Source organism: Trichomycterus rosablanca, chromosome 14 (assembly GCF_030014385.1).
Source record: "Trichomycterus rosablanca isolate fTriRos1 chromosome 14, fTriRos1.hap1, whole genome shotgun sequence".
Lineage (NCBI taxonomy): Eukaryota > Metazoa > Chordata > Actinopteri > Siluriformes > Trichomycteridae > Trichomycterus > Trichomycterus rosablanca.
Window position 1 is genome coordinate 10,137,297 of NC_086001.1, and position 144,179 is coordinate 10,281,475.

Here is a 144,179-nt window from a genome sequence, read left to right on the forward strand (position 1 = left end):
AGGCTAAGCATTTCTTTAGAAAGCAAACCCCATGCTACTGTTTTATTATCAAACAGAGATTTTAAATCATCATATACAGTATTTTACTCGCCACTAGCGGTAACATGTGGTATTTTTATTTAATTCTGTAGTTTAAACTTTAAGGTACTTTGACAATATGTTAAATGTTACAATAAGTTTTATACACTTACATTTGTGTTTACTTTTATATTAGCCAGAAAACTCAAGAAAATCATGAAGATTGCTCTTATTGCTGTGTGCCTTATTGGACTGGCCTGTGTTGTAATTGTAAGTACTAAAGTATTTCAGTCCACATACCAGTTTCCTCATAACTTGGTTTGGTGGAAAAATTAAACATTGACACATCTACAGTATAACTATTTTCTCACTTAACTATTTACTAAATAAATAAATGTTTGGGTTTGTGGTAGCTTTAAATACACACTGCACTGTTTCATCTTATTAACTGCAAGACTTTTTTAGAGAATCTTTGGAGTTAACTGAGCAGTGATTTCAGTAACTAGCTAGTGGGTTTGAATCCTTGCTCTGCCATTCAGCATTTAAGTAATTAAGCAAGATGCTTAACCGTCTTGGCCCCAGGTACTGTACAATGTCTGACCCTAGCTTTTCCACTTTCAGCTATGAAAGTTGTGCCTCATTCTCTTTTTCTTTAATTCTGACTTCCCAATGTCCTGACACTCAGATTTTTTTCTTTAAAGGGTGATGATGAGCATAAACGAGAGAAGCGCTCAAGTGAGGAGGTTGGTACTAGTGCTGCATAAAGAGCTAAATCATTTATTATTTACTATCATTACATGATGTTTACAGTATTTCTTGTTTTTTAACCAACTATAAATATCTGTACATTTTCAGTCCTACAGACCACCGTTCATGCAACCATTCTATCCGTACTACAACTACAACAACAACAACAACAACAATGCCCTTTTTAACTTTCTGCTGCCATATCTACTAGCACAGCTGATTCCTGCTGCAACCAATGGCACCACTGGTTAAGAAAAGCAGTGCTGTACTGTTCTATTTGATTGCTGGAAGTTAATTTATGAAATTAAATGATGTCTAGTTGCAAATGTAAATCTGTCTCATCTCATATTTTTAATGAGTCATTAGTCTGTAATAATAATGCGTGAAATGAATGAACCTAAACCTTAAAACAGAAACTGCATTAGTAATGTGGAATAAAAGATACAGCAGATAGTTACACTAGAAAATATTGCTCCTTAAATAATACATATGTTAAATGTATTGCATTGCTGTTATTGCAGTAACTGAATAATAACACTAAAAAAACAAATTTTTTAAAAAGCATACAAGATTATTATTGTGGAGAAAATAGCAGGCTGAAGCTTTAGAGTTCATCACAACACAGATGGAAAAAACAATAATAAATACTTAATGACAATATAAGAATAACAACGGAGTTAGGATTCCCAGTAAACTAATATCATATAAAAAATATATGTTTTCTCATGAACAAAACTAACTAAATAACTAAATTAATAAATGGAGTAAAATTAATCAAGTGGTTTGTCAAACTAGTAGTTGATCCTTTTTGCTCTTCTTTTTTAACATGATCAGCGGCATCTAATTTATTACAAAACTGGTTTTAGGGGAGTTCCTGATTTAAATGTGATTACATTAGTCTGATAGATGTTGTTTAACTACCAACATGATCTGGGAAACAAATATGACAAAATAATGAAACATATGACTTACTGTATGCATAATTTATAATATTAAACAAAAATCATTTTACCTATTTTCTTTTCCTTACCTTGGCAAGAGACCACTTATCCATGTCATTTTAAACAGATGGTCAAATTTAAATAGGCACAGGGACTAGCAGCAGTTACAGTCATCCATAATTACTAGCAAAGATTTTTACTTTTATATTTTTATATGTACATACACATTTCATATTTAATAAAAGTGTGTTGAATGTAATGCAATGGTATTAATTCAGTAACTTAATAATGAAACTTAAAACATCTATATTTTTAAATAGGCATAAAAGGTTGTTATTGTGGAGGCATTAGCAGCCAAAGCTTTAGAGTTTACCACAACAAAAATGTGACAATTTACATATTTATGATCTAATTATTTGTTGAAAGCAGGTGACATTGTGAATAGACCTAACCACTGATATGTTTGTTGCTCAGTCTGATGGGTGTTGCTTAACTAACAATATTATATGGGATTGATTATAAATAAATAAAACATATATGACTTACTGTATGTATTTAGCTGAATTTTCTTTTTCTTACCATGACAAAAGACCACTGATCCATGTCAGTTTTAACAGGTGGTCACAATGGGCACAAGGACTAACAGCAGTTATAGTCGTCTATAATTACTAGCAAATATTTTCACCTAAATGACTTAATTATTATGTATAATTATATGTATAAAAGCGCATACTTGTTTATTTACTTATTTAGTTAGTTAGGTATTTTGTTAGTTAGTGATATAATGTCTCTTTAAAAGCTGTTGCAAGCTATGAATTAGTTTTTTGTGTTCTTCTCATCAGTTATGCCGTAAAGTTTAAAAAGTTAAACCTTCCCCACTAACATCATTTAAGTTTGATACTTCACCCTAATTATAGGGTAATACTTTAAGGTAATGTTTAGATTGAACTGTTTTATGGACTATCCTTTAAAACCCAACAATTCCTCATCAAAATATACAACAGAAGACAGATATACATGTGCTGAAAGGTCTTTATTTCAAGAAATCACCAGTAAATCATTTGAAGCATCAAAAAATCAAATCATAAGACTTGTTGTCCAATTAGCCAGCAGTAGCGGCAGGAGCACGAGCAAGCAGCTGTAGCAACAAGGGCATCAGGATACTGAGCATGTCGTTATTGTTAGTGGTGGTGGTGGTGGTGGGAATGTTGGGAATAAATTGTGGCCAGTATGGTCTTCTCTGAAAGTGGAAACAAAGTTATGATTACAATATAAAATAAATTATAAATATCATACTGCAACCATATATACATATATACTGGAGCTACTAAAAAAGCCTAAGTGTGTGTGTTTCCACCCTGTGATGGACTGCTGACCTTTCTAAGGTGTTTCCAGCATTACACTCAATTAATTAGACCCACCACGACTCTAACCAGGTTAATGTGATGGTAAAACAGACAATGACTGAATGAGTGAATTTTACATGGCAGCAGTGCTACCAACCTCTCCACTGGATGAGCGCTTCTCTCGTTCATGCTCGTCATTAGCCTGTGAAAACACAGCACACATTGGTATGTTAGAAGTAAGATACAAATTTTAACTTTAACTGTTTTTTTAATGGACTAATGAGATTTAATACTTACAAAAACTGCACAACACAGTCCAATAAGGCACACGGCAATGAGTGTGATCTTCATGATTATCCTTAAATGTCTAGCTAATTAAAAAGAAAACACAAATGTTACCATGAAGCTTCATTTAAACATCAACAGCAATATTTTATTATTAAAAAATAATAGAAGGTAAAAAGGTAAAGAATATTTAATGAGATAATAAACCTTTACCTTTAGAAGCAGGTAAGATAACAGCTAAATCTTCAGATTGATGCTCTACTGTCTGCATGGACCTCCCTTTTAAAGAAGATTGTACTCTATGCTCGACCAATCAGCATTCACTCTAATAGTGACACAATCAGAATTTTACCAAGATAATTCTTTAGCGTCAGACAATGTTTAGCAAGATCAGCTTCACCCAAGAGTTAGGACATGTGGAGTAATTCAGATAATCTGATTTTATATGCTACACCCAACCAATTAAGTCAAACATTTTCTACAAACCTGTATTACACAAATATCATTCAAACTTTCAGTAAATGTGTTTTTATTTAAACATTCAGTAAATGTGTTTTTATTTAAACATTCAGTAGAAAATTTTCAAACATTGAGCCACTGTGTTGCCCTATAGCATACAGTGGACCCTTGAGTTACGAACGGTTTACCATACGAACATTTTAGGTTACGAATGGTCTTTTTCAACTTAACGTACAAACAAATTTAAGATTTTAGGGGAAAATATACTTGTATTTATAACACAAAAGACCATTTAAGACACTAGAAAGGTTAGGTAAGGGGGTGGTTTGGGGGTCTGGCACGGATTAATTTTAATAACATTATTTCTTATGGGAAAAATAGGTTTAACTTACAGACATTTTGACTTAAGAACAGCCCTTCGGAACCAATTAAATTCAAGCGTCCACTGTATTTTCCTCTGCTAAAGTGTGATCACTTTTATCTGTGAAAATTAGCATCCTTCTCTTTTTCTTTAATTCTGATATCCCAATGCTGTGACACTTAGATTTTGCTACAAACCACAAAAAAAAGCCCTTAGAAGTGTGAGCGTATGTGTATTTTGCCCTGTAATGGACTGGTGACCTGTTTGGGATGTTTTCTACGTTTTGTAGGAATCTGAGTTACTGTTTGATTTTTATATGATAAACAGTTATAAAACAGTTGGAGTAACTTTTACAGACTGGATTAAATATTTGGTATCAATTTTGTACTGAATTCTCTAAAGTATTTATGGAACTTAGGAAGGGAAAATCTGTACAGAATATTTTTATGTAAACGTGTACACGATGTTTTAATTTTAAGTCTGTAACAAAAGTTAGGGTGAAATGTTTGTGCGGTGTGTTGAGAAATAATGAAATAATGCAGATAGGATCATTTCAGTGTAATGAAGTAGATAATCTCAATCAAGCCATGTGTCCTAACTCTTGTCTGATTTAGAAATCTGCCCACAAAACAAACCCTGCTTGTGTCAGTATATTATGATTGAAGCTGATTGGTTGATCATAGACGAAGCATTTCTTTAAAAGGCAAACCCCGTGCTACTGTTTTATTATCAAACAGAGATTTAAAATCATCATATGTTTTACTCACCACTAGCGGTAAGATGTGGTATTTTTTATTTAATTCTGTAGTTTAAACTGTATGGTACCTTGACAATCTGTAAAATGTTACAATACGTTTTATACACTTATATTTGTGTTTACTTTTATATTAGCCAGAAAACTCAAGAAAATCATGAAGATTGCTCTTATTGCTGTGTGCCTCATTGGACTGGCCTGTGTTGCAATTGTAAGTACTAAAGTATTTCAGTTCACATACCAGTTTCCTCGTAACTTGGTTTGGTGGAACAATTAAACAATCACACGTCTACATACATATTTACTCTCTCAACTATCTACTTACTAAATACATGTTTGTGGTAGCTTTAAATACACGCTGCATTGTTTCATCTTATTAACTGTAAGACTTTACAAAATCTTTAGATAAAGATTTTAAAAAGATAGTAAAAAAAACTACTTAATTATGCATGTGATACAATCCACCATCAAGGTCCCAAACTACCAGAAAACACACTGGGTTCAATGAAAGCTTTATTAATGAAGAGCATGTAGCTGAACTACTATATTCTACAACACAGGTTAAACACAGCGCTAATTCACATCGACTTTTAGATTTAAGCTGATTTATGTGATTAGTAATAAAGTTGACTGATTATGATACTGTATAATATTCATTACATGAGACAGTAATAGTCCAGTGGGTAGAGGTTTGAGCTGTTGACCAGAAGGTTGTGGGTTTGAATCCTCGCTCTGTCATTCAGACCTTATGTAATTGAGCAAGATCCTCAACCCCAGACAATGTCTGACCCCAGCTTTTCTCAAACTCGTTTTTCCACTTTTAGCTATTAAAGTTGTGCCTTTTTCTTTAATTCTGACACCCCAATGTCCTGACACTCAGATCTTAAGCTATTTTTTCTTTAAAGGGTGATGATGAGCATAAACGAGAGAAGCGCTCAAGTGAGGAGGTTGGTACTAGTGCTGCATAAAGAGCTAAATCATTTATTATTTACTATTATTACATGATGTTTACAGTATTTCTTGTTTTTTAACCAACTTTAAATATCTGTACATTTTCAGTACTACAGACCACCGTTCATGCAACCATTCTATCCGTACTACAACAACAACAACAACAACAACAACAATGCCCTTCTGAACTTGCTGCTGCCATATCTACTAGCACGGCTGTTTCCTGCTGCAACCAATGGCACCACTGGTTAAGAAAAGCAGTGCTGTACTGTTCTATTTGATTGCTGGAACTTTTGAAATTAAATGATGTCAAGATTGCAAATGTAAATCTGTCTCATCTCATATTTTTTAATAAGTCATTAGTCTGTAATAATAATGCATGAAATGAATGAACCTAAACATTAAAACAGAAACTGCATTAGTAATGTGGGCTAAAAGATACAGCAGATAGTTACACTGGAAAATCCCGCTCCTTAAATAATGAAAGTGTTGAATGTATTTCATTGCTGTTATTGCAGTAACTGAATAATAACACTTAAAAAACATATTTTTTAAAAAGCATACAAGATAATTACTGTGGAGGAAAAAGCAGGCTGAATCTTTAGAGTTCACAACAAAATGGGAAAAAAAATAATATAAAATAAGATTATAAGAAATACAACAGTTCATATATTTACATATTTATATATCTATTAATGAACGCAAAGTTATGTCAAACATTTTAAGAAATATATATGTTGAGAATATTATATTACATAAAGAATATTATTCATTCAGCTCTTAAACACTTAGATGTTGTTTTCTCATAAACACCAAAAAAAAAAAAAAAAAAAAAAAAAAGTGTGTCAATTATTAGGGTGGTTTTTCAAACAAGTAGATTACCCCTGGTCAATGCCTGGTTTTAGGAAATTTCTTGATTTAAATTGGATCATCTGGTCAAATATTTTGTTGACAGTAGGTGACATTGTGAATAGACCTAACCACTGATATGTTTGTTTGTCTGATGTTGCTTAACTCCTTAGTAAGGAAAGTAGCTATTGGCTGTCCTAAAAGTTGCTAGAAGTAGCTAAATGACGTCATCACCTAATTTGCTAAAAGCTAACCCAAGCCGGCCGGCTCTACCATCGTTATTCCTCGCAAATGCATGCTCTCTGGAGAATAAACTGGACTGTATCAGACTTCAGCGAACTACCCAATGTGAGTACAGGGACTGTTGTGTTTTAATTTTCACTGAAACATGGCTTAGCGACAACATTCCAGACAGTGCCATTCAGCTAGACGGGCTAGCATCGTATCGCGCCGATAGAAATGCAGCTCAGTCCGGTAAAACACGAGGAGGAGGCGTTTGTGTTTACATTAACACCGAATGGTGCAAGGACTCTGTGCTTGTTGTGGCGTACTGTTCTCCGATGGTGGAATTTGCTATTGTTAGATGCAGACCTTTTTATTTACCACGGGAATTCACCAGCGTGCTTATTGTCGCGGTGTATCTTCCGCCCAGCGCGAACGCGAAGGAAGCATTGAGCGAACTTTACAGAGCCATCAGCGAACTGCAGAACACTCATCCAGATGGACTGTTTATTATCGCTGGGGATTTTAATCATGCAAATCTCAAGTCTGTTCTCCCTAAATTCTTTGCTACGAGAGGAGTGAACACGCTGGATAATGTTTACACGAACATTTCCGGTGCGTACCGGGCGGAGCCCCGCCCCCACCTCGGATACTCAGACCACATCTCTGTAATGCTAATTCCAGCATACAGAGCACTCGTCAGGCGCTCCAGATCTGTACAGAAACAGGTGAAAACCTGGCCAGAAGGATCCATCTCTGCTCTTCAGGACTGTTTTGTGTGCACTGACTGGGACATGTTTAGGGAGGCTGCAACATACGGCGATTACACTGATCTAGAGAAGTACACGACTTCAGTGACCTGCTACATCAGCAAATGCATTGAGGACGTCACTACCACTAGAACCATCACTTCCAGACCCAACCAGAAGCCGTGGATGACTCCAGAGGTGCGTGCACTGCTGAGGGCCCGAGACTCCGCTTTTAAAGCAGGTGACCAGCCGGCTCTGAGAACAGCGAGAGCCAGACTGTCCCGGGCAATCCGAGAAGCAAAGCGCGCACATGGCCAGAACATCCACAGCCACTTCCAGAACAGCGGTGACACACGGCGCTTGTGGCAGGGCATCCAGGCCATCACCAACTACAGGACGACTCCACCTGTCTGTGACAGTGATGCCTCCCTTCCAGATGCGCTGAATGACTTCTACGCTTGGTTCGAGGCACAGAACAACATGTTGGCGAGGAAGATGATCCCACCTTGTGACGACCAGGTGCTTCGTCTCACCACAGCGGACGTGAGGAGAACTCTGCACAGAGTCAACCCACGGAAAGCTTCTGGACCAGACAACATTCCTGGCCGAGTGCTCAAAGGATGTGCAGACCAGCTGGCAGATGTATTCACTGACATCTTCAACATCTCCCTGAGCAGCGCCATCGTTTCAACGTGCCTCAAGACGACCACCATCGTACCCGTGCCAAAGAAGTCATCTGTGTCATGCTTCAATGACTATCGTCCCGTAGCACTCACGCCTATCATCATGAAGTGCTTCGAGAAACTAGTCATGAGGCATATTAAGACCCTACTGCCTCCCACCATGGACCCACTGCAGTTTGCGTACCGTCCTAACCGCTCAACGGACGACGCCATATCCACTACACTTCACCTGGCTTCTACACACCTGGACAGAAAGAACACTTACGTCAGGATGCTGTTCATAGACTTTAGCTCAGCATTCAACACCATCATTCCTCAGCATCTAATTGGAAAGCTGAGCACGCTGGGCCTGAACACCTCTCCCTGCAACTGGATCCTGGATTTCTTGACTGAGAGACCTCAGTCCGTCCGGATCGGTAAGAACACCTCCAGCACCACCACACTGAGCACCGGCGCTCCCCAAGGCTGTGTGCTCAGTCCACTGCTGTTTACTCTGCTTACGCACGACTGTACAGCAATGCACAGCTCGAATTCCATCGTTAAGTTTGCAGACGACACAACTGTGGTGGGACTCATCAGCAACAACGATGAGTCAGCGTACAGAGAGGAGATACAACATCTAACGGACTGGTGCCAAGTCAACAACCTGTCTCTGAACGTGGATAAAACCAAAGAGATGGTCATTGACTTTAGAAAGACACTAAGGGACCACTCCCCACTGCACATCGACGGCTCATCTGTTGAGATCGTCAAGAGCACCAAATTTCTCGGTGTTCATCTGGAGGAGAATCTCACCTGGACCCTCAACACCAGTTCTATAACCAAGAAAGCCCAGCAGCGTCTCTACTTTTTGAGAAGACTGAGGAAAGCTCATCTGCCACCCCCCATTCTCACCACGTTCTACAGAGGAACAATCGAGAGCATCCTGAGCGGCTGCATCACTGTCTGGTTCGGAAATTGTACTGCGTCGGACCGCAGGACTCTCCAGCGAGTAGTGAGGACAGCTGAAAAGATCATCGGGGTCGCTCTTCCATCTCTCACGGACATTTTTAACACCCGCTGCTTCCGCAAAGCTCTCAGCATTGTGGACGATCCAACCCATCCATCACATGGACTTTTTACTCTGCTCCCGTCTGGGAGACGATACCGCAGCATCCGGACTAACACAACCAGACTGTGTAACAGTTTTATCCCTCAGGCAATCAGACTCCTCAATTCAGTACTATAACAATTTCCTCCAGAAATTTTCTGCTGCCACACACTGAACTGTATTGACTATGTTACTTGCATTTTTTGCACACCTCCTGGAACTGCACAAGTAATTTCTGCACCTTACTTTTTAGGCACCTTATCGGCATTGCCAATTTTACGCTGCTAATGTACAACATGTCACTACCTCATGAACCATTGTACCATCTATTCACCATCATGTACTAACACTTGTCTTTAGTCCTGTCTTCTAATTACTTGTTTATATTAGGGATAATTAGGAATATCTTTTGTAGTTATTTATTATAGGATTTTTTGTATTTATTGTTGTATTTACAGTGTTTTGTATTGTCTTGCACTTTTTGTACCGTGTTACACCGTGATCCTAGAGGAACGCTGTTTCGTTTCAATATGTACTTGTATGTAGCTGAAATGACAATAAAACCTCTCTGACTGACTCTGACTCTGAGATAGCGCATGTCGATAGGTCTATCTCTTATTATAAGTAGTGGTAGCTCATCTTGATAGATCTATATATTATTATAAACTACAGGTAGCACACCTCAATAGATTAGATCTTTTGATCTGTATCTCAGACATATATCTTAAATTTATTTATAAGGATTTTAATTAAATTAAATTGTATTTTATATTAGCCAGTATACAAAACATTTTGTAGTAAATAATATGCTAACCCTCTATGAGGCATATCTTCTAAGGTTTGTGATTTATCATACCCTGTTGGATAAGATCCCAGTAAGAAAACTATAAAATCACACAGATCTTATCTATAGCTACACAAACATGGAATAAGGAGCAAATAATTAGAACAGAACTCACAAAGGAAAAGCAACAAAAATTGTTTTACATATACAAACAGCTAAGTACAAGATAACGTAATAAATTATCAACATATTCACTCAGCAATGAACTTTATTAGACACAACCTTGACTGTAACAGTTAAACTGATAAGAAAGCACAATAACTGAATACATTTTGTGTTGTCGTAATGTTAAGGTTGCAGATGGTTATTTAAAAATGATTGGTATGAAAAACACTCTAAAATCACTGAACGCATGTATTAACGTGAATAAATAAAACGTTAACACATAGCATTAGTTATTCAACTGTATGCAATCAAGTATGGCTAATTTGATCACCTTGTATAGTTTTCAAATAGAATACAAAATAAGTCACTTAATAATGGGGCGGCACTGTGGCTAAGTGGATAGCACTGTCACCTCACAGCAAGAAGGGGTTCGATCCCCAGGTGGGGCGGTCCAGGTCCTTTCTGTGGAGTTTGTGTGGGTTTACTCTGGGAGCTCCGGTTTCCTCCCACAGTCCAAAGACGTGCAAGTAAGGTGAATTGAAGATACTAAATTGTCCATGACTGTGTTCAATATAACCTTGTGAACTGATAAATCTTGTGTAATGAGTAACTACTGTTTCCTGTCATGAATGTACCCAAAAGTGTAAAACATGACGTTAAAATCCTAATAAACAAACAAACAAAATAACGTCATTACATACACTTAAACTTTAAACTTTTAAAGGAATTAAAACTAAAACCATACATTACTAACCGCTAGCAGAAATAAATTAAATAAAGCAGAAATTAATTAAATAATTAATGGTAGCATAGAATTATATATCGATTTGTCGCTAGTCACTTTTTTGAGAAAAAAAAAGTCGCTAGAGGGGTCTGAAAACTCGATAAACATAGCGACAAAGTCACTAAGTTGGCAACACTGTGCTTAACTAACAATATTATATGGGGATGATAATAAATAATAAAAAAATTACCTACTGTATGTATAATTTAATAATATTTAAACCTTGGCAAGAGACCACTAATCCATGTCAATTTAAACAGGTGGTCAAATTTAAATGGGCACAAGGACTAACAGCAGTTTTAGTTGCCTATAATTATTAGCAAAGATTTTCACTTAACTTATTTACTATATATAATTATAAGCACATACAGTATTTCTCTATTTAGTTAATTAGTTAGTGATATTCTACATGAAAATGTCTCGATAAAAGCTGTTGCAAACTATGAAGTAGTTTTTGTGTTCTCATCAGTTATGCTGTGCATCTTTGTTTCAGGTTTAAAAAGTTAAACCATCATCACTAACATCATTTCAGTTTGAAACTTTACCCTAATGATAGGGTAATACATTAGGGTAAAGTTTAGATTGAACTGTTTTATGGACTATCTTTTAAAACCCGACAATTCCACTTCAAAATTTAAGACAGAAGACAGATATACATGTGCTGAAAGGTCTTTTATTTTTTATAAGAATTCACCAGGAAGCATCAAAAAATCAAATCATAAGACTTGTTGTCCTATTAGCCAGTAGTATTAGTGGCAGGAACACGAGCAAGCAGCTGTAGCAACAAGGGCATCAGGAGATTGAGCATGTTGTTATTGTTGTTGATGGTGGTGGTGGGAATGTTGGGAATAAATGGTGGCCGGAGTGGTCTTTTCTGGAAGTGAAAATACAAACAAACACAATTATGAGTAAAATAAACGGAGAAAATAAATGCTGAAAATAAATTATAAATATCATATTGGAACCACATATATTGATGGTAAAACAGACAATGACTGAATGAATGAATTTTACATGGCTGCAGTGCTACCAACCTCCTCACTTGATGAACGTTTCTCTCGTTTATACTCGTCATTAGCCTATAAAAACACAACACACATTGGTATGTTAGAAGTAAAATTAAAAGTGTAACTTTAACTGTTTTTTAATGGACTAATGAGATTTAATACTTACAAAAACTGCACAACACAGTCCAATAAGACACACGGCAATGAGTGTGATCTTCATGATTATCCTTAAATGTCTAGCTAATTACAAAGAAAACACAAATGTTACCATGAAGCTACATTTAAACATCAACAGCAATATTTAATGAGATAATAAACCTTTACCTTTAGAAGCAGGTAAGATAACGGCTGAATCTTAACTTCAGATTGATGCTCTACTGTCTGCATGGGGCCTGCCTTTTAAAGAAGATTGTGCTCTATGCTCGACCAATCAGCATTCATTTTAATAGTGACACAATCAGAAATTTTACCAAATTAATCTTTCAGCATCAGACAATGTTTAGCAATATCAGCTTCACCCAAGAGTTAGGACATGTGAAGTAATTCAGATAATCTGATTTTATATGCTACACCCAACCAACTAAGACTAATGTTTCATACAAACCTGTATTACACATACTGTATATCATCAAACATTTAGTTTTTCTACCTAACTACCTAATTTTTACTAAATAAAGAAATGTGTATTAATGTACATATAATTATATATAATAAATGTTAAGTAAAAAGCTGCTAGTCCCTGTGACCATTTAAATTTGACCATCTGTTTATGATGACATGGATGCGTGGTCTCTTGCCACTTTAAAATTAGAATTTTAGCTAAAATGTTTACATATATATATATATATATATATATATACAACCCCAATTCCAATAAAGTTGGGACATTGTGTAAAATATGAATAAAAACAGAATACGATGATTTGCAAATCCTTTTCAACCCATATTCACTTGAATACACTACAAAGACAAGATATTTAATGTTCAAATGGATAAACTTTATTGTTTTTTGCAAATATTCACTCATTTTGAATTTGATGCCTGCAACATGTTCCAAAGAAGTTGGGACAGGGGCATGTTTACCACTGTGTTACATCACCTTTCCTTTTAACAATACTCAATAAGCATTTGGGAACTGAGGACACTAATTGTTGAAGCTTTGTAGGTGGAATTCTTTCCCATTCTTGCTTGATGTACAACTTCAGTTGCTCAACAGTCCAGGGTCTCCGTTGCCGTATTTTGCGCTTAATAATGCACCACACATTTTCAATGGTAGACAGGTCTGGACTGCAGACAGGCCAGTCTAGTACCCGCACTCTTTTACTACAAAGCCACGCTGTTGTAACACGTGCAGAATGTGGCTTGGTATTGTCTTGCTAAAATAAGCAGGGACGTCCCTGAAAAAGACGTTGCTTGGATGGCAGCATATGTTTCTCCAAAACCTTTATGTACCTTTCAGGATTAATGGTGCCTTCACAGATGTGCAAGTTACCCATGCCATGGGCACTAACACCCCCCCCACACACACACACACACCATCAGAGATGCTGGCTTTTGAACTTAGCGCTGATAACAATCCGGACAGTCCTTTTCCTCTTTGGCCCACAGGATGTTGTTCTTAAACTGTTGGACTATTTGCTCACGCAGTTGTTCACAAAGTGGTGAACCTTGCTTGTGAACGACTGAGCCTTTCGGGGATGCTCCCTTTATACCCAATCATGACATTTACCTGTTTCCAATTAACCTGTTCACCTGTGGAATGTTCCAAACAGGTGTTTTTTGAGCATTCCTCAACTTTTCCAGTCTTTTGTTGCCCCTGTCCCAACTTCTTTGGAACGTGTTGCAGGCATCAAATTAAAAATGAGTGAATATTTGCAAAAAAAACCCATAAAGTTTATCCATTTGAACATTACATATCTTGTCTTTGTAGTGTATTCAAGTGAATATGGGTTGAAAAGGATTTGCAAATCATCGTATTCTGTTTTTATTCATGTTTTACACATTGTCCCAACTTCATTGGAATTGGAGTTATATATATACAATATATTATACATACAATAAGTCATATTTTAATAATGTTGTCATATTTGTTTCCCAGATCATTTTGGTGGTTAAACAACATTTTTCCATCACTCACTCACTTTCTTAACTGCGTATCCAATTAGTTTCGTGGGGTTGATACACAGTAACACCCTTTAATGCTTTTTAAAAGTATGTGTTTTAACCTTTACTATTCGGTTTCTGCAATAACGGCAATGCAATACATTCAACATACTTTCATTATTTAAGGAGTGGGATTTTCCACTGTAACTATCTGCTGTATCTTTTAGTCCACATTACTAATGCAGTTTCTCTTTAAGGTTTAGGTTCATTAATTCCATGCATTATTCTTACACACTAATGACTCATTAAAAAATATAAAAAGATGAGACAGATTTACATTTGTAATCTTGACATCATTTAATTTCAAAACCTCCAGCAATCGAATAGAACAGTACAGCACTGCTTTTCTTAACCACCGGTGGTATTTTTTGCAGGAGTAGCAGCAGGAGCAGGAATCAGCTGTGCTAGTAGGAATGGCAGCAGATAGTTGAGAAGGGCATTGCTAAAATAGTTACTGAAATCACTGCTCAGTTAACTCCAAAGATCTCTCTAAAGATTTTGTAAGGTCCTACAGTAATAAGATGAAAGTGTGTAAGATGAAAAGTGTGTATTTAAACTACCTTACTATCTTACCATTAGTGAAAGGTAAAACATATGAAGATGTAGAATCTCTGTTTGATAATTCAACAGTAGCATGCTTAGTCTATGATTGACCAACCAGCATCAATTTGTTGGCAGCTTTCTAAATCAGACAAGATTTATCCAAACCAAATGTACCCAAGAGTTAGGAAACATGGCTTGATTGAGATTATCTACTTCATTATACTAAATGATGTGTACATACATTTGATCCTCATGTTGCATTATTTCACTGTTGAATTATTTCTCAACACACCGCACAAAACATTTCATGCTAACTTTTGTTACAGATGTATTATTAAAACAATGTGTACACACTTACATACAAATATTCTGAACAGATTATTATTTACACATTCTATATAATTATCTTAAATATTGAACACAAATGTTCCATAAATAATTACAAAGAAAAACTTTCCATCCAAATTTTCCCTTCCTAAGTTCCATAGATTTCTTTAGAGACTTCAGTACAAAATTGATACCAAATATTTAATCCATTCTGTAAAAGTTACTCAAATTGTTTATAACCATTTATAATATAAAATCAAACAGTGACTCCTACAGAAAATAGGAAACAGCCCAGACAGGTCATCAGTCCATCACATGGCAAAATACACACATACACTTCTGAAGGCAATTTTTAGTGGTTTATAGCAAAATCCGAGCATCACAGCATTGGGATGTTAGAATTAATAAAAAAGAGAAGGATGCTAATTTTCACAGATAAAAGTGATCACATTTTAGCAGCAATAGAAACACATTTACTGAATGTTTGAATGATATATTTGTGTAATACAGGTTTGTATGAAACATTAACATTAGTCTAAATTGGTTGGGTGTAGCATATAAAATCAGATTATCTGAATTACTCCACATGTCCTAACTCTTGGGTGAAGCTTATATTGCTAAATATTGATGCTAAAGAATTCTCTTGGTAAAACTCTGATTGTGTCACTATTAAAGTGAATGCTGATTGGTCGAGCATAGAGTACAATCTTCTTTAAAAGGCAGGTCCATGCAGACAGTGGAGCATCAATCTGAAAATAAGATTCAGCTGTTATCTTACCTGCTTCTAAAGGTAAAGGTTTATTATATCATTAAATATTCTTTACCTTTTTACCTTCTATTATTTTTTCAATAATAAAATGTTGATGAGTTGATGTTTAAATGTAACTATATGGTAAGATTTGTGTTTTCTTTTTAATTAGCTAGACCTTTAAGGATAATCATGAAGATCACACTCTTTGCCGTGTGCCTCATTGGACTGTGTTGTGCAGTTTTTGTAAGTATTAAATCTCATTAGTCTATTAAGTTACCATTTTTATTTTACTTCTAACATACCAATGTGTGTTGTGTTTCCACAGGCTGATGACGAGTATGAACGAGAGAAGCGTTCTTCAAGCAGAGAGGTTGGTGGCACTGCTTTGTAAAATTCATTTATTCATTCATTGTCTGTTTTATCATCACATTAACCTGTTCAGGATTGAACACACACACACACACACCAAACACACACTTAGGCCATTTTTAGTAGCTCCAGTTGGCCTGCCTGCATGTCTTTTAACTTGTGGGAGGAAACCGGAGCACCCGGAGAAAACCCACATGGACACAGGGGGGAAATGCAAAATCCACACAGACAGGACCCCGGCTACCTGACAGGGGAATAGAACCCAGGCCCTTCTTGCTGTAAACTGACAGAGCTACCCACTTTGCCTCCGTGCCACTCGTTATGTAAAATAAGCATGCTAATCTTCTTTAATACATACACTATTTACGTATTATTAACACACAGCATTTATACAACTGTAAATTGAACAATATATATGGTATTTATGTATGATATTTATAATTAATTTTCTATTTATATAATTATATAATTATTATATATAATTATATATAATTATATAATTGTGTTTGTTTGTATATTTCCATTTTCAGAAGAGACCATACCGGCCACCATTTATTCCCAACATTCCCACCACCACCAACAACAACAACAATAACAACCTGTTGAATCTCCTAATGCCCTTGTTGCTACAGCTGCTTAATTCTCCTGCCGCTGCTACTAATACTACTGGTTAATAAGACAACATGTCTAATGATTTGATTGTTGATGCTTCAAATGATTTACCGGTGATTTCTTGAAATAAAGACATTTCAACACATGTATATCTGTCTTCTGTCTTATATTTTGAAGAGGAATTGTGGGGTTTTAAAGGATATCCCAAAAAAACAGTAAATCTAAACATTACCTTAATGTATTACCCTATGATTAGGGTGCAGTATCAAACTAACTTGAAACAAAGATGCTCAGCATAACTGATGTGAAGAACACAAAAACTACTTTATAGTTTGCAACAGATTTTATGACGAAATCTACATGTAGAATATTACTACATAATAAATAACTCATGTCCACTAAAATAGACATCATGCATTCTGCGGATATCTCAACTACCAAATGTATTTGACTGTAAATTCAAATTTTGGTGAAATTACATCTCAAGTTTGATTGTTTTTGTAAACCACACCATTTTTAATAGTATTAAATTAATATTGTTAATATTGTTAATTTTGTGTCTATGTGATTATATACAGAGGAGAATCACAAGGTGTTCTTTGTACCATTTGTACCTACATGAGATGTACTGAGATCAGATTTGGGCCTGAAAACTACTGGCCTTAGCTCAAGGAAGCAAAAAATGCACACAGATGCCAGGATCCTCTGTGCACACAATAGACCAAGTATATTTGCTTGAAATATCTTGTGCCTTTGTGCCCTGGCTGCTTTGCTAACCTATCGTAAGAAGATTTTACATACAAACCAGTTCATTTTTTCCTATGTTTTCACAGGGCAGCAGACTGTTCATGTTTTATCATGGCAGGTCCAGTACTTGTTAAAACATGAAAGCATTTTTATACATATCACTGCCCTGGTACTGGACTAGTATTCAGAAGGTTGCCGGTTTAAGCCCCGCCACTGTTGGGCCCCTGAGCAAGGCCCATAACTCTCAACTGCTCAAAATTGTGTTCAGTCATAATTGTAAGTCGCTTTGGATAAAAGTGTCTGCTAAATGCTGAAAATGTAAATGTACATCATTAAAAGTTAGTATTTTACTTTATTTATTTCTAAAAATTATTGTTCTATTCATTGAGCTGTTTATGAAATATCACACATGAATAAATCTTAATTAATTACATTTAAAATAAAAAAAAGTTTTATTAGCCTGAAAGGAAAATTAAACCATTCTGGAAAAAAATTCTTGATTCAATTTATTTGATCAATTTATTTTTATTATACACAAGTGAATCTGACCTAAATACAGTCTTGTTTTGGACTGCTGCCATTCTACTTTAAACTATTTATTTATCTGGTATAATATAGTATATAATATATATATATTATATATATATTAACACATGGATTCAATCATTGCTTTTGATCTCTGCACATTGTGATCTTTTTGTGTCTGCATGGATTTCAATAGTTGTAGGTTCTCTGTTTCCTGTCAGTTAGTGAACATAAATGAATTAGGAATTGTATTATTTTTTTAATTGCATGTCTAAATAAAATGCTTGTATATAATGTTTGAATTGAATTACTTTATATAAACTTAAATTATTTATGTTTTATTATCAGTGTGCATGAAATAATAAAATGCTATGTTTATGTGAGATACACTATATGGCCAAATGTACTGTATGTGTACACCACTGTTTAAGCCACCATTTTCGTATAGAATATGTGATGCAATGCATTAACGCAATGTACAGAAAGTAGATAATCTCATTCAAGCCATATTTCCTAACTCTCAGGCCAAGTCGGCTTTACTAAATCTTGTCAGATTTGGAAAGCTGCCCACAATAAAGCCCTGGTTGTGTTACTACATTATGACTGATGCTGATTTGTTGATCATAGATTAACATTAAGATTTCTTTAATAGGCAAACCCCCATGCTACTGTTATATTATCAAACAGAGATTTTAAATCCTTATACTGTATGTTTTACTTGTAATTTTACTTTAAGGATAACATGGGGTATTTTTGATTTAATGTTGAAGTTTAAACTTTAATAATACTTTCAAAATGCCAAATGTTACAATATGTATTATATACATACATTGATATACAACCCCAAATCAGACAAAGTTGGGACATTATTGAAAATGCTAATAAAATAAAAATGCAGTGTTCCTTACATTTACTTTGACTTTTATTTGATTGCAGAGTGTTTGAACCCAAAATATTTTCTGGTTTTTTTTGGCTCAATTTAGGTGGGAATTTCAGTGCGTAAAGGCCAAGCTGAACACCCGTGATCTTCAATCCATCAGCATTCATGCAGGAATGTACATTGAGATCTTAGAGCAACATGTGTTGCCTTCAAGACGTCATCTTTTCCAGGGATGTCATGCATTTTTCAACAAGACAATGCAAAACCACATGCTGCACACATTACAAAGGCATGGCTGCGGAAGAAGAGGGTACGAGTACTAGACTGGCCTGCCCCCAATAGAGAATGTGTGGAGAATTTTAAAATGAAAAATGTGACAACGACGACCCCGTACTGTTGGACATCTTAAGACGTGTTTGCAGGAAGGATGGGACAAAATAAAAGATGACACATTAAATCACTTGGTATTCTCAGTGCCAAAACATATTTTAAGTGTGGTGAAATTACAAAGTGGTAAATGCTTTACTGTCCCAACTTTTTTGAAATATGTTGCTGCCATAAATCCCCCCAAAAAATCACAAGAAAGTCATGACAATTGCACTTTTTGTGTGGCCCACTGGACTGTTCTGTGTTGCGCTTGTTCAGTTCACATGCCAGTTTAAATCAGTCCTTGGTATAATGGAAAGATGATCACAAATTAACAGCAAAACGTTATACGAAAAGCACCCATCAAGTGGAGATTTTGGTAGCACTGTTGGTACTAGGTAATTCCTTGGAATAAACACATGGTGCCTTCTATTGTGTCATTTATTTGTGATTGATGATTCAGATTCTATAGTGAGTTTTTAGACTTTAAGGATAATGCTTAAAATCAATAGACCTACATAGCAAAAGAAAAGCTGCATTACTGCCTAAGACATCTCTAAAATACAGCAGTTACACTCCTCACTTTAACAGGATGTTTTATTACATGAGGCACATTTTAAAAAATCCACCACTGGCAGGGCACTGTGCCAGCCTGTGGCCTTCCCGTTGCAGTGTAGGCAGCCAGTGTAACCAGCAGAGGTAAGCAAAGGGTTCAAAACAAATTGCACATAGGCCTGATGTTAACTCCACTGAACACCTTTAGAATCAACTGTATGTATGATGATTGCGTGCCAGGCCTTCTAATCCAACAGTAATGCAGAATGAAGGCTGTTATAGCTGTAAGGAGAGTCCAGCCTTACATTAATGCCCAGGATTTTGTAATCGGATTTCCACCAAGCTTAAAGTTTACATGTGTACATGATGTGTACATACTTTAATGTACTTATAGTATAGATTATCTGAATTACTTTACATTTCCTAACTGTTGGGTGAAGCTGAAGTTGCTAAATATTGTCGGATGCTGAACAAATTCCACAATAACACCATGATTGTGTCAGTGTTTTACAGTTCATGCTGATTGGTCAAGTATAGAATGGATATATGTTTAAATAGCAGGCCCCTTGCCAACAGTAGAGTATCAATCTGGGATTCCGATTCCTCAGTTATTTTTACTGCTTTTAAAGGTAAGGATGTATAATCTGATAAAGTATTTTATTTTTTTTGTATTTAATGTACTTAGTTAAAACTGTTAAACTTGTCTAGTAAGTATGTGTTTTCTTCTTAATTAGCTAGCAACTTTGAGATAACTATGAAGATCACACTTGTTGCTGTGTGCCTTATTGGACTGTGCTGCATTGTTCTTGTAAGTCATTTTAATAACTGCTTCATTTCATATAAACATAACATAAACATAAATTACCTGTTAAAGCTACCTATTCTTCTCCTATTAAACTCACGTCTGTGTTTTTTTTTCCAGGCTAACGATGAGCATGAACGAGAGAAGCGTTCATGGAGTGATGAGGTTGGTAGCACTGCTGCACACAGATAAATGAACTAGCTAATTTATTTATTCTTTAATCCATAAACTAAAGTTGGCACGGTGGGTAGCACTGTAGCTTCACAGCAAGAATGTCCTGGGTTCGATTCCCAGGTGGAGCAGTCTGGGTTCTTTCTGTGTTGAGTTTGCATGTTCTCCCCGTGTCTGCGTGGGTTTCCTCCGGGAGCTCTGGTTTTTGTTCACAGTCCAAAGACGTGCAAGTGAAGTGAATTGGGGATACAAAATTGTCCATGACTGTGTTTGACATTTTACAGTATGTATCATTACCATGATCAGATTAAACAGATGATTTAGATTAACATCTAAAGCTGTGAACTGAATCAGCTCTGAACTATTTATTATAATTTGTATTGTTTTGTTACTGTTTCACTAATAGTTGTGTATCTGTACATTTCCAGTCACACAGAGGACCTTTCCCGTTCATTCCCAACAACAGCAACTTCAACATCAACAACAATAACCTTCTCAGTGCCCTGCTGCCCTTTCTACTCCAGATGCTTAATGTAACTCTTCCTGCCAGTGGTTAATATGACATGTTTTTTTTATGAAATCTCTCCAAAATAAAGCATCAGAAATTCATGTCTTGTTTAATGTCTTTTATTTGCCATTAGACTGTAAGCATAGAACATAAACCTAAAACGTATTAACTTAATTGTATTATGTTGCTTAAACTAGCTTACAGCATGAATTGGGTGAACAATCGAATCTAAAACGCATCACTGTGGGATTCTTTTCATAGTTAATCTTTACATTACTATGAGCTTATAGGCTCCCAGGGATGAAAGACACCTCACGTCAACTTCTGCTTTCATTGTACCAGTGCATTATTACAAGTAAAAAGGAAAAGCAGCTTCATTATCAAGCTACTCCCACCCACCTTCCAACTTCATTGCATGTATAGCGTTGTTGTGTTATTATGCACATTTTCTTTCCAAACATGGATTTATTATTGCCACAGATTTTTATTTTTACTTTATCTGACCATTGTTTTGATTTGTCTTATGTGCAAATTTTGCATGCACGTTTGTGTTCCTTTTAAAACAGAGAATTTCGGGTTAGGGAACAGACATGGTGGTGGTGCAGCTGCATAGTGTTATCGCTATTCATGCTTTTATTCATGCTGATTATGAAAATTCTATCTATCTCTCTATCTCTCTCTCTCTCTCTCTCTCTCTCTCTCTATCTATCTATCTATCTATCTCAATCCATATCTATCCATCCATCTATCTACCTATCTATAGCTTGTCATTTAATTTTTGACTGTGTTGACTGTTTTACCTTAATTCTCAGTCTGAAAGACCGGTCGATAGCATAGCTGAGATTTGAATCCATCTGTTAAATATTCCTCACTGGATTATACACATTTTAATGCACAGTTTTAACGACATTTTGTTTTATAACCATTTCATACTTATTCTGATACATATTATTTAATAAATGCATTAAACAATGCAATTTGATTGATACAGTACTGTGTCAATTATGTGAGGGTTATAATTGTACAATCTGATGCATTTCTTATTAAAGCTTATGATTTAAGGGATTAAAACCAAATATCAAACACGTGACATATGCATTTGCAATGCAGTTGTGTTTATTTCATGAAATTACCAGCAACCCATTATTACAGCACAGGTTGTCTTAACTGTCAGAGTCTTCATCAGGAGGAGCAGCGAGACCAGAAGCAGGGCTCAGTCGTGCTAGTAGAAGTGGCATCAGGAGATGAATGAAGTCATCGTTGTGCAGGATGTTGTTATAGTTGGGAATAAATTGAGGCACGAACTGAAACTGTACAGATATTCACAGTAATTACTAATTACAAAGAAACATCATAAAATGTAATAGAATAAAATTATTATCAAACAACAATGTGCAGCCATGCCCCCAACCTCTTCACTTGATGAGCGCCTCTCGCGTTTATGTGTAACATCAGCCTGTAAAAAATTAACAAGTAGATAAATAAATGAATAGGTAAATAAATAGGAGCAAAGGTTTTGGGGTGTAAGAAATAAGAAATGAGAATGATTATTCTCTTTTACAATAAATGTATGATTTATTTTTCTATCAAATCAAATACTGGCTTACAGGAAACGTCAGTACTTACAACAACACAGCACAGTCCAATAAGGCACACAGCAATAAATGCAATCTTTATTGTTTTATTGGAATATCTGGCTAAAAACAACAAATCTTAGAATAAAAGACTGATTTTACCATCTGACGTTTTTAAAATACGATTAAAGTTTAATATTACATACTCAGCCTTACCTTTAGTGGTAACAATGGAATTGAGTGGAATTAAAACAACTGAGGATTTGAAATGTCAGTTTGATACTCCTCTAGTAGCATGGGGTTTGCCTTTAAAAGTCTGTGTTTGATTTTTAGTCTGTGGTCATCCAATCAGCATCAATAAAAATACTGTGACACATGCAGTGTTTTTGTGGGCAGCTTGGCAAAAATAACTCAGCCATTAAGTTAGGAAATTTGGCTTGATTAAAATGATCTATTTTTCATTATTACAGTAAACATTTCACCCACATATTGCATGAACCTGAAACAATGAAACATCTCATCTAAACCTTTTTAATCTAGTACGAACATACTAATACATAATTAGTACAGTTTACATAACATTTCATATAATCATTCTTTACAAGTCTTAAATGTAGACATTGCATCCAATCATCCTAAATATTGAATTCAAATTTTAATCAATATTTGAATATACACTGATCAGCCATAACATTAAAACCACCTCCTTGCTTATACACTCACTGTCCATTTATCAGCTCCACTTACCATAATAGAAGCACTTTGTAGTTCTAAAATTACTGACTGTAGTCCATCTGTTTCTATACATACTTTGTTAGCCTGCTTTCACCCTGTTCTTCAATGGTCAGGACCCCCACAGGACCACCACAGAGCAGGTATTATTTAGGTGGTGGATCATTCTCAGCACTGCAGTGACACTGACATGGTGGTGTTGTGTTAGTGTGTGTTGTGCTGGTATGAGTGGATCAGGTGCTACCAACTTCAGATGAACATTTATTTTGTTCATACTCATTATCAGCCTGTAAAATCACCACACAATCACCACACAAAAACATAGTATGATGTCTTTAATAATAAGACTTTTATATACCATATCTACTATATCTAATAGGTGGTTTGTTGCCATCAAGGGCTGTTTTTTGTTGTTAGTCCACTGTAAAGTATATCTGTTTTAGCATTTGCAGTTTGTTGGTGGTTTACTGTCTAATGACGGATCTCTTACAGACTGGGTGTGAGCGGTAAAAACAATTGTGCCATACAGGTGTGCTTATGAAAGTCATCCCACATCCAGTGTGGGTGTGAAATGTCTATTAAGCTCTCCTAGCATGTGAAGTACTAACCAAACTGCAGCAACAAATAGTTTATCCCTTCACCAATTGTGAAATGACCATTAAATAGTGGTCATTAAAATAAAATAAATAAATACAAATGAAAAATAAATCAACCATGAAATGCTGTAGTTTAACTTTAATAAAGCTGGGATTATGGGATCAATGTACTGTTGTGAAACCGTGCAATGCAATACCTGTGGATGAAGTCACGTAAGGGTGGTTCACCATCAGCACGAGGCAATCAGATTGTCTCTGGATTCATTTCCTTTTGCTTTAACATTGATCAGCTCGAGAAAAGATTCATGTAAGTCTTAAAATTCAATTTATTATTATATTTATTAGATGTTTTTTTGTGAATCTCATTGAAATCAGATGATTTTAAAAGTGTTATTTTTAAAAGTATTTTATAGTTTTAAACCACTCATTCATTAAAATAAATATGATATGTCTTTCTGGATTTGCAAGATTCTAATCTGTGTATTAATATTTTTAAGCCAGATGATCTTAAAAATATGCAGAATATGTCAGAAGGCCCAACCAGGCATTTATAGTATATATTTTAGAAATCCAAAAAATATATTACATTGTTAATGTTGCATAATATTATATTGATATATTTAATAGGCTTTTTTGAAAGGGCTTGTTTCTACTTTTTATGTATTATTTATTAAAAAGATCAATCAAAAATCACTGTTTTTGCTACATTATCACTTTTAAACTATTTTTTTACAGGGTGTACATTATTACATCTTGCTTTTAAATTGTTTACTAAATTTGCTCCTATGGTCAGACAGAAGATTGTGTAGAATAATGTAACAAATGTCATGTATTTATGAATGATTAGGAATAAATGAATAAATAAATTATTGAACACAGGAATGTTGCATTGTCATGTTCAGCTTTGGGTTGCCAGTGGGGTACACTCTGTGGTTAAGTGCAATGTGCTGGTGTAGTGAGTTTGGCAATGTCTTACTAAAAAGCCCATTATCACCAAAGTTCAATTTCATCACAAAATGAATCAAATTGCCTTCTCAAATTGCCTTGGTGTTTCTGTAAATCTATGATTGCAATTATACCATTAAGATGACCAGTTCCTGCATATTCCCACAAAATCAGTGACTCATCTCCATGCTTAACTGTGAAGATTCTTCTGGTCATTAGCCTCACTGGTCATTCTTGCACCAAACAGACCAATGACCAATATGGCCAAGAACAAAGAATGTGTCCCAGAACTCAACAGGGCTGTCAAAATCAGTTTTTGAATATCCTGGAGTGGCAATATCAGTCTACAAATTTAAATCCCATAGAAAGTAGTCGGTAGGATTCAAAGAAAGCAGTTGCAGCACAAAAGCTACCAAACCTTTTGTGTGAGAAAAATGGACAGAGGTTGGACAAGAAAGCTTGTTAGCAATTACCAAAATTGTTACCAGTTGCATTATAGTTACCTGCTGTATTCATTTAAATTTATTTTGAGCCATTTCAAGATTTTGTTAACATAACACATTGTCTTTCTATAAAGAAATATTAGAAAACTGATCATTACACCACACCTGACACCATATATAATGTCATAAGTATAATGTCATGGCCTACTTGATGTCATATGACACAGGGTCTCCTGTAGTAATGTGACATCAGCTCTATTTAGGTGTCAGCTTGCCTTAAGTACAAAAAAAAGGTCAGATTTGCCCCTAAAGGTCAGATTTGCTAAAAAATGCATGTCATTTCATTATCATCAACCACTCCATCTTGGTCTGGGTTGTAGCAGGCCTGGCTTCCCCTGGAAAACACTGGGTGCAAGGCAAGAACTACCTCAACAAGGTGCAAATCTATAGCAGGGCTTTGGCCACCACCTCCCTCAGACATCAGCCAAACATGTCTGGGTGTCTGGCCAATAGCACTACTGAGATTTAAACCCAGGCCTAATCGGTGGTGGGCTAGAGTAATAGACCCGAGAGCCTTGCTATAAAATGTTAATTTCCTTTGACACAACTTTCTGTTTTTATTTAGGTGAATGATGTATTATCCCAAAACAGTCTCGTTTCTTCTGCTACTCAGCCTATGTTTGATGCTTTCTGGAGCTGTAAGTACAAACAATTATTTACAATAAATGTTTTCTATGTTCTTTAAAAAAAGCTATGAGATACTAAAGCAGAAACCTTTATTGTAGGAGTCAAAACGTCACTATCGGTCAGGATCATCAAGTGATGAGGTAAACAATCCAAACATCTAATTAACTGTTTATTCGGTCTCATTATTATTATTATTATTATTAATATATAAAAACAAGTCCTATAGTTCTGGGGGTTCGAATCTAAGACTGGGCTCACAAACGCAGAAGGTGCATGGTGTTACTTAAACCTAGCTGTTGGGGGGAAGCATACACTATATGGTCAAAAGTATTTAGACACCTGGCCATAAACATATTAACCTCTATTGGATCTTTTGCTCACTTTTCTAAAAAAAAGCTTCTCTCCAGACTTTGAAGTACATCTGTAGACATTTGTGCACATTCAGTCAAAAGAGTATTTATATGGCTGGGCACTGATGCTGGGCAGGAAAGCATCAACTGATGTTCCAGTTTGGTCCAAAGCTGTTTAGTGGGGCCCAGATCAGGGGTCTATGCAAGGAACTGGAGTGTCTTTCCTTTTCCTCTCAAGCTTTGTCAAATTTAAATAATAAAAAAAAGATAATAATAATAATAGCAGTAGAAAGAGAAAATAAATGAGAAGAAGGTTTAAAAGCTGTTGGGTTGTGAAAAGCTGGTGAACTGAGTAGTTGGCATTGTTTGATGGCTGATTGGTTGACGCAAGTTTCCCATGCTGTCAATTACTATTACTTCCTGTAGCATGACTGTCAAGCACAGTTTGCTTCCACTTTGGGAAAGTGACTCATTAGTTATTCTGATTTTTGTTTACTGGTTTTTACATTTTACCTCTTTTGTTCTACATTGGTTTGGTTCTGCACTTGAGCCAATGTAATATCAAGCTACAGTATTAATGACACTCACTTATTTAACATAATTAACACAGGTTCTTTCAGCCACATGCTACATCTTGTGGAAAGCCTTCACAGGAAAGTAGAGGCCATTATAGCCATGTTATGCAGGGCTAAAACAGGGCATATTAAGGTCCATTGTTTTTGAAATAAGATGTACAAACATATGGTAAGGTGTCCACATCCAAGGTTAATAAACACTGTATATTCAAACTGTTGGCGAAGTTTTTAAAGCACTTCTATTACTTTAAATAAGAGACTCCAAAAGTAAAAGTCTTTGACTGGTTTGACTAATAATAAATAAGTCCTACAATATTAAAATTTCAAATGAAGGTCTGAGAATAAAATCTTACTTTAATGAAAAATTGGGTAAATTATGTATATTAAAAATTAGTAGTTGGGCATTGGATCTTTAAAATTCTACATTTACTGGTTTAAAAAATACATTCACAATGTACTGTGATGATGCTCAGTGGATTACTTTTGATCACCTACTACTTTGTCTTACCTCTAGAGAATCTACTTCCATGGTGTTCATCAGTACCCCTCAAGATGGCCTCCTTGGATTAATATTCTGTGGCAGTTATTACTCCTGCCTCGTCCTGGCCCTGGTCTTGTCCCTGGGCCTCCACCTGGAGTAGCCCCTACAAAAGCTCCTGGCAGAGGAGACAATGACAAGAAAAAAAAGAAAAACGACTAGCTGGACACCTCTTAAATCCTACTAAACAGCACACATAATGTATACTTAAGCATTAAACCAGATAGGGCAATATAAAAAGCTAGGGTTCAAAACTTTAAGTGCACTTACAAGAAAAGCATGAGAAGAGCTGCAGGGGTAATAATGCATTAATGAGTGCAATATCTAGGTATTATGAATTGGTAGTCATTCAAAGTTGGCAGTTTAACAACTGATTAAAATTTAAGTGTTAATGCCTAACATAAAAATGTGTACATTTTCATCTTACTTACAATTGAACAACTCATTGTTTAACTCAATGTTATTTTATTTATTAAACTGATATTAGAATAATTGTTAGTTGAAGGCTAACTTTACATACACTTGTTAAATATAGTATATGTATGTGGTGGCAGATTTGATTTGCACATCATTCTCTTTCAAAAACATTGATGACTTTATAATGTCACAGCCAAATGGACTTCTTTTTTTTTTTTTTTAGATTGATTATAATTGACTGTAGTGGTAGGTGGTGGTACATGCCAAATTTGGTCTTTTGCCAAGGTTGGAAAACAGATCAGAGGAAATACTTCCAGATGATCAGAGGTAGTTTAATAACCACATTGAAAGTTGACTTAAGTTTGTAACTGGTCACACTAACAAAGTAACAACAGAAGAGAGGGATTTTTCCAGCCTCTAAACCAGCGGTCTCAAACCTTTTTTTTTTTTGCAGCACGGAGCGGTTTCATGTAAGATATAATTTCACGGACCGACGGGGCAGAAGTATTTAAAATAGAATAACTATAGAATGGAAAATCAGTGTGAATCCTGAACTTTTTTTAATGCCACGAGATGCTGCTCCCACCTAGTGGTGATTGGAGACAATAACACCCAAAGAGTATTGGAAATGTAATTGCTCTTTTTCGCAATCTCTAATTATTTATTCTTTCTGTGCGGCCCAGTAATAAATGACCCATGGACTGGTACCGGTCCACGGCCAGGTGGTTGGGGACCACTGCTCTAAACCCAATGCAATGTAAAATGTATTTCAGAAGTCAATGCCAGACCTTTTTGGTGACTTTTGAGCCATTACATGTAACCATCCAAACACACCTCTTGGAATTAAATGATGGTTTTGGCTGTCTTTTTTAACCTTGGCAATAGAGACAAATGTTCCATGTACTTTTTTGCATGCAATTAAACTAGCCCTATTAAAAATGGGCACCAACAAGTCAATCATAGCTGTCGATAATAAATTAGGAGGCCATGCTGTATGGTTAAAGTACATTATAAAACTTTCTACAGTACTAAATATTCTAGGTTGCTGTATGTATCATTTGACACAGCATAATTAAAAAAATTAATTTGTTTAAATCTTTTAGTCATAGAACAATAACAGGTGCAAACTTAAATGCAATGACATGTGCCTAACAAATGTATGCATTTTTTAATTTACTTCATCTGTGAATATACAGTAGTCTTTTATTAATTATATTCATACCATTCATTCAATTCCACCATTATGTTCCACAATATGCATTATTTTAGTGTTTGTTTCCCTTTTTATAGAAAATAATGAACCTACCATCTAATAACATTTGGTACTTTTTGTGACCATGACATAACTAATATTACAACAGTATCTTGGTAGTAAACTGTGTTGAACTCTGCTTTTTAATCTCTGTAATCTACTGTACACATCATTTCAATCTGGTTGCTTACATTTTTGATTACTACCAACACACAAACGCACGATACATAATAAACTTTACTTACTCAGCATTACAACTGACAATTTTTTTTTTAATGTGTGGCTTGGAGGTGGTGCAGGTAGGGTGGGTAGAACACAGCAACATGAATTCTGTGGACCTGGATTTGATACTCTGGTCACTGTCTGTAACTTCCAATTCTCTAATGTCTGCACTGGCTAATCTAAAATTCTCCAAAATGTAAATAAGTGATTTAAATGGGTGAGTGTGTAATAACCATGCTGGATTGGGCCCTGTCATAGATTCAACCTACAACAATCCAAATCTGAATATAGCGCTCAATGAACTTAAATGAATGAATAATAAATAAGTAATATTTTTAATGTGTGAGATTTTAAAAGTATGTTCAGTGGAAAAACAGAGTGCAAAAAACACCCTGGACAGAGTTGACTAATAAGCAAACCACACTCAATCAGTTATGATTTAAAGTATACACAAGAAAATCCCTACTGACTCAAGAGTAACATGGCAAAGTACACAAAAGCTAGTAACCAAAGAGAGGGAGCTGTGTCCCTGTACATACAGTGTATCACAAAAGTGAGTACACCCCTCACATTTCTGCAGATATTTAAGTATATCTTTTCATGGGACAACACTGACAAAATGACACTTTGACACAATGAAAAGTAGTCTGTGTGCAGCTTATATAACAGTGTAAATTTATTCTTCCCTCAAAATAACTCAATATACAGCCATTAATGTCTAAACCACCGGCAAAAAGTGAGTACACCCCTAAGAGACTACACCCCTAAATGTCCAAATTGAGCACTGCTTGTCATTTTCCCTCCAAAATGTCATGTGATTTGTTAGTGTTACTAGGTCTCAGGTGTGCATAGGGAGCAGGTGTGTTCAATTTAGTAGTACAGCTCTCACACTCTCTCATACTGGTCACTGAAAGTTCCAACATGGCACCTCATGGCAAAGAACTCTCTGAGGATCTTAAAAGACGAATTGTTGCGCTACATGAAGATGGCCAAGGCTACAAGAAGATTGCCAACACCCTGAAACTGAGCTGCAGCACAGTGGCCAAGATCATCCAGTGTTTTAAAAGAGCAGGGTCCACTCAGAACAGACCTCGCGTTGGTCGTCCAAAGAAGCTGAGTGCACGTGCTCAGCGTCACATCCAACTGCTGTCTTTGAAAGATAGGCGCAGGAGTGCTGTCAGCATTGCTGCAGAGATTGAAAAGGTGGGGGGTCAGCCTGTCAGTGCTCAGACCATACGCCGCACACTACATCAAATTGGTCTGCATGGCTGTCACCCCAGAAGGAAGCCTCTTCTGAAGTCTCTACACAAGAAAGCCCACAAACAGTTTGCTGAAGACATGTCAACAAAGGACATGGATTACTGGAACCATGTCCTATGGTCTGATGAGACCAAGATTAATTTGTTTGGTTCAGATGGTCTCAAGCATGTGTGGCGGCAATCAGGTGAGGAGTACAAAAATAAGTGTGTCATGCCTACAGTCAAGCATGGTGGTGGGAATGCCATGGTCTGGGGCTGCATGAGTGCAGCAGGTGTTGGGGAGTTACATTTCATTGAGGGACACATGAACTCCAATATGTACTGTGAAATACTGAAGCAGAGCATGATCCCCTCCCTCCGGAAACTGGGTCGCAGGGCAGTGTTCCAGCATGATAATGACCCCAAACACACCTCTAAGATGACCACTGCTTTATTGAAGAGGCTGAGGGTAAAGGTGATGGACTGGCCAAGCATGTCTCCAGACCTAAACCCAATAGAACATCTTTGGGGCATCCTCAAGCGGAAGGTGGAGGAGCGCAAAGTCTCGAATATCCGCCAGCTCCATGATGTCGTCATGGAGGAGTGGAAAAGCATTCCAGTGGCAACCTGTGAAGCTCTGGTCAACTCCATGCCCAGGAGAGTTAAGGCAGTTCTGGGAAATAATGGTGGCCACACAAAATATTGACACTTCAGGAACTTTCACTAAGGGGTGTACTCACTTTTGTTGCCGGTGGTTTAGACATTAATGGCTGTATATTGAGTTATTTTGAGGGAAGAATAAATTTACACTGTTATATAAGCTGCACACAGACTACTTTTCATTGTGTCAAAGTGTCATTTTGTCAGTGTTGTCCCATGAAAAGATATACTTAAATATCTGCAGAAATGTGAGGGGTGTACTCACTTTTGTGATACACTGTACATTCCAAAAAAGGAACAGACCCTAAATAATATACTGTCACTGTACTGTAAGTCGCTTTGGATAAAGGTGTTTGTTAAATGCTGAAAATGTAAATGTAATTATATTAATTGATTGCACTGATTAAATATTTTTTCTTATTAATTACATAAAAACTATACTTTTTAATGCTTTAAATACTGTAATTTGTATATTAATAAGTAAAAAAAAAGTTTAAAAAAAAAGGTAAACACTTTTATATATTTAAAATATTTAATAATTTATATATTTAATAAATAAATAATTTATTTAAATAACTTTACTTTACTAGCTCTTGTTTATATCCAATAAAATGTGGACGGTATAAGGATAACTTAATAACTTGTCATTTAAATGTTCCATGTTCAGGCACCACTTAAGACATACTGTAGTCTGAGTGTACCCAGCATCAGGGTGTGGGTATGTAATTTAAAGATTTGTAGATTGGTCTGGCTGGAACACAAACTACTGAGTCATCTTTCTCAGAGCACATCATGAGAAGAGTCTAACAGTTACTAGAAACCTCTTTACATATAAACTTAGGTTAGTAAAAGGTTACATTTTACACTCATTTTGACTGATAAAACAGGGATGGACAGTTAAAGTCAAAAGACCCATAACAGAAGGGTTCAATTCACTGTGTCCCACAATAGCCCTTGTGTTGGTTCGTATTAAATGCAATCACCTTCATGTCTTCTTACATTATTGATTTATGATTCTTGGCCACCCAACAACCTGTTGGTGCTTTGCTGAGACACTATACCTCAGACCAATGTTATTGGGTATGAAACAAAGCTGCTTACAAGCACCCCTTGCTGTTTTAGAAATACAGTGTTACCTTGTAACTCAATGTCCCCTAAACTTAAAATCTTTGAAACTCCATGCCTCTTGTAAAAATGTGTACCCTTAAACTCAACATTTCCATTAAACTCAACATATTATTTAATTTCAATAGTGGTTCAGGTTGCTGCTGTTGGGCCCTTGAGCAAGGCCCTTAACCCTCAATTGCTCGGATTGTATACTGTAACTGTAACGTAAGTCACTTTGGATAAAGGCGTCTGCTAAATGCTGAAAATATAAATATATATATACAAGCTGCTTTGTTCAGAGCTTGGCTTGAGTGGTGCGGTAATACTTAATCAAAGTGTGAATACAAGACAAAACTGCATTTGTGTGGAATAACCATCAGATTTAGTCTAAAAGCTCCACATGTATCTGTTTCACTTTTAAACTTGTGTTACAATTTGGGGTTCTAAGAAATTGTAGGAATCAGCTTTTTATTTCAATGTTTTTTTATATTATATTTGTGTTATTTTCAGTGTGTAAGTGTCAAAAACAACCCCTTTATTTTACATTAGCCTAAAATATATGCAGTTCCACAAGATCATGGAATGCATTAACCTTGAAACTCCAAATTACATTGAGTTTCAGGGTACCACTGTACTTTACCCCGGTCATCGGGCCATAATGATTTTGCCCTTATTAAAGTTACTAAATGTTTATGTCTGCCCATATCTACTGGATTTAACACATGCACCATCAATATCTACCATCATCTCAACATTTAACATATTCCTGACTGCACTACATAGCAAATTCAAGACTTCGCAGTGAGTCAAACAAAGAAGAGGCCTTTTAAAGACTCCAAGATGGCCGCCGATTAGGATCAGGTGAGCCACCAGCCAGCTAGTATTCGGGCGAGGGTACCCTCTGCTGGCGAGGAAGGGAACCAGCAGCCTCAGATGTGACATTTACATTACATTCTTAGCCACTATACAGGATGTGTAACATATCTGGATTATTTTATACCAAGAGGCTAAAGTCGTTTAGGTCTCTGTTTTGTATTTTAAACTACTCTCCTAGATTTTCTCTATCAGTAAACTATACAGTTGTTTTCTAGTTTTTGCAGAGGTCATCATTCAAAATAAATGATAGTTTTCTTCTTTGGCACCACTCACAAGCCTTAGCTTGCATTACCGTCATGAGGATTCAGAATGATATAGTACTGTTTCATATCAGGTGGAAATAATGTCATGTTTGTTTACTATAATCTACAAGGATATGTTCTTGCTTATCCAGACTTTAAGGACCACTATCTGAGAGTGCGTATTTTCTGTTAATGGCTACGCAATTCATGCCATAATTTCTCATTTCATTTTTTTAACTGCAAAGATGTCTCAGTTTTTGCGCTTTTATTACTAGAGTACATTATGGCTTGTTGGTTTATGCACTTGGGCAAGTGTGAACATTTACACTTGTTTATATTTACATTGTCGGCATTTAGCAGACGCTCTTATCCAGAGCGACTTGCATAAGTGCTTCCACAGTACACATTTACCTACTCTAGTTAAAGTAAACAACAGTCCAAGAACACAAATCTGCTGAAACCCAGTTTGAACTCAAATGTTATGTTCACAGTTAGGTCTATAATGTTCGTACACACAAAAGTTAAGTACTTTGGGGCCGCTCAGGTGGCGCAGCGGTAAAATATGCTAGCACACCAGAGCTGGGATTTTGAATACATCGTATCGAATCTCAGCTTTGCCATCCAGTTGGGCTGAGTGACTGCATGAACAACGATTGGCTGTTGTTCATAGGGTACGATAAGCTGGATCGGGACTCCTCATAACTGAGCGAATTACAACCTCTGCTGGCTGGTTGATGGTGTCTGCACAGTCGAGAAATAATGCTGATCAGGGTGTGGCTCTCCGTGCACAAAGCTGATCGGCATATGAACTCGCTTTGTGCTGGTGAAAACATGCAGTCGGCTAGTGCACATGTGTCGGAGGGGACATGTGACAGTCTTGCTCTCCTCAATCCAGGCGGGGGTCAGCTCCAGTGGAGAGAAAGCATAACGCAATTGGGTATAAATTAGACGCGCTAAAATTTGAAGAAAAGGGAGAAAATGCATTAAAATAAATAAATTAAGTTAAGTACTTTAAGAACTATTATTTGTAACAAGTGAACAAGTGAGATTAACATATATATATAAATAATGAAATACATTCTTATTGTCGTTATTATTAATAATGCCAGAGTCATCAAAAAAACTCAATATCCTGTTTTAATGGAAATGATAAGACCAGTGCATGGTAACTATGGTTCAAAACAGACTCCTAGGGGCAGAGGTACTGTAAGTTATGTATAGGTAGAAAAAACCTCTATCTACATAAAGCAAAGAAAAGTCAGGCTGGGGTTTCCAAAAGACAAGAATGGAATAAAACAAAAAAGCCCTCTACACCCAAGCAGCAGTAAATAATAAATTACCACATTGTGAGTGTGTAGTGTCAGACTCTCACGTACAGACCACTAAGTAAGATAATGAAGAGGTTCACTATGACTTTCCTTTTACAGCTTATTAAAACTGACCACTCTTTCATTAAACAGAGAAAGTAGCCACAATTGAAACAACTGAAATTATTAGTCATACACATTCCTTAAACCATTGGTCTAGAGTAGTAAATTCAACTATAGGTTTAACAGTGTAGGATTTTTTACTAATAATTATTAATATTTAAATAGCACCATATTTTTAGAGAAATCTTGGTATTTTTCCTAAAAATAAATGTTTTTACTAGCAGTTTACATAGTGTTTACAGAGAGTCTTTTTCTTTGTAAGACAAATTAATCAGCCTTAAAATAATGGATTGGCAAGATAAAAATATAATTTTCCCCAAATGTAGTAAACAATGTACATTTACAGTCGCAGATGCTTTTATTCAAAGCAAACTACAGCAGAGACTAATTACAGGTTAATGGCTTGACAGTGGTGTAGTTTGAACCAGCAACCTTTTGATCAATAGTACAATTCTTTAACCACTAAAATACCACTGCCCAAACCAGTCAGAAATTCTTTGGTGTATAATATTTGTTGTTTGATTTTGCACTCTAAAGCTACAAAAGCCAACAACTGACATGGTATAAGAGTGCATAAGTGCCCAGGGCATAGGTGACTTGCATATGTGTGTAGGTACAATTGATGCAAAGTTATATTATTTGAATTTGGATAGCCGTGCTGCTATTAAGGCGGCATCTTTTTTCGGGAAGTATGTAGTTTTTTTAACAAGACAATACCAGGCCTAATTTGGAGTGTGTGTGCTTGACGGGCCTGCCTGCAGTTCAGATCTATCTCCTATTGAAAATATTAGGTTCCCTCTTTAGTTTTAATATAATAAATGTATCATGGTTATTACGTCTGTGCACTTGTCCTGCATTCTTACCCAGTCTATTATTAAAAAAACATTTTTATCTTGTGGTCTCTTTTACATGATGGTAGTAGCTCCTGTCATTAAGTTAGTGAATGGTTCGATTAGCATAAAATCAAAGGGAGATATTGGAACAAATTATTATACCGCAACAATCATTATCTACAATTTCCAAACGTTCTCAGGTGATGCAGCAGTCTACTAAGATCTGGTCATTTGCTAATTCTCTAAAACCTTTATTTAACTGACAAAGGTACAAAAAAATATTTCCAATGACCAATGTAATTGACAATTAACCAACAATTTTAGACCAAAAAACACATTTAGAATGTGATGCAACACAGGTGTTTCTTTACCTTTGCATTTATTCATCCAGTATTTAGTTTTACCATGTAAAGTAATTTGATTTAAATAAAAGAACAGGTGTATGTAAGTATTAGACTCTACTGACGCTTTAGAAAGTACAACAAAAAAATGTCAGTATTTATTTTAGAGGTACTGGCCTTGTTACTGAATCACTGCTCACTTTAAAAGCATATTTCATTTAAATTTATTGTAATAATATTTAATAATTTTTGAAGCATATTAAAATAAACACATAATTTAACTGTAAAATGTTAAAAACTTTTTAAACTTAAAACAAACTAATAAAATGATGTGCAAAGTAATGCAGGTCATTGCCCATCTACAGCAGAGCCAAAATACCACTGGTCCTTGAGGTTTATTAAATAGACTGCAGTCTGCAGTTCCCAGCTGTATTATCATCATAATCATTACTGGCACAATATTACACACTGCATTTGACTACAGGTCATTTACTAAATTGCCACCTGAGGTCATACCTGGCAAAAACGTAAGAGCTGGAGATGGTATAAAAGCACATCAGTTCTCATCGTCTTCACCAAGCACCTTCACCTGAGCAACTTAGAAGATCTTCAGCTGAAGCTAAGGTGAGGAACACTGGCTTTTTATTTGTATTAAAGGATTTATTAGTTCTTATAATGGATTTAGAAGGAATGATTTAATTTCACTCTATTTTTTTTAGGATTCTGTGTATCTGCTGCCTACAGCTAGAATCATGTTGAGCACTATTCTCTGCGTGTCTTTTATCTCGGCCATATCTGCTGCACCGGTTTGTAATGCAAACATTTCTGTTTAACTGAAATATATAGAAAATTAAAGCAACAGTACATACTTAGTATATCTAGCTATCTCAATGTTTGCAGTTTACATCATGAAAAATAATATGAGACAACATTAACATTATGAATATGTATGTAAGACAGTAATTAACATTGCAGAAATATGTTAGCCCTGCGATGGACTGGCGCCCTGTCCAGGGTGTTTCTGTTTGCCTTGCGCCCACTAAGAGCTGGAATAGGCTCCATTACCCCTCGCAACCCTGATTCAAAATATGTTAGTGATGGAAATGTTACAGTTTATCATATTGTGCATGATATTTCGAAACAGTGATTCTTTGTATCAGGGTCCTAAATCCACAGCCTAAGAAAATAGTTTATCAGTACTACATTGCATCCAGATTTACAATTTATTTCATATGTTATGCTGGTGAAACCTTTTTACTCAGGTATTCCTTTCTTAATGTTTATTTTAGTAGTACTATGATAAGAAATTCTGAAATCTAGCTAAGTAACTTCTAGTTAATTCAGTGACCTGCTGCTGCACTATTTAGTGTTATGAATTATCCAGTCATCCCTGTTTAAATGAAGATAATAGTATATATTCGCTTCAGAATTTAGTGACCTATCTGGTAGATTTTATGCAACATTTGTACTTTGTATCCTTCCAGATAAACAATTCAAATAGTTCATTTTGATTTGAGGTAATAACATTGGTAAAATCTGCATTTATATCTCTGACTTAAATAAATAATTTAGATTTTTAAGGTGGACACAGCAAGACAACTAGAACACCATATTTAACAGTTTATCCTCTGACAAAACAAAAGGAATATGGCTTTTAGCTGCAAGCTTATACCAAGTGTTCTGAAAACTGTGATTTAAAAGTGTACTTTAATCCTACCGCAATCTGTATTATTCCTCATGTACGCTAGACTGCTTATCAGAATGATTTTATAATAGTGTTATATTGTTAATATTTTTATGATGTTAAACTTACAGGCCTCAAAATTCTTCAATTTCCTGCCACACTATGGGAACCAAATGCCATCAGGCCCATCTGCCCAGGTAAATTATACTGTATTTGCTGCATTTTGATACCTGTTTAACAGTGATTCTCAAACTGTGGTGAAATAGCACTGGTGGGAACTAGTGCCCACAGGTAGTCCTCCTAATGCCGTTGGAAGATTTTGCTCCAACAGGCACTTTATGTAGTATTAGCTGTTGTATGTAGTGTTTAATAAAATCCTGTGTACGCAACAATATGTAGCTTAATTAAAACCAGTAATACTTAGTAATTAGGAATTTACTAAGAACCAAAACTGTGTCCTGTGTATAAACTTAGTGTTAATGTTGTGGTGCATATGGTTTGAGAACCACTGAAATACAGATTTTTGTCTTTTAATATTGTAGTAAAATTAATGCACAAGCATCTGTAACACCCTTCTTGATTCTGCCTTGCATTGTCATTTAATTTTAGGGAACAAATGACTACCTGCCTTTGCTACCACTGCCACCACAACTCCAGCAAGGAGGCATCAATGCCCCCATCAGCATGGAGATTGTAAGTTTTTATTTTTTATAAACACCAGCACCCTTTTGTCCTAAATGTATATTCTAAAAACAAAGTAATATACGTTTACATTTATTCCAGTCATGCTCTAAAATACTATTGTTTTTTTTTAGCTGTTTCCTCCAAGATTCCCAGGAACTCAAGTAAGTGGAAAAGGACCTGTAAGTGCATGCACTTAGTATTAGCTACATCCTCCCAGCCTGGCTTTTTCTTTTTCTTTTGATTGAAAAATGGTCTTGGTAGTAGATAACATTTCATGTTTTGTATGAATCATTTGCTTGCATGACCTAGCAACTCTGATCTGGCTGTTTTAAGGAATTTTGCATACAGCAATTACACTATATGTTTGTACACGTTGACTGTGGGCTTGTTTGATATCCCATTCCGAAATAATGAGCATTATTGCAGAGTTGCTCCCACTGCTATATCAGCCTCCACTCTTCTGGGAAGGCTTTTCCCACAATTTTGGATTTTGTGTGTGTCTTATTAAAGCCCAGCATTATGAATCTGACTTTGTGCAAAGGGGCACAGTCTTACTGGAACAGGAACTTGCCTTTCCCAAACTGTTGGCACAAAGCATTTAAAGAAAGCATATGATTTATTTTATATGATTGATTTTTTATACAACTGTTAATGGTTGTAGCTAAAACACCTGAAATTAATAATCAGGAGGGGTGTCCGTGTACTTTTCACCATATAGTGTACTTAAATTAATATGGCTTTACATCTTTATTAAAATGTTCATTTTGGTTTTAGCACAGCTACTAATGTTTTATTTTTTTCTGTTAACAGTCCTTCCCAACTCAGGCTTTCATCAAGTACTCCCTTCCCAAAGCTCCTGGTCAAAAGAGTGTAGAAATTGTAAGTAAAGGCTCAAAGTAAATCAACCTGCTAATACAATTTTAACAAAGCATTATACTGTTAACAATGTATTTGGTTTTAAGTGTTGTGAATTCTGCTTTCATTTTTTACACCGATGAGGCATAACATTATGACCATAATATTGTGTTGGTCCCCTTTTGCAACCCCATACGCAACTCTGATGCACTGTGTATTCTGAAACCTTTCTATCAGAACCAGCATTAACTTCTTCAGCAGTTTGAGCTACAGTAGCTCGTCTGTTGGATCAGAACACACGGGCCAGCCTTCACTCCCCACGTGCATCAATGACCCTGTCACCGGTTTACCACTGTTCCTTCTTTGGACCACTTTTGATAGATACTGACCACTGCAGTGTAATATAAATTTTCCTTCACCACAAATGTGGAGTATGAAGGTTTATCTTTAGTTTTACAATGAAGCTTTAAGGCTAATGATGGTAACATCAATGAAAATTCATATCTAAACCATTACAAACATGTCATATTGTTTAGTATCTCAAACAGGCAGGCAAATTTCTCTGCGACTCTCTGTTACGAACAGACTTGTAGATTTCATTTTTGACCATCACTCATTCATCAGCACTGCCATTTCTTGCTGTTATAATTATATGCTGTAATTATAGTTTAGACTGATGGTAGTGTGTTCTTTTGAACATGCCTACTATCTCATTATAAATAATTACAGGGATGCTGCATCTTTTTTTAAAAAAGATCATGTTGGTGTTATTTTAACCTTATGTTTTTTCTCTTTATTTTAGTATTACCCCTACGAGTTCATGCAGCGTGAGGTAACACTTTGCTTAATTTAGCTTTATTCTGTATATTTACCCACCAAGCATTCAAACACTTTCCTTTTTTATTTCTAGGTGAGGCCAAACATGATGCCCCAGATCCCAAATGTAAAATTCTAAATATTAAAAAGCAAAGAGTATTTTACATTGATATTTATGTTGTTTAATGTATTAAATTAATATGTGGAAAATGTTCTGCAGCTCTTCCCCTTCGGTTACCCACCCCAGACTGGTCCCCAGCAGCAGCCACCCATGGTAAGTGTGCTAAAATGTACTTGAACTGTGAGTATGGTAAACTGTGCATAATTACAACAGGAGGAAAATCCATAGATGGCAATGTAAACATGAACCATGCAATGCAAGCTTTAATGTATAAGCTTTAAGCTAGTACTTGCTATAAACACTCTTGATACTATGTGTATTGTATTTATTCAAAAAGCAAAAAAATCATAATATGTAATCAATATAATATATCAGTATAATATATATGTATATTTTACATACTATTATAAAGTTGATTTTGCTAAATAGACATGACAACATTAAGTAAGCATGTTATTGTGCAACATTAAGATGTGCATTTTATTTGTTTGCCAGTATACACAAGTAAATTTTTGAGCATACATTTTTAACCATCTACAACAGTTGTGTAATAATGCAAAAATAAAACATTTAACAATTTCTTATATAATATTTAAATGCAACAAACTGAGATTCTGTCTGGCATTCCTCTCCACTATTCGCTATACAGCAAGAGGCTCTTCCACAGGCCAATGATCCTCAACAACAGTCCCAGATTCAGCAGGACCCACAACTCCCAGCGGGTCAGGTATGTCAGTTCAGTTTTATGCACGTATTTAATAAAACAATCAAATTGTCATTCTTGCTAACACCTTTCTTTTTGTTTTTTGACCCCTGAACAGCCATAAAGATGAAAAGTAAGTGTTTAAATGATTGTAGATGATTAAATATGAATGTAGATGATATTATAAATTAATTTTAACAATAACAAAACTTTTTTCTTTTTTTCAGACTTCTTTCTGTTTCGACACTGAGGCTCTAAAGAGAGAGATACACATATCACAAGCAGTGCTTGGATATATATTTAATTCTGCTAATAATAATAATAATAATAGTGTTAGTAAGCTGCCTTGATGGATGAAGCTGTTTAAATTAGTTTTGTAGAGTGATTTACTGATAACCTTGTTTATTAGATCTTAACCTGACTGTCATACTGTGCAGAGAAAAATCCCTAATGTAATAACACCATACATGTAATTTCCAACTGAACGTGGCTGTTTTTCTCTCTGATGTTGTTTAATGTGAATAGTGTGTAAGTACTTTAATAAATTAAAATTAATGCTTACATTTGTGTGTTTGTCTGGTCAATGCTGGGTACAATGTTTCTATCCTGAAAAGAAAAAAAAAATGCAATTACATAGATAATACCCAAACTGTACACTATTCTTCTTGTGAACTTTGCACTGAACAAAGTATCAATAAAATCCTTAAAGTATTGATAAAACATAAAGCAGGACAGTGTATAAAATACAAATAATAAAAGCAGTGTTTCTTACGTTTACTTTGACTTTTATTTTATTGCAGACAACAATAACCCAAGATATTTCATTTCACTCTTTTTAAACATTTCAATAATCTTCTCATCCATTTCTTGACAAACTGGAGATCCTCTTCCCATCTTTGCTCCCCAAAAACTCTCAAAACCTTTTGTGGATGTTGCTTTTGTACCAAATCATGATTACAATCACCTGTTGACATCACCTGTTGACATTAAATTTGCATCTTTATCTATTTTTAACCTCATCACTTGATCTAAATGAAGGTCCTGGGTTCGATCCCCAGGTAGGGTGGTCCAGGTCCTTTCTGTGTGGAGTTTGCATGTTCACCGCGTGTCTGCATGGGTTTACTCCGGGTGCTCCGGGTTTCCTCTCACAGTCCAAAGACGTGCAAGTGAGGTAAATTGGAGATACTAAATTGTCCATGACTGTGTTCGATATAACCTTGTGAACTGATGTACCATGACTTTAAATCCTAATAAACAAACAAACAAACTTGCTCTAAACTGTCCCCATTCCAACCTTTTTGGAATGTGTTGCAGGCCTGAAATGCAGGAATGGATGTATATTAACAAATAAATTAAAGTTGACCAGACAAAACATGAAATATCTCGGGTTCATACTGTCTGCAATAAAATTAGAATATGAAATGCCGTTTTTTGGCATTATCCATACTGTCCTAACTTTTTATAATTTGGGGTTGTATGTTTCTTAAGTCCTTATATTTAAATGAAGCAAATGCAATACTGTTGCTGCTTGTTCTAGAAGTGGGCATCCTGAAAAGGTCACACCAAGAGCCACTGTACAGCGTTAACAATCGCAAACATGAACCCAATGGTAATATTCTCTTATTGTGTAATGTCCCTACCTACCAATTTTTCCCTGATGGGAAGATGAGGCCCAGTTTGACTAACAGTGTAATTTGTTTTTGAACTTTAAATGATTTTAAAGTCATGTTTTACACTGTAACGTGGTTACATTCATGACAGAAACGGTAGTTACTCATTACACAAGATTCATCAGTTTACAAGGTTAATGTAATAAATAAAAGTTAGATACTATACAGTAATCTAAGAAGGGTCCAAGTATGAAAAATAAGGAGGTTCTACCAGTCATCAGATACAAGATTTCACATATCATCTTCCAGTTAAACATAAAAAAGGAATGTTGCATGTATTTTAGGCATTTAACAACTAATTAATGCAAAAAAATCTGGGATTTCCAAAGGCATCACAAACCTCAGATGTATCAAGCCACAACAGCCTGAACAGCTAAAATTGTTAAGTGTGTTTTAACAACGAGGGAGAGGATCAGAGAAGGGTTGTATTTTATTTTACTTTTTAAAACAGCAAGAGTAACCACCTCAAAGCCTGTCATTACCCCATTTACTTGATTTAGGCACTGACATGTATGTTAAGGTCCTTCCTATAATCATCTAGTTTCCTCGAAATGAGGAACGTGGCCCCCAAACACAGGCTTCAAGTAAATGCCCTTTAGTAGACAGAATTACAGAAAGTGTTTGGTTTTATTCTAAGCTTTTTGAAGTAGTGCATACCAAGCCAAATTATACATGGAGAGTGTAATTATATATGACCAGCCAACTATAGTTGCAACTCTTACTCTTTTTTCCTTTACTGAAATGTGATTGGTTTAGTTTAGAAACTGTAGAGTATATATTGCATACATTTTGTGTAATAAGCATTTAACTTATCAATATTGCCTACACGTTCAGCTTACAGAACGAAAAAAGGTAAAGTACATGTGATTTATTTCAGATTTAACATTGTTTTATTATTTGTACTTTTTCTTTCTTTAGGTTTAGAGTGCTTTTGCAAAGTTTAATTAGTTTGTAGAGATTATTTGCTGTTATATTATTTTAGTAAGCTTAATTCTAGGAATATACCAGCTGCATTCTGAAATAAAATGTATAACTTTGTACATTTAAACAAACAAACTGTACTTGCATTTTATTAGTGTGCTTTAAATAATTGACTGTCATTTTTTGTGTCTAAATATAAATCCTTCTCAAAAAACATAAAGTATACAGTAAACATAAAATGTCATTTGCACTTATAAACATTAAAAAAGTATTTATAGCATAAAGAATTAGATTTACAACATAACAACCTAAAAAATGAAATTAAAATAAATAAAATAAAGCTTTTGCGTGCACCTTCCTTAAAATGGCTTTATCATTAAGTTTCTCTCTTTCTGCAGGTTCAAGATGAAAGTTGTGGTCTTCTTGTGTTTAATTGCCTACTCACTAGCTGTTCCAGTAAGTCATTTCTTTAAGTACTTGCTCCAGTATTTGACAACCTGAAGAAATGTACACTATCATTTATTATATATATTTTTTTGTTTGTTTAAGGTCCCTGGAAGTGACAGCGATGAGGTAAGCAAACAGTTTATAACCCTATGGTCATTTTGTCATTATGTCATGGGATTTATTTAGGTCTAAAACTTAGAAACAATGCTGCATAATTTCATTAATTTCATTTTATTAATATAAAATCAGATGTGATTAATATGAAGTTGTGGAGTTAAGCTGAACAGTTGTAGTACATAATACACTAAATAGTCCATAATAGTGAGCAATAGTGAGTAATAGGAACATATAGTGAGCATGTTAAGGGTTACTTTCATTGTTTTGTAGCAGCAGATAACCACCAATTCACACACAATCCAGCAGTTAATGGAGCTCTACAGAATGTACAACCAACTTCAGCAGCAGGTAAGTGTTGATAACATGCTGATTATATTTAAATAAAATGACAACTTAAAAAGAAAGTAATAATTCTATTATTTTATGTACAGGGTATTTCAGTTCCTGCTCCACCTGCTCCACTCAAGGTGCATGTATATTCTAAAATGTTATAATTGTACTTCTTTAAGCCATATTTCTTAAATCAGTTTATAGTATTTTGTAACCACTGTAGTTTTCTATTATATTAAAAATAAAAAAAAAACTCAGTCATCAGTTATCAGCCCGTGTGTTCTGAGTTATCAGCTATCTGATAACTCTAAATTAGCGCAAACTGTCTAGTTTGATGCTAAATTAGACAAAAAAATAAGTCTTGATCTTTCCATATATAATCCATACATTCTATACACCTTTTTAGGAAACTATATTATATTAACTGGTTGGTCTGCTAGCTAGCCTACTAGCTGTGTGCTTATGTTGTGTCTGCATAAAATTACAATTTTGAAATATTTTGAATATGTGACACTTTAATAAATGACCAATATTTCAAAAGTACTTTAAATTAAAAATATGTTACTGAAACCTCACACATTTGAACCAAACTCAGTTTAATCATGCACTTGTCAACCAACCTGGCCATGTGCCAATGTTTCTTACATTAAGACTAGCTCCTTCAAAGTTATGGTTGGAGAACTGCAGTAGATGGTAACAAAATGGGCCACAATGTGGTTGCTTTGGTTGCCTGCAACATCCAAGTTCAAGGAAAAAAGGGTAAAAAAAGGAAACCCAGAACAAGCTGCCTGGACCTGATCAAGCCCAATATTACTGTTCTAAGAAACTCTTCTACCTGATAGGATTGTCATTCAATAAGGCAGAGGTCATCTGCACCTCCATACCTTCTTTGTTGGCCATTAATGGTATTGCAAAAGAGCTTGATTCTGTTACCTTACCCCCTAATAAGGCATTTTGGATTAAAAGTAAGTAGTAAGAAGATTTATAAGCTAAAGACTGTTTCCCAAACCACATTTTATGGTAGTAAATAGTTTGTCAGATACAGTAGGTGCACCACTAATAAAAATCATCAAAATCACCAAATAACATGTCATTTAAGTTGTGTCTTACAATACCAGGTAGCACACTGTGTAAAAAGCTATACATTTTGCTAGGCATAAACCGTTTAGTTGAATTTTAGTTACATTTTGAAAAAAAGTGCCATTGTTGAACATGGGCAGGTAAAACAAAAAGAAAACTAACCATTTCATTCATAACGTCAATATTAATTTTAACTTGAATTTCTTTTAGGGCTACTTGTTCAAAAACTCTCCAATTGTGCCCCTAAATGAGGATGCTTCTGAGGAGGAAGCACAGGTAAGCCAGTAAAATTAACTAATATATCTACACGTCTTGAAGCATTTTAATCTGATCTGTATTTTTTTCTTCATCTTAAGCATCAGTTCAATGGGTTCCACCCAGCTGAAGCTGCAGCTCCACTAAACTCAGATGAAGCTGAAGCGGCAGAAGAAGCTGAAGAAACAGAAGGTGCTGAAGGAACTGAAGCACCAGAAGCTGCTGAAGGAACTGAAGCACCAGAAGCTGCTGAAGGTACTGAAGCCACACAAGCAGCTGAAGGTACGGAAGCAGCTGAGGGTACTGAAGGAACAGAGGTTGCTGGAGCTACTGCGGACCCAAATGCAACTGGTACTGCTGTTCTTGCCACTGATGCTCCAGTTGAAGCTGAATTTACTGCAGAGTATCCTCAGCCAACTTATGTACCTGGCAATGATGTTGATGTGGAAGGACTTCAATGATTCTGCAATGATGGAAATGATGGAAAAACTACTATATCAACCTATCAACCTCTGAGTCACTGTGGCAGTGAAGTGGGTGGGGCTAGGATATTGAAACACACTGTTATTGGTTTACAAAAATAAATACATTGTGCTGTTTTATCGTTTATGTAGCACTTGGTTGAGTCATGTGTTGTGTTTTGTTCTGTATGTCATCTCAATTTAAAAAATAAAATTATTTACATAATTTACAGTTGTAGTATTTCATAAGGGATTTACCCTGGATCCACTAATCTAAATGTTGCCAAGTATGACCCTAGACCACATAGCTATAAAAAAAAAAACTGCCCACATGAAAGACAGTTGTTTGTGTAACAACAATTTAAACATACAAAATTATATATGAAATAATTAACTCAAAATTCAGCAGGAGGGTCCACATAGTGTTGACCTGGTAATGTAGCACCAGAACAGTCACCTATATTATCACTCTAGTAATTGGATGTTAGCAGGTAACAACAAAGACAGCTCGGTTTAAAAGGATCAGTGAGATCTGTTGCAGAGTGCTGATTTAGCAAGTGTCCTTGTTGAGAGTATATCCCTGACTCATTTGTGGCAGTTAAACACAGAAACAGAGCATTTGAGAACATTTAGTGGTAAGCTGAAGGGGAAAAGGGTAGATTACAATAAAATTATTAAGATTTTGGATTCTTTAATGATGTTAAAGAGGAAAAGAAGTAAAAGAAAAATGAGACACCAAGATGTACTATAACTGATCACCCAGTGTTGGTGTGGTTGGTGAGCTTATGTGTGCTGTCAGGTGATTAAAATCAATTCAATATAATAAATGATTTGCCTCCAACTCTGAGGCAACAGTTTGAGAAGGCCTGTTCTATCATGATTGACCCTGTGCACAAAGAGAGGTCCATTAGGTCAGTATTAGTCAGTATTTAACAGGTTTGGTGTGGAGAAACTCCATTCATTCATTCATTCATTCATTCATTGTCTGTTTTAGCATCGCTTTATCTTGGTCAGGGTCACGGATTCACTGGGTGAAAGGTAGGAAACACCCTAGACAGGTTGACAGTCCATCACAGGGCACACACACTCACACACCCATTCATACCTTGGGCATATCTTCGGATTGTGAGAGAAAAATGGAGTACCCAGAAGAAACCCACATAGACTAGGGAAGAACATGCTGCAAGGTGACAGTGCTACGCTCCAAGCCAGAGGAACTCCAGTGACCAGTAAATTGCAGGCCTGACCTCACAAATGCTCTGACCATAGTTTTTTTAAATGCACACTCCAAAATCTTGTGGACAGCCTTTCTAACAAGACTAAAGACTGTTATAGCCACTAATGAGTGCTGGGCTCTGTGATTTTAAAATAACATGACCACATACATTCAGCCATATTGTGTATTTAAGGAACCAAGACGGGGGGAGGAGGAGAGCTTACTTTGTCGATCTCATTTTATCCTTATTAATCACATAATCCTTTACAGGACCAGCAAACACAGACACCACAATGACCTGGAGTTACATTTAAATGATACATTGATATCTTGTTGGATCTCTGCATCATAATTATTTTTTTGTATCTCCTGGTTTCATGAGGAAGATGGATTACTGTAAATCGAAGCCTCTTACTTTTACTTAGAACGTCACTGGGTCAGAGGTAAGGAAGGGTTCATTAGTAAATCTATATTTAAAATAAAGTTCACCTATTTCATTATGTTCTATACATTTAATACAATTCTACCAATTTTAATGGATTCTAAAAGCAGATATACTTCATTAAAAGTCTAGACGTACGCACATTTGTAAAATTTTGTTTCAAAAAATAAAAGTTTACTTGAGTTGCTCAGACAGCATTGAGACGTGTGAATTTGATCTTCTAATCAGAAGCTTGTTATAATATTAATATTATACATGTTACCCAACACCGAGATGTTCTGAACTTTATTATGCTGATTATCGAATTTGTAATAAGACATTAAATGAATGAAAAAAGCAAAATACTGCTCACAGAAATACTATTGCTACATAAAATCTTACAAAAAGACCAAAGCCTTTTAACAACGTATTAAAAAAATCCTAATATACAAACTGTACCAACTTAAATACAGTATTTATAGCCCTTGTAGTTGTAAGAATAGCTTCAAATCAAATATATGACACAAATGAACTTTCTTACTTATTATTTGTTAATAGTCAAGTCCTGTTTAGAGGTGCGATCTCTTTATGGTGTCTAACAGTATGGTAAATACATAAAGTCAATGGAGTCCAAGCATAGCTCGTTCTGCTCTTTCTATGTTCATTTTATAATATGAAGACTCATAAAAACCTTGAACCTAGAATAGTCTCTGTAACACAAACTACCAAACTAAGTTGCAGAAGTCAATGCAATTAATTGTTTATTTATGTTTAAACCTTATCCAACGTGCTACAGCAACAAATAATAAATACATATAAAAAAAGACTATTATAGAAGAGTTGAATATGGCCTAAAACACAAGATCTTGATCAAGATAAAAGTTTGCTCTTCTCTGCCAGTAATGTTAAACTGGGAAAGAATACAACAGCCCAATCTTTGGCTGTGCTAGCAGTTTTTGGGAATAATTAATTACAAATGTAAAGGATAATTATTATTATAAAAAATAATAAAATCATTATTATTAATGGAGACAAATTATGTTGAATAGAGACACAAACAAACTAAGTTATGTTCTAGCACTTCTGTGAGTTATTCCTTTTCATATACAGTATGTTTAATATCGGCTTAAAGTGCCAACACATCGTGGTTTAAGTCGATCTGAAAGACCCTAAATAACAATTGGAATGTGTTTAAACTGAAACATGTTTTACCTTCCACTCATAACAATAAGATTAACGGATGTCACATGATTGTTGTTCTGTGAGTTGCTTGAAACTACCTAGTGCTGTTAAAGAGGTTATTAAACATAAATGATGTACTGCTGCTTGGACTGGTTTTGTGCTGGTTTTAATTATGAGTAATTATTGTCAGTCATGTCTTTTAACATTTCGCATCCAACCTTATATAAATTTACCTGATGAATGAGATCAATACAATACAATACAAAACACTGCACCTGGGCATTCCAGTGCCTTTTTTATTATTAATGTATTTACAATGTATTCTAAATATGTAATTTTTACTAAATACATTTAACTTTCCATTTGTTCAAGAAAATATTTGTTTGCTTTATAGACTCGGCAAAGAGAAAGAGGATACAACACAATGACCATCGTGTCAACTTTGTGTACAATCTCTGAACCCCAAAGAATGTATCCCATCATGGAGAAAGATTCAGACGTAGAGGACGAGGACACTCTGCAACCTCCAGTGCACCTTCTGAACATCAACAACAGCAACAATAATGAAGAGTTAGACAAGCTTTATATTCCCTACAATTCTAATTTAGGGACAGTGGTAGACTAGTGGGTAGGGCTTTGGGCTATCAACTGAAAGGTTGAGAGTTCAAATGCCAGCTCTGCCATGGACCCTCTCTGCTCCAGGGGCACCATAAAATGGCTGACCCTGCGCTCTGACCCCAACTTTCAAACAAACTGGGATATGAGAGGTTGTACTGTAAATGTGTATATGACAAATAAAGACAAATTATTTTCTATGTATATATGACAAATCTATTCTAATAGACTTTCTTTTCTAATAGCCAATGGGCATTCAGTGCATGCGATGTTTGATTTAATGTGTGATTTTATTTAATGTTTTAGAGAACAGAAGAAGAAAGCAAAAAAGGAAAAAAGAGAAAAGGAGAAGAAAGAGTAAGCATATATTTTAAATAAGCTGAATATAAAAATAAATAAAAATCACTGATTTTTGATGTATTTTATTTTCTTCCTGCAAGAAAAAAGGAGAAAAAAGAGAAGAAAAAAAGAAAGGAGCAAAAGGATGAGGCGAATGAAAAAGAGAAGGAAAAACAAAAGGAAAAAGAGAAAGAAAAGGACAAAAAGGAAGTGTAGGTCATATCAGTGCACGTTCTTTCAGACGTATCTATGTACTTATTCATGTCTTTATCAGTTTTCTTGTTAATATTCTCATTCAAGGCCTAAAGAAGTGTTTGTGATCAACCCAGCCAGCAGCCTGTATTACCAGTGGCTGCTTCTCATCACTTTTCCGGTCATGTACAACTGGACAATGATCATTGCAAGGTAAGATCCGCACAGGGTTTATCAGCATGGGTTCATCAAGAACAGGGTGATAGAGGAAAATCTCAGCAAATTTCATTACAGGCTGTGAGAAACCATCTGTTGTGTGTCAGATTACTGGACTAATAATATACCAGCAGGTACAAGATGAAAATAACAATTATATATCAAAGAGTTCCAGTTATCAGAAAACGAGGTGTGTGTAAACAGAAATAAGTGGCAATGTGATTTGTAAAACAAACAAAAAAACTCCAAATAAGCAAAACTGATATTATAAATCCTCCAAATTGAGCATAATAAGGATATACACAGACTAAGCATAACATTATGACCACCCTCCTAATATTGTGTTGGTCCCCCTTTTGCTGCCCCATACACAACAAACTGCAATACACTGTGTATTCTGACACCTTTCTATCAGAACCAGCATTAACTTCTTCAGCAATTTGAGCTACTTCGCTCCCCACGTGCACCAATGAGCCTTGGCCGCCCATGACCCTGTCACCGGTTTACCACTGTTCCTTTACTGGACCACTTTTGATAGATACTGACCACTGCAGACCGGGAACACCCCACAAGAGCTGCAGTTTTGGAGATGCTCTGACCTAGTCGTCTAGCCATCACAAATTGGCCCTTGTCAAACTCACTCAAATCCTTACGCTTTTTCCTGCTTCTAACATCAACTTTGAGAATAAAATGTTCAATGCTGCCTGATATATCCCACCCACTAACAGGTGCAGTGATGAAGAAATAATCAGTGTTATTCACTTCACCTGTCAGTGGTCATAATATTATGCTTAATCGTTGTATATGGACACTTTTCCTAATTACTGAGAAAAGGTGTTTTAGCCACACCCACAGACAACAAGTACATAAAAATCACTTTTAAAAAAATGCATTGTGTGCTTCCAACTACATGCCCAACAGATTAGAGGAAGGTCTTTCCCTGTTCAAGCATAAATTTTGCCTTTGTGCAAAAAGCAAGATCCATAAAGACAGGGTTATCATGTTTGGTGCAGAAGAAACTCTAGATGCCTGTACAGAGCCCTGACTTAAATCCTATTAAACCACTTTGGGATGAATATGGAGCACCAAATGCAAGCCAGGCATTCTTGTTCAACACCAGTGCCTGACCTCTTAAGTGCTTTTTTGGCACGTATTTCTACAGACACTCCAAAGTCTTGAAAAGCCTTTCTAGTGGAAGATGTTAATGCTACATATTAATGAATGATTTTAATATGGGATATTCAACAAACTCATGATCAGGTGTCCACATACTTCTGGCTAAACAGTGTATGTGCAGGTCACCCTTTTCATGGTCAGTATTACACCTTCATATGATAACGGACCATGACCCAGTCTGACCAAGGCATGTAATCAACCATTCATTTTCTGGAGGGTACTCATGCTATTTATATAGTGTTTCACCAGCCAAGGTCTCCAACATCACACCTACCAGTCAAAAAGGAACCAGCCTCCACTTATTGAAAAACACTGGCCGTACGATTCTATGCATTCTACACTTTAAGCCACATGGCACTCTACTGTACAAGCTGGCCTCCCTGTACTAGTACCACTTACCACTGTATGCTGTATTCATTAACCAAATTGCATCATGCTGTGAATAACAATGCACTGCACATAGCAATAATATATATTTATTTTATGCAGAGCCTGCTTTGAGGAACTGCAGCATAAATACCTGATTACATGGTTCATCCTCGACTATGTGAGCGATATGCTGTACCTGGCTGATATGGCCTTCAGAGCACGAACAGGTAAAAAATATACAAGTTACAGCACTATAACGGTTCATTCACATGAGAAGTGGCAAAATGGCTTTTGCGCGGGCTGTGCCATTGTTTCCTATGGAGTGTGATAGTAGTGCTTAGCGTGGTGCTGTGCTTCCCTTATTTTATGTGTTGGGCTTGCAATTTTGGCACTTGCCACAGTGCTCAAAGTTCACCTGATTGAACTCTGGCCCATTAATGACATTTTACCGCAAGCACTAATCAAAGGCATGGTGAGCGAAGTGCAAAAGGCTTCTTATCTGACTGCGCCCCAATAAAAGTAAACCAACAGGATTGATAATGGCCCTTAAAGCCACCTTTTCTACTTTTTTCTAACAGGGTACCTCGAGCAAGGCTTGTTCGTCAAAGATGAGCAACTCCTTATCAAGCACTACAAAGACAGCGTTCAGTTCCGGCTTGATGTCGCCTCAATGATCCCCACAGACGTTCTGTACTTTGTTCTGGGGCTTGACTACCCTGAAATTCGCATTAACAAGCTCCTCCGCATCAACCGCATGTTTGAGTTCTTCGACCGCTCACAGACCATGACCAACTACCCCAACATTTTCCGCATCTGCACCCTGGTCATGTACATAATCATTATCATTCACTGGAATGCGTGTCTCTACTTCTCCTTTTCCAAATCGATTGGTTTTGGATCAGATCCATGGGTCTACCCTGCACTCACCGAGCCTGAGTTTGGGGACCTGTTGAGAAAGTATTCTTTTAGCCTGTACTGGTCGACCCTAACACTGACTACTATTGGGGAAACACCTTCGCCTGAGCTCGACTCAGAGTTTCTTTTTCATGTTGTGGACTTTCTGGTGGGTGTTTTAATTTTTGCTACAATTGTGGGCAATATTGCCACCATGATTTCAAACATGAATGCAGCCCAAGCCCAGTTTCAAGCACGCATCGACGACATCAAGCAATACATGCATGTACGGCACGTTAGCAAGGATTTGGAAGAACGAGTCATCAAGTGGTTTGATTACCTGTGGACCAACAAGAAGGCGCAAGATGAAAGGGAGGTACTTAGATACCTGCCGGACAAACTAAGGGCAGAGATTGGCATGAATGTGCACCTGGACACGTTAAAGAAGGTAAGGATCTTTGCAGACTGTGAGGCTGGATTGCTGATTGAGCTAGTGCTTAAGTTAAGACCTCAGGTGTTCAGTCCAGGGGATTACATCTGCCGCAAAGGTGATATCGGCCGGGAGATGTACATCATCAAGGACGGAAAACTGGCAGTTGTGGCAGATGATGGGGTCACACAATTTTGTGTCCTGGGTGATGGGAGCTACTTTGGTGAAATCAGTATCCTAAACATCAAGGGCAGCAAAGCCGGGAACCGCAGGACTGCTAACATTCGCAGTATTGGATACTCAGACCTGTTTTGCTTGTCCAAGGATGACCTAATGGAGGCTCTGACCGAGTACCCTGATGCCAAAAGCATGCTTGAAGAAAAGGGGAGGCAGATCCTCATGAAAGATGGTCTACTGGATCTGGACCCGGCCAACCTGAAGCCTGACCAGGCGGAGCTTGAAAACAGAGTAAACCGCATATACACCACCATGGAGCTGATGCAGAATAAAGTAAAGAAACTTCTTGAAGATTATGAGGAAAATGAGAAAAATCTCGAGGAACGCATCATTGAAATAGAGCGCTATGCTGGGGAGGAGGTAAAAGAAGACAAGGATAAGGATGAAGATGAAGGGAAGAAATAGGAGGAGGCCATTGTAGAGCAGGCAAAGAAGAAACATACCAAGGAGGACAAAGGATGAAAAATAAAATATCTGATAACCTGAAAAACACAGGGTATTGTGATCTTTGATGTGGTCTTTGATACAGACAGTATTTTAAATGGACTATCAGACTGCCGCAGATTCATATAATAAATGTATTAAAATTAAAATATATAGTGAATAAAAACAGTATTAAAACTCCCTGGCATGGCACAGCAGGATATTCCGCTAGCACACCAGCGCCGAGATTCTGAACTTTTCGGTTCGAAACTCAGCATTGCCACCGGTCGGCTGGGCACCATCTAGACATGGTTCTGCTCGGGCGGGATGACCGGACTATGTGGGTGGGGTCTTGAAACGCTGTGTAATGAACATGATTGGCAGATAGAGAGGCGCCTGTGCAGGGTGCATATGTGAAAAATGGTTCCGCTAAGGGCTGCGCACGGGTTGAGAGAGGCGTGAGCAGCAATATACCCACCTTGACTGCATTCAGGGATCCCACAGCAGCGGAAGACAAATTGACTACGCTAAATTGTGAGAAATGGGACAAAATGCATAAAATAAAATAGAAAAAAACCTCCCTGGCTTTTAGCACACTTTATCTTGTTGTGGATTTAATTTTGAATGGATATTATTGGCAGTAAACCCATCTATTTACACTTAATCAATTAAAGAAAAGAATAGTAAAAAAGGAACAAAGAGCCAACGGTAAAGACGTAGGATGCCCCTGTTGTACATACAGGCTACAATCTATTTTAAAGTGATTAAACCATCACACATCATTATTATAAATAAAGGCAATTAATAGTACATGAACTGCATTTATAAGTAAACCCACTGATTACTGCTATCATTGTTATATTAGTAGCAAAAAGTCTAAAGTGTGTACACATTCCTAGACAAAAAAAAATGGGCCAAACGCATTTGAACATCATCAAATCATTGGTCATAAATTAGCATCATAAAATAGCAAAGAAAATGCACCCTTGAAAACTGTGCTGTTCCAAAATATTTTTTGTTTTTTTTACTTAAAAATGATTAGTGGAATTTTGGGTTTGGTCCATTTTTTTTCTACCAGAACTGTACTTTTTATTTTGTATCACTTAAAAAAGGGTCCTTGATTTATTATTTGAATTAATTTAGGATGGTTTGAATTTTGGTGGTAATTCTTTTACCAAAAAAAAAATGAATTCAAATCAGATGAAACCACCTTTTAATATAAATGCATAGGGTATTATTTTTGTAGTAGTGTATTTAAATGGCCACAAGATAGCAGCATAGGATACTTGTATAAAATAATTGTATTAGGTATAGTTGTGCTTCTTAATCCGTTAATATACAAGTCACATTTCTGTAAAGTTTGGACATTTTGTAAAATAGTATCAAATGTCTGATTTCAGTAATTTCTCCTTACTCTTTATTTCACTGACAAAAGATTTCCAGTGTTTTTACTGACCAATTTAATGGTATTATGTACATTAAAAACGTTGGGACAGAGGCCTGTTTACCACTGTTACATTTAATTATTCTTGTAATTACACCTACACTATTCCCACAATAAAGTATGAAAATAAAAACATGAATAATAAAATGGGGCTGCACTTCTCTGCAAACGTACATGACAAGTTATCAAAGAAATAATAATTATTATAATAACGTCCCGAGACATAATTAAAAATAATAATATCAAAGGCCAGTAAAACAAAACTGAAAAGAATAAGGCCGGTTTAACAATGACTACCATACTGGTAAAACAGAAGAGAGCAGTTTTGGGATTAAAACATTTAGAATATCAATACATACTTTTTTTTTAAATAATTGTAAGTAGAAAGTCAAAAGACATTGTGTATAAATGTAAAGTGTATAAAATAGTATATAAGTATGTAAAATATAGAACACAAAAGTAGTATAATTAGTAACTTCCCTTACTGTAGATGTCCACACAAAAAGTAACAGAACACTGAAGCCTCTGTTTTACAAGCAGGAAAAAAGTTCCTACCTTTATTTTTATTGCCATCTGGTTATATACTAATAGTTTTTCAATAAAGATACATACATTTAAAGTCAGTGGTATGTGGAAATTGCACATTGTGTATTTGTACATCAGTAAAGTCAATATATAGGAAAATACGAAAACATTAAAAAACTATTCAGCTATACATTGATCAGGCATAACATTATGACCACCCTCTTAATATTGTGTTGGTCCCCCTTTTGCTGCCCCATACGCAACAAACTGTGATGCACTGTGTATTCTGACATCTTTCTATCAGAACCAGCATTAACTTCTTCAGCAATTTGAGCTACAGTAGCTCGTCTGTTGGATCGGACCACACGGGCCAGCCTTCGCTCTCCACGTGCATCAATGAGCCTTGGCCGCCCATGACCCTGTCGCCGGTTTACCACTGTTCCTTCCTTGGACCACTTTTGATAGATACTGACCACTGCAGACCGGAAACACCCCACAAGAGCTGCAGTTTTGGAGATGCTTTGACCCAGTCGTCTAGCCATCACAGTTTGACCCTTGTCAAACTTGCTCAAATCCATACGCTTGCCCATTTTTTCTGCTTCTAACACATCAACTTTGAGGATAAAATGTTATTCACTTCACCTGTCAGTGCTGATAATGTTATGCCTGGTCGGTGTTTATAATAATTATTCAAATTATTATATATTTAAACTTCTGATCTGATACCTGACAAGTTTCAGTTATTATTTCCCCTTTGGCTGCTTCTATATATTTAGGCGTCAACACAGCGGATCATGCTGGTCCGCATACCTGATTTGGGACCAACCCTAACACAACCCTCTTTATTTTAATCTGGGCTTTGAACCAGCACCGCGTCCCAATATCTAGGCTGTTTGGCAATTCACCTCAGATATAGCCAATCATATCTGTGTAGACACCAAACTGGCAGACAAACTTATTTCTTTAGGGTAAATTCTACAATGCACATCTTTTTCAATATCAATATTATCATATGACCCAACGGCAAATATAGCCACAGCTATATTTCCTACAATTAAAGTAATGAATCTTGGATAACTGGAGTAAAGGGAATAAGCTGGAAGTAGTTTAATTTTCTTTGCTAGGCATTACCTTCTGTCTGACAGAGTAATAGGAATTGGTGATGTTATGGTTAGTAAATACACTCATTAAGCCTTTAGACTAATGTTTTGTTTCCAGAGTAAAAGAAAAACTCATTAGCCTAATTACTTTATGGAAGCTAATGAGAGGTGAGCGACGTTTGCAGGCATATAATTTACCCAGGATGATAGCATATTAGAACAAATACATGTCTTTTAATTTGATATTTTTCTTTTTAAATAGTTTATTAGCGTTGACTGTGAAGCTCATAGCATATAAGTTACAGCATTTACCTGCCAATAAACCATTCTGTGACCGTTTCTGCTTTTGGACAGGAACAATATTAAAAAAGGAAATGGGGTGGCCTGGCTTGCAATCAATCCTCTAGTTTATTTTAAAAGTGATCTGTAGAGTTCAGGTCGGGTCTCTACACAGGCTACTGTTTAGGTGTTTTAGCCACTTTAGGTGTATAAAATTAATTATACTGAATAAAATATACTGAAAAATTAATATAGCTCCAGAGCCTTGACCTCAACCCCAATGAGCTCCTTTGGAATAAATTGGAGTGTCAATTCTAACACCAGTGACTACACCCATCTGTGAAGGCTTTCCACAGAATGTTGGACTTATTATGTGGTAATTTGGTCTACTTTAGTGAAAAGAGTTTTACTGTTACAGGCTCACCTACAGTTTAGATTGGCAGAGGGCACTAATTACAGAACCGTGCCCATCTGCCATGCATAGAGGCACAGATAATTGATGTGCCAGTTTCTCCTAACTGTTAGTCACCTGCGCCTCACTGAACATATTCAGTCAAGATCTGGGGGGAGGATCTGTATTTAATGACAATTTCTGCTAGCTTCACTGTTGGCACCTGTTCTACTCTGACACCGTGATGCTGGACTTCATCCAGCCAAGATTTCCACTGGTGTAGATGCCAGCACTCTTTATCTTTTTCTGGGAACATAGCTGGAGTTGTGGCACTTTACAGTACCCTGGATAGACGAGTTGCTTTGTAGGTGGCGTAACAGCGTTTTCCGGAGCAGGCCCCACATTTGGATCCATGCTGGGTGCAAACTGCGGCAGTCTGTGGAGTGGCGTTCCACTCAGCTTATTCCCGCCCATGGCTTGTTCTGGGTTTTCTTTCTTTACTCTTTTGCCAGGCATGTGGATGTTGCAGGCTTGTAGGTTAAGCCATTATGTAATAACCAGTTCTCATTTTTCCATTTTCTATCCAATTTTTGCAAGCTGTATGTCTTTGTTTGTGCCCTTTTGCAATTGGTTCCTTTGTTTTTGTTATGTTCTGCCTTGATTAAGCATTTTGCACGTTGGGATCATTTTTATTTCTTAAACTGAAATTACAGTTATAAAAAAATCCAAACTAATGAACTAATGTTTGGAATGAGATTTTCAACAAGCTAATAAGCAGAGTATCTCAAGAAAACTTACAAGGAGACCTCAACTGTGATCGGAGGCGAGGAATAAACGCAGGTACTTAGGTGCTCCAACGTTCCACGAAACATTCAGGGGACGTGCTGCATTCCAAAGCACATACTACCATACTAACATCACTTGAAAATTACTAAATTATTATTATGACATAAATGTTTAATGAGATAAAAGAATTAACCATGACATACAAAGCCGTTGTTAAATCTATAAAAATGCTTAGATGCTACTCCGCCGGCTACTCAGTCCACCGACAAAAAAACACATGCCAGCTTCAGCACAAGAATGCCACCACTGTTTACTGGCTGATTCTCTGAAAAACAAATCAGAAGAACACCAGCAAGAAGGCCAGTGGGACAAGCCATCAGACAGACAAAAAAGGCCCATGGCTGGGTCTCAGGTATGCTTTTAAAACTTTTCCTCAGGTGTAGAAAGAAAGGTATGATGAGGTGCAGCCCATTCATTAAAGTGTTCTGTAGTGTAAAATAAATCTCTATTAATTCATAAGTTGTGTTTTTTGACAATTGTTTGTTTTTGGATTACCTGTCCCAGTAATTGTGAGTATGTAAAGTAGTAGAAGTATGTAAAGAGAGAGTAAAGAAACACCACTTTAACTTATCTACCTGTAAACGCACACACACACCTTTGAAAACACGATGAAGTCACATAGTCACTTACACCTTGGGACAATCAGGACAATTAGCCAGTTCACCTTTTGCATCTTTTTGGAAGGTTGGAGGACACTTCAGTGCATGTTCAGCTTATGTCCATGTGGGTTTCATCCTTGTACTTAACAACTACTCACAGACAGCGATTAAAAGCAAGAATCAAATGATGTAAACCATGTCACTGTGTGGCATCCATTCTACCAACTGCACCATGATGCTTTTCTATTTGAGCAATCCAAGGCAAGTAATGCTAAACAAAGGTTGGGTGCCTCACTCCGACATAGGTCCAGGGTTCAATCTCACTTCTAATCACTGTCTTTGCCAGACATTGTGTGACTTTTTAAACCCTCATCAAGACATCAACACGATTTGTCACAATATACAAATAAAGACATAAAATATATACATGAGACGAGCTATAAAATGTATGTTGCATTTTTGTTTAAATTTGTTCTTCAACAAAGAAACCAAAGAGGATAAAAAGAGGAAATCTGCAACTCCCTCCTGGCAGGAGCTCCCATGTCCACTATTAAACCCTTGCAGCTCATTCAAAATGCAGCTGCCCGTCTGGTTTTTAACCAGCCCAAACACTGTCACATCACCCCACTGCTGTGTTCTCTTCACTGGCTTCCTGTAGCTGCACACATTCAGTTTAAAACACTGATGCTCGCCTACAAAGCCAAAAATGGACCAGCTCCAAGCTACCTTCGTGGTCTAATCAAACCCCGCTCTGTACCACGCAACCTCCGAGCCACTAGTCTCGCTCGACTTGAGCCTCCACCCAGGACTAAAGGAAGACAAGCATCAAGGCTCTTCTCTGTTCTAGCACCCAAGTGGTGGAATGAACTTCCTCTGTCTGTCCGAACATCTGAGTCTCTTGCTGTCTTTAAAAAATGATTAAAAACCCACCTTTTTACTAAGCACTTAAGCTGACTTGTACTTATTTACAAAATTTTTTTTTCTTTGGTTCCAACAGGTTTCAGCAGATTTGTGTTCTTCGACTGTTGTTTACTTAAACTTGAGAAATGATATGTTCATTATGGAAGCACTTCTGTAAGTCGCTCTGGATAAGAGCGTCTGCTAAATGCAGAAAATGTAAATCTAAATGTAAATGAAATCGGACTGCAACCTGTTTGAACTTCTCAGAAATGGTCTTTGAATCCGAAGGGCATTCTTGCTTCCCTGCGCTTGTCTGAAGCGCAGAGGGAAAGGACCTTTTGACATTTGAGAGAGGCCAGCCTCAAGTAATGACTGATCACCTGCTTAAAAAATGCAGCAGTGTCTCTACAGATCTGAAAAGTGAGACGGAAAGTGTTTTGCTTCCCAGCTGTCTGGTTTATAAGCTTTCAGCAGGGGAGTGAAGACAAGATTTCTTCACCTCTCTAAGATTAGTATAGATCTCTGTCAACAACACATAGATAAATCAATGGCAGGCATGACACAAGTTTACTGATTTTAAGTAGGATGTCTTTCTAAATTTAGGACAGTCTTAAATGTTGTGGCATGGTGTTTACAAAAAATATTATTAAAAATATGTTTAATTATGTTTGCATCTGATATGATAGCTGAAGACTCACTGTGAATTTCCTGTTCTAACAATATGTTTTCACTAGCCATAATGATATTCTAAATTGTATTGATAAAGACCTGCACATGGTCAGCAGTAATACTCAGATTGGCTGTGATTCAAATGATGCTAACTACTGTACTATTAACCAAGTCATTAATACATTTGGTTTATTGGTTAAGTGACTAAGAAGGCAGTGACTATTTTACACAGAACCTGCAGGTGTTAAATATAATGGGTTTGAATTTGTTCAAATAAACCAGCAGTTCACAACCTTGTTTCCTCTTAGACAAAAGGAATTGTGTTCTTGCTCATGGGAAATTTATGGAATTCACTAGAAAAGTATATACTCTGGTATTTTCCAATATCTTGGAATTTCAGTTGATGTAGTGTGTTTACTTCTGGTGAGCTGGTGGTGGAAGCTTCCTCATCTGTGTCTACTTCGGCGGGATCTGTATAAACAACTGAATCTGAATCTTTTGTAGTCGCTGTCTGTCAACCTTTGCACTTGTCTGACCTTTGTAGGTCTGGAGGGAAAATCTGTATTTAATGACGATTTCTGCTAGCTTCACCGTTGGCACCTGTTCTTCTCTGAAACCATAATGCTGGACTTCATCCAGTCCAGATTTCCACTGGTGTAGATGCCAGCACTCCTTATCATTTTCTGGGAACCCAGCTGGCGTTGTGGCACTTTTAAGCACCCTGGATAAACGAGTAGCTTTTTGGGTGGCGTAACAGCCTTTTCCAGAGCAGGCCCCACACTTGGATTCATGCTGGGTGCAAACTGCGCCACTCCGCCCATGGCTTGTTCTGTTGAGAGGTGAATGGGAATCTTTTGTAGTCACTGTCCGTCGACCCAACGTAGGCTATAGGAATTTTGGAATAGACCTTTGGCATCACAAGAAATCTACTATATGCTAATAATATATTGATCCTGTCCCATTACGTGTTTTTTTACTCAATTAAATGCAACAGGACCCCACTCTAAGCTCAGTGAGGTCCCTAGGGGGCCTCAGCCTCCTGGTTAAGAACCACTGAAATAAACTATACTACAAGTTTAGGGAACCTAAAGTAAAAAGATGCTAAGGTCATACTAAAACACTTCTAGAATTTGGTTATGTCTCTGAATAACACCAAACAATAAATTGTGTTAATAAAGAACACTTGAGGCTGATTTTTTTCAATAAAACTAAACAATGTCTAAAACACATGAGTAAATAAAAAAAAGAAATGTAGTTGTGGAGTCTACATCCACATCTTAACCCAGTTACATTGCTGTGGTATGCCTTGGGAAACCCACATGTTATATAATCAGAAACTACATGAGATTATACCAGTTTTGTTTTTTGTTTTTTAATAATTAATCATCATGTTGTAGGGGCAGTTGTAGCCTAGTAGTTAAGGTACTGGACTCGTAATGGAAAGGTCGCTGATTCAAGCCCCAGCACTGCCAGGTTGCCACTGTTGGGCCCCTAAGCAAGGCCCTAAACCCTCAATTGCTTAGACAATATACTATCACAGTGCTGTACGTCGCTTTGGATAAAAAAAAAGCGTCTGCTAAATGCCGAAAATGTAAATTAAATGTAAATGTTTGGTACCTACATAAATAGTACAACTGTGTGTTGTTTGATTAGGAAGACTTGTATTAAAGTAATAAATGTATAATTTTTTAATGTATCCAGTTATATATATATCACATTTTGTGTGTTTTCAATACTAGCCTGGTACAGACAAACCCAGATATTAAAAATAGCTGTTAAAATATGGGAGCATGAAAAGTTCTGTGTCTCCTTCAAGGAAATAGTAGTGAAACTTCTTGGTAAACTGTTTCCATGAGTAAACCTTTAAATAATCATCTCTAGCCTTGACAAAGGTCAGTGTTCATGACTCCACAATTCAAAAGACACAAATAAATTTTGAGTGTAGCAGGAGGTGGAATTGAAGGTAGTCTATCCCAAATTAGGTTTTTCCTCATCCAAGCTTCAATGCAGAGCAGTCGGGTTCTTATCATATGATCTCAATCTTTCATCCATGGAGGAATCTTTTCCCCCCATGATAAGTCACTTAAAGCCAGCTATTGTGTTTGCTCAGATCAAGAAAGAGGAAAGGAAATTGGGATTAGTCGTAGAGCAATGGTAGCAGTTAGCTACTGTGTGTGATGTCAGCCATGAAAGATGAGCTCTTACTGTTTCTTTGAAAGTGTTCAGTCAGACCCCAAACACATTTGATTATGTCGAGTTAGCGTTCAGTATTCGCTTGACCTGCCAATGCCAATGGAAGCACGAATCTTATTCCATCTTATTTGTCCAAAAAAACTATTAAAAAAATACATTTGGCTGGGAAAATATATGTTTTGTTAACTTATTCTTCATTTAAAATAGCAATGTAGTTTAAGTTAAAGGGTTACAATGGATTGTAATGAATGTATTCCATATGATTTGGCATTCCAGGGATTTCAAGAATTGTATGCAACTGTTCCTTTACTTTGACTAAATAATCAAAACAGACCCATTACTTTAACAAACCGAATGTCTTATGGGTTTTCCTAAAACATAAAACAACCAAAAACATATACATCTTGGAATATTTTTGGTGGTGACTTATTTGTGCTCATGTCAATAAACTATTTGGTCAAAAAAATTGGACACCATCTCAGAATTAGTAAATTCAGTAAGTTCAGCCACTCCCATGTACAATGCAAACTATATAAAGAAAATTTTATGCTTTCTATTTTGCAGCAATGGTCTGATGAAGGCCCATTCCTGTCCCACCATGACCCATGTCCCTGTGAACACACCAAAGTTCAACAAGTTTTGGTGTAAAGAAAAAGGAGCAGGCCAGGATAAACTGACTTACAAATGCAAATGACTAAATGGGCACAATTTCCACAGACGCTCCAAAATCTTGTGGAAACCTTCTCCAAATAAGTGTAGGCTGTTATAGCAGCAAGATTAGTGGCCCACTTTAAGCCCACTGTGGTCCTTGGGACACTCAAAGCCTTAGATATTATTTTATATCTTTCATCAACAAAGAGTTCCTAGAACTTTATGGCTTGGTTTTTGTCCTGACAGTACAGTGTAAATTGTGGGTTCTTATAGAGTCAGATGTGCATTTCCAAAATTATGTCAAATTAATCAAAATACTAAACGCTAAACCCATCTCAAGAATAATGAAAGCAAGCAAGCTAGGGTGGCCACTTCCATAACAAAAAATTAAACCCCCAAAAGGAGGGCATGACAGTGGGTAGTCAGGATATTGTCTATAGCACACAAATAAAACCTTAATTGATATAATTGTGATTGATATAATTGTGACTGTTATACTCACCACATTTAGTGTCTAGAGGCGATACTTTGAAATGAAAGGGTGGTGAGTCAATCACTCAGTTTTTCATTTTGGCATGTTGACAGCATGGAGAGTTATTAAAACTAAGTAATTAACTAGCATTTTAGGGTTGGACGATCCACAATAAAGTGGCAGATGTCCTCATGAAAAGTGGTGGTTTTAAACCAATGAATTTATTTTGACATGTTCATAAGCTCTTGACAGGCAAATTAATTAGATCATTACAAGCATTCAGTAAGCTTTGAAAGGAGGACAAATATGTGTCAGTCTAAGCATTGCACTAGATTGAGAACAGGCAAATAAAAAACCGGTTCGCCTGCCCTAATACTGGATGTATGGACACCCTTAGTGTGCGACAGCAAAGGGTTTGAATACTTTTGTACATTTTCAGCATTTAGGAGACGCTTTTATCCAAAGAGACTTACAGTACTGTGACAGTGTACAGCCTAAGCAACTGAGTGTTAAGGGCCTTGCTCAAGGGTCTAACAGTGGCAAACTGGCAGTGGTGGGCTTTAAACCAGCAATCTTTCAATTACTAGTCCAGTAGTAGTTAAGTGTAGGTCAAGAAAACTGTCAACACATCTAAGGATAATAAGAGGAAATCCAGAAACCCCCCAAAAGTAAAGTTAAGAGGACGCTATTCAAAAAAAGTATTATGTTTTTTGAATAGCAATTGGCACCCTGTCCAGAACATTACAGAGGATAATTAAATGAATAAATTTTTAAACATCACTGAGCACTTGAGAAGAATTTTCTATTTTAAAACCTTTGCATCAGACTGTTCCTAACTGCTGTTTGCTAAAGGGTTAAAACAGTGGACACCTATTCGAAATTGCTTTTAGCCTAGCTTCAGCTGTACTTATCAATGTTTAACCTCTCGAAAAGACAAGATAAGATGTCTCTCCATATCGAAGTCTTATCAGAAAAATGGTATTGGAGGGTAACATTGTGGTTTAGAATTGGCGATTACAGCCTTCCTGCTACTCGCTTATAATACAAAACACCATTCCAGAGATCAGCACTTAAGAATAAAAGCACAAAAACACTTCAGGTCCATTCCACTGTTCCATATCAAGCTGATTAGAGACAGCAGCTTAATAAATCAGCCACTTTTAACAATGTTTTTCTACTTCCAGTGGTCTCTTTAATAAAATAATATAACTGAAACATTATTAAGATAAGAAGCCTTTGTTGTCATTGCACAGTGTACAACAAAATTGAGCAGCAATCCAACGGCGCTTACACATACAATAAGTAAACAAGAACTATACATATGTGCCTAAAAAATCTTAAATATATAAAAAAATAAAAACTGTGGTATGCCTAAAAGAAAATGTTAAATATAAAGAATAAGACCAGGACTATAATTATAAAAAAAGACAAGACAATGATTGAAAAAACCCAAAAATAATAATAAAATTCAAAAATAGTAATGTAATTTAAACATATTTTGAATTATTTGAAACATATTCTGGAAAAGAACATTTCTTTTTTTCCATTTTATTTTTAATAAAGGTTTGACAACCAACATGTTTGGCCATGTGGTCTTTATACTGTATGATTTGAGCTACAAGACTCATTGACTGCACAGGGGCATTTTGTTTGTCAGGTTTTAAAGTCCACTTTTCTTTAATTATAGCCTGTGGGGTTGTGATTTTTTTTTTATGAACAGTACTGAGATCTGCTGAAGTGAACATGAAGTGAATAATAAATGGACACTGTGCACTTTGTGTTTACACTGCAAGTTAACTTTAAAGGCTTCTTCTAAAGGAGGCGCAGTGGTAAAACATGCTAGCACACCAGAGCTGACATTTCAAACTCCTCAGTTTGAAACTCAGCTCTGCCATCTGGCTGGGCTGGGCGGCTATATGAACAATGATTGGCTTGTTGTATAGGGACCTCATAACTGATGCAATTACGACCTCTGCTGGCTGATTGATGGCGTCTGCACAGAGTAGAGGAATAATGCTGATCAGGGTGTGGCTCTCCGTACACAAAGCTGATTCACATATGAACTCGCCGCCTCGTGCAGGTAAAGTGATGCAGTCGGCTTCTGCACACGTGTCGGATGGGGCGTGTGACAGTTTGCTTTCCTCAATCAGCGCAGGGGTCAGCACCAGTAAAGAGGAAGCATAATGCAATTGAGTAAAAATTGGACGTGCAAAATTTCGGGAGAAAAAGGGAGGAAAATGAGCTAAAGTGAACCTAACATGCACTTTGTACAACCCCTGGCAAAAATTATGGAATCACCACTCTTGGAAGATGTTCTGTCAATTGTCTAATTTTGTAGAAAAAAAATAAATCACAGACATGCCACAAAACTATCATTTTTCAAAATGTCAACCTTCTGGCATTAAGAAACAATAAAAAAAAGAAACAAATATAATAGTTGTGGTCAGTCACAATTGCTTTTTTTAGATCAAGTAGAGGAAAAAAATATGGAATCACTCAAATCTGAGGAAAAAATTATGGAATCACTCTGTAATTTGCAGTTTAAAAACAAAACATCTGCAGCAGATTAGATTTGCTAATTATTCTTCAGTTTAAAAAGAGTGCTTACACCTCGGAGAGCTGTTGCACAAAGCAGATTGTCATGAATCATGGTTCCAACACAAGATATGTCAGTTGAAACAAATGAGAGGATTATAAAACTCCTTCAAGAAGATAAATCATTGTGGAATGTCGCAAAAGATGTTGGTTGTTCCCAGTAAGCTGTGTTTAAAATCTGGACCAAGTACAAACAAAATGGGAAGGTTGTAAAAGGGAAGCATACTGGTAGACCAAGTAAGACATCAAAGCATCAAGATAGAAAACTTAAAGCAATATGTCTTGAAAACAGAAAATGCACAACAAAACAAATGAAAAACAAGTGGCCGGAAAGTGGAGTCAATGTCTGTGACTGAACTGTAAGAAATCACCTAAAAGAAATGGGATTTACATACAGAAAAGCCAAACAAAAGCCACCATTAACACCTAAAAAGAAAAGAACAAGGTTAAAGTAGGCTAAAGGAAAGCAATCGTGGACTGTGGGTGACTGAATAAAAGTGATCTTCAGTGATGAATCGCGAATCTGCATTGGGCAAGGTGATGATGCTGGAACTTTTGTTTGGTGTCTGTCCAATGAAATTTATGAAGATAACTGCCTAGAGAAAACATGTTAATTTCCACAGTTGTTGATGATATGGGCCTGCATGTCGGGTAAAGGCACAGGGGAGATGGTCTTCAATAAATGCCAAAGTCCACATTGAAATTTTGGACGCTTTTCTTATCCCATCAGTTGAAAGGATGTTTGGTGATGATGACTTCATTTTTCAAGATGATAATGCATCTTGCCATAGGGCAAAGGACGTGAAAACTTTCCTTCAAGAAAACATATAATGTCAACGGCATGGCCTGCAAATAGTCCGGATCTCAATCCATTTGAAAATCTCTGGTGAAAATTGAAGAAAATGGTCAATGACAAGGTTCCAACCTGCAAAGCTGATCTGGCAACAGCAAGAGACAGTTGAAGGCAGATTGATGAAGAATACTGTTTGTCATTAGTTAACTCCATGCCTCAGAGAGTTTAAACCATTATAAAAGCCAGAGGTGGTGCAACAAAGTAATAATGGTGCAGTGTTTTCTAATGATTCCATAATTTTTTCCTCAGATTTGAGTGATTCCATATTTTTTTCCTCTACTTGATCTAAAAAAAAGCAATTGTGACTGACCACAACTATTATATTTGTTTCTTTTTTTATTGTTTCTTAATGCCAGAGGGTTGACAGTTTGAGAAATGATAGTTTTGTGGCATGTCTGTGATTTATTTTTTTTCTACAAAATTAAACAATTGAAAGAACATCTTCCAAGAGTGGTGATTCCATAATTTTTGCCAGGGGTTGTATATATAATATAAATGAACTTTAAAATAACTCTTCTGAAGAGCAATAGAAAAACCTTTGGTTACTTTAGACTTTTCAGAGTGGATAAATACTGCTTTTTGATTTGATCCTTCCACATATTGATTAGAGCTATGGTCTGTTCATAAGACCACACAACTCCAAGGTCAGCCACGAGATCTTGTTAGCTTTTTTTTTTTTTTTTTTTATTGCACATTTTGACACAACCTTTAAACGTAAAGTAAATCTAAGTGTGAAAACTGAATCAGAATCATAAAAAACAAATTAAAAAAGGGCATCCTTGGGTGTAATACTTATGTACTTTTGGTGTGTCACTTTGCTTAAAATCTCTTGAGCCCCACTGCACTGTGAGCACATAATTAACATTCTGCACAGCTTATATTATATGTGCATGCCAAAAATAAGCTCCTAATAAAAACTTACTTCCTACAATAAACACCCCATGCTTTGTAATCTCGACTTGCTGTTTGGAATTGTTATTTCTGAATATCCGCCTGTGCTCATTACTTTTCCATGCTTGAGTTGATCGAGACTGATTGGCGTACCCACAGCGTGACGATTAATTACCCTGCTCGATAGCAAATGCTCACTTATAATAGCATTGTTAAATTAACAGCACGTCCTGCACTGCTATGAGACAATAACATTTGCTTTTTGTCTTCATGTAATTAAGTGTGTTTGGTGTTTTGTTCATCACGTTGTTGCCCCTGTGGTACTTGTTGAGTTTTTAAAGAACAACGCAAGTGACGCAAGTTTGGCCATAGAAAGAAGAGAAGGTGGTTTTTCATACAGGAATCTGATCTGCCTTTAATGTATAAAGTTTAATATAAATCTATTTTGTGGTTCAGGTCTTGTGGGTTTTTTAATAGCACATTGTAACCACAGTCAGTCAGTATTTCATATATCAAGGATGCATTACTTTAAGTAGGTGATACTTAGACCTAGTTAAAATTCTATTCATAATGTGGAGCTGTCAAAGCTGTTCAGGATCTTTCCATGCTAATTTTCACTATCACACTCTGGATTATCATTATAGAAAAAGTTCCGTCTTCATCATTCTGAAAACTGCATTGTGGTCTAAAATTGGTATTTCTGGTCACTGTAATGATCACTTTCTAACCTAATTACATCCAGGTACATCAGGTTAAAACTAAAACCTAAAATTAAACTTTATTCTTGAACTTTTAGAACTGAAGCTATGATCAGAACTTGATAGATATTTGCAAACGCTTGGAACAGAGTCTTAAAAATTTGATAATATCTCAGACTGGTTTGCCATGAACTTAATCCTTATGTTTTTGCAGAGTAAGTGCAGCACAAGTGAACTTTATCAAGGTGATTAACAGAACTGAAAACAGGTGTGGAAAGACAGGACTAAAACATCAAGAGCAGAAAATGGGTGTAAAAGAAAAATCTGAATTAAAAACAGAAGTTGTACTTCAAAACTGTCCCTTTATAAAACATATATTGTTGTGTGTTTCATTTCTACATATTTTTATACATTATTTTATATTTAAAAGTTTAATTGTAAGCCCTATTTGACTCACTGAAATTGAAAAACTATTGGATATACCAGTATTAGATCCTCAACCTATTTACCAAATAACTAAATTATGAACCAAGTTCAAGTCTTAGAATAGAAGCTTTGATCAAAACTTAATGGATATTTGCAAACGCTTGGCTAAGTCTTAAAACCATGACAATGTCCCACTGGTTTGCAAACACAATGGGTTTAGGTACATGGCAAACAAGGCAGAATAATGCAGCACAGGTGAACACAATCAAGGTGATTAACAGAACTAAAAACAGGTGTGGAAAAAAACAGGACTAAAACAGCAAGGCCAGAAAATGGGTGGAAAACAAAATCAGGTTTAGACCAGTGCAAGCACGGGTAGAACTCATGTTGTACTTTAAAACGGTCCCTTTTTTAACGTATAGTGTTGTGCGTTTTATTTCTACATATTTTCACATTATTTTACACTTAGAAGTTTCATTTTAAGCCCTATTTGACTCACTTAAATTAAAACACTATTGGATATCAGTATTAGATCCTTAACCTATTTACCAAATCATTTAAAATTATAAACCAGGTTAAAACTAAAATTCTTAAAATAAAAAAGGTCTTAGAACAGATGATATGATCAGCACACAATAGATATTTGCAACTGCTTAGCACAGAGTCTTAACAGCATGATAATACCTCACACTGGTTTGCAAACACAAAGGGCTTAGGTACATGGCAAACAAGGCAGAGTAATGCAGCACAGGTGAACACAATCAAGGTGACATAGAACAGGTGAACACAATCAAGGTGATGAACAGAACTGAAAACAGGTGTGGAAAAACAGGACTGAAACAGCAAGGGCAAAAACGGGTGCAAAACAAAATCTGAATAAAACTTTTAAAATTAATATTGTTGTGTGTTTTATTTCTACATATATTCACATTATTTTATAATATAAAGAATTTAGAATTTTAAGCCGTATTTGATTTCCTTAAACTGAAGAACTACAACCCCAAATCAGAAAAAGTTGGGACAGCATGGAAAATGCAAATAATAAAAAAAAAAGTTTCCTACATTTACTTTGACTTTTATTTGATTGCAGACAGGATGAACCTGAGATATTTCATGTTTTGTCTGGTCAACTTAATTTCATTTATTAATAAACATCCATTCCTGCATTTCAGGTCTGCAACACATTCCAAAAAAAGTTGGGACAGTAAAGCATTTACCACTGTGTAATGTTTCCATTCCTTCTCACAACACTTAAAAGAAGTTTTGGCATCGAGGATACCAAGTGATTTAGTGTTTCAGCTTTTATTTTGTCTCATTCTTCGTGCAACACTTAAGATGTCTTAAGATGTGCAACAATACATGGGTTGTTGTCACTTTTTTGTTTTAAAATTCTACACATATTCTTAATTGGGTACAGGTCAGGTCTGCAGGCAGGCCAGTCTAGTACTCGTACCCTCTTCTTCCGCAGCCATGCCTTTGTAATGTGTGCAGCATGTGGTTTTGTATTGTCTTGTTGAAAAAGTGGCAGCATATGTTGCTCTAAGATCTCAATGTACTTTTATGCATTAATGCTGCCATCACAGAAGTGTAAATGACCTCTGCTAAGGGCACTGACACAGCCTCATACCATGACATAACATTCTGGATGGTTGTTTTTAACTTTGGTTCGAACCACACAGCGTACATTTCTATCAAAGATATCTAAAATACTGATTTGTCTAAGCACAATACACGTTTTTACTGTGTGATGGTCCATCCTAGATGCCTCAGAGCCCAGAGAAGTCGACACGTCGACACCGCTTCTGGACATGGTTAACATAAGGCTTATTTTTTTGCACAATAAAGGTTTAAGTGGCATTTGTGCATGTAACTCCGTATTGTAGTGCTTGACAAAGGTTTGCCAAAGTAATCCCTCACCCATGTGGTTATATCAGCTATTGATGAAAGACGATGCTTGATGCAGTGCTGTCCAACGGATTGGAGATTACGGGCGTTCAGCTTAAGCTTGCGCTCTTGTCCTTTATGCACTAAAATTCCTCCTTGAATTGATATATGATATTATGCACTGTAGAGGGAGAAATATGCAAATGCTTTTAAATCTTTCTTTGGGAAACATTGTTTTTAAACATTTCAATATTTTTTTCATGCATTTCATGCATCTATCTTTGCTCCTTTGGACGAAGGCAGGAAGCATCCTGAACAGGCCACGAGTCCATCACAGGGCACCTTTGGTTTATTCAAAGAATATTAAAATGTCTTTAGGCTTTTAGATCTGGTGTCCAAACTTTTATGTGCTATCTGCTAACAGAAATGTTGACTTACTAAATTAGTTTCCATGTTTTTATAATAATAAATTCCCAACACTTTATTACAATGAGCAAGAGAGAAACGCTTAACTTAATAGCATCTGTGCACATTCAGCTAATTGCTATTCCCCCGGCGGTATACATCTTGAAAGGCGACTAATATGGCCACCGTGAGAAGCCCGTGCTTTCTTTAGAATGAGTGACAAGCATGAAATCTCAGAGAAGCTGCTGTCACTTGTATTCAGCTGAGCATTTCTGATACCAAGTTCTGGATGCCGGAGTTGTATGGATTGCCAAGGCTGGTTCAAATGGACTCTGGGTCAAATGGGGCAGGATGGTAGCAGGTGTTGCACTGATCGTTTTTGCTGGGACTAATGGCTGGTTATTTTGTGAGGGCTAAGCAACATGTGTCTTGGCAATTACCTGTGGCCTTGGCAAGCTGCCAATCCACTTTGTAAAGTGCTGTTTTCTAAGTGCTGCAGGACTGGGAGTACTGCATAATGAGTCAAAGCCTTGACTCTGTGTACTTTTTGATGATGACACAGAAAACATAAAAAAAAAAAAAAAAAAAAAAAACGGCATAAGCAGGCAGCAGTTCCAAAACGGAATTTCCAAAAAAAAAACCTTAAAAATAATGATTTTACAATATTAATTACACATTAATATGAAAAAGCATGACTTGCTACACAACTTTACGCCAAGTAAAGTTATTCAGATGACAAATTTGCAGCCAGTCAATGTGCGTTTTCAACAGTGGTTCTTAACCAGGGAGCTGAGGCCCTCTAGAGGGAAAAAAAAGAAAGAATTTATGATGGCATATTAGGGCCACTGTAAAAAAAATATATGTTTAAGTTTCCATTACGAGAGTAAAGTCGAAATAATTTCGAGATTAAAAGTCGCAATGATAAAACACATGCTAGCACATCGGAGCTGGGATCTCAAATACATCACATTGAATCTTAGCTATGAATTAGCCGATTGGCCTGTTGTTCATATAGGGGTGGGGTAGTAGTAAGCCAGATAGGGTCTCCTCGTAACTGATGCAACTATGACCTCTGCTGGCTGATTGATGGCACCTGCACAGGGAAGGGGAAGGAGTGCGTTGATCAGGGTGTGTCTCTCACATTAGCACTTGCCTAGTGCAGGTAAAAAAATGCATGCGGCTGCTGCCCATGTGACAGAGGGGGCGTGGGTTAGCTTTGTTCTCCTCAATCAGAGCGGGGATCGGCATTGGTGGAGAGAAGGCATAATGCAATGACGCAATTGGACGTGCTAAAAGTTGGGAGAAAAAGGGGAGAAAATTAATAAACAAAATACAAAAAAATAAATGTTGAAATAATTTCGAGATTAAAGTTGAAATATTATGGCCATGTCAACCTCCTTGTGTTAATGAGGAATGTTCATGATTTGGTTAAGGTATACTTTCATATCGGTTTCACAAATAAAGAAATCCCCAATTTCCTGGCACATCAACACCAGTTTGTTATTAGCGTAAGGACGCTTAAACAGTTTTGCAATAAATTGTGTTTATTTAGAAGAACGTGCGCCACCGGTGCGCTCGGCTCTGTGTCGTCGCCAATACTTCGAAAATGTAAAAAATGTAAAAAATGTAATTAATTATACAATGTGTGTATCAATGCTGGTTGGGTACTTTGTCCATGGGAACTCATTAGCTCCTTTTCTCCAGCAGATGTTTCACCATGCCATAGCTGTATTCTGCTTGCTAATTACACTGCGATGTGTACCAATGCTAGTTAGCATAAAATGTCATAGGCCTTTTATAATTCCACAAGGCATTTATTCATTTACAACTTGGGATGAACACCCGCACCTGCAAGTGTAGAAAATGAACCCAGACCAAGGAAGTACAAAACTGTTTCTAAAAAAGCCACTAATTAATAGGAGATGAAGGAAAATACAGCAGTAGCCAAAATAATGAAAACGAACAAATGACACAGCCCACAACAGAGAACATGTATAGAACAGGGATAGCAAAGAAGATAAACAGTAGGGCAAATAAATACTGTAGCATTACAGTGCCCTCAGAACAAGCAGGGGGCTGTAGTACATGAGCAACACCCCAGCTCCACCAGTAGGTCCAGTCTGCGCATAACATTGATTTCTGGTCAGGGTCTGCGTGGGAAAAAGGAACATCATATCACCTCTGAGGCAATTCACTCTCCCAGGGTGATTCTGGCCAAATAGCTGAGCTGGCAAGTCTGTAAGAGAGAAACTGTCATATATAGAAACACTCCCACCTGGAGCGAATTAATGCACGTCAACTATCTGCGCCTTCTTGCCCCATGAAGCAAGATTCTGTAAGGCCTAGCTTACCCCATTACAACAAAGGGTAACCACAAAAGGCTTAAAATCTACTACAAGAAAGTTACATTTAAAGAAAGTTCCACTTGTTTGGCAATGCTGTAAAACTTTTTTGACAGAAACGCACAACAGTATGTTTGGAGATAAAGGGCATTGCATTCCAAACCCATAAAATGTCAAGCATGGCAAAGGTATCACTGCTTGAAGCTGTGTTACTGCCTCACTGTCTGTGTAGTTTACAGTCAATAGGAGAAAATGTTAAAGTAATCAAGGCAAACCCCAAATCCTAACCCATTCTGTGGCCTGATCCAATGATCATCAATGCCAAAACCATGGGGGTTAATATATAATCAGGCATTTTTTGTTAATTTGAGAAATAGAAGAGCGAGCAGGGATACAAAGCAAATCAATCAGTCTTAGCCTGAAGTGTCCTAATTAAGCATGTTAGGAACTAATAGAACAATTACATGGCTGCTTTTTTTCCACCAACACCATCTGATCATTTAGCTTTTCCAGAGGCCACAAGAGCAGAAGAAAAAAATGATTGAGCGGGTTCCCTTTTTTCGGGTTCCAGTATTTAATTAAGACCAAAGCATTAGTTCCCATGAAAGTTCATTTTTATAGTAGGTCAATGAGAAGGGCACATTTGAAGGAGTCTCCAGAATGAGACAGCCAATATATTTTCCAGTAGACTCCCACGACACCGGCGCTATCCAGATTCTCTAATCAGTGCAAAAATCTTATTGGTATCTTATTAGCATCAGTAGCTGCTGACATGCCCGGTTTATCTGTGCTTGTGATGGAAGGAAAGTTGGAAATGAATTTTGTCTTTCTAAGTACTTAAGGGAAATAATTCTTGAATGAGTGGATTTCTTAAACAATAATGTTTACTTTTAAAGGCTGATCTCTAGAGTGTACACATGCCGTCCTTAAGTGTGGGGAGAAAAGAAATGAAGGTCACTCTTAATTTAGATTAATCGTGTTTAAACTCATTCTGATACATAAAATGAATGCAAATTTTAACCAACCTAAACACAGCCACATCACCCCACTGCTACGTTCTCTTCACTGGCTTCCTGTGGCTGCCCGTGTTAATTTTAAAACACTGATGCTCGCCTTCAAAGCCAAAAATGGACCAGCTCCAAGCTACCTTTGAGGTCTTATAAAACCCCGCTCTGTACCATGCAACCTCCGAGCCTCTAGTCTCGCTCAACTTGATCCTCCACCCAGAACTCAAGGAAGACAAGCATCAAGGCTCTTTTCTTTACTTGCACCCAAGTGGTGGAACAAACTTCCCTAGCCTGTCCAAACATCCGAGTCTCTCACTGTCTTCAAAAGATTATTAAAAACCCATTTCTTTACTAAACACTTAAGCTGACGTACTTACTTACAAAACGTTCATTCGTTTCTTGCCAAAAAAACAATTTGTTTCTAACTGTTGTCTACTTAGAGTCTACTCTCTACTTACTAGAGTAAGGTAATGTTTACTATGGAAGCACTTCTGTAAGTCCCTCTGGATAAGAGCGTCTGCTAAATGCCAAAAATGTAAAATGTAAATGAATGCACAGAATTTCGTTCTCAGTCTAGACAATTATCCCCAGAGAACACCACACCACAATTAGAACATATTCTGCCTAAACGTATTGCAATTCTACCAACACGTCTACTGTTTTAAGTTAAATTAACACGGATTTTCTACAATGGTAAAAAAAAGTATGTAAGCGTTCTGGACTTAGAGCTTTCATGACTGAAATATTTTAATATTGTGTTTGATTTACGGTACCTGTGTGCTTTGGTTCTTGTCTTATTACATCATCCAGCTTCTATTGGGATCTCAGGCAAGGAGCAATTGCTCTGATATTTGTATACTGTATATAATTATTTAACTCCCCAAGGAACACTAATACTATGTTGCACTCAAAACAACCTTAATTCTTATATAAGAAATATAATACTGTATAAGAAATATTCCTTTGAGATTCTGGATGTTGATATGATTGCATCACACAGTTCTAGCACATTTGTCACATGCTCTTTCTAAATGTCAATTTTTCATTTCACCACATCACAAGAGTTTTTTATTAGATTCAGATCCAGTGACTGGAAATACCCCAGAAGAATATTAAACTCATTTGGCTTTGTGACGTGGTGCATTATCATGTGGGAAGTAGCATTTTTAAGTCGGGTAAATTATGGCCATGGAAGTCAACAACACCAAAATAGTTTCCTATAATCCTATAATAGTAGTATTTGTTGTAGTATCCATAAGAACAAGCTAAGTATTCCAGTCCTCAATTGTCCAGTTTTGGTACGCCTGTGTCCACTGCAGCCTCGGCTTCTGTTCTTGGTTAATGGAGGTGGAACCCAGAGTGGTCTTCTGCAGTTCTTCTGCCTCAATGTTCAACGTGTAGAGTTTGCCGCAATAGTAAAGAGTGGTAATCTGATTTACCATAGGCTTTCTCACTTACTCACTCACTCACTTTCTTAACCGCTTATCCAATCAGGGTCGCAGGGGGGTGCAGGATCCCAGCTTTTTAATGGGTGCCAGTCCATCACAGGGCAGACACACACATCCATTCACCTATAGGGCAATTCATTGTCTCCAATTAACCTGACTGTATGTTTTTAGAATGTGGGAGGAAACCGGAGCTCCCGGAAGAAAACCCACGTAGACACAGGGAGGACATGCAAACTCCACACAGAAAGGACCCGGACCGCCCCGCCTGGGGATCGAACCCAGGACCTTTTTGCTGTGAGGCGGCAGTGCTACCCACTGAGCCACCGTGTCACCCCACTCAATCAATAAAGAACATACTTGCCAAGTATTCAACTTGTAACTATTAACTTCATAAAACCAAGAGATCAAAAAGTTTAAAAGCCTTGTCTTGTTTAAACTTAATGGCTTTAAAAGTGTTACCACGTACACCAGTGGCTCTTTGATCTGCCAAGTTTGACCTTTCTGCTATTAATTTATTCACTGCAGGGTCACACACCTTTGGCGGTTTTGTTAAAGCATAAGCAGACTGGCTTTTGTATTGTGAAGATAAAAGTAATTATCCGTATGCAAACCAGCTTGTGATGAAGCCTCGAGCTTTGATTAGCCCTTAGGCTGTTTCCGGAACAAAGCAAAAGCTGGTGCCGGGGACATATTTTCCAAGCACATAATAATGATGTAGGTGACAGCAGTTGAGCCAACATATTTATATGAAAGATGATCAGGATTTAAGAACCTTAATGATTCACTCTCACTTTTAGGGTTCAATGTCAATGGATGTTATTTTTAAATGGCTTATCAGGAGGACACAGGCACAAGAATATGTATCAGTTTGACTTTTACATCTAAAATCTGACACTTATTTTCCTAATTGGGGCCAAGAAAAGAAAACTTTAACTTTAAGAAACTTTAACTACTTAAATAACATTTTAAAGTTAAATCCAGATACTTTGCTAGAGGCTCAGCTGGCTGCTAATCAGCCAGTGGTCTTTCTTGAAAAATTTTGATTAATTATTGACTGAGCAATTTCATTTCATTACTGGAAGTCAGGTTAGATGGGAAATAGTGGTGTTCAGCAAACAGCAGTTAAAGGTCAGTGGTGAAGGTACTGGACTAGTGATCAGAAGGTTTGTTGTCCTGTCCTCACCCCTGCCAAGTTGCTACTGTTGGGTCATTAAGCAAGTCCCTTAACCCTCAATTGATTGCATTGTATCGAGTTACAAGCGTTACTTTCAATAAATGCATCTGCTAAATCCTGCAAATGCAACTTTAAATATCAAGCACAAGCTCTGGCTAATAACATACCTACAGTTAAACATGGTGGTGGCAGTATCATGCTATATGAGTGCTTTTCAGCAGCAGGAATACCTAGTGTATACAAACTCTGGGACTAGGAATGTCCTTGAGTAGCCAAGTCAAGGCCCATCGGCCCATTAAATCCCATCGGGGATCTGTAGAGGGACCTGAAGATGGCAGTTCACAGATGCTCACCATCCAATCTGATGGCACTTGAGAGGAAATGCTACTAAGAATGGGCATGCTAAGCCTCCTAAGACATATCCAAGACTTCAAGCTGTAACTGCTGCTTCTATAAAACACTGAATAAAGGGTCTGAATACTTTTGTGAATTAGATATTAAAGTTTTTGATTTTTAATACATATTTTAGCTTAAACTATGTTTCCCCTTCATCATAATGAGTAATGAAATGTATATTAATAAAGAAAAATGGCGAAATTGTCTGTTCAAAATCAAATCCACAACACAAAGTGTACAAAATGTTAATGGGTCTGAATACTTATACTGTACACATACATAAATACACATACATTTTCTTTTCAATTTATTTGTATCAAGCACTTTACCCTGATCAGAGTTGCAGTGGGTCTGGTTTTACCAGGACACACTCGACGCAGGTCTTTGCCACCCCCCGCCCTCAGACATAGCAAATCATGTCTGTGTAGACACCTTAATATGTGCTGATAGCAGATACTCACATCAGATAAACATACATACAACATCCACAGGCACAGTATAAACAACAAGCTATAAAAATCACAGTAATATCTATGTACATATAAACATTAGACGTTGGTGTATGCATAGCATACAATAATGGTAGGTATTAATTATAAATTATTATGATTTATTGAAGAGTCTGATTGCAGCTGTGGAAAGACTTCCTGTAACATTCAGTCCTGCATCTAGGAAGAATCAGTCTATGACTGACTGTGATCTGTCGAAAAAACACCTCCAGGGCATAAACTGGGTGTGAATGATTTGTGATTGAGTTGAGTTTTGTGAGCATTCCTAACTCTGCTACCTGCTGAACTGAATCCTGTTCTGACCCAATTATGGAGCTGGCTTTTTTGATAAGTTTGTTCATTCTGTTTGTGTCTGTTGTTCGAGCACCCTCACCCCAGCAAACCACTCCAAAGAAAAGAGCACTGGCCACCACAGACTGATAGAAAGGCACAAAAGGGGCCTGATGATGTTAAAAGATCTTACATGCATTTTCTTTGATGTACTGTTTTTGAGGGGCATCCCAGTAGTTTAAATGTTATTTACAACACATCAGGGAAAGCTTTGATGTGTATAAAGAAGAATGTATGTACCAAACTTATTTCTTGATGTTTTGTTGAAAGGTAGACCTGAAAGATTTTGGACTGAATCAGTGAAGGCCACTGCAGTTCCTTTACATCAAACCCATCAAGTTGCAAAGTTGGAAACTCATTAGTTGTTTTGTCCATTTATTATCTACTTTATACACCTCTCAGCAAAGGCTAAAATACTCAAGCTGTTTTGTTCGTTTGTTTTATTAGGATTTTAACATCATGTTTTACACTTTTGGTTACATTCATGACAGGACATGTAGTTACTCGTTACACAAGGTTCATCAGTTTATAAGGTTATATCAAACACAGGCATGGACAATTTAGTATTTCCAATTCACCTCACATGCATGCAGGGGCGATCTCATCACCATGACTACCATTACCTCAGTTCGGAGCAACTCCATCGTAGTAATCAGGATAAATAAGCAACTTAAGAATTAGGGCCACCCAGACCAAATTTAAACATCAAATATCTACAAGAGGGGGTCATATAAGTTACAAGTAAATTACAAGTAAGTAATGTAATTTTTAAATTGTGAATTGTGATTGCACTTATTGTATCTCCCCAATTGTTTAATTGCACTTATTTATTCATTGCACATCAGCCCCGATGCCAATCTTTATTCTGGATCTGCTGCACCTAAAATAAAATGCTATCTGATGAAGATTGAATTAAATTGTTAGGGTGAAGGCTTTACTTAATTTTATGATTAATGGTAAAGCTGGTCTCTCTCTCCATGTTCAAAGTTATTTGTGAGGGCAAACTGACAGATGACCTAAGATGTTAATTATTTAAGCTTTAATTTACCCATTGAACGGGTCACCTTGGCAATCATCGCAACAATTGCTGAGAGATTTGGCAGGAGCCGCCACTGCTTGCACGTCTCTGGACTGTGGGAGGAAACCGGAGCACCCGGAGGAAACCCACACGGACACGGGGAGAACATGCAAACTCCACACAGATAGGACCCGGACCGTCCCCACCTGGGGATCGAACCCAGGACCGTCTTGCTGTGAGGCAACAGTGCTACCCACCGTGCCGCCCCTGAAGTGTCTTTTCTATCACTTGTATTTATTAGGTTGTATTATCTTTTATTTTACATGCATTTCTAATTGTATTAATGAATATCTGAAGACGTATATTGTTTTTTTCCCCTCCAGGTCCACACTGGGTGCTGAAATTAAGTGATAATCTAAAGCTAATGGACATATTGATTAAAGCCCATCGGCTCTTGTCCTCGTTAATCATGAGGATCAGTTCAATCAGCCCTGCGCTTATCCTGTCCGCTGCTGCGCTGCTGTGTCAGTGCGCAGCCGCTCTTCAGTACGAGAGGATTCAGAGACAGGGGCGACTAATGCGCCTTTGGAAATTCTAAATATTTCTAAAATCTACAGCTTTTATACAGTATTATAGGAGGAATTGATATAAGCCACATTTATATTAGTTTATTCGCAGAAGCGACGCGCATCTCTGAACCTGCCCTGCGCGTCCCCGCAGCTCTGCGCTCCAGAAGCGGCTTTTGGATAGAATTCGGATTGTATCGTTTTCTTTTCTATCATGTCAGGGACACAGAACAGCTCGAATGTGACTGGTAACTGGACTAATCAATTCGCACAGCCTTCGTGGCGGGTGGCACTGTGGTCGGTGGCGTACAGCTCCATCCTGGCAGTGGCTGTGTTCGGGAATCTTGTGGTGATGTGGATTATCGTGGCGCACAGACGGATGCGCACTGTAACCAACTACTTTTTGCTCAACCTGGCATTTGCTGATGCTTCCATGGCCGCTTTTAATACTTTAATTAATTTTATTTACGCTGCTCATGGAGATTGGTACTTTGGAGAGGCGTATTGCAAATTTCATAACTTTTTTCCTGTGACTTCAGTGTTCGCCAGCATCTACTCCATGACTGCCATAGCTGTGGATAGGTAAGACATGTTTATGTTTGTGCAGGTCATTCTGAGTCCCCCTGTGAAGAGTATTACTCAAATATTATTTATCTAAATGCCAAATAACAATTATGAGACAATGTTCCCTTGGAACACCAAGCACACTTGGCTTGATTTCAGTCAGAACTGTTAAATGAAAATTTAATTCATTTTAAACCTTGCCATCAAAGTCAAACAATACATTTTCTACACAAACATTATAGAATAATCTACAAAAATTACAAAATTGCTGAGGGTATTAGTGTTTAATACAAATTATGTACCATAACATTGTTTTAAAATGAAAATTGGGCGGCACAGTGGGTAGCACAGTTGCCTCAAAGCAAAAAGGTCCTTGGTTCAATCCCTAGCTTTCTGTGTGGAGTTTGCATGTTGTCCCCAAGTCTGCGTGGGTTTCCTCCGGGTGCTCCGGGTTCCTCCCACAGTCCAAAAACATTCAGTCAGGTTAATTGGAGATACTAAATTGTCCATGACTGTCTTTGACATTAAACTTGTGAACTGACAAATCTTGTGTAACCAGTAAATACCAATGCTGTCATGAATGTAACCAAAGTGTGTAAAACATGACATAAATAAAATGAAACTTCATATATTTTACCAAGTGATCATTTCAAAATGATAGATCCGTCGTGTCACTTGTTGTCACTGTTGAAAATGGTCCACATATACAGCAGGATGTATAGTATAGGTTCATTAAAAAATTTAATTTCTGACAACGTTCAAACGTTTAATTATTTTTAAAGGAATACTCTCTGCCGAGCAAGACTGCGGACAGTGCTACACATACTGTATGAAGCATAATGAACGCTTTGTTTTTAATTGATCTTGATTCACATTTGAACATCCAAACTAATTTCCACTTACTAAAAAAAATAATTGCATTTAGAAATAATGAGGACCACAAAGAAAATTAGGATTTGGAACTCTAAACACTTCTGCATAACTAGATTTTCCTTTTAATTAAGTCTGAATGATCAGCAAATGAGCAAAGAAAAGGAATGATTGAGTATTTACAGGAGCTGGTTATTTTCTGCCTTTTTGGTTACAACATGATCAAAACATTGGGAACTCAATAACCACTCCTAATTAGCTTTAGCTATGATGTGTTAAATAAACACCACCCAGAGATTCAAGTGTTCAAGGTGTGTTGAAACCATGATGAAAACTAAAGAGCTGCCCAAATACTGAGGGAGAAAGGAGGTCATGTAATTGCACCAAAAGTTCCAAACCGGTGCAGCAGCAAACCTGCCTGACCATAAATGAAAACCCAAACTTTTGTCCAGAGGCCTTAGCAATATTATTACCGTATTAGGCCAATGAAGACAAAGCAAGTGTTACTGCAACAGACTTACAGGATGACCTGATGAAGGCTGAAACAAATGGATCAGTGGCGACCAAAGACCAGAATCTACAACATACACCACTCTTGACCAAGGAGCACTGCAATACATCATAATTTGGATAGACCTGTACAGTTCTGGGAAAAGCATACTGGTAGCACAGTGGTATATCACAGTCTAACCTGCATCTGGTTCAAATCTCAGCAGTGCCATCAGCTGGCTTATCGTCCATACAGACATTATTTGATACATCTTTTGGGGGTGTTGGCCGAAGCTCTGTGATGGATTGGCGTCCTGTCCGGAGCATTCATGCCTTTGGTGCCCAAGTAATTTTGGGGGAACCAGACCCATCAGTATCCTGTCCTAGATAACGCGTTTAATGAAAAATGAATTTTGGGCCACAATTATGACCAGACGGTCAAGCAGTGAATTGGAGTGATGTGATGTTTTCTGCTGCAGGAACTGGCAATCCTGAAAGTGTGATGAATGAATTCCAGCAGGACAATGATTCCATGCACTTCCAAATGCTAACCAAAGCTTGGTTAAGGATTCAGATCTGGAAAATCCTGGAGTTGCCCTTTTAGTCATCAGATTTTAATCTGAAAACCTTTGGTGGGATTTAAAGAGAGCAGTTGCAGCATGAAAGTCATCAAACTTCAAACAGATGGAAGCTTTTGTGTGAGAAGAATGAGTGAAAATTCCACAGGATAGGTGTCAGAAGCTTGTTAGCACTTAGCAAAAGTGCTTGTTAAAGTTCTGACACTGGGAGTTGAATAGTAGTGCAGATGTTCATTTGTCAAGGGAACTAGATGTTTTGTCCACAATTGTGTAAAGCCACTTTCAGGGTAAGGTATCTCTACTGTTCCCTACTTAGGCTGGGAAACAAGTTAAAGTGTGTGGGTGATTATTCACTATTAGTAGTACATCCCTGGTGTGATGTCCAACTGTGTAGTGGTCTTGCAGTGTACTGGATTTAGAGATTTGTAGTGCAATATTGTATTGTTTAATGCTGTGAATGGAGTGTGTTTTGGCACTTTGGTGGACCAGTGGAGCTGCTGCTTTATTTCAATTAAGGTGAGCTGTCTAGTGTTGTAATAAAAATGTAACACTGATTTTCCCCTTTCCTTAAATTTTGTTATTTATTTTATTGTGGCTGGGGTCCCCCTTATCTCCAGGGTTAAACTAATGGGTGGGATAGTCTTTAGTCCTATTTAGGGATCGGCACACTACAAACGTTAATATATTAAATATTCTTTCTCTGTTTAATGAGACTTACTATATGCATCACCATAATACCTTTTAAGGCTTTTAAGGTGAGGGGGGGTTAAAGGTTTCTTATTGCAACTGCATTGCCACAGTAATCATCAATCATCATTAGTGGTCAATCATATTCACTAATGCAGTAATGCACTAATCGACTTATGGCCTGAAGTTATATTACCTTAATACACTGGCACATAATCAAAATAATAAGCTTCATTGTTTAATCAGACAAATTGTCACATTTAAAAAAAAAAACAGTGCTACCTTTTAAACTCGACGCCACTCCCAGAACCATTTGATGTCAAGCTCAAAAGACATTGAGTGTCAAGGTATTTTTTCTCATAAAGATGAATGGGAAACTTGTCAATGTGTTCCATGATCCTGTGGAACTGCATATATTTTAGGCTAATGTAAAATAATGGGGTTGTTTTTGATACACTGAAAATTATATAAATATACACCGATCAGGCATAACATAACCACCTTCCTAATATTGTGTTGGTCCCCTTTTTGATGCCAATACAGCCCCGCAATTGCGATGCACTGTGTATTCTGACACCTTTCTATCAGAACTTCTTCAGCAATTTGAGCTACAGCAGCTCGTCTGTTGTATCGGACCACACGGGCCAGCCTTCGCTCACCACGTGCATCAATGAGCCTTGGCCGCCCATGACCCTGTCGCCGGTTTACCACTGTTCCTTCCTTGGACCACTTTTGATAGATACTGACCACTGCAGACCAGGAACTGCAGTTTTGGAGATTCTCTGACCCAGCCATCACAAATCTTGCTCAAATCCTTACATTTTTTTTGCTTCTAACACATCAACATTGAGGATAAAATGTTCACTTGCTGCCTAATATATCCCACCCACTAACAGGTGCCGTGATGAAGAGATAATCAGTGTTATACACTTCACCTGTCAGTGGTCATAATGTTATGCCTGATCGGGGTAATATAGAGTTTTAGACTCTCTTGGAAAAGCTGATTCTCACCATTTCTTTGAGTATAGGGACGTCGAGTTACACGGTATCACAGTACATGTATGTTATAATCCAATCCCAGGACTATTATAACATGCATACTGAAATAAATGTTTGACTTTGATGGTAATTGATCTGTAAGTAATTAGGTCATGTTAAAATCTATGCTCTACGATAAACACTAAGGACAATAATGTCTGTGTTTTATTGCAATATTAATCTTTCATTATAAACCTATCCATAGCAGGAGTCCACTAACATGTGCACTTATGAAAGTGCATTCCAAAACAAATCAAATTTCACAACGTGGGTGTGTAAGCAGTTTTTCTGTAAGGCTAACGTACATGATGGTGATATGAACAGTGGTAGTAAAACAGTGCTAAGAGCAGCAATAGTTATTAGCTATCAGTCAGCTCTAATAACTTATTTAAAAGCTCTCCAGAGGCACACTGCAGAGACACACAAATTAATCGTCAGTAGGAACTCCACTAGCCAGTAGGTGTGTTTTACTGCTGGAATATAAAATCACTTCAATATTTCAGTGAGTACACATAAATAGACTATATACACAATGGGTTTAGAACAGGGGTGGGCAAACTTTTCGGCTCAAGGGCCACATTGGGTTTTAAAAATTGACAGACGGGTCGGGCGGGGGTGGGGGTTTGGAACTAATATAAATTCACATTTAAACCTTTATTTTCGTGATTAAAGGATGAATTTTTGAATATAAATGAAACGCCAGACTCATCTTATTATGTGAACATGCATTTTTTATTATTTTTATCTTTGTTTCTACTTCTAAACAAAACCAATTCAGCCTTTAAAGCAGCACATTCAACATAAGTTAATGGTTTATGTGTAACGTTTTAAACCAGTCAAGTGGTTTGATCATGCTGGGGTGATAGTAGGGTTGCCAACCATCCCGTAAAATACAGAATCGTTCCTTATTTGGAAACTAAACGCTGCGTTCCGTATTGAACTGATACTGGACGCGCTTTGTTCCATATTTTTATCAGTGGGAGAGAAATGCAGCAGATTAGACTGAGACGGGGCAATGTGTATGAAACAGAAGGAAACTTCTGCTGTCGTGGGAATTAGAAAGCGTTTGGTTATTATTATAAGTAGTGATCACTTTTATTCTTAGTAACGCCGTGTGTGAGCAGGTTAAATCAGCAAAACAACCTGTTTATTACACTGCTGTTTGAGTAGGGCAGAGCGCATCGCTCATGTTTTTCCGCCCTAGGTTCGAATCCGGCTTAGGACCAAACTAAAGTAACGCAGGCAGGGCCGGCGCTATATGGATTATGTAAAAATGTTGTTGCACTGTTGTTACATGATTACATGATGTTCTTTATGGATGTTGTTTTGCCTAAAACATGGTTCTGGTTTATTATTATAAAGAATAAAAATAATAAAAAACAGCCGAATCAATGTTCCTATGACAGTGTGAGACACGTTATATTTTTTATAGGTGCAACCCTAACCGCCTGGCATGCGCCATCTAGTGGAATCCATTGAAACGCAAGTTTAGTGCAGGAAAAAGATTAATGCGGTTTTAGGACAGTTTTGTAAATACTCAGCGGGCCAGATTAGACAGCCTACGGCCCGTGTAGTTTGCCCACCACTGGTTTAGAACGTATGCAGCCCCCTTGACTTTCAATACGATTTTGTTCTGTTGATTTAATTTTGAATGACTACAGCTGCATTTTACCCGTCAATCTACTTATGTATAATTACGAAATAAAAACATGTTTAAGAGGTTTTTACTAATTAATTAAAAATCAAAAGCTGAAATCTCATTCACACAAGTACCTCAGTGGTACTAAATTGTGATCAGGTGCATCCTGTTTGTTTTAATAGTCCTTGAGATTCCACTTGAAGTCCACTTGTTGCAATTTGAATTAAACATTGTTTCAAAAGGCACAGCTGGGTATGAATACCTACAATTTGCACTGCACTTTCAGGACAAGCACCAAGCCATAAGGTCCAAGGAACACTTTGTGGATCTCAATAATAAAATTTTGGAAAGGCATACAGTATATCATAAAGAATGATCAAATAGAATATCTAAGGCTTTAAATGTTCACAGTGGCCTCAATAAGAAGCCAACTTCTGCCAAATTTGGAATCTAAGCAAGACAGGCCTTGGTCAAGTAAGGTAAGAAAGAACGCAATGGTCATTCAAAAGAAGAATAGAAGAAGAATGCCTTTATTTGTCATATATACATACACAGATGTACAGTACAACGAAATTCTTTCTTTGCGTATCCCCGCTGGAATTGACGCTGGGGTCAGAGTGTAGAGTCAGTCATTGTACTGCACCCCAGAGCAGAGAGAGTTAAAGGCCTTGCTCAAGGGTCCAACAGTGGCTGCATGGCAGAGCTGGGATTCAAACTCTCAACCTTTCAGTTGATAGCCCAAAGCTCTACCCACTAGGCTACCACTGTCCTGTTTAAAGAAGCTTTAAAGATCTTGAGCAGAGATTGGATGACCTGTTGGATGGCACACAAAAACTGTCACTGCTCGTCACCTAGCTAATACCATCCTGCCATATCAACAACTGATGGTTCCTCCAATGTATTTTGTGATTAAGGCCTTGAAATACCATAAATAAAATGGATAACATTATATTAGCATCAAACTTTCTATATTAGGCTGCACATAAAGCAGAAGTGAGCTGTTGTGTTTCAAATCTCATTCTACTTGCTCGAAAGTGTGCTAAATCAGATTTTGACCATTGTTGAGGATGCTGTTTTGAATATACTGTATAAGACATTGTGTGGATTGAGAAATGACCAGCTAAAGCAGTGTCCTCTTTAATTCTTGTTTAACCTAATATAGCTTTGATTCTGATCAAGAGTTTGTATATAATGCGTTCTACAGCTCCTAAACAGCTCTCTTTATCAGGTTCAATACATTTTGTGTGTTGTTTTCATTATTATTGTCAATTTATTATATTTTAATCAAAGATGCCTGAACTTAAAATACCCAAGAGGTGGGCAAACTTTTGAGTGTTGTATCCATAACCCAAACTAGACGATGATTATAAAGCACTATAATTCAAAAATGTTGTCACACTTAGCTGTAATATATTCACACCCTGAACATTCTGCACAAATTGGATTTACAAGCGTCATCTCTTTTTGGAAGCCTCATTAGCATGACAAGAGAACCCCAAAACACGAGGTAGGATGTAGGAGTATTAATAATGCTGCTGTCACGTACAGCACAGCAGCAGGTAGGATAAAGTGTCTGTTTATGCTGTTATATTACAGTCAGTGTGTGTGTGTGTGCACAATTTAAATTGCATTGCTTTACACTGTCAGATTCAGTTGGCAGCCTCCTCTACAAAACATTGTGCACACCTATAGGACCCCCCTCCCCTAACCACTGACAATACTATTCAAGTGATGGACCGTTTTAGCACCGTTGTGGTAGTTTCCCCATCAGCAGTGTATTGTACTGGTTTCATTTGAGCAACAGATGGTCTACAATCAGTCATTGTTTATCGACATTGTATAAGATGCATCTACACTGAACAGCAGAAAATATGTGGACCACTGATTATGAACTTCATAAACATGCTTGTCCTGCATTTCTCCTCCATTCTAGAAGGGCTTTTCACAAGATCTTGGAGTTTTCTTGTGGGAATCTGTCCCCGTTTAGTAAAAAGAGCATTTGTGAGGGTAGGCAGTGTTGACAAATGTAAAATTCAGGCTCACAATTAATTTTTCTATTCATCCCATAGGTGTTGAGATGGATTGAGTTAACAGACCTTGTTAGCATCGCCTCACAGCAAGAAGGTCCTGGGTTCGATCCCCAGTTGGGGCGGTCCGGGTCCTTTCTGTGTGGAGTTTGCATGTTCTCCCCGTGTCTGCGTGGGTTTAGTCCGGGTGCTCCGGTTTCCTCCCACAGTCCAAAGACATGCAAGTGAGGTGAATTGGAGACACTAAATTGTCCAGGACTGTGTTTGATATTAAACCTTGTGTTGATTAATCTTGTGTAATGAGTAACTACCATTCCTGTCATGAATGTAACCAAAGTGTAAAACATGACGTTAAAATACTAATAAACAAACAAACAAACCTTGTTAGCAACTCAATAAGAACATGGGATGTTCACATCTGATTGGTCATTAGGCATATTTTAGTTAGGATCATTTTGTTGGCTTCTTTAGTGAAACATCTGTTTACATCTGTTTATCTGGTTACGTTTGTTTTGTTTGAAGCAGTGGTAGCCTTGTGTTTAAAGTACTGGACTAGAAATATGAAGGTTGCTGGTTTAAACCCCACCACTGCCAGGTTGCCACTGTTGGACCTGTTACGGGGAAATTAGATATTATATTTGATATCACCTGAATATTAGTATTTTGCTGCTTGTGCATTAAATATTTATAGTTGTTAAATCCTTATGTGGCTGCTTGAGATGTACAAAGACAAGCAACATGTCTGTCGTTAAGCTGTTGCAGAATGTTGTAAGCAGATAAGAAACAACAGTTAGCACAGAATGGAGGTTCAAAAGTCCAACACCCAAAGTGATGTGACTAGAGCAGTATAAAGGGAGGCTTACAGTTCTGTTCCTTGTTCTTCAGCTATTACACACCTGTAAGAACCCACAATCGTGCCAATAAAATCTTCAATCCAGTCATTTATACCACAAACGTAAATCACAAAGCAGATCATTTTCTGCAGGTCAATCAACCGTGTAGAACCACAGCAGACTAATGAGTATACAAATGGTTATTGAATTAGCTACAAGTGAATGATGCTTAGTGACCGCAACTGAAGATGTCATGCTCTGAGACCGTAACGCAATCAGTGGGGATTGATATCAGGCTATTTTTGAAGCTGGGAGAACCCACCCCTTGTCAACCTGCCAGCCTGGGTGAGAGGAAAGTGACAGTCAAAGCAATTAAAATCAAGCAAACAAATAAATATGCAGTGAGATCCTGCCTGAGAGGCCTTCTGCTCTGCTCACTTTTCAATAGAATCAACATTTCAAACACGGATAATGCCGTCTTCTTTTATTTTCCTCAAACTAGCTTAAATCAAAGGAATCACATGATTTTTCTGTGCCATTTGTGACTTGTTAACTGCATTTTATGGCCATTAAATTCTTAGTCTGATCTCTATTTAATAAAATGTAAATAATTCAGTGTAAGCATTAAGTTCTAATTTGTTCTTTTTCATTCACTTTAATTGGACACATGAAAGGATGCATAAAAGTACACTAGTGCAATAAAACACCTCTAAGATCATCGGTTAAGGTACTTGACTAGGAATGAGAAGGTCCTTGGTTCAAGCGCCGCATCTGCCAATTTTATACATCAAATTTGTGACTTGTTAACTGCATTTTATGGCTATTAAATTCTTAGTCTGATCTGATTAAAAAGCAGATAAGAAACAACAGTTAGCACAAAATGGAGGTTCCAAAGTCCAATACGCAATGTGATGTGACGAGCAGTATAAAGGCAGGCCCACAGTTCTGTTTCTCGTTCTTCACCTATTTCACTGCCGTAAGAACCCACGATCGTGCCAATAAATTATTCAATCCAGTCAACTATATTTTCACGACAGACCATTCAGCAAGACCCTTAAACCTTGATTGCTTAGAATTTATGCTGTTGGAAATAGGGCAATAAAAGGGCAGCTGAACCAGTCAAACACAGTCTTCTTCAAAGTTTTAAAGGTCATTTTTAAATTATTCAGTCAAAGGTATTGATAAATGAATACAGTCACGCATATTTAAAGTTAAGATACATAGGTGTACTGAAAAGCGCTGATACACATTTGTATTTAGGAGACATATTCATTTCAAAATAGAGGCTTGTCCTTGAATGGGCACAAAATCCCAAAGAAACACTACCATTTTTTTGAGTGGTGACTTTTGAGCGGCAAAAAAGGCTATCTTCAATTTAATAGATCTGCCTTGATCCCATGTTGGCAGCCACATAGCTTGACTGCATGAATTTTTTAATACATCTTCATTAAATCTTAACAGAAAATGCTATCTATCAATCCTTTCAACTCAGAGACTTCAGCTGTAGCCGTGTTATCATTTGATGGTGGTTAAAGCAAAGTAAAGTGTTTTTCAGGTGTATTGACCAGATTTTATGAACAATTTGGAAATGATGAAAATGTAAATATGGTAAATGTGGTTGTGGTGACTTTTGCCATATAGAAACTGCAGCTTGTGTTTATTTTAGGGAGCAAAAGGCAGCAGACTGAAGTTTTTTTAGCCTACCCTTGTGTGCTAATGCATGCATGTGTCTGCACAGTTTAAACTGAAAAAGACAAATCTGAATCTGATGTGAGATGACATCACTTCCTCAGACTGGTGCTTGTGTTAGGCTTATCCTTTTATTTGAAATACTCTAAGTGCATACACTGATCAGCTATCACATTAAAACCACCTCCTTGTTTCCACTCTGAATGTCCATTGTATCAGCTCAATTTACCATATAGAAGCACTTTGTAGTTCTACAATTACTGACTGTAGTCCATCTGTTTCTCTGCATGCTTTGTTAGCCCCCTTTCATGCTGTTCTTCAATGGTCAGGACCCCCACAGGACCACTACAGAGCATGTATTATTTAGGTGGTGGATCATTCTCAGCACTGCAGTGACACTGATATGGTGGTGGTGTGTTAGTGTGTGTTGTGCTGGTATGAGTGGATCAGACACAGCAGCACTGATGGAGTTTTATACACCTCACTGTCACTGCTTGACTGAGAATAGTCCACCAACCAAAAATATCCAGCCAACAGCACCCCATGGGCAGCGTCCTTTGACCACTGATGAAGGTCTAGAAGATGACCAACTCAAACAGCAGCAATAGATGAGCGATCATCTCTGACTTTACAAGGTGGACCAACTAGGTAGGAGTGTCTAATAGAGTGGACAGTGAGTGGACACATTATTTAAAAACTCCAGCAGCGCTGCTGTGTCCAATCCACTCATACCAGCACAACACACACAAACACACCACCACCATGTCAGTGTCACTGCAGTGCTGAGAATGATCCACCACCTAAATAATACCTGCTCTGTGGTGGTCCTGTGAGGGTCCTGACCATTGAAGAACAGAGTGAAAGGGGGCTAACAAAGCATGCAGAAAAACAGATGGACTGCAGTCAGTAATTGTAGAACTACAAAGTGCTTCTATATGGTAAGTGAGAATTTTCATCTTTGAGAAACCTGAAACATGAAGCCACGCACAGTCGCTGGATGTTCTAGGTTTACATTCAACTATTAAAGTAGGCGGTGTTGTGTATTGTAGCTTCCATTTATTCTATCATTCAATTTATGATGAAATGCTGAAAAACTAGGTCCGTGACATTAAGCACATTTTCCTGTGAATTTAATAATTATATGATATTTATATGATACCTTGTATCACCAAGCTTTATTTTAGGGTATGATGATCTTTAAACAGTTCTGCTAAGATGTACTTATAGTCTTTGGTGTAATTACAGTGGTAAGTAGTTTGCAATTGTAGCAGATAAGTGTTTGCAGAACAACATGTCCAAAAGACGGTGAACTCCTGACCATTAGCTTGCTGAACATTTCGTTCCAGAAACACAGGCATTAAAGTAAAGTTGCCCCCTGCCATATCATGTATGTGTGTGCAGATTGCATCTCCCTGGGTCCCTCAGTGTGATGTTACTAAAGTGCTCTTCAGTGCTACATGCTTCCAAATAACCGCTGCCCTAGAAAAAGAATCGACTGCTTGCATGAATCACTGCACAACAGAGAGACACATTACATTAGCGATGCAGGCTATGGGGGAGATCCTGACAATACTGTGACTTCATCCCATTGGAAAACGGAACATGCAGAACATGTTACATAATAACCTTTCCACACGTATAGGCCATTTAGCAGATTAAAAACTGAATGTATAGGAAGCCAAATAGTGCTTGTTTGTGTCTGAATGTATATTAGTATAGCTTTTAGATTAAGAGAAGAATAAACGGAGACCCTAAGGTGACAACTGCATAATATAGGATGCTCCCCCAGCCTTTTTGTCTAATTTGCATTACTAACAAGTGTTTTTTCTTATGGCACATATCTGATTAGTCCTCTTCCTTTGAGTTCTTGTCGGACTTCGCATGTAAGAAAAAGCGCATTTGTACGGTCAGGCATTGATGTTGGACAAGTAGTCCTGACTCACAATTAATATTATGTTTTTCAGGGGCGGCACGGTGACTCAATGGGTAGCACTGTCGCCTCACAGCAAGAAGGTCGTGGGTTCGATCCCCAGGTGGGGCGGTCCGGGTCCTTTCTGTGTGGAGTTTGCATGTTCTCCCCGTGTCTGCATGGGTTTACTCCGGGTGCTCCGGTTTCCTCCCACAGTCCAAAGACATGCAAGTGAGGTGAATTGGAGATACAAAATTGTCCATGACTGTGTTCGATATAACCTTGTGTGAAATGATGAACCTTGTGTGATGAGTAACTACCGTTCCTGTCATGAATGTAACCAAAGTGTAAAACATGACGTTAAAATCCTAATAAACAAACAAACAAACAAAGTGTTTAGAAGGGTTGAGGTCGGCGCCCAGGTGGCGAAGCGGGATATTCCGCTAGCACATCAGCGCCGAGATTCGGAACTCCTCAGTTCAAAACTCCTCAGTTAGCGGGCATAATTGTCAGTCAGTGCAGCAGACATGGTTCTGCTAGGGCGGGATGACCGGACTATGTGGGTGGGGTCTTCAAACGCTGTGTAGGGACCCTGATTGGCAGTTAGAGAGGCACATGTGCACAGTGCATGGGTGAAAAATGGTTCCGCTAAGGGCTGCGTGCGGGTCGGAGGAGGCGTGAGCAGCAATATACCCACCTCGACTGCAGTCAGGGATCCCCCAGCAGTGGAAGACAAACTGACTATGCTAAATTTGGGAGAAAATGGGAGAAAATGCATAAATAAAATAGAAAAAAGGAAGGGTTGAGGTCAGGGCGATGTGCAGGCCACTGGAGTTCAGACATACCATACACTGACAAACCACGTCTTTATGGAACTCACTATGTCTCACTATATGCTCACAGGAACACAGTCATGCAGGAACATGTAAGGGCCTTTTCTGAACTGTTGCCAAAAAGTTAAGAGCATATAATTTATATAATTGTAATGCAACTGTGTGGGTTTGTGGTTGAAACAATATACTAAACTATGTGGAGCAGTGTTCACATACTTTTGGCCATATTTTAGTTTTTTTATTGTATTATAAATTATTATACATGATAATATAAATATAATATATTTTTTGTTGCTCATCTGTCCTTAGAACACATTTTTGAACTCAACTCTTTGAAATTGTGTGTGTGTTTGTAGGTACATGGCCATAATCCACCCTCTGAAGCCTCATCTATCAGCTACAGCCACTAAAGTAGTGATCGTGTGTATCTGGGTGCTAGCTGTGGTGCTTGCCTTCCCCCTCTGCTTCTTCTCTACCATTAGGAAATTACCCAGGAGGACTCTGTGCTATGTGGCCTGGCCTCAGCCCAGCGACGATGCTTTCATGTAAGAATGCCATGCAGTACGCATACAATACACTACACTGACTTCGCCCTTGTCATTTAAGTCGAGCATTAAAATATATTAGAATAGGGTTTATTTTACTTTCATTTTAGGCACCTCAGGTCACTGAAAGCCTGCACAACAAGACTCACAAACAGCTTTTCCCCTGGGCCTAGAACATTAAATAATATACACCAAAGCAATATTCCTGTAAAATGAATGATTCTGTGCAATACTCCTACGAAATATTCTCGTGCAATAACCAACACTGTGCAATTTTTAACTACGATATCCCAGATCAAACATTTACTCTGGGAAATTCCTCATGACTTTGTGCAATTTTGGAAAGTGCAATATAGTTAAATAGTTAAATATAAGTCAATGTTATAATATAGTTTGTTTTGTTTGTCAAATTGTCTATGTTTGCACTACGTCTGTCATATGTCTGCACTACGTCTGTCTCCTTTGTCTGTTATGTCTGCACTCGGGATTAGCAACCGCAATTTCATTATATGTACCATATAATGACAAAAAAGCCTTTTCATTTCATTTTAGAAGGTTCTGGAAAAAGCATTTTGATTCTTGTGCATATTTGTTTGTCCTGGCAGGTACCATATCATAGTCATGGTTCTGGTGTACATGCTACCCTTGGTGGTAATGGGAATCACCTACACTATAATCGGAGTGACACTGTGGGGAGGAAAAATCCCCGGAGACACATCAGATAACTATCACGGGCAGCTACGTGCCAAGAGGAAGGTCAGCAGCCTGCTTTTGTTTGCTTGAGTGTAAAATATTATGGTATAACTTGAATTTTTAAAATACTGCTGTTAATGTAAGGTCTGACGGATACAAATATACCATTACAATAGTATTAAACACTATATAACATACAATAGGAGAGTGGGTAAAAGTGAAAACAGTGATTTGCTAAGTAACGTTTAAAGGTATTTCATTTAAAACATTTGATACAGGGGCATGTGCAACTGTACAACTGAAATATTTGTAGAAATATTAAAACACAATCAAAACAAGGATTAATTAATGAAAGGAACGAGGTTACAGATAATACCTTCATTATGTCACTTTAGTAAAACATCCATAAGTGAATAGTCCTACAATGTTGCTTAATGCACAATTGCAAAGAATTTCACCATCCACAGTCCATAACATTATTAAAAGATTTTTATTATTAAAAGTCCAAAGAAATCTTTTTGAGTAAGTAAGAAGGCCGAAAACCAATATTGAATGTGCTTGACCTTTGATCCCAAAGATGGCACTGTAAACTGACATGCTTTTGTAATAAGTATAACAGGCTATGAAATCTGTCAGTAAACACAGCTTAATGCAGCATCCTATATATCATATAGGATATATAGTATATAGCAAGCTATATATCAACAACATCCAGAAAAGCCAGAGACCTTTCTGGGTGCATTTGGAAAAGACTGAGGGAAAGTGGAAACATTTGCAGTGGTCTGATTGGTCCATCTTTCAAATAGTTTTTTAAAGTAGTGGCTGTCATGTTCTTCTGGTCAAAGAAGAAAGTTTGGATGTTTGTAAAGGTGTCATTTTTGAATGTGCTGGTACCTTTAAAATAAAAAAGGTGCATTCTTGGCTTCAAATGTGTAGATGAACATTTTGAAGCAGTATATGCTGCCATCGGTTCTCCCTATGTCTGCGTGGGTTTCCTCCGGGAGCTCCGGTTTCCTCCCACAGTCCAAAGACATGCAAGTGAGGTACAAAATTGTCCATGACTGTGTTTGACATTAAATGTGTGAACTGACGAATGTTGTGTAACGAGTAACTACCAAGTGTGTAAAACATGATGTTAAATCCCAATAAATAAATAAAGAATCAAATAAATATGCTGCCATCTAGACAATTTATTATTATTGTTATTTACATTTACATTCCAGCATTTAGCAGACACTTTTATCCAAAGTGACTTACAGTACTGTGACAGAATACAATCTAAGCAATTTAAGGTTAAGAACCTCAAGGGCCCCACAGTGGCAACCTGGCAGTGGTGGGGCTTGAACCAGCAACCTTTTGATTACAGGTCCATTATCTTAACTGGTAGGCTACAACTGCCTTATTATTATTATTGCTATTATTATATTATTTATTATTGTTGTTATTTATTATTATTATTATTATTATTATTATTATTATTGTTATTATTATATTATATTATATTATATTATATTATATTATATTATATTATATTATATTATATTATATTATATTATATTATATTATATTATATTATATTATGTATTATTATTTATTATTATTATTATTTATGTTTTATTATTATTAATAATAATTTTTAAGGGACATCATTGCTTGTTTCTATAAACACAATGCCAAGCCACATTCTGCATGTTACAACACTGTGGAATTGTAATAAAAAAGAACAGGTGCTACATTGGCCTGTCTGCTGTCAAGACCTCTCTCCACTTGTAAGAGAACATGTGCATTATATAGTGCAGTATGTAACAAAAGACCCCATACTGTTAAATAGCTTGTTAAATGTGGGTAAACTTTTAAAAATACCACATTTACAACTACATCAATCAGTTCCAGAACATTGTTTAAATGAAAGATGATGTTGGATACTGGTAAACAAGTCACTGGTGGTAATTCCAAGATGATTCACAAATCATTCATTTCTAACTTTGGCTTGTACTATTTCCAAGTATGAAAAAAGCTGTTAATCAGATACGTATGCATCTGCAGTGGTGTTTATGCCCGATTTGTCCCGGCACATAAGAGATCCCTACTAATATTGTGTCTTCTCTGTGTCTAAGAGCCCTTACCTTCTCTGCACTGCTTTAGCGGTCCCCCACTGGGGAAATACAAATGGACCGTCTTGTCTTGCAGGCTGGTGTGCCGAAAATGAGCCAAAGTAATTGTTTTTAGAGTGCTGGAAGACATGAGAAGTTTAAAGAACAATGTCAGAGGAGGTGAAGAGAATAAGATTACATGATGCAGTAGTGAGAACACATTCATCCCTTTCTTTATTTACTTTGAAGCTACTGCAGAGCAGAAGTTCTTTAGATGTTTACAAAAGAAGTTCCCTGGACATGTTTGCTTGCCTATCACACACAGAGCAGAGAATGCACTTTGAGGCCTTGATGTTTGATTTTTCAATGTCCTCCTCCTCTCTTTTTTGGGAGACGGTCTAAAAACAGTATCCACAGAGCTAGACCTACATTTAAAATTGTGTAAATTAGCTGTTTTTATTTAGACAGCTAACCCCTTTTTTTGTGATGTCTACCAGTATGTTCATAGAGCAAATCACAAATCTGGAATACTAAAGGTGTCTTTTTATGAAATCTTACAGATCTAGGGAAGAATAAAGGAAGAGCCCACAAAGTCAGTTTAGTTTGTATTAAATAAAGAAAAGGAAAAAAATATGATTTATAGCAACACTGCCTTGGTCAGGCCTTCCTTCTACACACTAAAATAGAACTTAAAATGGTTGAGTTTATTTATTTATTTACTTATTTATTCAGTTTGGTTGTGCTTTAGTTATTATATGTTAGCCTGTGGAATAGTTTTGTATGCTTGATGTAGATACTTGGCTTTATGTTTGGCCTGATTTGAGAAGAACGAAGCTAAAACCCACGCCCCCTCCGACACGTGGGTCACAGCCGTATGCATTTTGTCACCCACACTAGGCGAGTGCATATATGCGAATCAACCATTTGTACTAATTTGTCTAACTAATTAGACAGAGGCAACATAAACAAAGTTATCCAACATTAGGGTGACCATACGTCCTCTTTTTTCAGGACATGTCCTATTATTTTGTAGTATGTGTACACTATGTTTTGCGTGTTTTGCACTGATTTCACATTCCTCTCCTGCCTTTCCGCATATCTCTTAAAATGATTCACAGATAAATTACAAAGAAACAGTCCATGTTTTTGTCTGGGTTGGGATCTTTGGAAAGCAGAATGCATGACCTGCAAAGCTGACACATACATTCCACATTCTGTCGAAAAAGCTCTACTGATGGACCATTTTATTAGTTATTATTATTGTTTAGGGCTAAACACTATTTTAAATTGAAAGATTATCTGACCATAAAGACATTTGTTAGTTGTCTTGTTAAAAAGTAGCTCTTTATCTATGTTCAATTTATGTTCAATGACATACAGTAGTTGTATGGTTATTAATGCATTTGTTAAATATTTAAACCTCTACCCTATACACATTAACATGAAGCGTGTGTCTGGCCCGTGCTTCCATCCTGCCAAGTGTCCTCTTTTTTAAAAACCAAAATATGATCACCCCTATCCAACATGCAAAATACTGTTGGGAGAAAACCCTGATCTCTAATCTCATTTAATTGCAAATCAGAAAAAAAACAGCAGTGCTTGGCAGACATGCCAAAAGAACCTGGACAATCTACAAACGTTTTAAGATAATTTTATAGACAGGCAAATCCATCTTTTTAATTTGGGAAAACAAGAATTATATGTATGGCAAAAACAAACAGAGGATTTCGTTGTTGTGCCAGGACCTGGAAAGATGAATTTTACTATTATTATGCATTTTTAGGGAAATATGAGCTTATATGTAAGCGGAAGGTTAGGTATCCAATACGAAAAATATAGATTAAACCCAGTGGAAACATTCTGGAAGGAACTGAAATAACTGGTTAACCCTGAAAAGCTAACAGTGTGTCTGATTTAAAACATTGTAAAAAAAAAAAATATATGTGATAACAGCCAATCAGAATGCAGCACTTTCTTTTTCATTTTTACTGTATTAAGGGAAGAATATTTTAAGAGAGACTGCACATGAATGTAAAGAGAACCAGATTTATTTTATAGCACAATAACGGTGCAAACATTAATCTCAAAATCACACTTAAAGTGCCGTTTCCACCGACTAACCTTTGACTTGGTATCTCCTCAGTGGTTTTGCATTCGAATCTTGAGTGAATGTCAGACGGTCATTTATGTGAGATGCATGCACTCGGAGATACTTCGCTTTAAATGCACCAGAGGATGAAAGAAGTCACTTGGAGCTGCCAAAACACATTCAGTCCTGCTATTATTATTACTTTGAACCTTATGAACTGTTCCCATATCTTCCATCAAACCCCGACGACCTTGTCGTAGCTCTAGTAGACCCATCATTTTAAATCCTTCCCCGGAACATTGCTTTAAATTCATACACACAGGATATTCAGAAACGGGACCGACTGTGTCTGACAATTGTTTGGTATTATTGCTTTTCCCCTATATTTCAATATGGAAATAAATCACTAGCATATCCGTACATCTCAATCAGCGACTGCCACTCAGAGCTTTCGCAACTGATAAAGCAATATCAGACATTATAGCTGCTGAAATTGGATGCTATATGACCAAGTATGTCGACCCTATTTAATAATTGACTTCTGGTATAAGGTACTTTCCTGTTCCAGCATGACATGCAAGCATTTTCATAAAGGCAGTAACCACAGGAGATGGCTGAACCCAGATTCCTAGGACTCATGTTGCTATGTGGCACACACCATAGATGAATCATTTCTTTCAATCCAAATGTAAAAATAATTAAATCAATAATATTAAAAAGTGTTTAATGTATGAAGATTATAAATTCTGCCAAAGAGGCCCTACAAATTATTCATTCATTATCTGGTTTAGCACCGCTTTGTCCGATTCAGGGTTGCGATGGGTATGATGCGGTGGCTGCAATTCCGGAACCACCCTGGACAGGTTGCCAGTTCATCACAGGGCAAACACACACACACACACACACACACACACACACACACACACACACATTCACACCTAGGGGCATTTTAGTAACATGCAACATGATACTTGCTCCCTATTGTCTCCACTGTCTCCTACATGCCCCTCATCTCCTAACACCTTTTGGGTATTGAAATGACGCTTTCTGTTTGATCCTGTTTTACCCGTCCTAAATCACAGATTTCACAGCAGTCATTAAATTACACTCATAAATTGAATGACAGAAAATGTGCCATTTTGTCATTCTGTTTAATGTGTTTAATACTTTAAATAGTAATTGTGCAATGACAATTTGCAGAAATAATAAATGAGTCTGCTTCTTGTAATGACTGCGTAGGTCTCTTCTTATGCAGTTTGGTGTCCAAACTGAAAGTTAAACTGTTTCCTTGGTTGAAAAATTCTTGAGTCATTGTGAGTCAGTGTACCAGGCAAGAAAGAATAAAGGACCATTAAACACTTCATCACACTGAGTGGTACCAACCTCATCTCTTTTCTAAATGCTTTTTTCACTCTAACTTGCCCCCGGGGGTCCCTATGAGATACTAAACCATGTGTTGGCAACCTGCTGGGAAGGAGCTGATACTTCTAACTACATCATCACACAGGTTTATTTATACTCAATTCTGTTCTCTAGAAGTCTAAATAGTTTTCTTTTGCAATGTACTCAATAAAAAGTTGGCTACAAAAATACATAAAGTCTTGAAACTTATGCAATAGAAGAAGTAAATGTTGTGAAGAATCCCTAAAATTCAGAGAAAAAATCCTGAAGGTTATTAAAATGTTTAAAAAAAAAATGATTTTATAAAAATATAAAAATATGATCTAGATTTAAGTAGGTATAAGTGGGTAAGCATTTGAGATCAGACATTTAACCCAGCAGAATTTGAGTTTATTCCTTTTATTACGTCTAAACTTATTTTGTGGCTTTAATAACAAACGAGACGGCCACTCAGGTGGCACAGCACTAAAACACGCTAGCACATCAGAACTGACATTTCGAACTCGTCTGGTTCGAATCTCAGCTATGCCATCAATTACGACTACTGCTAGCTGATTGATGGCTTTTGCACAGAGTTGAGGGATAATGCTGATCAGGGTGTTGCTCTCCGTATACAAAGCTGATCCACATATGAACTCACCTCATGCAGGTGAAAAGATGCAGTCGGCTACTGCTCACGTGTCAGAGGGGGAGTGTGTCAGTTCGCTCTCCTCAGTCGGGGCGGGGGTCAGCACCAGTAGAGAGGAAGCATAATGCAATTGGGTAAAAATTGGACACGCAAAAAAAAAATCAGGAGAAAAGGGGAGAAAATGCATAAAAAAAAATAATAGTAAAAAATAACAAAGGAGATGGGATGCCCCACACCTGCAAAAATGAAAAGGAGGGGGGAAATTACAAATTAATAAAGGGAAACATAGTACTCAAAAACATCCACAGCCTGCATAAGAGACAGTGGATAGAACAGGTATAGTGCAGAACTGAGAACTGGTTGTCAAGATGACAAGAAAGATAAGAAAGACCCATCACATAATGTGAAATTACGGGTGGAGTCTACTCTGGAAAAAGAATGTCATGCCACCTCTGGGGGAATCTGCTCTCCCAGAGTGGTTCCATCATGAGGCCCAAAATGCCACGAAACTGGGTGAGCTCCCAGACAGAGATCAGTATGTTGGCATTACACGCCAGCATAAAACCAGCCCTGACAAAGCAGCCCAGGTTTGCCAGACAGAGAAACCTTGATATATAGAAAATTCCCACCTGAAGTGAATTAACTCCTACAAAGCTCATGCAATTGTCAATTAAGAGAAGTTGATGCATCAGTCATCTGCACCCCTGTGCCCCCTCTGCCAGCCCAAATTGCAATGCAGAAGGACACTTACTGTTGAACTGATTCAGCAGCTGCCACATTACAACAATATTAAGCAGCAAAAATCAATAAACAGACTTTTTTTCTGGTTGACTGGAGAAACGCTTGTGCTAGCATGGTCAGAGGCGTAAGAAGCAGAAAAAGGGAAGCATTGCTTCACAGACTGAAATCTGGCAACCCTAATCACTAGTGTCCAAGAAAGGAAAGGTCGGATTGGGTTTTTACTTATTGCAGATTCTTAATTTGTAGTAGTCAGCATAAGAAAAGGAGGGTACATACAGAGTACAGCTTGGCACTTCAAATGAGTTGTGGTTCACTGTGAGAATGAAATCTGGCAACCATAATCAAAAACTGCGAGCTGTGTTTTGTTTAGGGTGAATTCGGGTCGCAAATGTCCAAGTCTTTCTTTAAGCATGGTTGCCACTTCTGATGTACTGTAATAGACCTACATCACCTGGCGGCTTTTGAAAAACAGAGAGTCGGTCCATATTAGGTGGGAAAAACTAAGTGATATCTAGCAATGACAGCTTTTTAGTCGGGGCATTGGAGGTTGCGGCTCACTAACACTATAAAAGCAGCCCAGAGGGGTGCTTGGGTGGTGCAGCAATCGAATGTGCTAGCACACCACAGCTGAGACCCAAGTTCAGGTCTCAGAAGCGTGACCGACCTGGCCGAGCGTCCAATAAACACAATTGGCGATACATAACAGGGAAATAAAAATAGAAATCGAAACCCCTACCTTCAAAACAGCCAAGGAAATGGTCTGTTTTACCACCGATTTATCCTTGCATTATTCCAGAAAATAAATAAGTACATTTTGATGTGGACAGTATTGCTTGCATTGGAATACTCTAGATATATGAAGGCATAATAAACTTGACATTTTTAAGGTCTAAAGGTAGCACATAGCTGAGATGATTTTGTTTACCTGGGTTTAAAAGCATGCCGCATATATCTGACTCATATTGCACTATGTATCATCTCTTATGTGGAAATGATAGCAAGAACATCGACATCATATTTGAAGTAAACAGACTATAAACTGCCAGAAACAAAGAAGCAGGAGTGTGAGTAAAACTAATTATGAAGATGAAGCCAGTTTTTCGCTTTTTGCTTGTTTCATTTATTTTAGAACAAAGGTGTCAGACCCTAGTCAACAGGGGACGTTAACTCTGCAGAGTTTAGTATCCTAGCTCATTAATCATATCTGATTCTGGGTAGGAGGAAAGCCTGGCTTTTTCTCCTGACAGACAGGGCAGCGCTTGGTGATATCAAGCATCTGTCTGGTTGTGTCTCCCCTATGATGCTGTGTGAACAGTAATTTCAAAAGACATGGTAGCTGGCTTCATGGGTCTTGTAAGCAATTTTTGTAAATAAAAAGGTGACTCATTACACAGACCCGAGCTTAATTGTGCACTCTTGTAACTCTGACAGAAGAAAGAATGTATACTATATGGCCAGAAGAAAGAAGGAACCTTGTTTCAGTTACACCCATTGGATCATTGGTTGTAAGGCAGGACTTCTTGTCCAACATCAGTACATGACAGCTATTTTTTTTATTAAATGGGCACTTATTTTAACAAACACAAGCCTTCCAGGAGAGTAGAGTCATCTCCAAATCAATGCCCATGGTTTTAGTACTGGATGTCCGACAAGCTCATGGTCATGGTGTCCATTGACTTTTGGCCAAAGTGTGTGCTAGTCATAAAATCATCACATGCTGCATTCCAAACATATTTAAGTCCCTGAATGACAATCCACTAAATAGTTAAGGGTTTGTATATAACACAGTAGTCTTGTGCTTTCAATAATTTCTCTAAGTGTTCTTTTTTCTGTGATGATTAAAATATACAGCAAACCAAATATGTATACAATTTTAAAAGTAGGTAAAATGCTAATAAGGTACAATTTTACAGGTATATTACAACCCCAAGATTACAACATGTATTATTTGTTGTAAATATAGACTGATTTCTAGTTGGTTATCGGCAACACAATCCAAAACAGTTGCAAATAAACAGGTGATGCTGTCATGATTCATATCAGAGGCTCTTCAAAAAGTTTCTGCACTTTTCTGACTATTTATTTGAATGGCTTCAGCAAAAATGTTTTTGGTTAAGCGAGTAGCCACTGATGCACCACTGCTTTCACATCATCATCACATGAAAATCTTCTTCCACCTAAAGCTTCTTTGAGCATCCAAAAGGGTGGAAATTGGTAGGCGCTAAATCCGGACTATAAGCTCTTTCTCAGTCTCTTAGAGACGCCCAATTACTACTACTCCCACCCTCACTGTTTCCAAACAAAATATAAAAGTGAGGAAACTTTTTGAAGATCCTTCGTATGATACATTATTGATAAGGATGATTTGACAAAAGAATCAGTTGTTTACAATCAAGAATGGATCAAAGGTGGCACCTTTTGAAAAACTTAGTAAGCAAAATGCCTAACAGTGGTAAAAACAGTGTTTAAAGATATAGATATATATAATAAGGATAAAGAGTAGGGTTAAGGTGGTGCAAGGGCCAGAGAAATGGGTAATAAGTAGTAAAGTAAGAGATTTGTTAATGTGGACTTTTACTACCTGCTTGTAGTATTTCCTGATGGCCAAATCAAGGTCCATAACATGGTTTGGTGAGTTTAGTGTTAAGAAACTGCAGTAGCTTGCACAGAGCCCTGACCTTAACCCCACATATCAACTTTGATGACTAGACCTGTCTCACTATTGACATTGCAATTAATCCCAAACATCAGTGACTGACCTAACAATTTCTCTTTGTACTGAATGGCCACAAATTCCCACAGAAACACATAAAAAAGCCATTGACTGTTGTTTTTGCAAAGAGAAGGGTGGGAAATCATATCATATAAATAGTTTTGAAATCGACCAGTGTATTTTTTGGTAAGATGAATTGTGGTTGTTTTAAATAAGGTGAGGATCAGAACTCAGACCATTCCAAGCTCACAGATTTTTTTGCAACACATTAATCTGCATCAAGCCCTCTGGGTTTTTTTTCTCTGTGCTATGTTTTTACATATGAAACTATATCAGTTTACCCACCTGTGCATTGTTCCAAGCCCATAAACCAAATTAAACACATAAACACCATTCCTTTTTATCACACCTACTCCTCGGTGCAACCACCCACAAGTTATTTAGGAAGTCAAACATACGGGTGTGTGCAGTCATAAAAGCTTTCCATCAAGTCAAATCACCTTTTTACTTACTTATCTAGCCGGCAGCTATGCCTGTAGGAGATGATTTTCCTGTTTATCTGGGAAAGCAGTGCCAGTACTTTAAAATGTGCTTGATGAAGGAAATAATATATATATATACCTCCGCTGGAGGTGAGGAATACTAATCATGTTCCCAGAACAACAGCAAGTGGCGACTCTGTAGTTGGCAAATGTCATAACGAACGATTCTTTTTTAATGTTAATTAAATTATTGTACATTTTATTTAATTTCAATTAATTTATTATTTAAATACATTTATTAACATTTTATTTAATTTAGATTAATTTATTAATAAAATACATTTATTTAGATTTTATTTATTTTAAATGAATGTATTATTTAAATAAATTAATTTAATGGAATTCAGAAATTGGTGCCACATTTCTGAGGAAAAAACACACATTGGTTCAATACCCTCCAATGTTTTTGCTTTTACTGTTGTACTAACACACATTATTAAATATTTTTATGTTTTTTAGTCTAGTTTATCTCTCCAATTTTGCAAATCATTAGCATAATATATACTACTAACATATTTGGAGCAGCAATGTTCAAATATTTTGAGAATGGCTCTAACAGAAAGGATTCAGGCATAAAAAAAACCCTTTATAACTGATATATTCAAGTGTACGACATTTAACCAAGGCAGAACATACTGTGGATAAAAGGTAATTACTAAATGACCCTTTAGCCCCGACCTCAACCCCATTTAACAGTTTTGGAATGAACTAGAACATCAATTGAGACTTTCTTGACCAACATCAGTGCCCAGCCATCCAAACTGATATATGCTTTGTGTAAGTAGCTGACTCCATGAATCCCACACTGCTATGCTGTATGTGATCTAAAAAAGTTTGGACCGTTGCTGGCAAAAGAAATTCTTCTTCAGTTGGCACAGGATGGCGAGCGCCTTGCCACAAAGGCGCCAGGTATAATCTGCACCTGCGATGTTGAAGATTGAACGCAAGTGTATGATATTTTAAAGTTAAACCTAGTCATTTAAAAGCAGCTATAACAGCCTTGACTTATTGGGGAAGATTTTAAGCAAGCAAGTAAATAAATGGATGTGTGAGCAAAGATGGGCAGAGGATCTCCAGTTTGTCAACAAATTCATGAAGAAAAATAAAAACAATGTTCCTCAATGCAGTATTGGAAGGGATTTGCATATTTCTCCTTTTACAGTGCATAATATTGTTAAAAGATTCAAGGAAGTGAGTGTTAGTTGAGTGTTAGTGGGCTAACTCTATAGCAGGATTGCTGAAAAAACAAATAAGAGTCATATGAGAGAACGGTTTAGCTGCAGCTGATGTGTTTGTGTGGTGAGATAAACAGATAAACACACTGGCTATTACAGAGCTGGTTGGTGGTGTAATTCCAATGCTGTTGTTCCAAGCACAGTGCTTTTGTCTTTGTAATGCACTTGTTTAGAAAGCTTATAAATCGTTCAGTGTATAGTTGCAGTTATGAAATTCCATTATTAATAAACACATTAGAGTCTTGATTGTGGGTTTGTGCCAGAGTGATTTATTTTCTTTTTCCAGTCAATGCACACACCATTTATCCTGCATGGATAATGGAGAGTCGCACAGACATGCAATTTATTTATCAATGCTGAATCTGCCAGCAGGAGTAAAGGTCAAAGCAGCGGTCCCCAACCTTTTTTGCACCATGGACGGGTTTCATATAAGATATAATTTCACAGACCGGCAGGGGCGAGAGGATTTAAAATAAAATTATACAACGTGACTGAAATAGGTGTGTGTCATGGCGCCCAGGTGGCACAGCGGGATATTCCTCGGTTCAAAACTCGGCATTGCCACCGGTCGGCTGGACGCCATCTAGCGGGCATAATCGGCTGTAACTGCAGCAGACATGGTTCTGCTATGGCGGGATGTCCGGACTTTGTGGGTCGGGTCTTCAAATGCTGTGTAAGGACCCTGATTGGCAGACAGAGAGGCACCTGTGCAGAACGCATGTGTGAGAAAGGGTTTCTACGGCTGTATTGGGTTAAAGCACTGGGCTGTTGAGGGTATAAGCCACGTCACTGCTCAGCACCCACTGTTGGGCCCTTAAGAAAGGCCTCTTACCTTTATCTGTCTTGATTGCAAGTGTTTTTGGATTAGTGTGTCTGTTAAATGTGTTCATTGTTTTTTTTTTCCCTCCACTGATACACTATATGGACAAAAGTATTGGGACACCCCTTCTAATTATTGAATTCATATGTTTCAGCCACACCTATAGCTAAGAGATGTAATAAATCAGTTATGTAAAGGAATTTATATGTAGCAACAGTTTAGGGAAGGCCCTGTATTGCTCCAGCATGACTGTGCTGCTCTGCAAAGAGAACTTGGTTTAGATCTGAACAGCTTTGGATTGAACTGGAACATTAATTAAGACTTTCTCAGTGCCCAGCAATGCAAATTTTGTTCATTTCGAAATTCTAATGTCTTGAGACTGGTAAAATAAGTTTCAGATTTTATTTGTGCACCCACACATTTACTAGAATTAAATTATTTATAATTTAATCAGTATTCTTAGAAACTGCAGTTGTCCATTGGCTAGAAAAAGCACAACAAAACAGTACGCCAAACACAATATTATTGACATTCAGAGCAAATGGGTTTATGCAGTGTGACAGTGGTCCACTTTGCAAATTGTCTAATAATTGATTGTACTGCTTTGCTCAGGATTTTAGGCACTGCATCTGATAGCTTAAGAGCCACATTAATAAAAGAAATGGACAAAAAATGCAAAAAATGCATGAAATGCAAAAAACTTTGTATTGGTATTTAATTAGAAACAGAACTAAAAAGAGAAATTGTAAAATGTAATACCATAATAACTGTTGAATTTTGTAAGTATAAACTAATTGCACAGTAATCTTATTCATTCACATTGCCATGTGACATTGTTTATCACAGTTAGGTTTTAATAGTAGGGAGTATTTGGACTATTTGTATTTTACGAGGGATCTTCAAACAGTTTCCGCACTTAAAATTCGTTAAAAATGGTGAGGGCGGGCCGCACAGGTGGCGCAGCGATAAAAACGCACGCTGGAACCAGAGCTGGGATCTCGAATACATCGTATCGAATCTCAGCTCTGCCTTGGCCTGTACGATTGGCCTGTTGTTCAGATATGGGTGGGACTAAGCTGGATGGGGTCTCTCTCTCATGACTGGTGCAATTATGACCTCTGCTGGCTGATTGATGGCGCCTACACAGAGATGAGAATAGAGCGCTCTCAGGGTGTGTCTCTCCATACACAACGCTGAGCTGCACTGCACTCGTCAAAGTGTAGGTGATAAAATGCATACGGCATGCTGCCCACGTGTCGGAGGGGGCGTGGGTTAGCTTTGTTCTCCTCAATCAGAGCAGGGATCGGTATTGGTGGTGAGGAAGCATAATGTAATCGGGCAATTGGACGCACTAAAAAGGTAGAAAAAGGGGAGAAAATGCATCGAGAAAATATTTTTAGTAGTAATTGAACGTTTCAGAGACTGAGAAAGAGCTTAGAGTCCGGATTTAGCGCCACCTGATTTCCACCTTTTTGGACGCTCAAAGAAGCTTTAAGGGGAAGAAGATTTTCATGTGATGATGTGAAAGCAGCGGTGCATCAGTGACTACGTGCTCAACCAAAAACATTTTTTGCTGATGGCATTAAAAAGTTAGTACGATGCTGGGAAAAATGCATCAGAAGGTGACCATGTAAAAAAAGTGATGCCATTTGTTTTTGAAATTCTTAATAAATAGAGTTAAAAAAGTGTGGAAACGTATTACCAGCAATAGAAGCATCAGTTCAAACACTGAAGTGGCACAATTTTCTTAGGATAAATGTCTAAATATTTCAAAACAATATTCATTATTCATCACCAACCAACAAAACAATCATGTTTCTATTTATTTGCAGGTAGTGAAAATGATGATCATAGTCGTCGTGACGTTTGCGATCTGTTGGCTGCCATACCACATCTACTTCTTAATCACGGGTCTGAACAAAGCCTTGGTTAGATGGAAGTCCATCCAGCAAGTCTACCTGTCAGTCATGTGGTTGGCCATGAGCTCTACTATGTACAACCCCATCATCTACTGCTGCCTCAACAGCAGGTAAACTCACTCAATTGTTTCTAAAATAGTAAGCATCTTCTCAAGCAGCAGCAAAAGCCAGTAAGGCCAGTCATTGTATACATTAAGGCCGAAACCATCTGTACACCTGACCGTAACTACTGTATATTGAACATCCTATTCCACAACCATGGGCATCATTAATGGACCTGCCTCACCCTTTTACTTTTTTTGGAAAACCATTTTAAAGTGCATTATTTTTCAATTTGTGTCCATTCAGTCAAAAGAACATTTGTGAGGTCAAGGACTAACGTGGGACAAAATGGCCTTTTAAAAATAATGGTTTCAAATGGAGTGTTTCTTTCTGGCTTCTGCTTTACTATGTCAAACCTCACCATGTACTGCTCCTTCATCAGCAGGTAAATGACTCAATGCTCTTAAACATGCTTTTTTTCTGTAAAGATACACATAGCTTTCCAAGTATCAGTGAAAGCAGGCTGAGGTATTATTCCCTATAATTTAGAGTAAATTATCAGAAACTTATCTCATAGTGCTACAACATGAAAGAAAAGAAGTATATGTAAAGCATTCCAAGTGCACCCCTAAGAAAAAGCGATTTAATTCATATGCATGTTTTAAGAGATTCAAATATACACCGACTAGGCACAACATTATGACCACTGATAAGAAAGTGAATAACACTGATTATCTCCTCATCACTGCACCTGTTAGTGGGTGGGATATATTAGGCAGCAAGTGAACATTTTATCCTCAAAGTTGATGTTAGAAGCAGGAAAAATGGACAAGCGTGATGATTTGAGCGAGTTTGACAAGGGCCAAATTGTGATAACTAGATGACTGGGTCAGAGCATCAAAACTGCAGCTCTTGTGGGTTGTTCCCGGTCTGCAGTGGTCAGTATCTATCAAAAGTGGTCCAAGGAAGGAACAGCGGTAAACCGGCGACAGGGTCAAGGCTCATTGATGTACGTGGGGAGCGAAGACTGGCCATGTGGTCTGATCCAACAGACAAGCTACTGTAGCTCAAATTGCTGAAGAAGTTAATGCTGGTTCTGATAGAAAGGTGTCAGAATACACAGTGCATCACAGTTCCAGGGCTGTTTTGGCAGCAAAAGAGGGACCAACACAATATTAGGGAGGTCTGGCTTGCAACCAGTGTTCCAGTTAATACTAACGGTCATTGGGGTTGAATGTCAATAAAGACGTAGCTTTGTGTGTTCATGCTGGAACAGGCAATGGCCTTTTACAATTTGCTGCCATAAAGGTGGAAGCTAATGAAGTAAATTGAGAAAAAAAAAGCTTTCAATAAAACAAGTAATTGGAAAAGATAGGTTTAAAAATCTAAAATGCCTCTATTTGGAACTGTTACACCTAGAATTAAGGAATACTGGAGCCATGAATCTCATTGCTTGCTAACAAGGGTTGAACTTACTGTGTTTGTTAAAAGAAAAACTGCTGCAAAATAAGAGCTGGTTGAGGTCACTGTATTTAAAAAAAAATTAAGAACACCAGCCAGGTTAGAAATTGCCGGCAAGATCACTGTATTTAAAAAAATGAAATTATTTAGCACATCTGCTGGTTGGAGATAAGAGTGGTCAAATGGTATTCAAATTTAAAGATGAGATGCAAAAGAAAGGTGGGGTGATTAACCTCCCAGCATAGAAAAAGGTATGAAATAAGTACTTACTGCATCTGTATTTTTCATATTCTTCAGATTAATGCCCAGTCTGAAATAAGGTTTGGAGCCTTTTCCAGTCTCTAGAGTTTCTATTTAACAGTTTGAGTCATTTTATTAAGTCTGGCTTGAGTGATTTAAGTCTTTAGGCCACAACAAAGCATATAATCTGTTAATTAATAATTGATTTTGTACACGGTGCAGCTAAACCACGTTAACTTATTAACAAAGAGAACTGTCTACATACTTCTGGCCAGAAACTGGACTTTTTCAGACTCCCGATTTAGATCTTTCTACACTAATTCTAACATTTCAATCTAAAGGCGTAAATTTTTATGTCTATTAAAATACTTTTTATATTCCAGGTTCCGGGCTGGCTTTAAACGGGCGTTGCGCTGGTGCCCGTTCGTGCGCTTGTCCAGCTACGATGACCTGGAACTGCGAGCCACTCGGTTGCACGCGACACGCCAGAGCAGCATGTGCACGCTCTCTCGCGTCGAGACCTCTATGATCGCCATGCCTGACCCCATCGACGGCTCTGCCAAGCGGAAAAGCCTGATCAACCACCAACACCAAAATCACAACGGCGGCTCTCATTCCACCAGGAGGGCCCACAAGTACACACCCGTATGCGACCCGCATGAGGACTTCTGTTGAACTTTTGGGGAAGCTCCGCCGCCTCATGAGGGCAAATCTGTAAGGATTCACGACAAGCTGTTTTGCACAGATCATTTAGAATTGATTCATTTGCTAGCATAATCATTGTTCTTGCTGTATTTAAGAATCTCCATTGAAACTGAATGATGGCTATTATTTAGAATTTTATCAGTCGCAAGCAGTAGTGCATGTGTACATTTATGATAAAGACATTAGAATTACAGTAATGTATAAATGCAGGAGAAAACAAAAATGGACAGAGAATACACTAAACCTGTCAAATGTGGTAATGAGTCAGGTCTGGGTTGAATGACCTCATTTTCCACATCCACTGCATTGCTTCTGGTGTAAAATGGGTTTTAGAAAACTGAGAACAAATGCAATGAAGTGCCAGTCAGAGTACAGATGGTTGCTTTGTAATTCCCACTGTGAAATTTCCCACTCTTATGGATCCTTTTTTTCCCTCTTATACCAGTATACACTGATTAGCCATAACATTAAACCCACCTCCTTGTTTCTACACTTACTGTCCATTTTATCAGCTCCACTTACCATATAGAAGCACTTTGTAGTTCTACAATTACTGACTGTAGTCCATTTGTTTCTCTACATACTTTTTTAGCCTACTTTCACCCTGTTCTTCAATGGTCAGGACCCCCACAGGACCACCACAGAACAGGTATTATTTAGGTGGTGGATCTTTGTTAGTGTGTGTTGAGCTGGTCTAAGTGGATCAGACACAGCAGCGCTGCTGGAGTTATTAAATACAGTGTCCACTCACTGTCCATTCTACTAGACACTCGTACCTGGTTGGTCCACCTTGTAGATGTAAAGTCAGAGACGATCGCTCATCCATTGCTGCTGTTTGAGTTGGTCATCTTCTAGACCTTCATCAGTGGTCACAGGACGCTGCCCACGGGCCGCTTTTGGCTGGATATATTTTTGGTTGGTGGACTATTCTCAAACCAGTAGTGACAGTGATGTGTTAAAAAACTCCAGCAACGCTGCTGTCTTATCCACTCATACCAGCACAACACACACTAACACACCACCACCATGTCAGTGTCACTGCAGTGCTGAGAATGATCCACCACCTAAATAATACCTGCTCTGTGGTGGTCCTGACTATTAAAGAACAGCATGAAAGGGGGCTAACAAAGCATGCAGAGAAACAGATGGACTACAGTCAGTAATTGTAGAACTACAAAGTGCTTCTAGATGGTAAGTGGAGCTGATAAAATGGACAGTCAGTGTAGAAACAAGGAGGTGGGTTTAATGTTATGGCTGATCGGTAAAATGATTCCTGGACAGATGTCACATGTTACCTGCCTGTAATGAACTATCCTAAACACATTACAGGTGCGTGTGGAATGTATTGGTCAATCCTGTCATATTTGTATTTATTGTATTTATTTATTTATTTATTCATGTATTCAGTTTTTCCTTTTCTTACACTCTCCTAATATAGATTTGCTCAATCCCCCTGTGCACCCTTAAGGCCTCTGCTGGCTGCATGATCCACTTTTTATTATACTGGCCAGAAGGGACACTTACAGGGAGCTCTAACACCCTTGCTCTAATCCTTTGCCACAATGAACTGTAGGCTTCACTGCCTTAGACATGACCAGTTAAGTCTGTTGAGCATCTGGCAGGCAGGTAGTGGATGTGGTGCTGCACCACCTGAGCGCTCTATAATTTTTCTTTTGTTGTAAATCTTTGAGGTTCATGCTTATACTCATGCTTTGCTAAATGCAGATGTTTCATAGTCCAATCTCATCACATCACCAATAGATGGCTAATTACACTTAAAATGTAATGCTGATGGTTTTATTAGCAGATTTAACCTTGTTTTTAACTCTGGATTTATTGTACTTTACCAATCTTGGTAAATATTCTTATTTCTATGTAACTGGAGTAGCAGGGTCATAGTTTATCATCACTTTGTCTTTATCAGTATTATTTTGATAAATGAAAGTCAGTTTTAGTGCCTTTTTACTTTTAGCACCATAGGAACATAATACACAAAACATCAGCAGCCTGTACATGCTAAGTTCTTTACTAGCACACAGTTTTGTTTAGCAAGGTTCAATTATTAAATATTTATTAAAGCATTAAAACCATAAAGCACTTGGGAATTCATTAATAATCATTCCTGTTTGTCATTTTGTTGCAGTATGGTAGCTAGGTGGCTAAACTTGTGTTTTAATGACAAGTTGGTACATCAGTGTTCACATTTTTTATTATAGTTTTATACATTACATTTACTAAAAGAAAAGGTCATGAAGGGGTAGAATCATTTTGAGAGTAAAAGTGTGTTGAATTTTGAGAAACCACTTATTATATTAGTGCTGTTAACAGGGGTTACATATTTTTAATTGCAGCTGTATATATATAGCATGGTAAAGGAGCTACCTCTTTGTAGCATCTACCTCTTTGCAGCATTGTGGTTTAGAGTTGACCTATTTATCTTGCCATACTGTCTTTCATATGCCAAGGTTAATTTGTTACCTTATTTTTGCTTTTTTCTATCAGATAGTAAATTCCTGGTAATGTGTCCTGAAATTTTACTTTCATAATGTTTGTTTTGGTGACACGTGATGCCAGAGTAGCCCAATATCATGATATTCCCACATTATTAGTATGGTATTCTTGGGATAATACTCCAAACAAAAGTCATACTACTTGTATCCTCTAAACATCTTTCTGATTTGTCTTGTCGAAAAGTATTGTGTGTGCTGAGATGGAAATTATATATGATGACATACATTTTGATTTCACACTCTTTAGTCCTGGTCCTGACAATTAAAGGTTTTAGTTATATATTAGGTATGGTCTATTGTCTTGTTTAGGTCTGGGTCCTGATTACTATATTGTCGAAGAGTATTGTGTGTGCTGAGATAGAGATTATGGCATGGCTATTTTTTTGCTTATTGCTCTCTGTAAAGTTGCCATTTTCATCCTGTTTTCATCCTGCAACAGCTAGTTTCTCGCTTACCTTCCCTATCATTTGTCTGAGAACAGATTGTGAAATTGTGTGTGGTGCACTTGTCTGGATGCCTGTCTGTCATTTTTAGATTACAGAAATACTTAAATGTTTAAAGTGTTTGCTAAAGCTTTTAGACCTTTTACCAAGTGTTGCTTGATCATTTTATCCCTTCACCATGATTGTTACTTGTTAAGTAAAATCTTTACCAAAAGCTATATATATTGTATAATGAAACCAGGTGCAATATACATTAGAACTTGTTTTTGCAGAATTAATATTACAATTTTATTTTATATGATAATGTGACCTATAGATATATACATTTTTCTAGTAGTGACTATAAATTTTACTCCTAATAATTTTATTTCATTTTTAAGAATATTTATTTATTAAGTAAACTCAAAAGACATTGTGTGACTTTTAAACTAGAACTATATTTAATAAAAACTGCAGAAATTAAAACTTAGCACTTTCATTATGATATACAGTACATCTCATACGTCTCATATTTTTTAGTCCTGGTCTAGTCTTGGTCCTGACAATTACAGCTTTTAGTCATATCTTTGGTATGTTCTTTTGTCTTGTTAAGGTCTGGGTCCTGATTACTATTTTGTAAATACAAAGCCCTCTGTCAGTCCTTACACTTAGAATTAGAATTTCAATTAGCTGCCATGTAGTGATAAATGTACTAAATTAAAGTGTGCCTTCCCACTGCCTACATTTGTGCCCACATAATAGGTTTACTAGAATCCTTAACAAAAGAACAAAGTAACTGCCTTCTTTTCTGAAGATAAGCAGTGTGTAATTGCTTTTCAAGTGCTTTTAAGTGTATGGAACATGATTACATTATCTGAACCCTTGTGGATGCTTGATGACTATATACAAAAGGGCAGGTGAATTAATTTAAATGACCTATTGCATGTGTTCTATAGAACTGGTTTCTATATGAACGAGAGCTTCTAGGAAGCCGTTTTTTATGAGTTGTGTTTACTTTTGTTAGATTTTGTTATTTTGCTTGCAGGATGGAGTAAAACTATTTGTCATGTTGAGATCTGTATCAGTGCAGTAGGCAGAAAGATTGAATTTGGAGGTACGATAGAGTGTTGAGAGCTTTCCTGTTCTCTGCCAAGCTGTTTGTCTCAGAAGTGTTTAAATCTGCATTTAAGGTAGATAAATAGATAGATCGCTCATCTATTGCTGCTGTTTGAGTTGGTCATCTTCTAGACCTTCATCAGTGGTCACAGAATGCTGCCTACGGGGCACTGTTGGCTGGATATTTTTGGTTGGTGGACTATTCTCAGTCCAGCAGTGACAGTGAGGTGTTTAAAAACTCCAGCAGTGCTGCTGTGTCTTATCCACTGAAACCAACACAACACACACTAACACACCACCATGTCAGTGTCACTGCAGTGCTGAGAATGATCCACCACCCAAATAATACCTGCTCTGTGGTGGTCCTGGGAGAGTCCTGACCATTGAAGAACAGCATGAAAGGGGGCTAACAAAGCATGCAAAGAAACAGATGGACTACAGTCAGTAATTGTAGAACTACAAAGTGCTTCTATGTGGTAAGTGGAGCTGATAAAATGGACAGTGAGTGTAGAAACAATGAGGTGGTTTTAATGTTATGGCTGATCGGTGTACATATGCAGCATATAAATATGGTTATATTAGTATTAATAGTTTTAACAATAATAATATTCCGACACTAATAACTATAAGTAATAAAAAAAAACTAGGAGTTTAGAAAAGAAAGTGACATCAGTTGGTGGGTAAGTGGCGTAGGTTCCAAGAAAAAACAATCCTAATCAGTTCAACAGGAGGTCTGACCTGCCTCGAATGTAGAGAGACTCATTGTAGAGTCTGATGGCATAACAGAGTAACTGCTTTAGCTGGTTGCTGAACACACTTTTCTGTGCCTTCACTGTAGAATGAAGGGGGTGGGCAGCATTGTCCAAAATAGTTAAAGGTTTAATTGTCCTTCATTCAACAACAGTTTCCAAAGAATCAAGTCTATCTCAATAGTCCAGCCACAAAATACATCTTTGTGTGAGAATCGTCAATTAGTTAAAAAAAAAAAAAAATTAAGAAAATTTTTAATTGCATGATGACATGAAAACAGGAATGGTTACAGAGTGAACAATAATCAAGGAACTGCACTGCAATTCTGTTAGAAAACTCTACTAGAATATAATTCAGATTGACATATTTGGAGAAACAGGATTCTTCATATGATCTAATGAACACAGTACCAACATAGAAATTCAGTCCAACCATTCACAAGTACAGGACCTGCATCTCCGTAAATGGATTTGTCATTACACATCATCAAAGGAAAAATAAAATGAAAGACGTACCAGGAGATGTTAGAGGAGAAATTAATATAATCAACCCAGAAACGTAATTTGATGAGAAGCTAGATGTTTTAATAAGACAAATGGCCCAGGCAATTTCCCTGACTAATATCCCATCAAACATTTATGGATGATTTTCAAATTTGATTTGAATGATTGCGAGTCCATCCGAGGAATCGTTGTAACCCTGGGGAATTGCAGGCAGCTAAAAAATAAACTAAAATGAAACCACCATGCAGGAGAATGCTCATTAAAAATCTCAAAGCTGTAATTGCCGACAGATCTGTAACAAAGCACAAGTCATTTTCATTTAAGGCGTCCAGACATCAATGGGCATCAAGCATGCATTGGTTCATCAACTACACTATGTGGCCACGATATCCATATTCGCATTGCATTAATAACACTCTCTATTCATCTGCGAAGGCTTTTCACAAGATTTGAGCGTCTGTAGGAATATGTGCCCATTTACTCAAAAGATCATTTGTGAGGTCAGCTACTGATGAATGCTGTCCAATTCAACCTAAAGTTGGTCAGTGGTGTTAAGGTTAGAGTCTAGTGCAAGCCACTGGTGTCTCTCCAGACCTTACTCATTACACCATGTCCTTTTGGACTTCACACAGTCATGCTGGAACAGGAAAGGGCATTCCTCTAATTGTTGCCACAAAGATTGGAAGCAAATCATTTACTTTTATTTATTTAATAAATGATATACAGTACATCAGAAAGCAATGGGTGCGACTAAATCACCTAAAGTTTATAATAAAGGGTATGAACATTATTTTGGCCATATGGTATGTACATTCATTGATTATTTTATAAGCTACACCTACCATACACATGAACTTTGAGTGTACAATAACTGATTGGTACCCTTCTGCTTCTTTGAACACTTTGTCCCCCATTGTACCCCATTTATTAATCAAAAAGGGACCCCCAACAGGATGTTTGTATGGCGGACCATTTTCAGTACCACAATGGCACCAACATAGTTATGACATGGTTGTGTGTTTTTAAACTTAAAATCCTCTTTATATAAAACACAGAGCCTCTTAGTACCGATTGTAGGTGTACAATTAGAAATCAAAGCTATTTTCTTTTGTTCATGAACAATGGTTTAATCATTATCTGTTTGACTGTAAGGGGTGTGCATGTGGTGAATAACCAAAACGTTGGCCTGTAGTTGCTTAAATGTTAATATTTACTAGCACATTGTCTAACCCAGTGTGCAGAAAAGTAATATATTTACATGTGTGGCAGTGCTTGTGGTACTTTAAAATGGTAGAAAAATCAACCTTATTAAGATTGAAACTCGGGATGGAAAATTACAAAACTTATACTCTACCCACTGAGCTATAACAATACAACATTTATTTGTTTGTTTATTAGGATTTTAACGTCATGTTTTACACTTTGGTTACATTCATGACAGGAACGGTAGTTACTCATTACACAGGATTCATCACTTCACAAGGTTATATTGAACAGTCACGGACAATTTAGTATCTCCAATTCACCTCACTTGCATGTCATCGGACTGTGGGAGGAAACCGGAGCACCCGGAGGAAACCCACACAGACACGGGGAGAACATGCAAACTCCACACAGAAAAGACCCAAACCACCCCACCTGGGGATCGAACCCAGGACCTTCTTGCTACGATACAACGTAATTACAAAGACTGTTTCACCTATGATGCTGACCACAAATAGACTATAGAAGAGAATAAATGATAAAACTAAGACGTGTCATGCAAATATTCATTGATGAGCGCATGTGGCCTGTGGGAAATGTAGTTACTTTAAACTACAGTGCTTTTACATCACAGAATGCTGCCCCTAGTGAAGAAATGTACTTAATTGTATTTAAAATATATTGAGATTTGTCTAAGTATACTTTAAATAAACTAGAAAATGCCTGTACTTATTTTAAAAAGTTACTTATTGGTACAATAGTAAACAGTTTTACAATTTTTGTTATATTAAAAATAATAATTTTAAATAGATTTCTATGTTATTTAATTATAATGTGGAAAATGTTATTAAATCATATTAAATAACATATTCAGTTTTTTTAATTCTATGTTATGTATTTTTACTTTAACTTAATTTTAAATTAAATGTCATTAATGAATTGCACATGATGCTGTATACTTGCCAAGAATTCACTACATAAATATTAGGGAATTGGGTCTAGCAAGACATGGAATTGAAGTATATTTTTACTCTAAAGTAAATACAGTTAAAGTCTATTTAAATTTTTTTTTAATGTACTTTAAGTGCACATGGAATACTGATTTAACGTTGCTTGCTTTAAATGCGGGCAGCACGGTGGCTTAGTGGGTAGCACTGTCGCCTCACAGCAAGAGGTTCGATCCCCAGTCCGGGTCCTTTCTGTGTGCATGTTCTCCCCGCGTCTGCATGGGTTTCCTCCAGGACCTCCGGTTTCCTCTCACAGTCCAAAAACATGCAGTCATGTTAATTGGAGACACTGAATTGCCCTATAAGTGAATGTGTGTGTGTCTGCCCTGTGATGGACTGGCATCCCGTTCAGGGTGTTACTGTGTGCCTTGTACCCATTGAAAAGCTGGGATAGGCTCCAGCACCACTGCGACCCTAATTGGATAAGCAGTTTACTAAAGATTAGTAAAGATTAGTAAACTAAAGTCTACTTTTTTCACCAGGGGTTGGCTTAAGCACTTTTCTCTTTTCAGAGCTTGTGTTTAAAACTCCCAACAACACTGCTGTGCCCGATACACTCATACCAGAACAACACACACAGACATGGTAATAACATGTTAGAGTAATTGCAGTGCAGAGAATAATCAACCACCTAAATAATATCTTGTAAATGGGGGGCCTAAGAGAGTTCTATTCGGATGAAGGTGACAAAGTGTACAAGTAAAAAATGGGCAACTTTCACAAAGTATAACCACAAAGTTTATCCGAATGGTAGGTGTAGCCAATGCAATAATCAATGACTGTACATTCCAGATAGGTGTACTCAATAAATTGCTCAGTTAGTGTATATATTTGGTTGGAAAACTGTTGTATACTGTCAGATTAAACTTGGCACAACCCCTGTATAAAAGCATTTGTTTCATGTTTGTCAGAATGAACACAATCCAAATCCAAAGAAAAGTCCTGATGTAAACTGGTTTGTTTTGCAATAGTGTGATTTTGTTCTGATTCTTGGTTGGCATTCCCATTTTTTTTCCTGCACTGTTTCTACATGCAGCATAATAAAAACCAAGTGGATTTCTTTATCTCATTTAAAGATCTTTTTAATTACAGCTAAGCAGTGAACTTAGGACAGTCAGAGGACGTAAAAGTAAAGAGATGAGCAAAGCCGAGGCCATCCGGTTTGAAAATAAAACATCCAGTTTAAAAATAAAAGCACTCATGACCAGGAGCCTCAGAGTACTCTTGACCAGCCACATGGATAATTTAAGTGTAATGGATTTTTTCTGGATGAGAGGCAACCACCTGTGGCTCCTGATCATGAAACATTCGCACACCATACAAACACAACATACACACCATATAAGGATACGTTATAGATGCACACACACAGGCTTATAATCCAACTACATGCATAATAATTAAATATATTATTAAATATATTAAATAACATTGGCAGTTTTGTGGTGTAGGTAGTGCTTGAAACAGAAACCTTTTGATTACCAGTCCAGTACCTTGACCACACTCTTATAACTTTATTCTGAATTGAATAGGATTTTAACAAGATTTTGGAATGTGCCTGAGGGAATTTTAACCATGTAGTAAATAGCAAGGGACAAGAATGCCCATCTCAAAATTAACCTTTTATTCATCCTAAAGATGTTCATGTCAGGTAAATATAAATTTAGTACTGTATATAGGTATATAAATAACTAAATATGTTTGCTAAAGCTTGATGAATGCTTCATCTAAGCCTACTTGTGAACAAATTATTAAATATGCTTTAACAAACTGTATAGATGAAGAGCTGCCATTATTATCCAAGAGTACTGTTTTTTTTTTTTTTTATTCAATGCTTTATATGTAACATCTTGGTTTGCAAAAGCCAATTTTATCAGACTTCTGAGGGCTGATCGTGTTCTTTGCTGTGATTTTCCCTTTCTGCTCACGAATCGATCAGTGTTGTCGGGTTACCGAGGGCTGATCACATACGCCGATAGAGGAGCCTCCTCTGTTATCTTCTTCAGTCAGCCACCAGGCTGTAGAGCATTAGGATTTGCACTTTTTCAATTTGAATGTATTCCAAACAGCAATCTGTCAGAATATTCCTTATTAGCTCTATCATATTGTTTTAATTTGTGTTTGGTCAGAAAGCACTTTTCTATCTGTAAATAATATTCAGACTGTTTAAATGTGTCTGGCATGATTGTAGCCCATGTCTATAAAATATTGTGTACTATTTTGTTCTAAACTAAAAAAATACATTAAAAATGAAAACTGAGTAAATCTTAGTGGATATACTGTATATACAGTATATCAAACTGCCAAAACATTGTAGAGCTTTAATCAAATCCTGACTCCATAAAACTGGCCATTGAACAGAGGAGTCCATTGTGTTTTCATTTTAGAAAAGAAGAGTGTGTGGCACTTATGTTACTGGAGTTCATATGCGGATCAGCTTCGTGTATGGAGAGACACACCCTGATCACATTATACCTCGTCTCTGTGCAGGTGCCATCAATCAGCCAGCAGAGGTCGTAATTGCATCAATTATGAGGTCCCCATCCGGCTCCAACCCTGTATGAACATCAAGCCAATCATTGTTCGTGTAGCCGCCCACCCCAGCCGGATGGCAGAGCCGAGTTTCAAACCGACAAATTCGAAATGTAAGCTCTGGTGTGCTAGCGTGTTTTACTGCTGCGCCACCTGAGCGGCATCTATGGTTTTATGACTTTTTGGACACGATTAAGTTTGGTAATTTCCGCTTTACACAAATGTGGCCAAATGTATTTGAAAACTCATTACATTGAGTAAATTCAGCATTGTAGCCACACCCTTTGCCAATACTTGCATGGAATAAAGCAAAGAGCTTAAGGGATTAAACTTGGGAATTCACTTACTTTGAATAGGGCATTGTCTGAATAACACTTTCAAACACGTCAGTTTGAAGTGCTAAAGTTATTTAAAGTACAGCCCTGCTAGAGCTGCCCACAGAACAGGAATGACATAGTGCTACAAATTTTCTATTAGTGGTTGCACTTACCTATAGTTTAGATTTACATTTATGGCATTTAGCAGATGCTTTAATCCAAAGTGACTTACAACTGTGACTGATCCAATGCAAGCAAGTAAGGGTTTAGGTCCATGCTCAAGACATTTGCCCGGTTGGTGGTGTTGGAGCTTAAACCAGCAACCCTCTCATGACTAGTTCAGTACTCTAAGCCCTAAGCTATTATTGCTCAGTGGTTTTTATAGCCAAGCCGCTGCACACAAGCCTAGGGATCAACATACGGATCCTTATAGTTATGTATTGCATACCACTTCTTGCATATACGAGGGTTCTTCAAAAAGTTTCTGCACTTTACTTTAACTCTATTTATTAAGAATGTCAAAAACATATTACATCACTTTTCTACAGTCACCTTCCGATGCATTTCTCCCAGAGTCGTACCAACTTTTTAATGCCAACAGCATAAAATGTTTTTGGTTGAGCGCATAGCCACTGATGCACCGCTGCTTTCACATCATCTTCCCCTTAAAGCTTCTTTGAGCGTCCAAAAAGGTGGACTATAAGCTCTCTCTCTGACACGACTAATTACTACTACTCCCACCCTGATCATTTCCAACAAAAATATAAAAGTGCGGAAACTTTTTGAAGATCCCTCGTAATTTAGCCGAACAGCTATTATTAAGCAATCCAAGATTAGGTACATTTGAAGCAAGGACTAAGCATGCACCTATAGAACGCGCTTATAGGGGTATTAAAAACATATTTGCATGTCTTCTTTTGTCAGACAGACCTGGGTTAGGATTGTATAACACCTGCCCGAATAAACAGTGCCAACTGTATAGTCTAACCAAAAAGAGATGAGGGTTGTGCTGTAGTGAATGGTTTAGGGTGGGCTTTAGATTCCAGTGAAGTAAAATCCAAACACTACAGCATAACCTGAAATTCTAGACCATTATGTGATGTTTCAGCACACAGTCTCACATTTATGTAGTACAAAATGTTTTACTTTAAGAATTGAATAAATAATAGTTCAGCATCATTGTTTGCGTACACACATTTAGTACAGCCGCAGGTGTGTTTCAGCTGTTTTAAATACTTGTTATACCAGTTGATATTTTGGGGCATTTCAATGGGTCGATGTCTGTGCCCTGGCATTTTACCTTGGTGCTATATTTGTTGCTGACTTCAGGCTATTTGGATGTTAAACTCCTAACCCACAGATTAATCTTTCAGTGCAGTCAGCCTTTCAGTTGTAAGGGTGAAACTGAATGTTTTTAGGGTTGTTTTTTTTAAGGAGGAGTAGTCACGTTTAGCTCTTCTAATGCCAGGATTGTTTAAAAGACAAAAGATCCAGAGATAATTGGGCTGTTGACAGCACTTAATAGGTATAATGCTACAAACGGTCATGCAGATTTTACCAAGAGCCATGAAATTAAAGTGTTACTATGACTCTCATACAGGCTTTTTTTTTATGTAAGTGTAGGTCTATTTCGAACAAACAACAAACAATCCAGAAACACAATCCAAGTAACTCACGGTAGTCAGAGAATCAGGCAAAGATTGGCCAGTCTGCAAACATTGCTGATGGACAAAGATCATAAGACCTGTCGAAAGTGCAAAACTGAGAATAATCAATAATCAAGAATAATCTGTAAATACTACCGCTCAGGACAGACTAGTGTTTCCTGCTGATAACACAAAACAGCTGCAACAAAGTAGCACAATCAAGGGGAACTGAAAACGGGTGTACTAACAAAATTAGGTGGGAAACACAAAAACCAAAACTGAGAGCAATGTGGGGTACTGACTTAAAGTATCTGTTTGATGTAGTGATTTTATTTATTTGTTATTTGTATATAAATACTGGCAATACACTGCTGTTTGTGCTATTAAAATACATTGAAACCGTTTCTCTTTAATTAATAATAATACAGCAGACCCTTGACTTACAAATTTAATTGGTTCCGAAGGGCTGTTCTTAAGTCAAAATGTTCGTTAGTTAAACCTATTTTTCCTATAAAACATAATGTAAATAGAATTAATCCGTGCCAGACCTCCCAAACCACCCCCTTACCTAACCTTTCTAATGTCTTATATGCTCTTTTTTGTTATAAATACAAGTATATTTTCCCTTAAATCTTAAATTATAGAATAGACATTCCTGTAATAAACAATAATAAACAACAATACACAGTAGTACTGTACTGTACATAAAACACACACCACATTTCAGTACAGTACATGTGCTGTACCATACACCATAATACATTTCCTTCTTTTTTTATAAAATGTATCTACCACAAACAACAATAACTCATATTTCTCTATTATTTCCATCTTTATTTCAATAGTGTTGTATTTGTAGGTGTAATTGCACGAAAGAAAGAATACTTTACTGAGCCACATTCCTTCTTCTCTCTCACTCACTGTCCCCTTTGTCTGATACACAGTGACAGCTACTGGCAGGAGTAATTATACTGTACAACAACAAATGTATTAGATTTTTTTTTTCATTTTCTCAACACTGCGCTTCCTCTGCACCTTCTTTGGGGACATTTAATATTGAATTTTACAAAATTTAAAGCAAATACCAGAGAAACACCGTCCGCTGTCCGAATATATATATATATATATATATATATATATAGAGAGAGAGAGAGAGAGAGAGAGATGGTTGGAGTCAACTTGTTCGTGACGTCGCGTGTTTCGCAAATTTTGGTTCGTAATTCGAAATTTATTCGTACATTAAGTTGAAATAGATCGTTTGTAACCCAAAATGTTCGTATGGTAAACCGTTCGTAACAGGGTCTACTGTAATAATCATTGTAATTGTATTATTTCAGCATTTCTTAAACTACTGCTAGATTTGGGTACATTTTTGGTGTAAATCTATCTGATCTATCTGAAATATTAAACATAACAGTTCGTTCATTTGCTTGCTCTCATGGTCATAAAGCTTGTCATTGCGCATGTTGATGTTAGGCTTGTGTGCAGCTGCTTAGCCATGGGAACCCTGTCTATGCTCCAGATAAAGATGGTGTATTTAAGGCAAGTTTAAACTAAGGAAATATTTGGAGAACACAACAAACAGTTGAAGGAATGTGATCACTTAAGCATAATGCATATAAAACTTAAAATAAATCAGGTTGGGCTAAGAGGTTTGTGACTAAACAGGATGAGTCTGGTGAGGCCAGTTATCTGCAACCAATTCTACACCCTTCTTGGGGAGGATTGAACCCCTAAAAATTAAGGAAACATGCCTTGACTATAAGTGAAGTACTTGAGATTGGCTATAATGTTTCTAAAGGTCAGCAAGATATGCTGAAGTTAAAGATCATTAGGAGGACTTTGATCAAGGATGCATGGATTTTCTGTTATCCTTTGCTTAAACATTCACTGTTATGAAATAATAAAGTGTTTGAAAATGTACTGATGTTGTACATGTACATAGGAAATGACCTGTTATACCTCACATAATAAAGAAAAAATCATAATCCAGGATAGCAATTTCATTGTGCCTAAAACTTATTTATAATTGTATCTTGTAACTACACACCAACCATCTGGTACCTCCTCCTTGTGCTTTTGCAGGGTGTAAAGACAAGCTTGTTATTATTTTAGTTCTGTATATTAAAATGTAGAATTCTACAGCTGTACATTATTTATCTGTTTATGTAAAAATGCTAATTAAATGTATAAAATTCTAAATCTACTTATGGTCGGAAATGTATAATGTCATTTTATGATAGAGAATTTAATTGTAAATGTTTACTTTTGCATTACTTTAGGTTATTTTTAAAAAATGAATGACCATTTACACCGATCATAACATTTAAACCACCTCCTTCTTTCTACACTCACTGTCCATTTGATCAGCTCCACTTACCATATAGAAGCACTTTGTAGTTCTACAATTACTGACTGTAGTCCATCTGTTTCTCTGCATGCTTTGTTAGCCCCCTTTCATGCTGTTCTTCAATGGTCAGGACCCCCACAGGACCACTACAGAGCAGGTATTATTTAGGTGGTGGATCATTCTCAGCACTGCAGTGACACTGACATGGTGGTGGTGTGTTAGTATGTGTTGTGCTGGTATGAGTGGATCAGACACAGCAGCATTGATGGAGTTTTTAAACACCTCACTGTCACTGCTGGTCTGAGAATAGTCCACCAACCAAACAAAAATATCCAACCAACAGCACCCCATGGGCAGCGTCCTGTGACCACTGATGAAGGTCTAGAAGATGACCAACTCAAACAGCAGCAATAGATGAGCGATCGTCTCTGACTTTACATCTACAAGGTGGAGCAACTAGGTAGGAGTGTCTAATAGAGTGGACAGTGAGTGGACTCATACTCTGATCCACTCATACCAGCATAACACACACTAACACACCACCACCATGTCAGTGTCACTGCAGTGCTGAGAATAATCCACCACCTAAATAATACCTACTCTGTGGGGGTCCTGACCATTGAAGAACAGGGTGAAAGCAGGCTAGAAAGGTATGCAGAGAAACAGATGGACTACAGTCAGTAATTGTAGAACTACAAAGTGCTTCTATATGGTAAGTGGAGCTGATAAAATGGACAGTGAGTGTAGAAAGAAGGAGGTGGTTTTAATGTTATGGTTGATCAATGTATGTGCTTTAGAATGTAATATGATAATGATTATTATGGCTATTATTATTATTATTATTATAGAGCATGAAAGAACATTCAAAGTTGCCTTTCATTTGTTTGTGTGTGTCAGTCTGTCTGTTGTTTTGAAAAGAGAATTATTTTATAGAACTATAGAACTATATTATTTAAACTGGATTTTATTGATAAATCATGCACCTTATATTCAATACTGCCATAATGATTCTTAGGAGATGAGTTCTGCTCCTGCATTGTACAGACACAGTGATATCATAATCTAGTTCCCTTTGGCATTTTCTCATTAGAGGTTTGTAGAAAAAAACAGTTCAAGTAAAATAAAGTCTTTGTGAAGCTCAGACACAAGCAATTCTGTTCATACAAATAGACAAATATGACTGTTCCCCTAATGGACTTGACTGCTTATTTAAGTGATTTTATTGAATTGTTGTTATATGTATGTATACATCATATGTATGGTGTGTAACTAAAATAAAATGTACTTCAACCCTTTAAACCCTTTCAACATGAATTTGTCATGTTTTTCTAAGAGAACACACACACACACACACACACACACACACACATTCTTTTGGGATAAAGTTTGATATACTGGAACTCAGTTGACACTAATCTCTCAACCCTAAAGACATGATTGTCATGGTGTACTGGCTATGCAGGTCTTCGATGGATTTTTTATCCCACACATACATTTAAGAGGATTTACCCACAGTTCCACACGGTCTGTTTAAATATTTGCCAGAACCAGATGTGTTTTTCTGCATTTTTATTTCGGTACCGAGAGTTTTCCTGCTCAGTAAATTTTAGTATGTGTGTGTGTGTTTTATATATCAGCACATAATTGGTCATACCGATCAGCCATAACATTAAAACCACCTCCTTGTTTCTACACTCTACTTACCATATAGAAGCACTTTGTAGTTCTACAATTACTGACTGTAGCCCATCTGTTTCTCTACATAAATTTTAGCCTGCTTTCACCCTGTTCTTCAATGATCAGGACCCCCACAGGACACAGCAGGTATTATTTAGGTGGTGGATCATTCTCAGCACTGCAGTGACAATAACATGGTGGTGGTGTGTTAGTGTGTGTTGTGCTGATATGAGTGGATCAGACACAGCAGCGCTGCTGGAGTTTTTAGATACCGTTTTCACTTATTGTCCACTCTATTGAACACTCCTACCTAGTTGGTCCACCTTGTAGATGTAAAGTCAGAGACGATCGCTCATCTATTGCTGCTGTTTGAGTTGCTCATCTTCTAGACCTTCATCAGTAGTTACAGGACACTGCCCACGGGGTGCTGTCGGCTGGATATATTTTTGGTTGGTGGACTATTCTCAGTCCAGCAGTGACAGTGAGGTGTTTAAAAACTCCAGACGCAGGGGTGCTGGAGCCTATCCCAACTTTTCAATGGGCACAAGACACACAGTAACACCCTGGACGGGTGCCAGTACATTGCAGGGCAGACACACATACACACACACCCATTCGGCAATTCAGTGTCTCCAGTTAACCTGACTGCATGTTTTTGGACTGTGGGAGGAAATCGGAGCTCCCCAGAGGAAACCCACGCAGACACGAGGAGAACATGTAAACTCCACACAGAAAGGACCCGGACCTCCCTGCCTGGGGATCGAACCCAGGACCTTCTTGCTGTGAGGTGACAGCGCTACCCACCGAGCCACCGTGCCTCTTCATTTCTATTATTACTTATTTTAAATTAAATTTGAAAATATATAAGTAATTGGGATGGAACTTGAACCTAGTGCAGATGCTGTGGCAGGACCCCAAATGTCCAAAACATAGCAGGGTATTTGATTTAGCTTGGCATGACCCAGACGTGTTTTTTTTTTTTTTTTTTTTTTCTGTTTGCCTGAGGCTGCATCTTACATTCTGTAATTTAACTGACATATTGTTGGTATTTCACAGATCAAGGACCAGCCTCCAATAGTCTGAGCATATTATTTTTATAGACCCTGGAAAATACAAAACCGGTGTGCAAACTGTAGCACCCATTTAAACAACATTCCTGTAAGGATGGCAGGTGCTCATTCAAGCACCTTTCTTAAAATAAACTCCTAACAGCTTTAGGCACTTCCATGCAGAAACGGAACAGACTAATGAAGGACGAAAGATTGATACAGTTAATTTATGCCACTGCTGCAGTTGTGAGAACATTTCAAATTGAATCTTTTGTCAGGCTGGTCATTATAAAACATAATTAGAGGCGCTGCTCAGTTCCTTTTCCTGACATGGGCTTCTAAGCACAAAGCAAGCACTGAGGTTTTTCTATCACATATTTTCACAGCTACAGGTCTGTGGTGCTACTTCTATTATTCCTAATCTTTTGTGGAAATGTAGTGATAAGAGTCAAAGAACAGCAGCACAAATTAAGCTTGAGCATTTTTGATTTATAAAACACTGGTTGTGCTGTACTTGTTCATTAAAATATACACCCACCTGCCATAATATTAAAACCACATCTTTGTTTCTACATTTACTGTCCATTTTATCAGCTCCACTTACCATATAGGAGCACTTTGTAGTTCTACAATTACTGACTGTAGCACATCTGTTTCTCTGCATGCTTTGTTAGCCACCTTTCACCCTGTTCTTCAATGGTCAGGACTCTCCCAGGACCACCACAGAGCAGGTATTATTTGGGTGGTGGATCATTCTCAGCACTGCAGTGACACTGACATGGTGGTGGTGTGTTAGTGTGTGTTGTGCAGCAGCGCTGATGGAGTTTTTAAACACCTCACTGTCACTGCTGGACTGAGAATAGTCCACCAACCAAAAATATCCAGACAACAGCGCCCCGTGGGCAGCGTCCTGTGACCACTGATGAAGGTCTAGACGATGACCAACTCAAACGGCAGCAATAGATGAGCGATCGTCTCTGACTTTACATCTACAAGGTGGACCAACTAGGTAGGAGTGTCTAATAGAGTGGACAGTGAGTGGACACGGTGTTTAAAAACTCCAGCAGCACTGCTGTGTCTGATCCACTCATACCAGCAAAACACACACTAACACACCACCACCATGTCAGTGTCACTGCAGTGCTGAGAATGATCCATCACCTAAATAATACCTGCTCTGTAGTGGTCCTGACCATTAAAGAACAGGGTGAAAGTAGGCTAAAAAAAAAAGCATGCAGAGAAATAGATGGGCTACAATCAGTAATTGTAGAACTACAAGGTGCTTCTATATGGTAAGTGGAGCTGATAAAATAGACAGTGAGTGTAGAAACAAGGAGGTAGTTTTAATGTTATGGCTGATCAGTGTATACAATGTTAGTCCAAAAGTATGTAGACACCTGCCCCGTTCGGATGTCCTATTCAAAAACCATGGGTGTCCCTTTATTGTGGCTATAACGGGTGAAATCTGAGTTATGCAACACAGTTACTTGGTGCAGAGAGGGGTATAAGCCCCACCGGGCAGCAATTAAAAAGGAGAGGAGTAGCCACTCCATCACTGACACAGGCCACATCTAGTGTGGATTCATCTCGAGGGCTCGAGTCAAAAGATTTCTGTCATGCCAGCTCTGGATGCACCTTGTCGGTTCGGGGTGGTTACTCTGTGATAGCCAAAGGACACCACAAAACTGGCTGAGTTCCTCTAGTCTGGCTTCACTGAGCTACCACTGCCAGTGATGTTTGAATTGAGTTAGTGTGATTTAGCTTGGGAAACCATTGAAAAAGTTCATTAATAAATTGGTACACCTTTTTACATTTACATTTACATTTTCACCTGCTATGCATTACGTGTACTTGCTTTACACATGTACAGTGACAGAACTATGAGCTATAGAACTCTTTGGAAAACCACTGATCTGAGATATATGTTGTACTGTATATATAAAAGATCTTCAAAAAGTTTCCGCATTTTTAAAACTCTATTTATTAAGATTTTCAAAAACAAATGACATCACTTAGTCACCTTCTGATGCATTTTTCCCAGCATCGTACCAAGTTTTTAATGTCATCAGCAAAAAATGTTTTGGTTAGACCTGTAGCCACAGATGCACCACTGCTTTTACATCATCATCACATGAAAATCTTCTTTCCCTTAAAGCTTCCTTGAGCGGTCCAAAAAGGTGGCAATCAGATGTCGCTTAATCCATCTATACTATAAGCTCTCTCTCAGTCTATCAGACACAACCAATTACTACTCCTCCCGCCCTCACTGTTTCCAATCAAAATATAAAAGTGCGGAAACTTTTTGAACATCCCTGGTATTTTTGTGGTTATTTTAATAATAAAAAATATATGATCCTGATACTGGTCTCTAGTCATAAATTAAAACTAGAAAAACTAAAAAAAGCCGATGTTTGGTCAGTGTGGCTCCTAAATCAGTCCCAGCTGTTGGTGTTATGTTCATAATGTCCAATTTGATTAATCTGTCTATAGAATATTATTACAAGATATTTTGGGATCATCCATGTGCTCATAAATATAAAGGGACTGATACTATATTTTTTTGCCTATCTATTCTCTCTGTTATTGTGAAGTCAGAGACATTGACCACTAGAACTGGCTAGAAGGCTATTAATCTAAGATTCATACTGTGTATACAGATCATGTTGCAGCTATTGCTTAAACAAGCTGCAAATGTAAGAGGAAAATATTTGGAACTCACTCTGGGTTGCCTGTTTCTGTCTCTTGTCTAAAATGATACAATGGTACCTTGAAACTTAACCCCCTTCGTTGAGAAATTTGTACCCTTAAACTCAACATTTCCCTTAAACTCGACGTGTTCAGTTTTTTATTTTTTTTAATGTATTTATTTAATTTCGAATTAACAATGAACAGTTGCTTTGTTCAGCGCTTAGCTTAAGAGGTGAGGTAATACGTCATCAAAGTGTATATACGCGACGAAACTGCAATTGTATGGAATAACCATCAGCTTCACTCTGAAAGCGTCCACATGTATCTGTGTTTAGCTGGATTTTTTTACTGTTTCACTCTTAAACTTGTGTTACAGCTCGGGGTTCTGAGAAATTGTAAGAATCAACTTTTTATTTCAGTGTTTTTATATTTGTGTTATTTTCAAGTCAAGTCAAATTTATTTAAATAGCGCTTTTTACAATGAACATTGTCTCAATGCAACTTTACAGAATCCAGGACCAACAGACCAACAACCCCTATTGAGCAAGCCGAGCAGTGGCAAGGAAAAACTCTCTTAAAATTACAGGAAGAAACCTTAAGAGGAACCAGACTCAGCAGGGACCCACCCTTCTTGGGTGGCCTGGAGGATACTTTAAATAAATAGGATTTACACAAATCATACAAACACAAAATTAAATTGAACTGAAGGTTATAAATAGCAAAAAAATTTAAGTTTCTTCATTATTCAGTCCAGTCTGTGATAAAAACCATTGTAAGTTCTGGACATTTTTGGTGCAAACACCCCAGGTTTCCGTTATTGTTATTTTCAGTGTATAAGTGTCAAAAACAACCCCATTATTTTACATAAGCCTAAAATATATGCAGTTCCACAGGACCATGGAAAGCATTAACAGGTTTCCCATACATGCTTATGGGAAAAAATAACGTGAAACTCAATGCTTTTTAAACTCCAGTCTCAGAACCAAATAACGTTGAATTTTAAGGTACCACTATATTAGTATATTGCATAGGTAACACAATATTATAGATAATTCTAGAATATTACAGAAAATTCTTGACTATTATAGAAAAGTCTGTCTCAAAAGTTTTTTTTAAAGAAAACTACTATATTGTCTCAGTGGCTTCTAAATTACTCCTTGTTGAACTTCTTTTGATTAAGCTGGTCAATTTAACTCTACACTGAACTTCGGCTGCTCACATCATTATCAGTGTAATACAATCGATTTTTACAAGATGAGCAAAATTGGTATAAGGATATATAGACTCAATTTTCTGAAATGTCTTTTTTCATTGTTGAGTGCCCCAGGTACTTCATGCTGACTTTTTTCTTTGCTGTAATCTCACCTGAGATGCTGTGAAGTTTGAGGTTAAAACTCATGTTCTTCAAACTGCTCAGTTATTGATCTCATACTACCTCGACCATTTCTTAAGATTCCGTAGTGATGTGAACGTTCATTAGCTTGTATTCCAACATTCAATAATGAAATGTTACTCACTGGAAAGTGTGCTGTTTATGTTTAATTAGCTATTTACCTTCCAATAGCATAAGATCTGGACTTGTATCTATTCCAAAATACACATTTTTTTGTTTTACAACAAAACACTGACGATGTTTAATTAACAATGTTAAATTTACTGTTCCCTTCATGTTTGTAAGCTCTCTATGAGGCACCCTCCACCATGTTTTCAAGAGTCAAGAGAGGTTTTATTGTCATTTCAGCTATATACGAGTACATATTGAAACGAAACAATGTTCCTCCAGGTCCAAGGTGCAACACAGAACAAAAAGTGCAAGACAAGACAGTACAGTGCGGGTAGAAAAAATTACAATAAATACAAGAATGCCTACAATAAATAAGACAAGACTAGAGACAAATGTTGGTCGGTACATGGTACTGAGTACATAATAGTGAGGTAGATAAGTTATGTGTATCAGTCAAGTTAAGTCAGACTCATTTATATAACGCTTCTTACAATGAACATTGTCTCAAATCAACCTTTCCCTGTTGAGCAAGCCGAGGGCAACAGTGGCAAGGAAAAACTCCCTTAAAAATTACAGGACAAAAACCTTGAGAGGAACCAGACAGATGGCAAGAGAGTTATGAAGCCATTTTTCTCCAAACATAATGGGTCTGTCTGAAAACCTAGTGAGCTACCTTGTTGCCTACTGCCTACCTAGGCAGCTGTCTAAGTAGAGAGGATTCTAAGAAGACATCAAACTTATTTAGACAGTGTTTACATCACCGCAGTTTTCGCTTACTAAGCTAACACATTTAGCCTCAGGCCATTCAAACCAGTGGGCTGAGGCGACACAACCCACTACCATGCCAGCTAACTTCCCTAATGTCCCTCTGTGTACTGAAAATGGTTAAATTGTCACTGACGGGCCCGAATTTGCAAATTAATGACACTTGGACACCTTTATACAAATTAAAATTTATTTACATTTGAAAACAACTCTGTAATTTGTCATTTTTGTGAGTTTTGTGAGAAAAGTTGTGCAGCACTGAATGCTGGGATTTCCTTCACCGCTAAGGAAGCATTGGATGCTCCCTCATTGTTCAGTCAGTTAATAGTTTCAAATAAGGCACCTTATTAGGCAGTATTTTAAGGCCTCTAAGAATTTAAACAGACTTCTTTCTGGGCGCACGTATGATGATGTAAAGTGTGTCTATGTAGAGAGCTCACTAGGTTTCCAGACAGATGCATTGTGTATTTCTGCCATAAGGTGTAATAAAAAAAATCACGCAATCCACTTCACATTTGAAGTAACTGTTTATTGACTGCAAAATCACAACCATAACCCATTCTGTTTCAGATTTATTATGGTCATGCATTTTAAACACTTTTATTTTACTCTCAGGACAAAATGTGCCTGAACATCACTTAAGATTTATATGCCATCTGCATGCCACTAAACTATCTGAGCTACCTGCCAAAAGGAAGCGTCTCTTCTTATCTCACTACAAACATAAGCACCTGGAGATGCAAATGGAACATTAACTGGCACCAGATTTTATAGTCAGATGGGAAAAAATGCATTTTGAAAACAAATGCATGGTGGGTTTGGAATGCAAATGATGTTTGCTATACAGACAACCAACAAATCCTTACTTTTAAGTATGAGGAGCATCTGTAATATATTCATACTGCTTTTTCTTTTTTGTTAGAATGCAACTCATGGCCAAAGTTATACAGACACCCATCTTGATTAAGTTTAGGTGTGTCAGATGCACCTATTGTTTACAGGTGTATAAAGTCAAGTAAACATTCACTAATGCCTTGTTCAAACTACATGATTTTTGCCCTGATTTTCACTTGCCCACAGTAACGCTGTGCCAGCTCAGAGATATATCGGTGTTCACCCGGGGCTTGAAAATCAGCTCTCGATCACTGTTCAGTGTAAACTGTTCAATGACTCGATCCCAGCACAGTGTTGAGCGCTTGCCGATCACTTGCAGACTCAAGAAAAATATCTGGCATGCTGACTATCTGGAGCTCTCAGCTCAAAATCATGTAGCCTGAAAAGTGTTGCGATCAGGTTGTGATTGTTGTGAATGCAGGATACAGAAGGCAAACCGCTTTACAGTATTTGTGACCTTATTGTCCACACCAAACCATAATACCAACGTTGCATTCTAAAAAAAAATTATTTGACTTTTAACTCTCTCTGCAAAACAGACAATCCCTGCTGGCCGCATAGCCAAATCCACTCCTTCACCTAGATTCATTCATTTTTTTTCTACTTGCTTTTGTGCTACACATCAGCACACAAACACAAAACTTTGATTGCTCGCTTCTTACTGACGTGCATTTTTGAACATGGTATAATTAAACCCCTCGCCACTTCTCGTGTGTATTTTCGTGACAAAACGTAGTTTGGGAGACCAGACAGACTCGTCTATGATTTCTCCTGGTGATAGATGGTGTAGTGTGTAATCCCCTATTACCGATCAGTCGTATAGTGTGTGAACCACAATGACTTAAAAGACTCCCGATTACAAGAGATCCAGTCGTGTAGTGTGAACTATACAGCGATCTGAACAACCTGAAAGTTGTGTAAGGTGAACTTGGCGTAAGGAGTTAAGTAGATACCTGTAGATATTTATAGAGTGTTGTATGTATGCAGTTACTGACTGTAACCCATCTGTTGTCATGTACACACCCCTTGTACCACATTTCTTAATTAAGAAGAACCCCATAGGGCAAAAAAAAAACAGCTTTAATTCGGGTGGTGGACCATTCTCACCACTTGTTTGATTAACATGGTATTAAAATGGTTTAATATGTTGTACTTGCAGAAGACTAGCAGGTACAGCAGTGTTTATGAACACATCTCGCAATGCTGGGAGGAAATCATGCCCCAACCAAAAACATAAATCCAATATCTTTTTTATGTTTTGAAGCTTTTAGCAGATTGGAGATTTGAACCCATGATTCGGTCATGTCAGTTCTTACATGTTAGAGTATTTATCCTTTGCACCACCACAGTGCTGTAAGCTCAAGTGTAGTAATACCAACCTTATGGATTCTTTATGACTATTTTAAGTATATTGAATTCAGCTTAAGTATACTACTGCATGTGTATTTAACTCCATGTTTCACATACATTTAAAGTGAAATTAAAGCACACTTAATCAGTAATCCAAGTGCACTTGGAGCACTTTAAAAATATATTTAAAAAAAGACTTTAATGACAGTATGGTTGGTTATTTTTTATGTTTTGAGACTTTTAGCAGATTGGAGATTTGAACCCATGATTCGGTCATGTCAGTTCTTACATGTTGGAGTGTTTATCCTTTGCACCACCACAGTGCTGTAAGCTCAACTGTAGTAATACCAACCTTATGGATTCCTTATGACTGTTTTACGTACAGTGTATCACAAAAGTGAGTACACCCCTCACATTTCTGCAAATATTTCAATATATCTTTTCATGGGACAACACTATAGACATGAAACTTGGATATAACTTAGAGTAGTCAGTGTACAACTTGTATAGCAGTTTAGATTTACTGTCTTCTGAAAATAACTCAACACACAGCCATTAATGTCTAAATAGCTGGCAACATAAGTGAGTACACCCCACAGTGAACATGTCCAAATTGTGCCCAAAGTGTCAATATTTTGTGTGACCACCATTATTATCCAGCACTGCCTTAACCCTCCTGGGCATGGAATTCACCAGAGCTGCACAGGTTGCTACTGGAATCCTCTTCCACTCCTCCATGATGACATTACGGAGCTGGTGGATGTTAGACACCTTGAACTCCTTCACCTTCCACTTGAGGATGTGCCACAGGTGCTCAATTGGGTTTAGTCCATCACCTTTACCTTCAGCCTCCTCAGCAAGGCAGTTGTCATCTTGGAGGTTGTGTTTGGGGTCGTTATCCTGTTGGAAAACTGCCATGAGGCCCAGTTTTCGAAGGGAGGGGATCATGCTCTGTTTCAGAATGTCACAGTACATGTTGGAATTCATGTTTCCCTCAATGAACCGCAGCTCCCCAGTGCCAGCAACACTCATGCAGCCCAAGACCATGATGCTACCACCACCATGCTTGACTGTAGGCAAGATACAGTTGTCTTGGTACTTCTCACCAGGGCGCCGCCACACATGCTGGACACCATCTGAGCCAAACAAGTTTATCTTGGTCTCGTCAGACCACAGGGCATTCCAGTAATCCATGTTCTTGGACTGCTTGTCTTCAGCAAACTGTTTGCTGGCTTTCTTGTGCGTCAGCTTCCTTCTGGGATGACGACCATGCAGACCGAGTTGATGCAGTGTGCGGTGTATGGTCTGAGCACTGACAGGCTGACCTCCCACGTCTTCAACCTCTGCAGCAATGCTGGCAGCACTGATGTGTCTATTTTTTAAAGCCAACCTCTGGATATGACGCCGAACACGTGGACTCAACTTCTTTGGTCGACCCTGGCGAAGCCTGTTCCGAGTGGAACCTGTCCTGGAAAACCGCTGTATGACCTTGGCCACCGTGCTGTAGCTCAGTTTCAGGGTGTTAGCAATCTTCTTATAGCCCAGGCCATCTTTGTGGAGAGCAACAATTCTATTTCTCACATCCTCAGAGAGTTCTTTGCCATGAGGTGCCATGTTGAATATCCAGTGGCCAGTATGAGAGAATTGTACCCAAAACACCAAATTTAACAGCCCTGCTCCCCATTTACACCTGGGACCTTGACACATGACACCAGGGAGGGACAACGACACATTTTGGCACAATTTGGACATGTTCACTGTGGGGTGTACTCACTTATGTTGCAGCTATTTAGACATTAATGGCTGTGTGTTGAGTTATTTTCAGAAGACAGTAAATCTACACTGCTATACAAGTTGTACACTGACTACTCTAAGTTATATCCAAGTTTCATGTCTATAGTGTTGTCCCATGAAAAGATATAATGAAATATTTGCAGAAATGTGAGGGGTGTACTCACTTTTGTGATACACTGTATATTTAATTCAGCTTAAGTATACTACTGCATGTGTATTTAACTCCATGTTTCACATACATTTAAAGTGAAATTAAAGAACACTTAATCAGTATTCCAAGTGCACTTGGAGCACTTTAAAAGTATATTTAAAAAAAGACTTTAATGACAATATGGTTGGTTATTTTTTATGTTTTGAGAGTTTTATCAGATTGGAGATTTGAACCCATGATTCGGTCATGTCAGTTCTTACATGTTAGCGTGTTTATTCTTTGCACCACCACAGTGCTGTAAGCTCAACTGTAGTAATACCAACCTTATGGATTCCTTATGACTATTTTAAGTATATTTAATTCAGCTTAAGTATACTACTGCATGTGTATTTAACTCCATGTTTCACATACATTTAAAGTGAATTTAAAGCACACTTAATCAGTATTCCAAGTGCACTTGGAGCACTTTAAAAATATATTAAAAACAGACTTTAATGACAGTACGGTTGGTTATTTTTTATGTTTTGAAGCTTTTAGCAGATTGGAGATTTGAACCCATGATTCGGTCATGTCAGTTCTTACATGTTAGAGTATTTATCCTTTGCACCACCACAGTGCTGTAAGCTCAAGTGTAGTAATACCAACCTTATGGATTCTTTATGACTAATTTAAGTATATTGAATTCAGCTTAAGTATACTACTGCATGTGTATTTAACTCCATGTTTCACATACATTTAAAGTGAAATTAAAGCACACTTAATCAGTAATCCAAGTGCACTTGGAGCACTTTAAAAATATATTAAAAACAGACTTTATAACAGTACGGTTGGTTATTTTTTATGTTTTGAAGCTTTTAGCAGATTGGAGATTTGAACCCATGATTCGGTCATGTCAGTTCTTACATGTTAGAGTGTTTATCCTTTGCACCACCACTGTGCTGTAAGCTCAAGTGTAGTAATACCAACCTTATGGATTCCTTATGACTAATTTAAGTATATTGAATTCAGCTTAAGTATACTACTGCATGTGTATTTAACTCCATGTTTCACATACATTTAAAGTGAAATTAAAGCACACTTAATCAGTAATCCAAGTGCACTTGGAGCACTTTAAAAATATATTAAAAAAAAGACTTTAATGACAGTACGGTTGGTTATTTTTTATGTTTTGAAGCTTTTAGCAGATTGGAGATTTGAACCCATGATTCGGTCATGTCAGTGCTTACATGTTAGAGTGTTTATCCTTTGCACCACCACAGTGCTGTAAGCTCAAGTGTAGTAATACCAACATTATGGATTCCTTATGACTAATTTAAGTATATTGAATTCAGCTTAAGTATACTACTGCATGTGTATTTAACTCCATGTTTCACATACATTTAAAGTGAAATTAAAGCACACTTAATCAGTAATCCAAGTGCACTTGGAGCACTTTAAAAATATATTTAAAAAAAGACTTTAATGACAGTATGGTTGGTTATTTTTTATGTTTTGAGACTTTTAGCAGATTGGAGATTTGAACCCATGATTCGGTCATGTCAGTTCTTACATGTTAGAGCGTTTATCCTTTGCACCACCACAGTGCTGTAAGCTCAAGTGTAGTAATACCAACCTTATGGATTCCTTATGACTAATTTACGTATATTTAATTCAGCTTAAGTATACTACTGCATGTGTATTTAACTCCATGTTTCACATACATTTAAAGTGAAATTAAAGCACACTTAATCAGTAATCCAAGTGCACTTGGAGCACTTTAAAAGTATATTTAAAAAAAGACTTTAATGACAATATGGTTGGTTATTTTTTATGTTTTGAGAGTTTTAACAGATTGGAGATTTGAACCCATGATTTGGTCATGTCAGTTCTTACATGTTAGCGTGTTTATTCTTTGCACCACCACAGTGCTGTAAGCTCAACTGTAGTAATACCAACCTTATGGATTCCTTATGACTATTTTAAGTATATTTAATTCAGCTTAAGTATACTACTGCATGTGTATTTAACTCCATGTTTCACATACATTTAAAGTGAATTTAAAGCACACTTAATCAGTATTCCAAGTGCACTTGGAGCACTTTAAAAATATATTAAAAACAGACTTTAATGACAGTACGGTTGGTTATTTTTTATGTTTTGAAGCTTTTAGCAGATTGGAGATTTGAACCCATGATTCGGTCATGTCAGTTCTTACATGTTAGAGTATTTATCCTTTGCACCACCACAGTGCTGTAAGCTCAAGTGTAGTAATACCAACCTTATGGATTCTTTATGACTATTTTAAGTATATTGAATTCAGCTTAAGTATACTACTGCATGTGTATTTAACTCCATGTTTCACATACATTTAAAGTGAAATTAAAGCACACTTAATCAGTAATCCAAGTGCACTTGGAGCACTTTAAAAATATATTAAAAACAGACTTTATAACAGTACGGTTGGTTATTTTTTATGTTTTGAAGCTTTTAGCAGATTGGAGATTTGAACCCATGATTCGGTCATGTCAGTTCTTACATGTTAGAGTGTTTATCCTTTGCACCACCACAGTGCTGTAAGCTCAAGTGTAGTAATACCAACCTTATGGATTCCTTATGACTATTTTAAGTATATTGAATTCAGCTTAAGTATACTACTGCATGTGTATTTAACTCCATGTTTCACATACATTTAAAGTGAAATTAAAGCACACTTAATCAGTAATCCAAGTGCACTTGGAGCACTTTAAAAATATATTAAAAACAGACTTTAATGACAGTACGGTTGGTTATTTTTTATGTTTTGAGACTTTTAGCAGATTGGAGATTTGAACCCATGATTCGGTCATGTCAGTTCTTACATGTTAGAGTATTTATCCTTTGCACCACCACAGTGCTGTAAGCTCAAGTGTAGTAATACCAACCTTATGGATTCTTTATGACTAATTTAAGTATATTGAATTCAGCTTAAGTATACTACTGCATGTGTATTTAACTCCATGTTTCACATACATTTAAAGTGAAATTAAAGCACACTTAATCAGTAATCCAAGTGCACTTGGAGCACTTTAAAAATATATTAAAAACAGACTTTATAACAGTACGGTTGGTTATTTTTTATGTTTTGAAGCTTTTAGCAGATTGGAGATTTGAACCCATGATTCGGTCATGTCAGTTCTTACATGTTAGAGTATTTATCCTTTGCACCACCACAGTGCTGTAAGCTCAAGTGTAGTAATACCAACCTTATGGATTCTTTATGACTATTTTAAGTATATTGAATTCAGCTTAAGTATACTACTGCATGTGTATTTAACTCCATGTTTCACATACATTTAAAGTGAAATTAAAGCACACTTAATCAGTAATCCAAGTGCACTTGGAGCACTTTAAAAATATATTAAAAACAGACTTTATAACAGTACGGTTGGTTATTTTTTATGTTTTGAAGCTTTTAGCAGATTGGAGATTTGAACCCATGATTCGGTCATGTCAGTTCTTACATGTTAGAGTGTTTATCCTTTGCACCACCACAGTGCTGTAAGCTCAAGTGTAGTAATACCAACCTTATGGATTCCTTATGACTATTTTAAGTATATTGAATTCAGCTTAAGTATACTACTGCATGTGTATTTAACTCCATGTTTCACATACATTTAAAGTGAAATTAAAGCACACTTAATCAGTAATCCAAGTGCACTTGGAGCACTTTAAAAATATATTAAAAACAGACTTTAATGACAGTACGGTTGGTTATTTTTTATGTTTTGAGACTTTTAGCAGATTGGAGATTTGAACCCATGATTCGGTCATGTCAGTTCTTACATGTTAGAGTATTTATCCTTTGCACCACCACAGTGCTGTAAGCTCAAGTGTAGTAATACCAACCTTATGGATTCTTTATGACTAATTTAAGTATATTGAATTCAGCTTAAGTATACTACTGCATGTGTATTTAACTCCATGTTTCACATACATTTAAAGTGAAATTAAAGCACACTTAATCAGTAATCCAAGTGCACTTGGAGCACTTTAAAAATATATTAAAAACAGACTTTATAACAGTACGGTTGGTTATTTTTTATGTTTTGAAGCTTTTAGCAGATTGGAGATTTGAACCCATGATTCGGTCATGTCAGTTCTTACATGTTAGAGTATTTATCCTTTGCACCACCACAGTGCTGTAAGCTCAAGTGTAGTAATACCAACCTTATGGATTCTTTATGACTATTTTAAGTATATTGAATTCAGCTTAAGTATACTACTGCATGTGTATTTAACTCCATGTTTCACATACATTTAAAGTGAAATTAAAGCACACTTAATCAGTAATCCAAGTGCACTTGGAGCACTTTAAAAATATATTTAAAAAAAGACTTTAATGACAGTATGGTTGGTTATTTTTTATGTTTTGAGACTTTTAGCAGATTGGAGATTTGAACCCATGATTCGGTCATGTCAGTTCTTACATGTTAGAGTGTTTATCCTTTGCACCACCACTGTGCTGTAAGCTCAAGTGTAGTAATACCAACCTTATGGATTCTTTATGACTATTTTAAGTATATTGAATTCAGCTTAAGTATACTACTGCATGTGTATTTAACTCCATGTTTCACATACATTTAAAGTGAAATTAAAGCACACTTAATCAGTAATCCAAGTGCACTTGGAGCACTTTAAAAATATATTAAAAACAGACTTTATAACAGTACGGTTGGTTATTTTTTATGTTTTGAAGCTTTTAGCAGATTGGAGATTTGAACCCATGATTCGGTCATGTCAGTTCTTACATGTTAGAGTGTTTATCCTTTGCACCACCACAGTGCTGTAAGCTCAAGTGTAGTAATACCAACCTTATGGATTCCTTATGACTATTTTAAGTATATTTAATTCAGCTTAAGTATACTACTGCATGTGTATTTAACTCCATGTTTCACATACATTTAAAGTGAAATTAAAGCACACTTAATCAGTAATCCAAGTGCACTTGGAGCACTTTAAAAATATATTAAAAACAGACTTTAATGACAGTACGGTTGGTTATTTTTTATGTTTTGAGACTTTTAGCAGATTGGAGATTTGAACCCATGATTCGGTCATGTCAGTTCTTACATGTTAGAGTGTTTATCCTTTGCACCACCACAGTGCTGTAAGCTCAAGTGTAGTAATACCAACCTTATGGATTCCTTATGACTAATTTAAGTATATTGAATTCAGCTTAAGTATACTACTGCATGTGTATTTAACTCCATGTTTCACATACATTTAAAGTGAATTTAAAGCACACTTAATCAGTATTCCAAGTGCACTTGGAGCACTTTAAAAATATATTTAAAAAAAGACTTTAATGACAGTATGGTTGGTTATTTTTTATGTTTTGAGAGTTTTAACAGATTGGAGATTTGAACACATGATTTGGTCATGTCAGTTCTTACATGTTAGAGTGTTTATCCTTTGCACCACCACAGTGTTGTAAGCTCAAGTGTAGTAATACCAACCTTATGGATTCCTTATGACTAATTTAAGTATATTGAATTCAGCTTAAGTATACTACTGCATGTGTATTTAACTCCATGTTTCACATACATTTAAAGTGAAATTAAAGCACACTTAATCAGTATTCCAAGTGCACTTGGAGCACTTAAAAAAAAGACTTTAATGACAGTATGGTTGGTTATTTATTATGTTTTGAAGCATTTAGCAGATTGGAGATTTGAACCCATGATTCGGTCATGTCAGTTCTTACATGTTAGAGTGTTTATCCTTTGCACCACCACAGTGCTGTAAGCTCAAGTGTAGTAATACCAACATTATGGATTCCTTATGACTAATTTAAGTATATTGAATTCAGCTTAAGTATACTACTGCATGTGTATTTAACTCCATGTTTCACATACATTTAAAGTGAAATTAAA

The 144,179-nt window shown here is 37.1% G+C and overlaps 2 protein-coding genes and 2 long non-coding RNA genes across 4 annotated transcripts; 2 read left to right on the forward strand and 2 right to left on the reverse strand.

Annotated features, from left to right (window-relative positions):
- Window positions 1-22,565: 22,565 nt before the first annotated feature.
- Window positions 22,566-23,404, reverse strand: LOC134326955 (uncharacterized). The gene is made up of 3 exons (XR_010014655.1): window positions 23,305-23,404; window positions 22,926-22,970; window positions 22,566-22,824 (listed from the first exon to the last, which is right to left on the reverse strand). It is a non-coding gene; the product is annotated as an uncharacterized LOC134326955 (long non-coding RNA).
- Window positions 23,405-28,010: 4,606 nt separating this feature from the next.
- LOC134326468 (uncharacterized) lies at window positions 28,011-97,579 on the reverse strand. The gene is made up of 3 exons (XR_010014509.1): window positions 97,558-97,579; window positions 41,998-42,041; window positions 28,011-28,072 (listed from the first exon to the last, which is right to left on the reverse strand). It is a non-coding gene; the product is annotated as an uncharacterized LOC134326468 (long non-coding RNA).
- On the forward strand, window positions 49,960-54,408 carry cnga1a (cyclic nucleotide gated channel subunit alpha 1a). The gene is made up of 6 exons (XM_063008794.1): window positions 49,960-50,105; window positions 50,457-50,507; window positions 50,591-50,701; window positions 50,790-50,894; window positions 52,563-52,669; window positions 53,021-54,408. The coding sequence occupies exons 1-6, from the start codon at window positions 49,960-49,962 to the stop codon at window positions 54,406-54,408; spliced, it is 1,908 nt and encodes a 635-aa protein (XP_062864864.1).
- tacr3a (tachykinin receptor 3a) lies at window positions 81,252-112,030 on the forward strand. Its single transcript, XM_063008644.1, has 5 exons — window positions 81,252-81,619; window positions 94,550-94,738; window positions 95,344-95,494; window positions 109,526-109,722; window positions 111,739-112,030. The coding sequence occupies exons 1-5, from the start codon at window positions 81,252-81,254 to the stop codon at window positions 112,028-112,030; spliced, it is 1,197 nt and encodes a 398-aa protein (XP_062864714.1).
- The last annotated feature ends 32,149 nt before the right edge of the window (window positions 112,031-144,179 follow it).

Coding starts and splice junctions, on each gene's coding strand:
- cnga1a (XM_063008794.1), top strand. CDS start 49,960: ATGACCATCGTGTCAACTTTGTGTACAATCTCTGAACCCCAAAGAATG. Junction 50,106..50,456: donor AACAGCAACAATAATGAAGA/GTTAGACAAGCT, acceptor TTAATGTTTTAG/AGAACAGAAGAAGAAAGCAA. Junction 50,895..52,562: donor TGGACAATGATCATTGCAAG/GTAAGATCCGCA, acceptor TATTTTATGCAG/AGCCTGCTTTGAGGAACTGC.
- tacr3a (XM_063008644.1), top strand. CDS start 81,252: ATGTCAGGGACACAGAACAGCTCGAATGTGACTGGTAACTGGACTAAT. Junction 81,620..94,549: donor ACTGCCATAGCTGTGGATAG/GTAAGACATGTT, acceptor GTGTGTTTGTAG/GTACATGGCCATAATCCACC. Junction 94,739..95,343: donor CCCAGCGACGATGCTTTCAT/GTAAGAATGCCA, acceptor TTGTCCTGGCAG/GTACCATATCATAGTCATGG.